Here is a 144179-nt window from a genome sequence, read left to right as displayed (position 1 = left end):
AAAAATATGGAAGCAGATTAGACTAAATAATAATTAACGCGAAAGACACGATGCACAAATGCATATCCCAATTCATGTGCACAAAATAAGAATACGCGGGACACTCTTATAGTCAATCAGATTTGAGCCTATCGATCGACCAATCATAACCCACTGTCGGCATGCCTATCTGGATGTTACATCAACAGCATGCGACCACGGTTCAAGTCACGGCAGAGGTTTGTGCAGTTGATTGTTTAATTTCAGTTAACTAGCCTTGCATGCTTAACTTGGAAGTAAGATTAGTCATTTAGACACTCATTAACATGACCAGTGTAAGCCAGCAGATGCTACGAATACAGATAGTGATACCAAAAATGCAGCTGTCTTATGTTAGCCACAATGTCCCATATTTTGGCTAAAATTAAGAAAGAATTCTGCTCATTACCCTATTTTTGCTGGGTGGCCAATGTCTAGCCTAGCTTAGCCCACTTAGCGCTGTCTAGCCCACTTAATGTCTAGCCCACTTAGCGCTGACACTGGTCTCATCGTCATAGCTTTATATAAAGTTGAATAGACTTCACGGGAACCCAGTGTATGAATAACAGTGTGTTTGTCTTACCATTTGTGCAACAGGATGCAGTGTTTAATTAATACACATTTTTCAGGATTTAAACACTTTGGCACAACATCTGGATGAGTTACAGACCTCTTTCTTCACATTAATCTTTATCTATTTTATGTACTTTACCTTTATGTATTAATTTCTTATTGTAGTCAACATTAATTTACTTTTTTCATATTAAATCACTGTGATTAACCATTGTTAATGTTTAAGCTTGTGTTGAGTTGTGATGTAAAAACAGTGTTGTAGTCGAGACCGGCTCATTCGAGTCCGAGTCCAGATCGAGTCCAGAGATGGTCGAGTCCGAGTCAAGACCGAGTTCAGAAAGGGTCGAGTCCGAGTCAAGACCGAGTTCAGAAAGGCTCGAGTCCGAGTCAAGACCGAGACCAGAGAGATTGGGTCTGAGACAAGACCTAAAGAAATCTTCAAGAGTATGTAAAATGTATGATGGAAACAATAAAGGGTAAAAGGGCCACATAGTATGTGGTGTAAAGGTAATTTTATTAGAATTATGAATTGTTACTTGTCAATATTAAGTGCTCATTTTCACATAACATCGTTGTACCACTATACACATCCATATAACCTTTCTAGTACACATAAGATTACTGTACGACTATATTGTAATTCCACATAACACTTCTAGTACAAGTAACATTACTGTACCACTATACCTGTAAATGTTCAACTGTAACAGCTTTTACATAACTTTTAACCCTGAAGCTTAACTAATGACTGCTAATATCCTGAAAATGTCTTGGATTATGTGCACTTTAGATGTTGTGAAGATTAAAGATGGGCATAATTACTTTTCAAAAAAATAAGTGAGGAGACCATCTTGCTACCCAACCAAGCATGATGTGGTCTCATGATCAATCCACCCCGACTAAAAACTCTCTCTATTGGTGCAGAGAAAGCGGGGACTGACAAAAGTTACCATTTCATCACTTTCTGTAACAGCAACGGATAATCTAATGCTAATTTCACTGGATGGTGGGTTTTAATGCAGGGTAAAATACACACTAGTCGAAGTTTTTTTTAGTTACGGAGGGCATACACACAAGAGCCGACTGACTGTCCAGGAAAATTTCATGCAAAAGTGTGTATGTGCAAGGGGAAGAAAGCTGGTTGAAATGCCATATAAGTTCAATGCCTTCTATCAGACATTTTTTCGGGGGGAGATGTTTAGTGTTGAGACAGTCAGTCTGTGTCTGTATTCATTATATAATTTAATTAAACAATATTAGTTTTTTTCTGTGACCATTTTGTCCTACTTTGTAAAAATAACACAGTTGAGAGAAATAATGTAGCAATGTGGCTTTCTGGAAAGCGGGATCACTACAGGCGGATGGCAGGAGGGTAACTTAGGCCGGTGACACACTGGCTGCGTGGCGTCTCTGCTGCGTGCTAGAAGCGTGGTGGCTGCTTCGCGTTTTCTGTGTCTTTACACACCAGAAGCGTGTCTGACGCAGCGCTAGCGCGCTGCTTCTGCTATAGGTGACATAGAGAGAGGCCGCCGAGAAACCAGACTCTTGCAAAACAGAGTATGTTTGACAGGTGCAATATTTGAAAATCAATAATTATTTATTTATTTTTTTTAATTACATTTATATCTGAATTTATGCCAACCTATAGACTTTCAAATATCAAAATGTCATGAATTAATATGTATTTGTGTACATAATGACACAAGTGACATATAAACATATTTTCCTAGTTTATTTTGCCTGGAAACGCTTCCAACACACGCGTGTTCGCGTGAAAATAGGCGTCGGTTCTATTTCTAGCATGCACGCATTTTCCGCGCGGCTCGAGCTGCGCCTGGGATGCGCGTCTCACGCAGGCAGTCTACAAGATCTAACCTGTTAACATGGGAGCCGAATTAAAAACAGACACGCCACGCAGCTGAGACGCTTGCGCCATGCATCCAGTGTGTCGCTGGCCTAACGTCTCACGTCACAAGAAAATCACCAGTCATTGGATGTATCAATCATACATAAATTTAATTAAACATTAACATACAGTAATAATCATGAAATATTTTGATTGGGACTCGAGTGGACTCGGGCATAAGTCCGATTCCTAATATGTTCGAGTCCGAGTCAATACCGAGTCAAAATGCACACGAGTCCATGACAAGACCGAGACCATTAAAATACGGTCTCGAGACCGAGTCCAAGACCGAGTCCGAGTCTCGAGTACTCAACACTGTGTAAAAAATCTATTTGCTTGGTAAGAGTTGTGAAATTTATGCTGGTCAGACAAAGACGACAGATTGTAAAAAGGGAATGCAGCAAAGATTCTTCAGTTAACTTTATTCAGTTGTTTTATCACTTTATGTTATGTTTCCTGCTCTTTCTGTATCTGTCTCTCTTGTAAAAGTATAAGAGGAAAAGGCAAGTTTTTAAACTGCTTTGAATATCACATTAAAATCTGGCACGTCCTGACAGAGAGAGATAAGTGCCTTTCGCACTGCCAGAACCTTTTCATAGTACCAGAACTAACTGTGGAACTACCCACTTTTGTACGTTTTCGCACCGCTGGAACTAGGTGCGATTTTAATACCAAATTAGCTCCTACTCCGGAGCAGGGTCTAACCAGCATAACTGGTACTATCTATGAGGTAAGTAGACATTGATTCACCAAACATGTATGAAAACGCCCTCACCCGCCATGATTTAAAACGCTGTGTAAACATACTGTAAAAACTGTGTCAACTTATTTTGCAAGTATGATGAACAGCGATAAGTATAGGGATGCTGAAGTGCAGGCACTTGTAGCAAATGTAGCACTTTCCGTTCTTTCACTCACTTTAACGTATATGTCGATATTCCATGTCCATTACTGTGAAACCCACGAGACTCAACAAACAACCTCCATCCTCCTGTTGTTAACATTGTTCTTCTTTGTTAATGTTGTTGAACGCTGCACACAAATGACATCGCTGTTGACTGGCTTACGCCACGTCCTAGTACACACTGTCAGTGTGAATGCAACCCTTTAAAATGGTCCTGGGAAATAGTCTGTGCAAAATTATCCCAGTACTTTAGTACAGTACATTTAGTTCTGGAACTTAGGCAGTGCAAAAGGCCCTATAGTGAAGATATCTAAAGACTCTAAATGGGACACTATACCAGCCTTTCAGTGTAACTGAGGTTTGAATACCCTTTAACTGAAGAACTTCTAACACAGTGTCCAACTGATATCGAGCCAATCTCAGCCGTAGTTGTGCTACATTTGTACTCGCTCATAATTGTCAATTCATATTTCATGTTACAAGCACATTACAATTAATCATGGTCAGGTAATTTCATGGAAATTTCATTCCCCAAATATTCAGAAAACCTTAATAAATTTTAAACTTTATTAAATTAATAAATCTTATTCAGCAACTGTAATAACTGACTTGTTTTGAATGTTTTAATTCTGACATAAAACCAGAACAATAACAAGAACATTTAACAAAGCTTAACACCTTAACAAATACAAAGTCATAATGTACCAGTCTAAAAGAAATGTAGTAATAATGCATGACTTAAAAAATCTGTTGAAACTGTCAAAATAGATGGGTTGCAACCATAGACTGTATAAAAACAGGTTGAAACATGATTGTTTTGAAAGAGTTACAGTTCCAAATGAAACTTTTAGATTCATATCACCCCATAACTTGTTGCAAGGGAATGAATTAGGAACAGAAAGGTCACGGGTGGTCTCCGCAATTTGTACATCATCAGCCTCACAATTCTGAAATAAATAGTATTTGCAGCATAAACAAATTGTACTGAAATGTAAATAGTTTCCAATGTGTGCATGTTATTACATACATCATCATCCTCTGAATGTGTGTCATCGCAAGACTTGAGAGACACATACAAGCTCTGCTGTGTACAGCTCTTTCAGGTCCTCATTAAGCAAAAACACAAGAGACTGCTTGAAAAATATCCAAAAACATATATTTTCATAATCTTTTATTTATTTATGACATGTCAAAACCTTATTTTATGAATCTGATATCTTTATGTGGAATGGTTTTCCACTTGAATAATAATAATTTATTAAATAAACTTTAGATTCAATCAACATTAAATCATAATACTCTCTGCACTGAACCGCAGCCGCTGGCTTACACTGGCCACGTTAACGAGTGTCTAAACGACTGATTATACTTCCAAGTTTTAAGCATGCAAAGATAAACCAGTATACCTTTACAAGGCTAGTTAACTGAAATGAAACGATCAACTGCACAGTGGTGCACAAAACAACCTCTGCCGTGACTTAAACAGTGGTCTCGCGCTGATGACATAACATCCACAGTGGGTTATAATTGGTCGATCAACAGGCTCAAATCTGATTGGCTAAAGAGTACAAGTGTCCTGCATGGGAGGAGTTCGCTGGCAGGAAAGTCAACAAAAAAAAAAACACATGCAAATCAAAGGCAATTCACACATTCACAGTCCATGACGAATTCATGAATTTGAAATATTAAAAATGTTTGTAGACAGTCGTACATCTCTGAATTGTGTTTTGCATTTGTGAAACATATTATGAATGTATATTCTTATTTTGTGCATGTGAATTGTTTTTTTGTAAATATATATATATATATATATATATATATATGTGCATATTTCGTGCACATGAATTGGGTTTCAAGCATGTGAAGTGGGATACGCAGGTGTGCATCGTGTCTTTTGCGTGAATTATTATTGAGCCTAATCTGCTTCCATACATAAAAGGGGATTTAGCTGATGTTTATATATACTGTAGTCAGCAAAATATATATCACACTGATCCTGTCGGATAATCTTTTGGAGAATTTGACATGTTTTATTCTCTTCTGCACAGTTACCGCATCATCTCAATGGTCATAAGGATACTACTGTTATGAATAATTGATGTATGGATAAGTGATCATTGCTAAGATTTAATTTAAAGGGTTAGTTCACCCAAAAATTAAGAAAATTAGGCTGTGTTTTACTCACCCCCGTGGCATCATATGTGTATATGACTTTCTGCTTTCAGATGAATCCAGTCAGAGTTATATTAAAAAATGGTTTTGATCTTTCAAGCTATTTAATGACACTCAATGGGTGTTGCATGAATCAGTCCAAAAGAAATTAAATAAAAAGTGTGCATCCATAAATGAAAAGTGTCTTACATGGATCGGGTGGGTGAACAAAGGCCTCCTGTGGCCAATCAATGCATTTTTGTAAGAAAAATATCCATATTCAAAACATAATAATCACTTGAATCTAGCTGGCGCTCACTGTTTTAAACAAAGCAGTTCTGGGGGAATGATCAGCTTTGCGAATGCTCAGATCAGAATTGATGCACAAGGAAACGCAGCGGAGAGTCAAAACAAAACAACGGTCACTAAGTATCAGTATAAAATGAGGATTTGTAAAGACAAATGTCAGAGAATTTCGATATAAGCCAAGAGGAGACTGGTTTTCCTTTGCTAAAGTAAGGAAACTTTGCTTCCTTTGATCCTGTAAACAAACATTGGTTTTCACAAGACTCCCAAACGCTGACCTCATACATCATCCGCCCGGAGCTGCTTCAGTATACAACTGTTGGTCTAAGTTGCATTAAAGTGGTCATTACAATTAAAATATGGATATTTTTCTTACAAAAACTGATGGGGGCTTTTAATGTAACTTCTTTTTGACTTATGCATGCAACACCTGCTGAGTGGCATTAAACAGCTTGAAAGATCAAAGACAATTTTTAATATAACTCCGACTGGATTCGTCTGAAAGAAAAAAGTCATATAAAACCTAGAATGCCTCTGGGGTGAGTAAAACACACTCTTATTTTAATCTTTGGGTGAAATTACCCTTTAACATATTATTTTTATCCATGAAAATATTTCAGTAATTTACTGTTGTCTTTTTTTCCACTAGTTTCATTTGCTAGAAAATACATGCATTAGTAAATCACATTTATATTTTTTCAAACATTTATATATATTTTTTTCCAACCAAAGCAGTGCACAAGCATGTGCATTTATGATGTTATGTGGGAGGACACATACAGTAAAGCATGCAGGAACAGAAAGATCCCAGAAAATGCTGTTAGCATATATGTCACCAATCTTTCACACCTGTACCCCCTTTTTCATAAATCGGTCACCATTAGATTTTTTTTTTTGCTTTACAGAATGTAAATGGAAAGATTTAGAGGGCTGTGACACCTTCTGTAAGCAAGTGAGAGAGGTGAAAGTGGATTTCAGCACCATCTGCAATTACTACCTTTTCTTGGAAGTGCTTATAGCTCTAGGTTGGAGAGCTCTCAGAGATGCATTAATTCTGGAGGTGAGTTTAGGTGATTGAGTCTGGCTGTCTATGTAAAAGCTGCTAGAGGGTGTAAATTAAACATGAGCGCTGCTAGTCTGGCCTCAATTCAAGAACCTGTAGGACACAAGAACCCTGCTTATGGCCCATAGTGTATAGATGTATATCTGAAGGTTTCCTATCACAGCTCAAAGTTGTTTCACAGACTGAGATAAGTCTTATCCAGTGGCAGTTAACTGTAATGCTGGTTATGTGCAAAAGACTTCTGTATTATGTGCTCCAGTTAAGGAGCTGTTTTACACAAGATTCCTTCAAAAGAGATACCAAAGATCACCATCACCGATGTCCATTGCATATGCAGATTAATATCTTAGTTTTTTTTTTTATCTTTCTCACTAACATTAGGATTTCATCTAAAATAAATACATACAAAAAAAGACGTGATACATGAACTAATTACTACATATAGCCTGGTTAGTTGATAGATATCATGGATATAATAGTACCTGTTTTCCAGTTTGTTTTATGCAACATTTAGCATAAAGCCTGTTTAGTAGGGAAAGAGACTATTATGCTTTGTACCATCAACTTTACAAGACTTCTTAAGGTGAGGTCACATTTACCCCTGTTCATCAGATTTTCACGGGCAAAATTCAGTAATTTGAATAGGAATCCACTCAAACAGGAATCTTACTCTAAAATTAAAGATTTAGCAACAGATACAAGTTGATAATTGATGCAGATGATTACTGAAAAGTAGTTTGCTCAATAGCGTGCATATATTGTAATAACTGACCAATCATGGCATGCGAGAAGGTGCAATCTACAGAGAACGGTCAGAGCAATGTAAATATGCTAATGTACGATGTATGGGAACTGTAGAGAGCACATCAATAGGAAAACAAAGCCAAAACCCAGACATTTTAGGCAATTTGGAAATCTTGGCCCGGACATGTCAGGGGAAAAAAGAGTCACTCTATTTTTTGACAATAAAATTTTGTATGCAATGGAAAAACAGTTTGTGTTGATTAGTGGTAAAACTGACCAATGTAGTCAATTCTATACGGGCAGATGCACTGTACAGTATATGTGCATAAAGACACTTATCAACTAATGGCCGCTAACATTTTATCACATGATGTTTTCTTAAAATAAAAATAAAAACATTTTCTCAGAAACAATCTATGTTTACATTGTACTTGAATTGAAGTTTCCCTGACAAATGACTTCGTTGTAAGTAAACACAGGGACCTGTCATAAATGTGCTAAAGGAAGAGAGCTTGAGATAGAGCTGATGGATTGCTGGCTTGTTAAACCAGAATACAGAGGAAATGTGAGCCTGAAAGTTTGCTGTCTCAGGCCAGCAAGTCCTTGGTGTTTTGGCAATTTACAGGACTTCCTATTTAGACAGCAACAACCTGACTCGCCAGCTCTACACTGATTGGTCCTCTGACCTGTTTTCAGGAAGCAATTGAGATAAGACTTCTGAATGGAGCTCTTTTTTCCGTTTCCTCATCCCTGCACTTTGCCCCTAAGTGCAAGGAAATGAACAGCCCTGTGCATGTGTTGACATTATAAATGTGAGAACATCATGTGGGAAAATTCCCTGTCCAAAGCTTTCTTCTTACTAGAAGTTACAAAAGTTTCTCCTAAAACATAACCAGTTTCCAACAAATCAAGGTAACACATGCTATTAAACTTAAACTGACATTACACATTGTTTTTCCTGTCAAATGCTATCAATTGCATTTTACAATGGACATTTATGCTGTTGTATCAAACACCATAATGGCAAAGCTTTATAAGGACACTATGAACTTTCTATAGAATTTCAACACCTCTATCAACTTTACAACTATTATAACTTCTGCACTAAAGCAAATACAGCCAGCCATACATACAGCCAAATAAGCCAAATTTATATCTTTGCATTGAAGGTCTAAAATATGAAAGTGTACATAAATGGCATTTGTTTTTTATACCTGCAATGCTAAGACTTTTGTGCAATATCACATTATATCTATATATATACATTTAAATAGAATATATGATTTAAACTTATTTTATATTGTGCAATACAATGGCATTAAGGCATTTTTATGGTCCAAATGAGTCCAAATATTTTTCTTGGTCAATGTAGGTGTTTTATGAACACCCTTTGTGGTCTATTGCATGTATTGTCCATCGTTTTAGATGGTTATAAAAGCATCCAGGCAACACAATACACAGCTCAGGGGTTTCCTGATGCCACCACAACTCCCTTGAGAATGTAAAATGACAGATAAACCCGTTCCAGGGTTAGAACCATCAAACAAAATTGAAGCTATTTTGGTTGAAGAGTTTATTTAAATGCTTGTAAATAAGAGAAAAGACTAGTGTGTGCTTTTTTTTTTTTTAAATGTACAAGTTGGTTTGAACTAATTATTTATTTATTGTTATTCCTTCTTTTTTTCAGTGTCATGTAGAACAATGCTGTCTAAATAGTGTTCCTAGCTGCAAGGTACAAACTTTTAGTTTTCTTCCAAAGCAAATTACAGTATATGAATTGTATGGTCACTCACAACCTAGTGCCATTTCTCTGGACATCATACAGGTAGCTCTTTCAATAATCCACAGGTTTCTTCCATTCCTGTTTTTAGAGTCCAATGCAAACATATGTAATGGTATCTAGTGGTACAGTATCTGCATGAAAGGTTTTGTGGAATAAGTTTTGGGATTTATTATGGCCTGATGAGTGCTGGGATACTGTGTGTATTTTTTCTTTTGCTTTCACATCTGTACAAATGTCACAGCTGTGGGAGGAAATATGTCTGGCCACTGCAGGTGCTTTTCAAAGAGATTCAGTGTGTACAGTCTCCATTTTTTCAGCGTTTCCCGTCACAAAGACGCTGCAGCAGCAGCAGGAACTGCTTGTAAAAGACTCACTTCTGTTCAGCCTCCTTCGTCACGATCCCTGCCTGAATTATCTTGAAAGATCTCCATGGTGTATTTGGTTTAATAATACCTAAAGTATTTTGGGTGATCTGGATTTTGTCAGCTTTGACTATTCTTGAGGATTATAAATAAAATAAAATAAAACGTAAAAAAAAAGAAAAAAAATTATATCAATATAGATATGATTTTCCAGAGCAAAAAGAGAGCTAAAAAGAACCAGAGCTCTTCAACATCTTTATAAAATCTGTCTATCAACCAACGCACGCAAATACAATGGAAAAAGTCTTGGAAGCATTGCATGCTAAAATATACTGAGCTAATACTTTCTCAATGTTCACATGAGAACTTGTTATACTGTTTGCCGTTGTTTCAGCTAAAACCAGATGTGGAAATATTTGTTCGAAGATTATTTCTCATCAGTTTGGAACCATCTGTGGAGCAATTACATTCGCTGCTTCTGTAGTTTCTTAATTTTTCAACATTAGAGGTCTATATGTCATGTTGATTTGTTTTGCAGCAAACAGAACATAACAGAGGATAATACATCTTGAAAGACCATTATTAAGAATGTTTCATTGCATTTTCAAGAGATTAATTAGATGTGATTAACTGAATCAGTCCACAAATTGACTGAGCTAAATGCTCCATTCAAAGAGGTTTAGAGAGATAAGATAAACAGGCTTAGCTTGCATATTCCCCACTAGCACAACTACTTTAATATTGTAAAATTGTTGTTTGGTAAAAGTCTTATCTCAGAAAACTTTGCCTTTTCCGCTTTTTGTACTGCAAGTGGGAAATTTACACCATGTGTGCCTGTTCAGAAAGACTCCTCTTTCATTCACAAGGTTATAAATAAAATGAATATTTACAATTTAGCAGGCAGTTTTGGTTTGATACTTGTTGTGTGAACAAATTTGATATTCAGTCATTAAAAAGGCGACTATAAGTATAAATATCCCAAAGGAAACCTCTACATTTTCATTATGTATGCAAAAACATTTTATGTAGTTTTAGGAAATAAGAAATATCTGGCAACTCACAGCAAAAATGTTTCAGTTCAAGTCTTGGGAGGCTTTTCTGTGTGGTGTTTACACGTTCTTCTTGAGTTTGCCAGGGTTCCCTCTGGGTTCTCCATTTTCCCCTCACAATCCATAGAGATGCATGGTAGGTGATTTGGACTGTAAAATTGGCCATCCTACATAGAACATAGATGTAAGAAATGAAGGTATTTTTTTGCAACCAGATTATATAACTTGTAAAGGTTACAGTTCAGTATTGGTCATTTTGATATTTGCATTGCATGTCTTAGTTGCATCCATTTGTAATCTAAATCCACGCAAGTATCCTACCTGATATCAACACTGTAAAAGTGCCATCTAGGGTATAGTGTGAGTAGAAATTACTCCATTGCACTAAAGCTTCTTTATAGTCTAAAAGGGTTCTTTAGATTAATAAAATCCTTTAAAGGTGCTGCATATAAGTTTTTGAGTCTACTAAAGCCTAAAAATACCATGTTTGCAGATATTTAAGAAACATTCTAAGTTAACAGACTTATTTATCTGAAAAACAATGCTACAGTTAGTTATTCTCCTTTGAAAATGTGAGTTCCGGGACGGGATGTCGGTCTCTGTTTTGGTTTGTGAAACCCGCCCACTGCCAGTTTACCCATTCGTGTTTTGGCACCACGGGTTGCCAATTGGTTGAAAACACAATGTATTTAATTTAATTAAATGTCAAGTACCATCAATGACAGTTGGTGTCATCAATCTGGCAACCTGTGTGTGCATCTAGTCTGAGGAGAAGGGGCTGACAGGAAATAAAACCTCTCCAATATTTTGAATTTGGACTGCAATACCTAGTTCCACCACTTGGTGTAAATCCTACATACAGCACCTTTAAGAACTATTCACTCAAAGATTCTTTAGGGTAGTGGTTCTCAATTCCAGTCCTTGCGCCCCCCTGCTCTGCACATTTTTTATGTCTCTCTTATCACTTAAGATGTTTGGTGTATTCGAACGTAAGGGCCCTGTGAAGTGGACATCACAGGATATTCCAACATGATTCCAGTTCGAAGCGAATGTACATGTTCCATTCAGAGTGCATTGAAGTGTGCGAGATGTGAATTTATATTGTAATTATTTACAGAGGTATATGATGTCACACTTGTCCATGTGTGAAGACGTTGCGCAGCGCAAATCCGTGAATGAATGTTCCGAAGTGAAGTAAACTTCAACAGATTTCCCCTGCTCAGGGAGTAGGGAGCAATGAACAATGTCAATCAAATCAGTGTTGGGGAAAGTTACTTTCAAAAGTAACGATTTACAACATTGTGTTACTTCCTAAAAAAGTAACTAATTATGTTACTTAGTTACTTTTTATTGAAAGTAATGCGTAATGTTACTTTTGCATTACTTTTTAAATCTGGGCTGGGCTCGCCTGTTTGCTTTTAATAAAAAAAAGTTATATTTTTGGCAAATGTATAAGCCCTTGTGCACCAGAAACCTCAGGCTGAAGGAAATGTAAATTCATGTCTATACAGTAGAACACAGAAGAAGAAAGTTCAACACTCTTCAGCATTAAAAAAAAGAATAACAAATGTTAGTTTATCATGTGTAATATTTGTTTATTAGTATGGATGAATTGGATCATCGAAGGTCAGCACAGCGAATTGGTTAAAAAAAAATGGTATGGATATTCATATTATTTAACATATTTAATTATTGCAGCTTTGAGTCGTATTCCGAGTTTTTAACTGTTTTTAACAGGTGTGTTAACAAAGAGAGACATACAAAACGTGCCAAGCAGGGGGTAGCAAGGACTGGAATTGAGAGCTGCTGCTTTAGGGAATCCCAGAAGGGTATTTTCTATGGCAATGCTGCAGTATTGGAATTTTAATTGCCAGCTAGTGCTCCCCAACATGCATCCCTCACAAATTACTGCTTACTGACCGCAGGAAAGAGTGAAATGTACTAGAAAACCTGAGCCCTTGAGATGGCAGAACGGCAATTAGTGCTTTGCTCTGATGTATGTACATCTACGGCTGACTGTGACTCACCCTGGGGGGTTTCCTTTGTAAGGAATTTGTGTAAATGTTGAACTGATACTCTGAGGTCAATGTGGTATAGACAGGGGACATGTGGAGACTACTTACGCAGTTTGTGGTCACTTTCAGATGGCTGGCAGAAGAAACGTTTTTTCCCCGTCTGGAATATCTGATCAGCTCTAAGTGGTGCAATTATATCTGGTTAATCCATACAATTAATCCCCTTATATTGCTCATTTCCCTGCTCTTGGCTTAAATGATTAACTGGATGGAAGGTTGTTTATTCAGGTTTTAGCCATGCTTGGCTTAGCACGTCAAGAGGAAAGCGCTTGTAAGGGAGATCAAGTGAGAAACCTGGCTGTGTTTTAGCAGACTTTAACATTTAGAACCTTAGCCAGATTTCTCAATTATCAAAAAGCTTGAAATGAACTGTAGTGAATTGCATTGTAATGTATGACAGAAAATAAATAGTCTCTAGGTGGTCTTTAACGTTAATCTGCAGTAATGGTATTGTTAATGGCGTGTTTTCTATACATAACACACAGTCGACAAACACAAAGACTGAAATGCTGGATTAAACCTCTCACCCGACTTGGGTGTCCTCACAACACACCTGATGTCAAACAACCAAGCTCTTATCTTTGATTCTCTGGTTCTGATCGTGCTAAAGGAGGATGGCTCCCAGGCCAGAGACTCCGGCACCTGTACACAATCAAAAGGGAATTTGAGGTTGGCATAGTTTAGCTTCAGGGCAGAAAATTGTGCCTATTTCTGTCAGTCAAAGAACATTTTGCATTCCTTTCTACGGAAAGGTGATTTGGACACAGAAAAACTCACAAGAGCGCTGTGACAATAACAAAGTTTGGTCTAAAAATTTTTTTTACATTGTTTTAAAATCTAAGTTGTTAAATGTCCAAGAAAAACCTCTGATTTATTTTATTAAAAGTGCAAATAAATGTGTTTCCAAGCAGTACTTGTAAAAAAATGCTGCAGTATGCTTAAATATGAAGATTAAAGTGCTGTCAAATGGGAAAACTGAAATCTGAACTGACATATTTGGCCTAAAGGGATCCATATGCCAGTTAAGGGGCAGCTAATCTTTGGAGCCAATAGACAGATTCTCAGATATCAGGCTGGGTGTCTGACTTCTCATTTTACTACTCTTGAGATCCTTTTCGATATAAGGGGATTTGACTTTTCGTGCGGACCATGATGAAGAGACTGGAAAAATCTTGGCCACACATCCCTGTGGAAATAAGATGATAGGCAGATTTGCCTCTACAAATACACCTGTTATGGTTTGTCTGGAATTCTCTGTTTTAACTGAGCTGTCTAGCTGTACTGAGAATGGAAACATATTGGCCAGCATGTTCCAAATTAGTGCACCTTCATAGACAAATACATAAGGCTTAAATGTTTTCATTTCTATACAACTTCAGCAAAATAAAAACCCTAATAGATTGTGGTTAAACTTTAAGCAAGCCCTGTCATATTTTGGTGTCTGTCCAGCGCTCAATTTTCAAATTGGAGAGGGAATGAAGATGGTTTTAATTTGTCATGCAACTTGTGCAAATTAACCTCAAAATCAGTAGACAAAAGAAAAATAACTGTACTGAGAAAGATGTGGATTGACATTTTACATTTGCTAAATTATCATGCCTCTCGATGGTGAAGGGACCTATGTAGCGGGGACTCAGCTTACGACAAGGTAGGCGAAGACCTTTTAAGGGGATGAGTTTGCATGCCTTGGAGAAGCGGTCGACCACGACTAGGATACTGGTGTGAGAATCTGAAGGTGGGAGATCAGTCATGAAATCGACGCCCAGATGGGACCATGGACGACGCGGTATGGATAGTGGTTTCAGCTTCCCTTCGGGGAGTCGTCGTGGGGTATTGGAGATGGCACAGACTGAGCACCCACGAACGTACCGGGAGACATCCTGCGCGATGGAGGGCCACCAGAACCGGTTACGAAGGAGTGAGAGGGTTCGGCGGCTGCCTGGATGTCCAGAGCCCGGAGACGTGTGAACTGAGTCCATGAGGGACAGGCGTAGTGATGATGGAACATATGTCCTTCCCTCAGGACCTCCCGGCGGAGCTGGCTCGGAGCGGGTGGCTTCCCGGATACGGTCTTCTATAGCCCATTTGATGGGACTGACAATGATGGCTGGAGGGAGTATAGTTTCAGGAGGTGATACTTCGGGTTCAGGTGCATGAAGACGGGAGAGGGCGTCTGCTTTGAGGTTCTTGCCTCCTGGTCGACGAGTGAAGAAGAGGGCCCATCTGGCTTGGCGAGGATTTAGACGTTTGGCTTCTTGAAGATATTTGAGGTTACGGTGGTCCGTAATGACTTCGACTTGATGGTGTGCTCCCTCCAGCCAGTGTCTCCATTCTTCAAAAGCCATCTTTATAGCCAACAGTTCCCGATTACCGATGTCGTAATTACGCTCCGCCGGGGACAGTTTCTTGGAATAGAAGGCACATGGATGGAGTACTGGAGGCTTCCCCTGCTGTTGTGATAGAATCGCTCCCACTCCAGTCGATGAGGCGTCCACTTCGACCACGAAGGGGAGGTCTGGATCGGGATGGATCAGGATGGGAGCTGAACAGAAGGCGTTCTCCAGTTTTTGGAAGGCTTGGATGGCAGTTGGGTTCCAGGACAGAGACTTGGGCCGATCCTTAAGGAGGGAGGTGAGTGGTGAACTGATGATACTGTATTGATGGATAAAACGACGGTAGAAGTTTGCAAATCCTAGGAATCTCTGGAGGTCCTTGACGGTGGTGGGTTGCGGCCAGTTTTTGATGGTGTCCACCTTCCTCTGGTCCATTTGGATTCCCTGTGGGCTGATGACATAGCCGAGGAAGTGAACAGTGGTACGGTGGAACTCACATTTCTCCAACTTCAGGAATAACTGATGATCTCAGAGTTTTTGCAGGACTTGACAGACATGGTGGTGGTGTTCAGATAGGTTCTTGGAGAAGATTAAGATGTCATCAATATAAACGATCACGAATTTAGTCAGGAACTCACGGAACACTTCGTTCATGAAGGCTTGGAATACAGATGGGGAGTTGGACAGCCCATACGGCATAACAAGATATTCATAGTGGCCAGATGGAGTAATGAAAGCTGTCTTCCACTCATCGCCTCTTCGGATGCGTATGAGATTATATGCACTTCTGAGGTCCAGTTTAGTGAAGATTTTGGCTCCACGAAGTTGTTCCAGAGCAGTCGGTACCAGAGGAAGGGGATAGCGGAATTTGACCGTTTGTTCGTTGAGTGCTCGTTAGTCTATGCACGGCCTCAAGCCTCCGTCCTTCTTACCCACAAAGAAGAAGCTGGATGCAGCAGGGGAAGTGGAAGGTCGAATGAACCGCTGTTGTAAGGCCTCCTTGATATACTCCTCCATGGCCCTCTGCTCCGGGATGGACAGTGGGTAGATCCGACCCTTGGGTAGTGTGGCTCCAGGCAGCAGGTCAATGGCACAGTCCCATGGCCGATGAGGTGGTAGCTGTGTCGCTTGTTGCTTGCTGAACACGTCCTGGAACGCCCGGTACTCAAGGGGAACCTCTGATGGATGGTTGGACTCTGGACCTTCGATCGACGTGGAGTTAAGGCGAAGATGAGAGGAAGAGGGGGATTCATCAGGAGCAGGTTTCCGACTGCAGATTTTGATGACGGGTTGTAGACAGGATAAAGAGCAGGATTCACCCCATTGCGTAATTTCCCCAGTGGTCCAGTTGACTTGCGGGGAGTGTTCGGACATCCACGGGCGTCCCAGGATGATATCCACGGTGGACCCTTCCAGCACCAGAAATGAAATCTCCTCCCGATGAAGACATCCAATGCGTAGTGAGACTATGGGGGATTGATGACAGATTTGACCACGGCCCAGCGGTTTACCCAAGATGGTGTGGATTTCTAACTTCTTCGTGATCCTTCTCCTCGGGAGATTGAGCCTCTTGAGGAGTTCGTGGGAGATGAAGTTCCCTGAGGAGCCGGTGTCAATGAGGGCATACGCTAAAACGGAGTGAGAACGGGTCACTAGCATGACTGAGGTACGGGATAATGGTGATATCATGGGAGGAATCTGGATTGTACTCACCGCTGGGCGTGGTGGTCGCACTGGGCACTGCAGGAGGAGATGTCCTTCGGAACCACAGTAGAGGCAGAGACCATTGTGAATGCGTCGTTGACGTTCTACTGCAGTGAGATGGTAGGAGTCTATTTGCATGGGTTCAGGTGCTGGAAGGTCTGTAGATGGTGTGGGAGGCAGAGGTTGCACAGCGGATTGATCCAGAGTACAGGCGGTGAGACGTTGAGAGATGCGAATGGTACGTTGAATGAGGTTCTCTAAGCCGACGACATCATCATAGACGGCCACGTGATGGCGGATGGCAGGATTCAATCCATGACGAAAGCAGGTGATAAGCGCAGTTTCATTCCATCCACAGTTGGCGGCTAGAGTGCGGAAACGTAAAGCATACTCACTCACGGTCAGCTTTCCTTGACGAAGGCGGTACAACTGATCATGAATGGAGAGAGCGGCGGTGTTAAGGCCAAAAACTTCCTTGAAATGGGTGGCGAAAGCCTCCCATGAGCGAGTGAGGGGGCCATTCGCTTCCCAGATTGACTGAGCGCATTGGAGGGCGGAACCTGAGAGGAGGGAGATCAAATAGGCGATCTTAGTACGATCCGTAGGGAAGGCATGTACCTGCATCTCAAAGTAGAGTGAACACTGTAGTAGAAATCCGCTGCAACCCTCTGCCTCGCCGGTGTATGTTGCAGGTCGGGCCATGGGACTGTGAGAGGCAGGCATTGAAGGAGAGTGAAAACGCGGTGGATCGCCCGCTTGCGCTTGTTCGGGGAGAGAGACTCGTGGAGGGCTCTCTTCCAATCCAGCGGCATTTTGCATACTGTTGGTCTGGTCTTCTGTCACGGACAGAAGAGAGAGACAACAGGGAATACAGGTAAGTAGATGTTTAATGAGATATTGGAGATAGAAGCAGGTATTACATGATCAGAACAATGAGGACAGACGGTGACAGGTAAGCTGGGTGATCAGACGGTAGGTTTTCAGATGATTCTTAGAATGGTTCAGGAAGTAGAGTCGGTGTTTCTCAGATGAGACCAGACAGAGAGTGAAAGGAGCTGAGGGCTTATGAAGGGGCAGTGATGAGCAGATGCAGGTGTGGTGACTTCAGTAATCTGGTGATAATGAGCGGATGGGCGGGGTCGGGTGATCGGACTCTGATGGTGTGGCAGGTGTTACTGGTGGCTCCGTGATAGATATGAGGGTGAGCAATTAATGACAATTTTCATATTGGTGTGAACTAACCCTTTAAGTAAACTTGGTTATAGGACTTGATTCCTGTTGACCTTTCATTTTTATCATTCATATCATTATGAACAAATACATCAAAAATTATAATTATCATACAAAAAGTTATTTTGAGTGTGGTACAGTACATGTAGGATGAACTACTTTGCTGATTTTTTTATTGCCATTTTTTAATATTCAAATTTCTTATCTACGTATATGAGGGCTCACAATATGTAAATATAAAACACAATATGTCATTCTTCTAAACCACTCGAATTTCAAATTCTTAATTTGAGTAGTTAGTCATTTTTTTTAATCTATAATTTTTTTTTTCACTTTGAATACCCTAGGCCAAGAATAAAAGTAAACATCTCAAATGGTAAAAAAAGAAAAAAGAAATTCATTACAGGTGCATGTTTTCAATTTTTTTTCAGTCCCCCATCAATTTTTTATTCTTTTTTACTCTACCAACACAACTTCCAAATGAATATATTTATCTCAACAGTAAACAATAGGTCTTGCTTCTTTCCTGAGTTAATCATTATGTTTGAACAAACTTGATTGGGCGATTCACTCATAAAGACTTTTTATTGCTCCTGAATAAATCATTGTCAAATCGATTGACACATTCATATACATTAATGACTTATTATACAGTAAAAAGCAATGATTATGTAGTCTAGCCTAGTCTAGCACATTTGCTGTAAAGTGAAATAGCTCCAGGTTGAAATGTGAGAAACATATGGTTTCGCTTTCATCCAAAAGATCTAGAGCAGGTCTGAAAAGGTTCGGTGCAATTCTCATGTTTTGAGATTGCTGATAAAATCAGCGGAGAGAGTCAACAAAGAGTTAAATTGTAACCTAGTTGATTAAAGGTATCAAAATTACCCACAGTCCTCCAAGAGATTGTTGGACCACATTTGGAAGGGCATGTCTGGCATGCAAGGGCTTTGAATACTGTGTGTGATAAAGGCCATTCTCAGACATGACCAAACCCAGGCTGTGTGAATTAGAACCACATTGCATCTGCAACCATCTTTCAATCAGCTCTCGGGAATCCAACTCAAATGTTGAAAATGACAGGCTGTCCTGACTGCAACTCACTTCTGAGCATTCCCAGTTGTCTTGAATTTGGAAACATCCAGGGATCTCACGGAATGGCACCTCCCTTGTAGCATTGATATATTTGTGGAAAAACAAGTCTTTTGATAGTTCACACAATAACATTTGTACAAAGGCTCACGCAAGCAGTGACTAATGTGTCTTTTAAAGCCAGTGAGATGCTTAGAGACACTCTTCTGTCTGCTGTGCTTTGTACAAAAGCGCTGTCTTTAGGGCACATCTGTCTGAGACAAAGATATGTGGATCTGTCGAGCATAAAATAAGGAAGAAATGAATCATTAATGTAAACTAATCAAAGGAAGTATCAAACAATATCATGCAAACTCAAACCTCATGATAGGACTTTTTGGCATATTAAATGGAAAATACATATGGTTGCGCAATCCGGATAGATTGTCAGACTTGAACATTACATCGTTACACCACTAGGCAGGTGACTGTCTTTGAGTGAATCCTTGAAACATTCATTTATATGTTCAAACACTGGTTCATTCAGGAATTGAAACATGCGACTGTCGAACGAATTGGTGGGAAATTCTCATTCAGGAACGCTACGTGTCGCGTGGAGACTCATGACGATTAATGCTGCCTTCACATGCTGTCGGAATTATTGTAAATATGAGTTTTCTAGTTGGAATTTGTACATGAATGGCTTCGCAAGTCATATTTACAACTGGGAAACATACTGTGGCTGTACTAGAAGTTTTAGTTTTCCCACAACATCTTTCTCTTGTTGTTACAGTCATATATATTTACAAACATAAATAACCAATTGGTGCATATTTTATGGATAGAACACAGCTATAATTTGGCCAAAAGTTCAAAATTGGCACCGAGCTGAACATCTAGACAAAGAGGTGAATGGTTATATGGTTACCAATAAATGGCTGAAAGAATTTTCCAAAACGTGTTGGATATTGACTAAATATCTTCATTTGTCTTTTTTCTTATTTTGGTAATTATTTCACCTTTTGACTTTAATTAGATTTCCACAAGAAATAGGTAAGAATGAACTCCTGAATGAGTCGTCCTCCATGTTTCCTGTTCTTCCAGACAACAAAGCATTTGATTGCAACAAACTCGCGATTAAAACTTCAGAAGTGATATTTTATTAGCATAAATAGACCAAGTTCCTTGCAATATTGTATCCAAGATGTATATGTTCCATAATAAAACCAGATTCACAAATTAAAAACTATGTTCGCCCTGTATACTTGTTTCTAAGATCTTTTATCCTTTTTTATCACAGACACATATTTTAGATAACTATTCCTACAGCTTTCACGTCAAATCGTTACTTTACACTCTGAACTTCAGATGGTGCCAACTCATTTTTTGACGTTCCATGTAATCACACTGTGGTTTTCCCTTTCTCTTATCTCAAATTGGCTGCTTGGTCAACCACAAACATCACATTCTAGTAGAAGAATCTGATCGTGTCAGTGCAGGTTTCTCACACCTTCTGTACTGATGGACCATTCTGAGCCTTCCAGCATCATCTCTGCTTTGAACACGCAGCTGAAATATCTTATTACTTGCAGCCCAGATCAATAAACAACATACCTGTCATCACTTCAGTTCCATGTCATTCAGCAGACACTTTTTATCCAAAGCAATTAACAGTACATTTACTGAAGGGACGGTTCCCACCACAGTAAACTGGGGTTAAGTGTCTTGCTCAATAGAACAACATAGTAACTCAAATCAGGGTTAAAAGCTTCTTGTCTAATGTTTTTCTTTTTCTCATTTTTATGGATGGTCAGTGTGATATTATACCTTTCCCAGTTGTTTTCCCATCTTTCCTGTGTAGACTGAATGCTGAGTGATAGTTGTCTACCCAGAGGAGTTGAAAATGTTTTTGTTTATAAATATTATGATTTGTCTGACTGGGGGGTCCCAAATCACAGAAGGACATTTTTATGCAGGCTGTGCACATTTTCCGTAGTTTTGGTGTGTTCTCTAGATTTGTTTTATCGGCTTATAAACAAAAACGGTTCTTCACATGCTGTACCAAATACTGTGTATTAATAGGCTGCTATCTCAGCACTATGAAATTACAATGACAGTGTCAAAACATGTCGGGAACAACAGCTATAGTCTGTAAAAAATACAAGAAGAAGAAGTCCAGACAGCAATGTTCATCACATGATGGTCACAGATGTTTCATCCCTATTATTATTATTATTATTATAAAAAACATGTGTCAGAACACAAACAGATGATTTGTGACAACTAAATTGTGAATAAACAGCTGGTGAGAAGATATATATGATATATGAAAACATTGTTTTAGAAAAATGTTGAGGACAAATGGGCTCATCTGTAAAGGCAGAACACTTTTTTTTTTAAGGTTAGTCTATTTTGTGCATCATAACATTGTGTATCATAATTTGGACATTTTATGTGAAGCAAAAGCCATTCTGAGGTGTTTAAATGACTCGCACTGCACTAAAGTGAGTTATGTTTAGTTCAGTGGTTATAAAGGAAGATCAGTGGAAAGACATTCAAAGTATATAAGGAAGAAAAAAAAAATTCAGGTAGGCCTATAAAAAGGCTTCTTCCTTTTTTTTCTTTATTTATTTAAAAAATAATGTTGTATCCTTTGTGTAAAGCTCAGCACAGTGAACTTTATGTTTGGGCCTTTAACCAGCAAAGACAAAGTGTCCAATGTCTTTTTCTGATGCAGTAAGTCTGTTCCAAAATGTGTTTGGACATAATCCATGAAATCACTCATACAGTATACAGTACACACATATACAGTATTTGATCATTCTGTAGTTATTGTAATTAGAATAGTTTTTTTTCCTTTTTTTTTTTCTTTTGTAAATTCCTCAGAAATAATTGTGAAGTGATTCTCAGTAAGAACTTTATGCAGTCTGAAATGTCATATAACCAAACATGTCAAATTAAAGTGCACAGACTGATCTGAAAAGATATAAATCACAAACTTCTGAGCAAGACCAAGCAAAAAAGTGGCAGTGGCACTTCATTTCATTTACATGGGATCGTGTGCAATTAAGGCTGGGCCTGTGTTGTGCTTCCACTTCCCCCTGCTATAAATATTAATAATTGGGGACAAAGAAGGGTATGGATATGATTTAATTGAAACATCTTGACCACTCCCAAGCGGTTCCCGTGCACTTTTAATAAAATCCAAACCACGGCCATCGTGGGAATGTGTCAGGTAAACCTTCCAGAACTTCAATCTACAAAAAGCACAGCCTGGTAATGAAACAGGGTGGATCAGACACATTCTTAAAGTCTGAGTACTTTTGTGGATTTTCATCCCATAATGCAGTTTTAAAGTCAGATGTTATTTGCTTTAGATGTTGAAGTTTGGACTTTTTTCCCCCAGGCTTCACTCTCAAGTATTTTAGGGAAGCAAGGGAGCACTCCTCAATGAAAATCTCAAATGATCTGAAGCAAATGGAGTTTGACATCGTAGTTGCTGTACCCACAAGATGTCTGATGGAGTGGCGTGCTGGTTGCTCTGAATTAAGATCATGTTTTAAAAGAACATTTCAAAGCTTGAAAACAGCCCGAGCTGAGTACCGAGACACGAATTGCATGACTCTCTATGGAACGTTTGTGCATAAATCGAATTACATTGCTATGAATATAATTCCCATGTTTTCTTTTCCACGTCTGAAGTCCTTTCCATAAGAAAATAAGCCATCTGAATTTTGTGTTTTACAAATGAAAACATGTCTGAAAGAGTTGTGCCATATTCTTTAATCCGTCGACTTTTATGTGTTTGCTTGAAATGTGAAGATCATGTTGACTTTCATTGAGGTCTTGCTTCTTATGTTTATGCAAGCTGAAAGCACTGAGCCTGTATGGATGCTGATTTCAAACAGGGATTCTCAGAGCATCTGTACTAGAGATAAGCAGCAGTTTGAGACATAAAACAATAGCCTGTCTTACAGAAACAATGGTAACAGCCCAAATCAGTTGCTCTTTGTCTAAACTGCTTGCCCAGCAACATGTCCACAAAGCTAGTCATCACCTGAAGTTCTGGAATCTATACACACACACACACACACACACACACATCAAAATCAGTTCATGTTCAACTACCCTGTCTTAACACATTGAATATGCATGATAACAAATGATTTCATTATATTAATGTTGTTCTGATTATGGTAATTTTGGAAATGCCACACATCCACTACATTAACAGAGGACCAGGAAGAATATCGTTGCAGTGTTACAAATAAATAATGTCATCAAGATAGGATAGGCAAACTACCTTTTATTAAGAAAACAATCCCAAATACCGTATTTTCCGGACTATAAGTCACACTTTTTTCATAGTTTGGCTGGTCCTGCGACTTATAGTCAGGTGAGACGTATTTATCAAAATTAATTTAACATGAACCGAGAGAAATTAACTTAAGAGTAATGAACCAAGAGAAAACATTGCCGTCTACAGCCATGAGAGGGCGCTACACTAGCCTACACTGAAGACATAGAGCGCCCTCTCGTGGCCAGAGATGTATAAAGTACTAGAGAACCATACTTGAGTAAAAGTACAAGTGCTCTATCAAAAAAGTGACTTGAGTAGAAGTAGAAGTGCTCTTTAAGCACCACACTTAAGTAGAAGTACTAAAGTATTCAACATTTTTTGTACTTAAGTATTGCAAGTAGTCTATTTTAAAATTTACTACTCAAGTACTGAAAGTAAAAGTAGAAGTATTGTGCTATTAAAGAAAGTAGTCAAAAGTTTGAACATATTGTTTTTACTATTTCAAATGATTAACCTAAAGGAGAATCACAATTCCTTTGACTGTAACTTCTTGTAAACAAAAAAGGGTTACTAGGGTTAGTTAGCCCAATTTGCAAAATGATGTCATTAATAACTTACCCTCATGTTGTTTCAAACCCATAAGACATCAGAGGGTCATTTACATTTTGGTCTAAAAATAGCAAAAACTACGACTTTATTCATCATTGTCTTCTGTTCCGTGTCTGTTGTGAGAGAGTTCAAAAGAAAGCAGTTTGTGATATCTGGTTCGCGAACGAATCATTCGATGTAACCGGATCTTTTTGAACCAGTTCACCAAATCGAACTGAATCGTTTTAAACAGTTCGCGTCTCCAATACGCATTAATCCACAAATAACTTAAGCTGTTAACTTGTTTAATGTGTCTGACACTCCCTCTGAGTTAAAACAAACCAATATCCCGGAGTAATTCATTGACTCAAACAGTACACTGACTGAACTGATGTGAAGAGAAAACTGAAGATGAACACCGAGCCGAGCCAGATAATGACTCGTTCACGAGTCAAGAACCGTTTCTGTCAGACGCGTCCGATTCGTGAACCGAGGAGCTGATGATACTGCACATGTGTGATTTAGCGTGAAGCAAACCGACACACAGAGCATCTGGAACCGAACTGATTCTTTTGGTGATTGATTCTGAACTGATTCTGTGTTAATGTTATGAGCCCATGTGCAGTCAACGCCAATGACGCCATTGCATCGAGCGCAAAAGAATCGGTGAACTGTTTTCTTCAACTGGTTTATTGAATCGAACTGTCAGAAAGAACTAACGTTACTGGTCATCCGAAAACCGATGCAACCGGTTCTTGACTCGTGAACGAGTCATTATCTGGCTCGGCTCGGTGTTCATTTCTCTCTTCACAGCAGTTCAGTCAGCACGCGCAGTCTCGCTTGATTCGCTCAATGATCAGCTTCATCAAACCTGCCATCTACAGTTCTGGCAGTGGTAATGTGGGTTTGTAATGGAATGATTCGTAACATTATTATAATTGTAACGAGTAACGATGCAGCACATAAAAAAAATATCGGAGTAAAAGTATTAAACTCAGCGAAAATATGTACCGAAGTAAAAGTGGAAGTAGGAGAAAAAAATAATACTCTAGTAAAGTACAGATACTGCCTTTTAGTACTTAAGTACAGTAGTGAAGTAGTTCTACTTCGTTACTATACATCTCTGCTCGTGGCTGTAGATGGTAATGTTTTCTCTTGGTTCTTGGTTCTAAATAAATGCGACTTATAGTCCAGTGCGACATATATATGTTTTTTTCCTCGTCATGACGTATTTTTGGACTGATGCGACTTTTACTCAGGTGCGACTTATAGTCCAAAAAATACGGTAGTCAGTGTGAGCTCATTAGTTATCATAGTTATTTGATTCTTTTACATATACATTTTTGTATGTTTTGATTATCATTCACTTGTGTTGTTCAGCCTTGCCAATTTAGACATTCAAGTGATTTTAAAACATTCAAGGGAAAGAAGACGCGAAATAACTAAATTCAGTACTCCGTTTACACAAAGCGCAAGCCCAGAGTTGAGTTCTTTCGCGGCTTCTTGCTATTTCTTGCTTTCGCGACTTTGATATAAGTTTACAGTGGTTACATGTTATCACAGTTTGATTTGTATTCAAAAAGACCAGACACATTTCACATGATTTGCTACAATGGGCCCTCCACACAAAAATCTAATACTTGGAGTCAGGATTTTTTTTCCCAGCCTGATGACTATATGCTCCTGTTTTTTTGCCCATAACCTTACAGGGCCAATTCTTAAAACTACAAACACGTCTCGTGAGGCCTGTATTTCTCAAAGTCTATCCAGTTACCAAAATCTGTGCTGGGAGTACCTAGAGGGAAATGGAAGTCGGAAGCACAGCTGAGAACCATCGTGGTTTGACGCTTTTCCAGGTCTTTTGGACACGGGCCAAATTCAAGTAAAAACATTTCCTTTGGTTCTGTAATAGGAGTTTCAGCTTTTATAATTTCATTCTTTGTCAAGTGGGGTCCTTGATGGAAATAAAAAAAGAAGGAAACAAATGTGAATTAAGCGGTTAATAAAGTAAACCATAATACTGCTGTCTGCACATTTTTACAAAACCAAGCCCATGCTCAAACACTGGTACATTGGTGGAACATTGCTGTTTGTGTGCACATTGTTTTCTTAAATCCTTAAACAAATCTTTTAAGAAAACAGTTCAGTAACCCCAAAATTAATATGAAGTTACTTAGATAAAACATTGCAAGTTACTTTGATTTTGCTCAGCCAATGAAAACAGATTAAACAAACACAAAACCACAACCATCTCCAAAAACACAATACTGGCATTACTGAATGAATCAGCGTTTTGTAACGAATCATTTGCGTAAATGATTCCATTACAAAGTACTAAAGGCAGTCAGTTGTTTCACTCCTGAATAATGAGTTTTGTGAATGAATCGGTTGAGTGAATGATTCAATGGCATAATGAGACACTTATTGCCACCTACTGGCTTACTTTATTTCAACATTCAAATGTCAAATTTAACAGACTGGTTTCAAGTGATACTGTATGTCTTTCCTTCATTCATTCGATATATTCTTCATTCACCTACTTTTCTAAGGCCTTTGTATATTTACTAACTACCTGTTGTAGAGACACTTTGCTATTTGACATGATTTGTTAATTACTTTAAGAAAGTGTTTTATAGACATATAAAACATAATGTTATATTTAAGATGAGTAAAACAAATGCAAAACCCATTGATTTGTATTGATATCCTGACACTGTTATCAATAGTTCCACATACTCTTTCATAGATTAAGACATATCCTCACTGTCAGTGCTGTTTCTAGTCACTGAAAGAAAGTATTGCTGCTGGTTTCTTGCAGTGATATGGCATTTCTCTTCTAACTCCACTCCATCAGATAATAATAAAAAAGACTGAGGTGGATTGCTGGACTGTTCAGCCGTTTCTATTGCTATGGAAACAGGATAGCAAGCAGTATTTAAATGTTTGCATTACATAATGCTTCATGCTTCAGACTTTCTACCAAACCTAATGTTGTGACATTTAGATTTTTGCTGTTCAAGTAAAAGGCTTGCATCCTCGTGCATAAAGTCCGATCATTTTAGACAGACTGTGTGCAGATTATGAATAGATTAACCACAGATGATTTATTTGCAAAGAATTTTAACGTCCGAAAAAGGCATTCAACGAGACTTTGACACACCTTCGAAGGTCAGTGTAGGAGGTTCCAGCTGCAGCAGCTTGTTCCTCTGCCTGAACATCAACAGCGCTGCACAGCAGAGTAGCAGGAAAGCGAAATTGATCAGAGCTGAACAAGACTAATGAAAAAGGAAGTCCTGCATCAAGGAGGAAGGAAGACTGAAATTGCTTCAAGACTTAAATGTGTATGAATTTTAAAGAGGAGGGCTCTGGGACAAAGAATCCTAACTGATAAGGAAACTCTGACGTCTCTGTGAGGACATATCAAGGCCACAGAGGTCATAAGCAGACTGAGAGGACTGGAAGCGCAATGGCCAGTGTTGATACTGAGGCTGTCTCGGTGAGCTGTATTGTTTGTAACAGCACAGATGCTAATCTGGCCACTGAGTCAATTAAATGAAAGCATCCCTCACAACATCCCGCCTGGATAATAATGTTTATCCAACATCACATGCAATTGTGCAATAAGGGAGAGCGTTCCGTTGAGTGCTGAAGTTTGCTACTCTGATAAAATGTTATGTAAATGCTTTTAAAAAGCGTTTCTTCTGTGTCGAGGCTCAACAACAAGTCAATCAACAAGTTAATGTCAGGAATATAATTCAGGAATATATGCCATGGCATCATCTTTTAATCATTTACGTAGCATTGCGGTTGCAGGAAAGTGCCTGTGCTTGGTGAACCTGTAAAGATACAGTACCTTCTGGAACAGGGTTCACAAAAAACCTTATTGCATTGAAGCCGTCTAATTAGAGTTCTTTTCAAATCTTTTTGTGAAAGTTATTACTTGCAGATCTAGCATGATAATCAAATATTCAGCCAAAGGTAAAAACTAAACAGACTACAAATCTGAATCTGGAATTTCTTGCGGTTGTCATTTTAAGCGTACTTTTATGTGCAGTAGAGAAGACTTATTATTTAATTATTATGTTTATATATTAAATGTATTATTATAACAGTTATTTTGTTACAATTTATTACATAAAGCATTTTTTAAAACAACAGTGTCAACTACGGTGCATGTTGTTTTCAGCTGTGCATTAAGATCCACATTAAAACTAAGATAACACAGTTAAAAAATGGCATTATGTGTTTCCAGAATTTTCATTTCTTGAACTTTATATAAAAAAGCCTTTTAACTCAAGAGTACAAATTGGACACTTTCTTGAGCTGTATTTCTCAAGCAAGTTCAATAATATAGGCATTAAAGAAACTTTGTTGCATTCATTTATTGGCTCTTTTATTTCAAGCTTTGTGGTATTTTACAAAAAAACTGTTAGGATTTCACGAGAGAGCGCAGTGCATTTTAAGGAATGAAAAAATGTTTGTTCTGGATGTGGCTTGGGTATTGGATATTAAAAATAATATGAGTGGTTAGCGTTAAAGATCACAAACTATTATAACAGCTACTTCCAACTATGTCAGGTTTTACATACATACTAAAAGTGATAATATATCTCGACATGCCATATTTAAAAGCCATGTCAGGTTTGGGTTTTAAAAATATTTTTTAGATTTCACAGTTGGGGCACGGTTTGGCAAGTTAGAACGGTCTAGTTAGCCTCTGCTGGGGAATGCTGTAACTACACCATCTGCCTGCAAAAAGCATCTTACTCTTGATAAGTAGACATTCATTGTGAAAAACAGATTTGCAAGCCCAATATTAAAGCAAATATTTAATTATATCATAGTTTTACCAGTAACTAATTTTGCTGCTCTGGTGATTGGTTCAATAAACAAGCAAAACCTGTACCAGCCAAGCAACAACATTTATGATGAGTGTTTATGATAAAGGCTGGATTTCTTCTTCTTGGATTTCACAGGCCTTCTAGATCATCTCACTACAAATCTAAAAATCGAATTAAATCACTACGAATGGTCATCGTTCTGGTATTTAAAGGAAAAGTTCACCCCAAAATGAAAATTTGCTGAACATTTACTCATCTTCTGGCCACCCAAGATGTAGATGAGTTTGCATAACTTGCTCACCAGTGGATCATCTGCAGTGAATGGGTGCCATCAGAATGAGAGTTCAAATCACAATAATCCACAAGTAATCCATACGACTCCAGTCTATCAATTAATGAAAAGCTGCGTGTTTGTAATAGACAAATCGATCAAGGCATTTTTAACTTCAAATCTAAAATATTGCAGTAAAGAATTCATTGCATCTGAATCAGGTGAGACGTTTGCACAAATCAAGCACCGTTTACAAGTATTATGTATTATGGATGCCTTAATGATGGATTTGTATCATACAAACAATGCTTTTCACGTCACAGGAAGTTAATTAATTCACTGGAGTCATCAGGATTACTGCGATGTTTTTGAACTCTCATTCCGACGGCACCCATTCACTGCAGAGGACCTATTGGTGAGAAATGAATGTACATTTCAAAGCAACAAACTCATCTACATCATCTTGAATGGCCTGTTTTTGAGTACAGTTTCAGCAAATAATAATTTTTGGGTGAACTATTACTTTTAAATATCCCTCCTACTACAACATCTTTATTGGCTGAGGCAATGAATAATGATTTCCACCTGAAAACACTTCCAGATTACAGGAACCCTTTGCGGAAAGGGATTGAAAAATGCATTTGTGTGCTGAAAATAGATCTGGTTTGTTTGTGAGATGACTAGGACAATGTAACAAGATGTGGAAAAGGAAAGCATGTTGCATTAGCCGTTGTGTAGTGTGCATGCATACAAACAGGTACATTTTCTTCTGTTTAAATGCATTGCTTAGTCAACAGGTTCTGCTTCATAGTCTGTAGTCTTCTGATTAAGAAGAATTCAAGGAATTGTTTCCACTGCCAGATGTGAGGTCAAAGAATGACTTTGTATCAGCTGTGTTTGAAGTGCGTTTGACTAGGAATTCAGCGTCATGACTTTAAGCTGTTGGTTCATGATTTTGATGGTAATTTGAAGAGTGTCTGGCATGTTAAACATTTAGGAGGACTTTAAAGGCATAGTTCACCCAAAAAAAGAAATGCACCTTTTGGGTTTCACAGACGAAAAGAGATTTGGAATGACATGAGGTTCAACGTTGTTGGGAGCAACAGAATAAGGTTATTTAATTACAAAATAAATGCAACTGTAATTAGTTCTGATTTCAGATTTGATTCCAAAAACATAGTTTCATAGCTATTACTATATGTTGTTATGATTTTAAATCTGTATTTAACTTCATAATGATCTCAGAGTAAAGAGCTGTGAAAGTCTGATGTTGTGATGTCCTTAATTTAAAATTCAATTATTATAAACTTAATTCAAGTGATGAAGGATTTTGTAAGTCTGACAGTTATCAGTGTTGAGTGCTGATATAAGGTTAACCCTGCCTGCTTTAAATGTTTATATGTTGAAAACATTCATTCGAAATTTAGAAAAGTAGTCAGTTACATTAATAAAGTAATTGAAGTGGTTACACTACTTGTTACATTTTAAATAGGTTAACTTGTAATCTGTAACCCATTACATTTCCAAAGTAACCTTCCCAACACTAAATGACAGATTTTTCATTATCCCCTCAGCATTAAAATGTGTTCTGGAGGGGTTGTATGGATGGACTAGTAGTGGAAGAATTTTGTGTGTGAGAGACACCTGTTGTGATGAGCAGCAAAGGAAGTGAGTTGGGTTTGCTTTGGCTGCATGACCTGTGTTCACATAGTGTCTCTGCAGTCTGGGATCATTTGCGCACACCCTCTTGGAGATCTATGAGGAATTTCAGACCACAGCTATGACAGTCTACTGGCCCACTGAATGGACACCAGCTCACTGAAAACACATCCGTACTGTTGATTCTGTAGTTTAGAAGCTACATTACAAGAGCAAGATGTGCTGTTCTTAAGGTCGGCCTACTCAGCCACTAGTGGTTAAAACAGAGAGACTATTTCATTTCATAAAATTTCCTTTTAATTGGTCAATATGTATCAATCTAAATAAGTTACAATTCTTCTGAGTGTTTACAAAGCCTTGTAAATATACTTAACAGGTAAAATTTGCTCTGACAAGGCAGATATACGGTTTACAAAAAGGATTCTGTATATTTCACACAAGAAACAATGTTAAAATCAACACTAAGGAAAATGAAACCTCTACAAAAATATCAATAAATAACATCACATCTTATGTTGATACATTTACTTACATCAGTATACAATTGCCATCATACCAAGCCTGAATAAAACCCTAGATTATTTTTTTTTTTTGATGCACAAACCATACAGATGGTTTTAAATGTGACATCATCATCATTGCTGAAGCATCACAAATGTTAAAATTATAGTTTATATGTTATTAAACTGACAGATTATTGATAACCACCTCCTAACAAAGACAATCTAAAGACAAAGTTCAAAAATGTACATGTGCAATATAAATTGAACATAGCTTTTCAAAATCTGTTGTTGAAAGGTAGACCGGCTTGTGTTGTGTATAAATCATTTTTTGATGAATTTCTACAGCTATTATGTAACTTCCTGACAATCTCCTATCTTTATAAACCAAAGAAATTGCTTGCCTCTGAAGTTCACCCTCTCGGATGCAACAAAGTGCAGGACGATGAATGAGGAAATATCAGCCATGATTTAAGTCTATCATCTTTTTTTTAAAGCTCTATCTAGCATTCAAAAAGTGTGATGTTTAACAATAAGCAAGCTGTACAAGACAACTGACATAAAAAGCTAATGGTGGACCCTATAGTAGGGATTTATGTATTTACGTTTTTTTCAAACATCTTGACATGAATGGACATTTTTTAAGTGGGGTTTTATCAATCGAATCTTGAAGCCATTACTGTGAAGGCCGGTCGGACAACATTTGGTCATGAGGCACCCAGCAGCGTGTATGATACTGTACATAGCAGTGTAAATCAATAGAGCTGAAATTATATTGGATTAGTAGAATTAGTGGGACTAAAACCTATGAATGAAATCAGAATTTAACATAATAAATAAAGCAGTTCAGTGTTTCAGCATGAAGCCAGGTTTGATGCATCAAGGCTTGCTGATAAATGTTGACAGAGAGGAACGTCATTTTTAAAGTTCACATCAGTTTTTGTATTCATCAGTGCCTCTTTACACAGTCTACAAAGAAGAAAGAATGGATGTTTATCAGTGTGTTCTACTGGACATTCTCTAAAGGAAGAAGAGGAAGGAAACATGAGTGAGAGTGTTGAGTTTAAAGTAAGCTTAGGTTCTGAGTGTCACTCTTACGTCCTCAATATCTCATAACCGCTTCTCCCCATCGACACAGCAGCTGACCCAGACTCAAGTCAGCTGACCATTTTCTACAAAACTGACAGGCTTCTACAGAGTTTTCCTCAAGATGAGTTTGGCAGGGAGAAAAAGGTCTGTAGCTAAATAAAAAAGACCCTTTTTCTTTAGAGATTCAAGAAGCCTTGCGAGCACTTCTCATCCAATAATTCAACTTTCCTGAGTTTACGAATTGAAGAGCAAGAGACATTTACAAGGAAAAAAACACTACAGCATGTCTATAAATATTTCTGGGTTCCTGGGATGGTGTTTGATGAGCTCACAGACCCATTTGAGATGCACCTTCCCTGAATTCGAACACCCCAGCAGTCGACTTACGACTACAGACTACGCTGCCGAGAAGTTGGATCTAATGGAGTCTTCCCGCAACTGACGGTGTTTCCCGATATCGCACTCTTCTCGCGGTGTTCTCCGTTCAATGGTTATCCTGTAATTTTTCCTGGGGAACAGCAAAGAAGAATATCATGAATGTAGATGATATTGTATGAGCAGCAATAAGAATGTTCTATTAATTCTCAAACAATAAAACTGACATTTAAATGCCAGACACTTCTTATCATTAAAATTCACTTGATACATTAGGCTGTTTCATGAAAAAAATGACTGTTTTCAGAATTTACCTAAAGAAGTAGAATGCCAAAAGGAGAGCCGTTCCCAGAATTCCTCCTACAATTATCCCAGTCACTGCCGATACACCTAGTCCACCTGCTTAGGAAAGAAAATGAAGCCATATGTAAAGAAAGCAGCACATCTATATAATTTAGCGACGTTCACCTACTATAGAGTGGAGGTTTTCAAACAGGGTCTGTTAGAAGGTGCTATTATTACTATTGTAAGTAATAGTAATATTAGTATTATAATTAAAGGGATAGTTCACCCAAAATTTTTTATTCTGTCATTAATTACTCACCTTTATGCCGTTCTAAACCCATAAGACCTTCATTCATATTCGGAACACAAATTAAGATATTTTGATCAAATCCGAGAGCTCTCTGACCCTCCATAGACAACAAGGAAACTGAAATGTTCCTAAGGCCAGAAATGTAGTAAGGACATCGTTAAAATTGTCCATGTGACATCAGTGGTTCAACTGTACTTTTAAGAAGCTATGAAAATATAGTTTGTGCGCAAAAAAAACTAAATAACAATTCTTCTCCAAGTCATGTATTCCGCCATTATCGAGAGTAACACAACGCATGCTTTCCTCTGCACATAAACAAGACACAGCGCATCTTTGTTCTACATCAGCAGCACCACATGCATGTGTTATTTACACGCAAGGTACTTTCAATAATGTTGGAATAAATAAGTAATCTCGTAGCTTCGTAAAATTGCATATGGTGCTGTTGACGTAGAACACACATTCGATGTGTCTTGTTTACGGAGAGGAGGAAAAGAGGAAAGCACGCATTGTGTTACTCTCGATAATGCCGGGATACGTGATTTGGAGCAAACGAATTGTTGAATAAAGTTATTTTGTTTTCTTTGCACACAAACATAGCTTCGTAAAATCACGGTTGATCCACTGATCATTTATTTTAACAATGTCCTTTCTACCTTTCTGTGCCTAGGAACATGCTATCTACGGAGGGTCAGAGCTCTCAGATTTCATCAAAAGTATCTCAGTTTGTGTTCTGATGAATGAAGGTCTTACGTGTTTGGAACGACAGGAGGGTGAGGAATTTTCATTTTTGGATGAACTATCCCTTTACTAATAATACTATTATACGAAATAATAAAAAAAATCTTTGTGTTCTCTGCCATCTGTTGTCTTAATTTTGACTTAATCATGCATTTACAAAAAAAACAAGGGTCAGTCTTGAAGCAGCAGAGGTAATTTACATGATGGGTCACTGTGTTTTGGATGTGGAGGCTCTGGTGCTGTTCGCAAGGAGAACCATTCCCTCTTAAAGCCCGGCATTATCTGGAAACTTCCATTGGTGCCAAAGTAGCTCATGACAGTCTGAATGCATAAACAAACATTTATCATGGTGATTACTTAGCATTTCATAACAAAATCCTACAGCTAAGTTTCAAATGTCTGGAATTTCAGTCATTGTCCTGATTTTGTGTGTGTGTGTGTGTGTGTAAAATAAAGCAGAGATGATTATGCACACATACCTCGTGCGTTCCTGCCTCTGGGTCTGTCATCCTAACGACAGAGAAATCTCCATTCCGGTCACCTTTGGCATCCAGAGACACCTGACCAGCAATGCCTGTATAACGGAATGTGAGGAATGGGAAAATTAATTAGTTTGTAGAGTCAAACATTCCAAGGAAAACACCAGCAAGAGTCGACAAATTCCGGGTGGGCAATACAAAAGGAAATCTCATCTGCCTCCTGCCGTTTTTGTTGGCTTTGACCTCAGAAATGGTAATTTCATCTGTACATCTGTGTTCCTGAATTCTTGAGATTTTTAAAATATTATTTCATTGAACAGGAAAACATGACCCTGTTCCTGATGATTCTGGCCGGGCAAAACATTGTTATTTCACGTTTAGTTGTCTTGCTGTGGTCATTGAGACGGGTCTGGGCCGCAGACATGTCTGAGCACTTATTTTGTAAGGGAAGTTTAATGAATTACAGTGGCAAGAATACTGGCGAGCTCTCTTTTCACAACTACAATAATGGGAATCAAATGTGGTGAATAATGAAGGGAATAAACTAGGACTTGGTCAGTGATAGGATTCCAGTGTTCTTTTTGCACAGAATATGCATTATTATTAATAATAATGATTAATGATTAAATGATTAATAATAAATTAATAATAAAGAGTGTATAGTATAATTTAAAGGGGTCATGAAATGAATTTTTTCTTATTTCCTCAAGAGCACTTATAATCTTAGTATGTTTTTTTTTTTTTTTTTTTTTACAAATTGTCATAATTTAGATATAAATGTAAATTTTCTACCCTGAATGTAGCCCTCTGATTTGAATGTTCTGTTGGAAGGGGTGTGTCTGCTCTGAGGCCCCGTTTACACTAGTGCGTTTTCATTTTAAAACACATAACATCGTTTACATTACTTTAGACTTTTGAAAACACTGCAGACCCCGATTTAGTTTGAAAACTCCTGGGTTGCGTTTCAGTGTAAACAGAACAAAACCGAGACTTTTGAAAACGATGGTTTGTCTGCCCACATTTGCTCTGCATACCTATTCATATCTATGGCTGTACCTGCAAGAAGGATCACGTGACATGCGTTTTAGGTTGTGTAGTGTTAACGAAGATCATTTCTGAAAGGCAGCGGAAAGACTCGCCAGTGTAGACGAGGATCGTTTTCATTCTAAAACGTTGTTTTAAAACGAAAACGCACTAGTGTAAACGGGGCCTGAGACTTCAATTTAAATGCCCACTGCTGTGATTGGCTAAAGTCTTTGCATATGAAATGAGCATTACCTGTGGAGCTTTTACTGTGTTTTTACTAAAACAGCTGACAAGATTAACTATTTGTGAAAAGTATTGATTATAATATTATACTGTATGTAGAACTACTCCCATAGCATCAAAGATTGCATCACTGCACTGTAGCCGAACACTGTCATATCTACTGAGCACACGATGCAGTTATCTCCTTACTGCAACACAAATTTTGCAAACTAACAAATACTACTTTACCATTGATTATATCCTGATTGGTTTACACAGAACCATCAAGAACAGTGTGAAGTTTCTTGTTTAGTCATTGGCTTGATTTAGAAATCATAAACAGCAGCAGTAAACTACTTTATGACATAGAACATCTGAACGTCTGCGATCTTACACATTACACCAATCACTGGTCACCATGGTCATGAAGTTGTCTCTTGAGGTAAGTTTATAAAGTGTGCAAAGTTTTTGAATCTTTCTTTTCCTAACAGCATGCACTCTTGTGATTGACGTGCAGACACAAATTGTTCAGAATGGTGCAGGTACTCCTAAAGTCTCGTGTATAAAACTATTGCTTTTTAAATACATTTGTGTCCTTTAAACAAGACATTTCTGTACCCAAACTTTCATAAATAGAGCTCTCTCTGTTATGAAGTGAACACAATCAAGATACACAGATGTAAAATCAGCCTGACTAATTTTATCATGTAATTACCCTATTCTGAGATCTTCTGGATGGTGCATCATCCAGACTTGCTAATTAGGAGCTTTCAGATTACTGATAAGTTTGCTGCCACTGTTTACTTTCTAACTTTATGAACTTTAACACAAAATTGAACCTGTCAACCCTTACGCAATATATTTGCAATTCATAACTACAGCTGCTCATTAATGTCTTTTATAAGATATAAATATTGTCTGGCACAGAGCAATGTCCATAGCACTTCAGTGGCTTTAAGTAACATTAAGTAATATATTTAAGTTGGGGGGGGGGGGGGGGGGGGGGCAGCAATTTTTGGGGAATTACCTTCAAATGTTCTGTTCCACATGCTGTGGGTGATTTGCAGGCCATTCTTTTTTGTCAGACCAATACTCTTCACCTCACGCAAGGCAATTGCATAGAGAATCAAAGCATCATGGAACCCCTCCATAAACATATTGACCTGCAATGTAAAAAGGGGGGGGGGGGGGGGTTATAAGTTAATGTAAATGTTTCATTTATTTATTATTTAAATATAAAATCATATTCTTCATAAAAAGAATAAATAGTTATAAGTAAACAAAAATAATACCTTTTGTGATTTAAAAGAATTAACAATTGCTTTATTCATTTATTTATGCATTTATTATTTATTTTTACAGAATACATTTATTTGTCACATTTCATCATTTATTATTAGCATTTTATATATTTATTTATTTCCCATATATTTGGACCTCTATAGCTTTCCTTTCTTTTTAAACAAACAAATTGAAGTAAAGTAAAGGCAGGTTATTGTAAGAGAATCCAGAGGCAGCTTATCTATCAATATTATACTTTAGTTAAACTGCAAATGAATGAACAGCTGCATGCAGTGTTTTCTGACATCAAAAGTGAATAAGATGGAGAGGATTCATAAACAGTACTGTGTTGTTCAACGAAATGTTAAGCAACTAAAAACTACTACAGGCTACCCAAGCACCATGAATACTGAAAAGCACGTACTAATAGATGCTCATGTTATGATAGGGATTAATGGTCTGTTCCTGCCGGAGAGCCGTATGCTGCATGTGTACAGCCCAAGGCAAACAATAGTAAAACCTGGGGCTTAGTCAGTCTGCAGCCCGGGGGAGATTCGATAACCAGCTGCCAAGATTACTGTATATTTACATTCACCTTCAACTGCCTAATAAGAGTGAAACAGCAGGAAAAGCTGATATAGTCATATGACTGTTTATATACATATTCATTTTTGGAAGCGTGAACAGAGGTGAAATCTCCAAGCATTCAGAGCATAACAAACCCTGCCGTGTTTTCATACAGAGCACAGCTTGCAATTCAGCAGCACAATGTATCGGACTTAACATTCCTCATGCAAAAAAAAAAAAAAAGTAATGCTTTCTCATTGCGAAACAAATCCTGCTGATATTTAAGTTCAGGCACTATTGGTAACAGTTTGTGTAAAACTGATGCCATCTCAGTTCAAGAATGTGATATGAAAGGGATACAGAGGAGATTTTTATTAAATTTCTATTATTTTAACTCAGAAGTTAAAGGAGAGGTCTAGAGGCCCATCACCCACATTGAGATCTGTGGTTTACAACACAGTTTGGAGCACCTTTAAATGATAAAGTGATTTCTTATGTAGTACCAGAAATAAATAAATCCACTGTAAGGTTTTCTTATTTGATTTTATTTTTTTTATTAAAAAAGAACATATACTCTCACTAAAATCAAATTGTTATTTATGAAGCATGTTCCATGTCATATATCGTTTAGTTGGCTATAATTCATATCACTTCTCATTTTATAGATAGATAGATAGACAGACAGACAGACAGACAGATACAGTAGATAGTTTAATAAATAAGGTTTGTACTGTTAAATTCTTCCATAGATGTTGCAAGGAAAAGAAAACAGCACTAATTCATAGTTGGCCCAACTGCAGTGATTAACCCAAATCAAGCCCTGCATCATTAGAGAGAATCTAATATACTCAGGGTCACTGGACACACTGTTTTTACCAATAAGCCTGTTTCTGTTTATTTCGGCTGATTAACTTCAGGCTCTGGCATGAAAAGGTTCAACCGCATGTCAGTTTCCTCACCCCGGTGAAAAATTACCCAGTGCTGTCCTACTGTCACTACCAGCTATACTGTAACGACAGAAAAGTCAGAAAAGACCTTTAAGATGCCATCTATGGAGAAACAAATATGAAAAATAAATGGACAAATGACCCACTGTGGCATAATGTTTATTTCAAACTTTTTTATATTTATTTCTATATATTTTATTTCAGCGCCTATTTCCTCAAAATGGAATGCAACAAGAAAATGAAAGCCAACCAAATGTTCAGACATCTTTCATTTTATACATGGAGCGCTTCTAGTCATTTAGAATTCAATCGCTGCAATATAACTTTTTCTCATTTATTAAAGACCACTCAAAACCATACATAATAATAAAGCCTTTCAAATGAGTGGTAAAACCTCTTCAAACTATGAGAATCAAAGTCCAGTTGCAATGGCAGAGCCATATATGATGACTTGGTAAGAAAACCTTAACAGAAACACAGATCATATTCTATACCAGAATTAAACTATCCTTGCACTGCTTATAAACTATTATTATATTTTTCTTGTTTTGTTATGTTGCTGCCTTATGTTAAACTGCTTTAAATTTTTATGTGTTAAATTATTATATATGTTTTTCCATATTAATCTACACTCCATAAACCGTAATGACATAAAAAAATGATAATAAATACATTGCATAAATATTCATACCCTTAACTCAGTACTTAGCTGAAGAACATTTAAAGCCTCAAGTCTTTTTAGGTATGGTGCGACAAGCATTGCTCGTCAGCATTTGGCAATTATCTGCCATTCTTCTCCTCACCTCTTCACCTCTCAAGCTCTGTCAGGTTAGTTGGGGGCAGATGCACATTTTCAGGTTTCTCCAGAAATGTTTGACTGGGTTCAATCCCAGGCTGTGGCTGGGCCACTCAAGGACATTCACAGAGTTGTCTTTAAGCCACTCTTGCTGAGTGCTTAGGGTCATTGCCCTGTTGGAAGGTGAACCTTTTGCCCAGTCTGAAGTTTCTGAATGTTCTGGACTGGGTTTTATTAAGACTATCTCTATATTTTAGTGCACTGAGCTTTTCTTCTACTCTGATAAATCCCTCAGTCCCTGCTACAGAAAAATAGCCCCACAGCATGCGGCTGCTACCAGAACATTTAACTTTTGCAGGTGATAAGCAGAGCTGGTTTTCTTTAAAAAAATTATGCTTAGAATTAAGGTTCATCAGACCTTCAAACTTCTTCCATTAAGAGTAACGGACACTATATGCTTCTGTGACCCTTCAGTGAACTCTTCCCCAAATGTGTGGCTTGATGCAATCCAGTTTCTGAGCTCCACAGACAGTTTCTTTTTTTTACCTCAAGGCTTGGTTTTTGCTCGGATATGCATTTTCAGCTGTTTTTTCAGACCTTTTACTGAGAGGTATGTGTCTTTCTAAATTATCACTTGAATTTGTCACAGGTTAACATCACACGAAGTGTATTAACATCTACAAGCAATATGAATGCTCCTGAGCTAGATTTCAACTTTTCCAGAATCATTTAATTTCTGTCAATTTTGTGTTCAATAAATTTGCAAAAAGTTTAAAAACCAGTCTTTTGCTTTGTCATTATGGTGTATGGAATGGAGATTGATGTGTTTGTGTGTGTGTGGGGGGGGGGGGGGTAATTTAAAGCAGTTAGACATAAGGCAGCAACATAACAAAATGTGAAAAGAATAAAGGGGTCTGAATACTTTTTATGCCAACTTACAAATGAGGACAATGAAAGCAATCAAAATCAACAAAAGAGCAGTGATATACCAGTGCTATAACAAGACTCATTGTAAAATAAATGAAAATAAAACAGATAGAATACAAATGTGTGACATGTATTCTTTTCAGCTCATTAAAAATTAATCTTGCTGCCGCGTTCTGGATTAATTGTAAAGGTTTGATAGAACTGGCTGTAAGACTTGCTAAGAGAGTATTGCAATAGTCCAGCCTGGACAGAACAAGAGCTTGAACAAGGAGTTATGCAGCATGTTCTTAAAGAAAGGGCCTGATCTCCTTGATGCTGAATAAAGCAAATCTGCAAGTAAAGTGGTCTGAGAAAGTTAGCTGATCATCAATCATAACTCCAAGGTTTCTGGCTGTTTTTGAAGGATTTACAGTTGATGGGCCTAACTGGATGATGAAATTGTGATGAAACAATGGGTTTGCTGGAATCACAAGCAGTTCTGTCTTGAAGGTGAAGTCAGATCTTGTCTTGAAGATGATGGTCCTTCATCCAGTAAGAAATGTCTGTTAGACAAGCGGAGATGTGAGCAGCTACCGTGGGATCATCAGGATGGAATGAGAGGTAGAGCTGAGTGTCATCAGTATAGCAGTGGTATGAAAAGCTATGTTTCTGAATGACAAAACCTAATGATGCCATGTAGACAGAGAAGAGAAGTGGTCCAAGAACTGAGCCCTGAGGTACCCCAGTAGTTAGATGTTGCGATTTGGACACCTCACCTCTCCAAGGTACTTTGAAGGACCTATCTGATAGGTAAGACTCAAACCATTGGAGTACAGTTCCTGAGATGCCCTTTGCCAGTAGGGTTGACAGGAGGATACGGTGGTTAACCGTGTCAAAAGCAGCGGACAGATCAAGCAAGATAAGCACTGAAGATTTGGATTCTGCTCTTGCCAGTCTTGGGACTTCAACAACTGAGAGCAAGGCAGTCTCAGTTGAATGTCCACTTCCGAAGCCAGATTGGTTGCTGTCAAGGAGGTTGTTCTGTGTGAGAAAGGCAGAGACTTGGTTGAACACAGCTCTTTCAAGTGTTTTTGCAATAAAGGAAAGAAGGGAAACTGGTCTGTAGCTCTCTAAAAGAAATGGGTTGAGGGAGGGTTTCTTAAGTAATGGAGTTATACGAGCCTGTCTGAATGTTGAGGGAAAAACACTAGTGTGGAGGGATATGTTAATGATGTAAGTGAGTGCAGGTACAACTGCAGGAGAAATGGCTTGAATGAGATGAGATGGAATAGGATCAAGCGGACAAGTAGTAGGATGAATGGAAGAGTTTGGAGACTTCTGCCTCCGAGAGAAGGATGTGAATGAGTGTATGTTTGCCGGTGAGATGTGCTTGACAGATTGTGGTGTGGAAAATTGTACACTGATGTTTTTAATTTTATTAATGGAAAGCGTGGCAAAGTCGTCAGCTATTAGAGATGATGCAAGAGGGGGAGGAGGAGGACAAAGGAGGGAGGAAAATGTTTTAAAAGGCATGTGAGAGTTAGACGAATTGTTAATTTTGTTATGGTAGTATGTCCTTTTAGCATTGGAAACATTAGCAGAGAAGGAAGAGAGGAGTGACTGATACACATTAAGGTCAGGAGTATTTTTGGATTTGTGCCACAGCCTTTCAGCAACTCTAAGCTTAGAACGATGTTCGCGTAGAACATCAGATAACCAAGGGGCAGAAGGGGTGGTATGGGCTGGCCTGGAAGACAAGGGGCAAACAGTATCTAAACAAGATGTAAGAGTGGAGCATAAAGTATCAGTAGCACTGTTAGCATAAAAAGATGCTAACAATTTAAGGGAAGGAAGCGAAGATGAAACCATAGCAGATAGCCAGGAGGTTGAGAGTGAGCGTAGGTTACGTTGAGAGATGACATGTGGAGGGGTAAGTGATATGTCAAGGGACCATGTTGAGGTTAAGAGTGAAGAGGAAGTGATCTGAGGTGTGCAGTGGAGTAACCAGTACATGATCAGTGGAGCAGTGTCGTGTGTAAATAAGGTCCAGTTGGTTGCCTGATTTGTGAGTAGCAGTAGTTGACACTCGGTTGAGATCAAAAGAGGCAAGCAGTGTTAAGTCTCCAAGCATAACTATAGGAGTATCATCTTCAGGAAAGGTTGAAAGCAGCAATATTATATATAAAATTGTTATTATATATAATTATATTATATTATTATATGAAATTGAATAAAATTGTATAAAAATGTAAATATATGTTTTTGCCATTGGGACATATGTACTGTATATTGATTGATTGATTGCAAATAAAATTTCCTCATATTAGATATTGTTTCAGGTTTTAGTTTCCTTTAGCTCCTCTTTCTTTCTGAACAAAATTTCTTGGAGCATTATTTACAATGAATTATTTGACAGAGAAATGAAAAGTGAAAGTCGTGACATTTGCCAAATATGGTAACCCATACTCAGAATCGGTGCTCTGTATTTAACCCATCCAAGTGCACACACACAGCAGTAAGAAGTGAACACACACCCAGAGCAGTGGGCAGCTATATCCAGCACCCGGGTTGGGGAGCAACTGGGGGTTCAGTGCCTTGCTCAAGGGCACTTCAGCCATGGGTATTGAGGGTGGAAGAGAGCGCCGCTGTTCATTCACTCCCTCCACCTACAACTCCTGCCACCACCGAGACTTGTGACTTTCGGGCTACAGGTCCAACTCTCTAACCATTAGGCCACAGCAGCCCCCATGTGATAAATGTTGCCACGAGAAAATTTCATTGGTTGTTACAGAAAGTTCAGTCAAACCTGTGTGTGACGGGGTCTATTCTGAAAACAGCAACATCCTTTATTGTTGATCAAATCAAGATGATAGAGGCAGAACAAACTGTCTGTAATAAGTCTGCGACTTCCTTTGTTTGTCTTAGTTTAGCCATTCGGCAACAGTGTGTTCAGATCCTGTGAGATGTTTTTTGGGGCTCTTAATGGACAGCAAAGCGGTTGACTGGCTATCTTGTTCTAGATAAGGGTTGAGAAGGAAAGGAAAGAATAAACCAACTTCAACTTTGAAGCGTTTCTGCTCAAGTACAGGCAGATATATTTATATACATATATCTTAGAACAAATAAACCTGACCCCGAATTGACTCAACTTTAGCTTTGATTAGATAATACACACCTGAGGAGATCGGTATTTTAGAAATGTTAAATCTATGCGAAAAGAATATCCGGGGATCAATTTAACCTCAGTGGTTTTGTCATGCAGGAACTTGATAAGCTGCAGTGACACAGCGAAGTGCGAGCTGAATTTATAGGAAAATAAGTAAAAAATAAACCTGAGGGCCAACAGATGATAACTATAACTGAGTAAGATATAATAAATGTCAGTCTGACCCAATTCATACTTTGCTTCTTTTGAAGAGATTATGTTTCTCAAAACCAGAGGCGAACCAAGATGAATTGGGGGTCCCAGGCAAAATTAAAAGATGAGGGCCTTCTAAAAAATTATTATTTTACATATATATGTGTGTGTGTGTGTGTGTGTGTGTGTGTGTGAGAGTGTGTATTTATATACTACATGCAAAAAGTAGTTAAAACATAATAAACATAAATTGTTTTTTTTTTTTTTCAAACATCGTGCTTATTCTTTAACAAAATATCAATCTTCATCTTTATGGCAGAAGATACAATACTGTACAAATACAATCTTGAAGATACAGTACAGTATTCATATTTACAGTTACAATTTATTCTGAAGCAATATTTTCATCATTGTTCTGTCAGCTTTTTACAAATTTCGTGTTGCTCAGAGAAGCAAAATAGCCCTGTGGCCACTGATCTCTATTATAGATCAGTGGCTGTGGCTTTGTTTGGAATTATTTCTGTTGTCGGAATAGTGTTAACACAGGCAATATGGGTCTCTTAATTAACTTCTAGTTTATTGAACTTATATGGTGCAGTATATCCTAAGCGAATAAAATAAATCCAAAAAAAATAAAAAATAAAATCAACATTTGTAATCATGGTAATTTTTGAAGACTCTTCATGTGAAATTGATTAACTATATGAAGTGGTATAAATATATACGTTTTCTGAATGTATTTTAATAGATTGAATCATGTAGTGAAGAGCACACTGTAAATGCGCACGAGCGACTTCACGTAATGCATATATATAATATTCAGCAAAATAACTTACCTGTCATGGTATGTTACTTAACTATATCATGTTAGGAATAACTAAACATTCTTCTGAATTTCTTTGTGTTACGCTCATTTGTTTTTAAGTCTCTTACAAAGAGACAAACCGTGAGCCTCTACAGCACTACCTTGTTACCAGAAATATATCCATTATCAGTCACCATTTACAGTGAATGTAGGCTACTAAAATTAGAAGAATCCTTCTCGGGTTTGGATGCTTGGCTTGTTATTATTTTTTTATATATTTTTGTCACTTATGTTTTTATCAGGCTATTTGCCCGGTCGGGCAAGTAAAAAAAATACTGAATCATTTTAAACTAGCTAGAAGACTGATTATTATTAATTGAAAATTAAGAAGGTAGCTTGACCTGTATTCTACTTCTGCGATTCTCTCTGGTGATGCAGTAACTATCAAAAAAAAAAAAAACCTTTGTTCTGTCCAATGATTGTAAACATTCATCATGTCCGTCAGACTTGAGATATTTTAGAGGTAATGTGAAATTTAGTTTTAATAATTAAACTAAAATAAGATGGAATTAACAACGAAACCATATATTTTTTGTTTAATTATAATTATCATTTAGTCAATCTTATCGCCATCATTTACTGCTGGCATGTTACCTCTTTTCCTCATCTTCTTGATTTTTTCCACTTCTGGCTGCCAGAAAAAAAGTCTTCTTCATGCTTAAATTAGCAAATGCATGATTAAGCGCTGTGCCAGTTTGAAAACGGCGGCTGACGCATCACGAGGAAAAAACAAGCACATCCAGCGTGACGCGAGAGGGGTCCCCCTACCGGGGATTCAGATATATTGCTCCACGTTATATTAATAATGACATTTACGATTGTTCAAATGGTCGGCTGTCGGGGGCCCCAGTGGCAATTGCCTGCCTTGCCTGCCCTGGTGCTACGCCTCTGCTCAAAACAGTTACTGAATCTGAGAAATGTCGCCTGTTGGTAGGATCATTTCATCCGCGAGTATTTTGCAAGTGAAAAATAAATAGAAGAAACTTTGGATAAATCCAATCAAACACATAAAACACAAAATACATTATACTGTAAAACATAAAACCTTAAAACATGTTCCTAATGACTGTGGTAATCCAACACACCCACCTACTGGTCATCAGTGCATAAAAATGCTTAGCATTTTTCACAGACTCATTTTAGAGTCGCTTAGGATATATGGCGCCTTTGGATATACAACAGCACTTTTCAAATATCCATATTTTATGAATCTTTTAAAGGTCTTATTTTTTAGCTGGATTATACTGTAGAATCGACCTTCTAGAATGTTAACAGTGGATAGGTCATTTATCCTGCAGATTTACGTTCAGCATATGGGGGACTCTTTCCAAATGAGTAAGGCTGCATTTCCTGGCAGCCAGTATGAATTGCTAAAAATCTGTGTGGATGCTTATAAGAACACCACTCACTGTAAGCCAATTCCAAAAAATGTATCACCTTCCTTAATGAATAAAGTGGGCATTCTTCATTCAGCTCATGAATTCAGCATGAACACCTCTGTCAGAAAAAAACGAGCAGATACAACCGGCAGCTACAAGGAGAAGGCCAAGTTTGTGAAACATCACATTAGCCTGTCCCAGAAGGCTTCTGCTTCTCTGGGAAGTGTACTCATACAAAGAAATAATTGTACTCGGCACACTGAAGTCTTGACATTCATATTTGGAACGAGAATGGGCTTTGTCTGAATACTTTTCTTTGGTGGTTCCCTGCAAAGGTCCAGCTCAAGTCTTTTGTGGCTCCTGTTGATACAGCAATTGAGCCAGTCAAAAGTGGCAGGGCCCCCACTGAGGTTATTAACCTTGGCACTTCGATTCGTCCACAATTGTTTGTTTCAGAAAGACAGTTCCCGCTGTCTTCCTTAGAAAAGCTTTGACGGCTTTTCAATAGAAGCTGACATGATGGGGACAAAGAGCCAGACCAAAATATGGGGCCTGTATGGAACGCCAAGTCACCCCATTCAAAAGCACTTCAAGTGTGAATGCACTGTATTTTGTCTTTAAACTGGGTGAATAAATGAATCAGCTGCTCTTTGAACAATGCAGGCCACAAAATGGAGGGAATTGCAGGAAAGGGGCTTAGGACTGATTGAGGGACTGATTTGCCTGTATACTGTTGACAGGGCACAATGATGAAGGTGTATTTGAAAATACTCAGGAAATTCCTCAACATTTTCACAGCAGGAGTTCTCTTTTTTTTCCAATGAATTTCCTTTTCGTAAAACTTCAAATATCACAGAACATTTCGAAAAATGTATTTTATTGAATGAATATGAACATTTAGCAAGTAACTAGGTGTTGAATAATCTAAATAAAAAAATAGAATAATTAAATATCCGCTACCAACATTTAAAAAAAATGGCTGATAACCAATACACCTATAACCAATATATTGTGCATCCCTAAAAGATTTGTTTCAAAGACTCACGTACAGCACTGCAGCGTTCACAGACAGGGATGTTCGATTGCTTTAGTGACTTTTTCATTTCCGTGGAGAAGTTTTCAAACTCTGGCTTGGTGGACCTAAGCAACGTTACAGTGTTGAGAAAGCTGTAGGCAGCCTTGGCCTCATTGTCATATTTGTCTCCTCTCCTCCAGGATCCATCCCCTGTAAAAGAATGTAGTATTTTTACTGTTATTTCATGTTCACATGACCATATTGCTAGATTTGCCAAAGAAAACTTAAAGTCTCTTGAAATAAGGAAATTATACAAGCATGTTTTGCCTGTTTCTGCTGAGAAAACTTCAGTGACAATGGCTGAAATATCTACTTTGTTACTTTTGCTGCAACAATGGGGCTTTTATATATGCACAAGAACAACAGCGGAACATCCTGGACCTGCACACCAGACAATATCCAGGCACTATCGTGTTGAGCCAACTGTCACTTGAATGTAATCTCCATCAAGCAGAAGAGCATGGCCTCTCTGGCAGTTCAGTTTAGATATAGCTTCATTGTGCTACAGGGTCATAGAACAATCTCGTCTGACTATGGCTCATCTTGGGAATAGAGATAAGCTCTGTAATCAGTGCACAACAACCATGGGTACATCAGTGGAGCTTTACCATAGGAAGAGGAGTTGAAGAGCTCGATGTTAAAGAAAATGTGGCTGCCGCTGGTTAATTTTCGTCGATGGGCCGCCAGCATGAGGTCTCGTACTGTGTCCGCCTTGGCACACATGATCACCACTGCAAAAAGAGACCGAACAGAATGTTATTTGTCAGTCAAAACAACAAATTTAGGCTGGTCATTTGGCTGCATATTTATTATGCATATTATTGTTATATGTGGTGAATGGCACCTATTGCATTATATGAAGCAATTCAAACGTGCTTTCCATTAGGGCACTGTACTGCACACACAAGTGTCGCACATACGCACAGAGAACAATTCATATCAACCCATTGAAATTCTTCAGATTGCTGTGTTTTAAACAAAATGGAAGAGATCAAACATAGCAAACAGTCAGACATCCTTGCCATTATAAACACTGATGATGAAGGTCAATGAACAGCTTGATATGTCCAGCCCTGACTTCCTCAACAGATTGAATAATGCTGTGCTTTTCAACATACTTCAAAGGGACTTTGAGACCTAAATCAGCCACTTGGTTGTTTGTATGATTATACTGTATGTACAAGAATGGAATCATTAATTTCCATTTCTATGTATGGCAGACAAAATAAAGCACTGTTTATTTCTACAGACCACAAATCCAAATGCGCATTAAGTTATGATCGCCTCAATTCTGAGAACATGCTCAGTGCTGTTAATTTATAATTAATTATGACCTTTATGCTACTGGCCAGCTTTACAAGAGCATGTGGCATTGATTCAATTATGTAAGCAGAAGCTCATAAGCAGCAAAGAATAACTTCTTTTTTACCTGGTCTAACAGAAACACAGTCTGAGAGGTACAAAATATTTTCCCATGGAGCAAGGAGGTCAAAAATAAATAAACAAACAAGCAAGCAAACAGGGTATTAAAAAAAAAAAAAAAGTCGCAAAGTGTCCCATAAATAGGAAGATTCAGAGGATTGGAACTTTCCCCACAGCTCAGTCAGTGTAATGCGCTGCTTGAAATATCCTCAGCTGAGTGGGACAAACTTCACCTCAGTATTCCTGCACTATAGCACCCTTTAATTACAGAGCACACAGTACACTACAGGCCCTGTGTCGGCTCTCCACTGATTCCATGGGGTAAAGCTCCAGCCAGCAATATTTCAAAAATCTGGATTTTCCCACTGACACTAGTTACAAATGAGCTGAGGAATGCAAAGAGGCAACACATGGCACACTTACCGTAGGCTGCGCCGCATTTAATGCACCTGGGGGTCTGTATAGAAGCGTAGTGTGAACGTGCACATGGAAATAATATCGCTGTGCAAACTCGTGCTATATCGCTACTGAGTATAAGGGTTTACTGTCTTGCCCCTCTGTCCGACTTTGGCAACATGGCACAGAATGCAAAATAAGCAGGGCTATAATGACATATCTCTGGCTTAGTAAATTCACTCCCTGAGGACCACTATGCAGGTTTCCAACAAGCCAGTTTGTGGTTCTGTGCTCTCGTCATTCACTGTCAGAACACTGCAACACCATATGCCATCCAAATTAAAGTGCCTTATCTACTGACATTTAGCCTCGGCTTGGATCATAACTTGGAATTTTATGGGTTATGTGTCAACACCCAGGTATGTCATTCTTATCTGCTTGTTAAGTCTGACGTCACGTGTTACAGTGTCACAGTTTCCAGCTGCAAACACTCTGTCAGACGCCAAAAGCAAACAACATATTCACTAAGAGTGTGTTGTAGTACTGTACGACTCAAGCATCATCAAGCATCTGAAATCACAGATGGCCAGATAGTGATTCATCTGCTATGAATCGATAAAATACTTGTGTCGGTGAGTCCAGAGACTGTAGTGCACACTGTACACTGTTTTTAAAAGCTTGGCTTAAATGTGTGATATGAACAAATTGTGCTTAAACGGCTCTTGGGACAGTATTCGCAGTTGAAATGGGTAGAGGCTAAAGCATGCTTTTAAATCAGCGCTCATGTGCAGGCTGGGCCATGTCATTAAAGTTATCTGTATTTTATTTCATTTGCCTCAGCTGTGCCAATAGACACGCAGCAGCCTCGTGCAACAGGTTGAAAACCGCTTAACGAAGACTGACAACAACAAAAACAAGGGCACCGCAATGGCCAAATGAATCAAATCAGGCGTCACAGGAGCTGGAGAATGTCCCAATGACGTCCTCTACAGATGACTGCAGGCAAAGAAAAACTATTTGGCAATCTCCACTGGCTTCTGATTATGAGAAACTGTGCGAGAGAGTAGATAATGATGAATGCTGTTATTATAAGCAGCAACATAAATCAACTTGCTTACATGCTTGTGTAATTGACCACTTCAGGGACAAACAATAAACGCTGAACAGTGACATCTTAATGAAGTAAGCCATTTGTTGTAGAAAAAATTGAAATAAATAAATATGTACAAATTTGTAATGTGACAACTGATCAGTTAAATTTATACCGAGATACTTTGCTATCTGTGCTGTATCAATACTCACTCCTACAGTACGTACACCACTGCAGCCTTCTATGTGCCCCTGAAAACAAAACAACAAAGTGTCTACCATGCCTGGAATACTAATTCTAACGCCGGCAATCTACCTCATGGAACAGTCTGCAGCATTTAGCATTCAAAAAATATGCTAATTTATACAGTGGCTATGTCTATAATTTATGGTAATATAAACACAAACTTTTATGACCAGCGCAACGCCATCTATCTGGTCATTTTTTATGTGTATTCCCTTCTTAAAGCAGACAAATTCTAATAAATTGTATTTACTAATATTACTAATCATAAGCTCCTCAAATAACTGCTGCTGTTTGACAGTAACAAGTTTTCAGCTGGTGGGCTGTAATGCACATATTACAATGCCGCTAGCTATAGTTAAGATAGCACAATAAATAGGCTTTTATCAGCTTTTAAAAATTAGGAGAAAATCTGTATCGGTGGCTATCCATCAGTTGTTGACATTTCACAAGTAGATACACTGATAACATTTTGATTAAACAAATTCAAACTCAAAAAAAATAAAAAATTGCTCGAGTGGACACTGCCCCCATAAACTTTCAACAAAAATGGTGGCATTTCTTCTAAAATACTCATACATCTGCAGAGAAGTGACACTTTGGTGTGGATCCTGTGCATGTTTTGCTTCAGAAGAGGCTTGAAACAGATGGCCAATTTTCCCGAGTGTTTGGTAGGCGACCTGAAAAATGCATCCCATCACTGAGCTTCCACATTCAAATCTCTGCATGGTCTTTGATGGGCAGATCAAAGGAAATATAAATGCCATCATTCAAGTAGCATTCTATACTTATACCTTTATACTTGCCGTTGGGGAACTGCAACATGTCGAGGACCTTTAGCTGCTGTTAACTGATAGAAAAGGGAAAGAATTATAAAAAGCCTCGAGAGGTGTAACCCTGGCGGTGTTAGTGTCAAAACAGCCCCAAGACGAGCATTAACCTCCTACCCCGTTTCATTCATTCCATACTGACATTTGCAGAATTGGTGGAACATTCCATTATTAATGACCAGCGTTCACGCAATGGCTTTGTCTTAAGAAACCCAAGATGTTCATTCTGACACACACAACTGTCTTAGGAAAGCGATACAGGGGACTCTGCAGGGCCCCTGTATTGAGGCATATCTGTATATTTTCTAGAATCGACAACATTTTTGCTAGGAATGTAAGAAATGCACTGTTTATGAAACAGGATCGGTAAGGAGGTGCACAGTCAGACTTTCTGAAACAGCACAGATTTGGGGCAGACGGGTATGATGTTTAAAAGCAGGCTGAAACAGCAGACAGTTCATAGTTTTGACAGATTTTAGCGCCACAATGTGTCTAACACCAAGAGTAGCAGTGCGCTCCAGGGAGGGTGTAGCCTCTCTGGTTATTAAGAAACAGCCAGGAAGACAGCGCATGACTTTACTCGCCATGAGAAAAGCTGTTAAAAAGCGCCCGAGGATGTCTAGAGGAGTGCTAAACCCTACACTTGATCCCCAAAATTCCAACAGCTCTTGCTCAGTGTTGACCGCCTGTCAAAATTCTGATCATTTTTTCCACAAGCTTTCTTATGGACTGCAACTGACCTCTTGTCTCTCTTTACAGACAGGGAGCCCAAGGAGATCAGGAGAGGATGAAAAAAGCCCTAAATATCTGAATTTGTATGTTCTATATTGCTCTTGTCTGATGCAACATCTTTGGCAGTTTAACATGCTGTGGATCAGGATTGATGTTCTCTTTAATGCATTATAATTTGATGCAAACAAACACTCCTTGCAGAAAACTAAACTAAACGTGAATTAATAACATAAGGAAATGTGTTGAACAGAGGCGGTACTTTGCAAATCCACCCTCTTGACCTGAGAATGCCCGAGTTGAATCACTGCTGGTAAAAAAACAAACAAACAAAAAAAAAAACATTACAAATAAAGCTAATGTTCTCTACAATGTTTTCCAAGTTTGTTGTCAGTTACGTGCCCCTACAGTCCCATCATTTAGGCTTAAGTTCTAAAGTATCTACTGACACCAAATCTGAAACGCTTCCTTTAAATCATGTCATACAGTACATACTTTCTTTTATAAAGGGTTACAAACAGGATTTAAATAATAATAATAATTAAAATGTGCTATTTATTTACATTAATTAACAATTATACAACAATAACAAAAAATTAAGCCACATTTGAAGTGTTTTGCCCTAAATTGTTCTTTATTGGAAGCCAGTATATTCCACAGTACATTTTTTTTTTTTTTTTTTCAAATACAGCAGTTGTTAGCTGTTAAAGGTAATGCTGCTTAAAATGATACAGGTCTTCTTGACACATCTGATCCCAGGGCCCATGCCCCACTCCCATGTACCTAATACATCATGTTCATTTACAATGAGTAAAAAAATGGTTATCCTGTGTTATCTTGTATCTGTGATTTTATTTGGAATAATGTAATCTCACCTATTTAGGATTAATGTGGATTGCTACCACTTGTGATCTAGACTGGTAAATGAAATGGGATGGGCTCAAACCCAGCAAGATGCCATCCATTCCACTTGCTCAAACTATCACCTTCTGGCAAGAAACTTCTATAGGGATTGTTCTTTTAACAAGTGTACTCTAAGACACTTTTAGCATCTATGGCAAGCTGTTTTATTTCCTAAAGGTAATTGTCAGTAAAACTAGACAGAGAGAGAAGAAACCACAACTACTGTAGCACCTAATGAATAGTTAAGCTACTAATAAGACTGAAACAGGTAGCAGAAATCATTGGAATACATAGCCACCAATCTGAACTGAATGGTTGATAACAAAACCACCGTTTTAATGGAATTTATTGGCAATAACAAGTAACAGTAATAGTGCATATCATGAAAAGGTAGCCAGCTACGTATTAAATACTACACTATACTACTATAATCAAGTCACATTCATAAATACTAGTATGAAATTATTTTTTTTAAATACTAAAATCCATTTACTGGTGCGTTTTAAGGAATAACGGTTAAAACGGCTTGCCATAGAGCGTTTGCTTAATGACAGACAAGTAAACGAGTAACGTACCTTCGCTCCCGTAGACGGACGCGATGATCTCGTCGGCATCTACTCTGTCCTCTTGCGAGTTTAACACGGCGTAATCTGTGGTTTTGTAGTACTCCGAGAGCACCGTGTAAACCCCCTCTATCGTAAAGTAACAGTTTCTCTCGTCTTTATCGTCGTCGTAAATCAAAGATGCAGTTCTCCAGCCGAAACGTCCGAACATAGCCTGAAACGTCTCGGCCATCTTCAGGTAGGTTGGAGCGATTCTAGTGATATGCGAGTATTCGGGGGTTTTGAAGCTGAAGCCGGTGGCCAGAGCACCTGCTGAGATCACGGGGATGTTCCAGTGCGATGCCACTCTGACCACCGACGCGGCGCTGTACTCGCACACCGGACCGAGGACCAGGTCGGGACGCTCGTCTTTCTGCTTGTCCACGAGCGCGTACAGAGCGTCCATCCCGCACGCGGAGTTCTCATACTGTACATTGAATCTCAATCCAGCGAACTCTCCACTGCTGAGGGTTTTTATCGCGTACTCAATAGCCGGAGAAACTCTCTGGTAAGAGAACAGGTATGTGTTGTTGTGAGGCAACATGACCATCACGTCGATGTTGTCAGTCAGTGCACTTGTCCTGCCAGGCATCATGAGCACTACCCAAACGGACAGACATAGTGACATGAAACATGACATCTTTAACACCAATGAACGAAGCAACTGATGATTTTTTTTCTCTCTCTCTTTGAAAAAATTCAAAGATTGTGAAAGTTATTATTTTTTTTTTTTGCACCCCGAGTATTTTGTTATATAAATTAAGACGTATCCTTAATTGAACTTGGTATGGCAAGATCCCACTTTTTCTGTTTATAAGTGAGTTGTGAGTCTCTCCAGAGCCCCTCTCTCTTCTCCTGTTTAGAGTCTTCTTTGGGTCTCTGTCTAACTCTCCGCTTGCCTGTGTAATTACTCTTGTTAGGATGTGTGAAGTGTGCGGCTCGTCTGGTCACCACACATGCTGCAGTTCTAGGAGGAATTTTCAAGCATCCTTTCATTATTATTCCTGCGTCATCGCTGCGCAGCCCGCCCCCTCCTTAAAGCTACAGCGTCGAAATTCAGGATGGTCCACAACTTAAATCGAGATTGAATGGTCAAGGTGGCGTGAATATAAAAATAAACAAATTATGTTTTAGGATAAAGCACATTTATAGACAACACACGTGGTTCCAAATGTCTGTACAAATTTAGCCATTAATAAAACGCAACCCAATAGCAAAATCAGAGGCATATTCAATATTAAAAGCAACAGAAAGGTTTGACTGATTAAAGAAAACCAGACATAACTAGAAAAAGGAGACTATTCCACCAATCGTGGGCCACAACTAAAAAGTATATGTATATGTAATTATCTAAATAGTACTCCTATTCATGAAAGTTAACAAATAATCCCTATTGTCTGTATTGTAGACTATGTGGCATTGACTATACAGGGAATAGTGAATGAATCAACGATTATGGGCACATCAAATGTTCCCCTAACTCTCACCTTTTTTTTTTCTTTTTTCACCCATAATTCTATACAGATATTATACTTTTGTTCATTTTATTTCCTTTCACTTCACCAACGCTGATTGCAACGTTATGCAGCATGTTGGAGCTGAAGCAGTGAGCATTGTTGCACCAAAACACCTGTACACAAGAATGGCAGGAAAAACAAAAGCAATACCCCCACTTATCATATAAAATGTTCTTCATACCAACTTCTTACTAGTGTCATCAATCAATATCTTATATCATGTAATACGTCGTGTCACATTTTTAACAGAGGACTGTTCTCTGTTAGGACTGCATATGCATTCCACACAATCGTTGAGCTTTATTCAACAATTCAAGCACTATCATAGTGACATCTAGTGGTAGACATACAGCAACACAACACACATTTGCCAATTTATATCCAAGTTTTTGAAAATGGATATAAATGTAGTTTGGAATACTCATTTTATGTACAGTATATACTGTGCTGTTTAATATATCCATCTATATGATCATATTTTAATCTAGAATTATATTATTGGATAATAATGTAGCATATATAGTTTTTATGAGGTGTCTTTTTCAATAGAACGACTCAAAGTAAAAGCAAGCACATTTCAGAAAAAGAAGACATTATAGCTAGATAGATTTAGCAGCAGATTAAATATGACTCAGTCAAGCTCTCCAGACGAAATATTTCTTATTCACGTCACTGCTAAATGGTGCGCTGAGTCTGTGGCTTCAGTCAATGAGAGTGTTCTGAATCCCAGCTCTTTTGATTGCTCCCACAGGTATTACACATTCAGACTGGATAAACAAAATCAATATAAAGATAACAGCAGCTAAAAGATCCATTCAGAGAACTGCAGCGAAGTACGTCCCTGTAATTATCTAATGGCCAAAGTACAACGACAGCCCTAGTCCTGTACTCCCAGATGATTATCAGGCTCCCTATTTCCTGAGATGCAATATGCTGAGAGTGTCTTTTATTCTGTGGTGCTGGGTGCAGTTCTCCCTTGGGACTGATATGCTTACTGAATCACAAAATTGTTCCAAAATGCTCCCTAGCCATTAAAACTCAGATAATTATGTTTTTTTTTTCTTTCCTTTTGCCCTCCAAAATCAAGTTGTCTTTCCTAAAGTTTTAAAAAGTATTGAGAGTTTTGATATTTATATTTCTTTGTTTCCCCCTAAAGAATTGTATTAATGTTTCTGCAATTCCCGGAACAGACCTGTACTTGTTTTGGGTTTTGCTAATCTAATCGATGAGTTTATGACTCGAGCTCTCTTAAATGTATTAAAGTGCTCACGTAATTGAAGCCATCTGTCAGTTCGAGTGAGAGGGCTGTGTTCTGCATTAATCCTGATTATGCGAGATTAATGTCTCCAGCTCGGCGAAGTCATGGTTTCCTATAGTCAAGAGATGTCATGCATGAAGTACCACCTCGTCCCTTGGTTTCTAGAGGTAACTGTAACCTCAGAGTGGATGGGTTGTTGTTTACAGCACATTTCCTAGTAATTTGTTCATGTTTTAGAACATTAAGTCAAGGAAAGTTGCATTTGCGTCATTAATTTGCAGTGGTGTAAATATGTTTGCCACCTTACTTATTTGCTTCGAGGCCAACTTTTTGAATGTTGAAAGACTTCAACTGCAATCTCATTTTAGACTAAAAGATCCTGAGTGAATAATTGATGCATTATTAAAAAGTAATCCATTTATTTAATATGCAAAGTTATCAGATATTATACAAAAGGTTCATAGCTCTGTCATAAAATGAATTCAGTATAAACATCATTTATTTGTACTCTCACCATCTGAGTTAATTTGCCAGCACAAACACTGAAGAAAAGAGTCATAAGGACAAATTCATAACCACAGTGAGAGCAGTGGATCTGTCCAGAAGTCTTCAGGCTTACAAGTGATCTTGTTTTTGCTGATGATTATCAATGTTTTTTTCATCTTTTGTAATACATTACATTTACTCATTTAGCTGATGCCTTTATCCAAAGCGACTTACAATTGCTATATATGTCAGAGGTCACACACCTTTGGAGCAACTAGGGGTTAAGTGTCTTGCTCAGGGACACATTGGTGTCTCACAATGGATTCAAACCCGGGTCACTCACACCAAAGGCATGTGTCTTATCCAATGCACCAACACCACCACATTAATACAGTAACAAGTTTGTAGTATGTAAGGGACTTTCCATGCCTTTCTAATCACTTCTTAAGCAGCAGTTTTTAAATAACCATCAGGTACCTGCTGAACTGCAGTTGTGTTTTGGAGACACCTACTGGCTGTTTCACTCAAAGGCATCTAAGAAAACAGCAATACTATACAGATTTTTTTTTTAGTAAACAGGACACTCATTTGAACTCATAAAATTATTGTATGTTACCTGAAGATTGACATGATGAGATCATTCTCAAATGATCCCCCTGTAATCCCCCTGTTAGTGGAAACTTTTGCTTGGGGAAGTTATTTATCATGGCTGACTCTCAGTATAAGTCATACGGTATAAAATGAGTTATCAGTGCAATGTTAAATTCTTTACAATGTGTGATACTTCTTTACAAGGTATTTTCCAGATGCAGATTAATCCTCAGTCTGAATTAGCTTTAAAAACTCTTCTTGACTATTAATCTGAATGATTAATAGTCAAGAAGAGTTTTTAAAGCTAATCTCATGCTGAACTTTCGGTTTTGCAACAAGCACAACTGAACAGAACAGGTTTGGAACTGAAAACATTTATTTGGCCTACTCAAGAGACACTGGCAAACATGTACTGTACACACATGCACCCTAACGACCCATAGTTTTAATTTTTTTATATTTAATTTAATTTAATTTAATTTATAGCCTTAGTTGCATTTTCCATCATACCAGTCTCCTCTCAAATCATCACCTCCCTGTTTTAACACTGATAAATACTTAGAGATTGGTTTTAAATAAGATGCTACAGCAGTCATGAGTCATGGGGGGGAGAATAATTAGCCAAAATGCACTCAGATGGAGAGCTGGAGATGTAATTACAGTAGCTAGCCTTCCTTTTTACCCACAGACTTTTCAACACAATGACATCAATACTGTCTAATTACAAGTGTGCTCCAGACATTTGTAGACCTACCCTTACACACACACACACACACACACACACACCAATGCATTACAGTAGGTACTGTATGTATGATAGCTGTGTTGTGAAACAGGTTATTGCATGTACAGTAGCATTATAGAGGACCACACCAGATGAAACTGATTTAAACACCATTTCAAGAACTTACAACATAAATAAAAGAAGGAGTTAATGTGTTCATAATCAGTTACTGAAAATATGGATTTTGGTAGTTGCTTTGCATTAAATGCAAAAGAATAACTGGAATGCATTGGAAACAGTAAGGTCCACAATAATTCTTACATTGAACCAAGTTTTCAGGGATCGATAACCCTGATCAGTATTGATTTATTCATCTGCTATTCTGTTTTCAACTCTTAACTTAAATATGCAGCTCTTGGTCAACATATTGACTTGCTCTCCTATTTATGTCAGTCACTCGTATTCTGGTGATCTGTAAAAAATGATTTTTTTTCCAGAGATTTACAAAATTGACAGTAGCTGTTTATCATTATATAATTTTGATTTCTAAACAGTTTTTCCTTTTTATGGTGGTTTAATGCAAATAATCTGTCTTTGCATCAGCTCCACTGGGCTGCTAAAGGTATGCACAGGCACTTTTTGTATATTATATAACATACAACAATAATATCTATCTATAACAATATATAACAATTCTATAACATTGAAAATAATATAAACATATTGTTTATATTCCTGTAAAGTCTGTTGGAATTCACCCATTTTGTTCACAGGAGTCTAAAAGAGGACTTCACAATCTTTCATCATTTCAATAAGCAATGTTATGCATTGCATTCAGTACATAATATTAACATGAAAAATGTTTATTATGGCGACTTGGCATTGGAAATATCTGTTTGCAAACTTTTAATAATTTAGTAAAGTTTCAAAATGTGTAAAACCAAAATCAAATCCATCTAAACATTTACTGTTGAGATAAAAACCTCAAGTTCAAACAGCTGAAATAGAGCTGTATGTTTCTAAATCACCCCTCAGTGCTTTCTGTAACCTCACTGCTGAACATAATTGCTTGTTTCCCCCTGTCCTCTTGTCCTCTCCTACTCTTTCCAATGCATGGGCCGGTTCTATACTTCTCTTTTTATTTGGTTCCTTCCTCTAATTTGATCATTATTCTTTTTTTTTTTAAAGAAAGAAAATCATTCTCTTGAAATGCACTTAAAACAATAAATTTGATTTTAACAAACTGGATTATTAATATAACCATACCAAGGTCAGGTAGGGCAGAACTGGTTCAGATAAAAATGTGACCTTCCAGCATTCACATCTTTTGAACAAATTTATGAACATTCAATACAGTTTTCGACCAAATTTCCCCTGAAAAGCATTACTGACTTGTTGTGCCTGTGGTATATTCTTGGCTTAAATTATGAATGTAGACATGATTTTGATGTTATGGTTATTGTAACATAAGTGAGTCAGATACACTGATGTCATTGGTGTTGATGCTGTTTTTCTTTCAATCACAGCATTGTGCTTTATTAGCTCAATAAAGCCACTTGTATTAGTGTTATTCCATTTACTCAGCTGCCATCTGATACCAAGGCCAAATGCTTTTATGTTTTCATTTGCTAAGTGTTTCTGAAAATGTGAGTGCTATGAAAAATAATGACAGATTTTCTGTAAGTTATTTGCTGAGTCATTTTTATTTTATAGCGTGATTTAATAGCTGAAACTGGATCATTAACCAAGTCATGATAAAGAATATGCATTAGGATTAGCAATGTGGAAGAATATATTTAACCTCTTTTAAGAATTCTGCATTAATTTCTTACTAAAATATAAGAAACACATGGAGCTCTCACTAAAGGCTTTAAATTATAGTGTAGTCTGGATGTATTTACCGTTGATGAACAACAGGTGGCGATGTTTAACAACACATTTTTTACACCATTCCTGCTCATTTTGTGAATTTTAACCCACTGAGATGTTTGTTACCTAAAATTTTTGGAGGAGAGATTTTGTTTACATAACCTCGACAATCTGATTAACAAATTATTATTTTTGTATTTTAATAATTGCATTAGATCTCTGGCATGTGTCCCAACACATCTTAGTTATAATTAAAAAGTCTCACTGTTGTTATGCAGACATTATAATTTAATTCTTGTGTAAAGCTTGTGAATTCAAACCTGTCCTCAAGAAATTCCTCTGAGGACAGTTCATTGTCAAACATATTAACCATTCTAGCCTAATCAGTGTCAGTGAGAGACCTTAGCCTTGCATTAACTTGAAAGGATTGTATCTGTGGAATGATTATCAATTTTGCTCAACGGTTCGAGGGCATAAAGCAACACAGGATTCTTGCAGGAGTTATTGGGGTCAAAAGATAATAGGTTATTTCATCATAATCAGAGATCAAAGGGTCATGGGAGAAATGACCTGCTGTTCAGTGTTATCTGGGCTAATTCAGACATAAAATTACAGTCTATCTATCTATCTATCTATCTATCTATCTATCTATCTATCTATCTATCTATCTATCTATCTATCTATCTATCTATCTATTAGCCTTGATTTTGAGGATACTGCAAAGGCACCTTTAGCTTCATTACCACAAAATAGTCTAAAACCCTAAGAACTGTGGTAATGACTAATATACTCTTCTGAAATTATATGGAATTCAATCATAAGTCTGTTTATCATTTCATATAATTACAAATCTTGGATAATTGCATGGTGAATGGCAATTATATGTTCTGCAGTCAGAAGGGTGTATTTACAGAAGACCAACACTCATAGTGATATTTATCTGTACTATTTAAGCCTGTCTACATGATGCTGTAATGCAACGGATTGACTCGTATTCTGTATGAGTTAAGATGAAGAGTAAACATGGGCTGCATTTTATACATTTAATAAAATAAATGAATTAAAAAAATAATTTCGTCTTAAAATCAAACGCTGTATTAGCTATATGTAAAATATATTTAACTGTATATAGCTATAATATGAAGAAATGTTTTCAACAAACGTAAAACCTTTTACACATTTCCAACTGTCTTTCACTACTCTTGTTCAGAAACACATAAATAGTGGGTAGCCTATAAATATATGCGTACATTTGTTTTGAGGAACAACTCGTGAATAAGATGAGGCTATAATTACTAGCCGACTTTATCATTTGCGTTTAACGCACATAAAGAGAAACACCCTCTTAAACAGCTGAACAGCTCTTCCTATATTTTCTATTCCTCTTAAAGGCGGAGCATTCCGTTTAAGTTAAAACGTACAGATTGTTCAAGCGTTCGATTAGTTTCAAAAAAAGTTTAAAGTGCTGTATTTGAAGAGAAGCGCGCGCAGGAAGCGGCTCAGCTGTATTTCTGTTGGCTGAGTGCAGACCCTGCCCTGATTGCCTTCTATCCATGTGTATTGACGTGTAGAGAGCAGATGGAGGCAGAGGGACTGATCTGATCTGATCTCTAGTCCTCAGAGGTCATTCTCGCTACAGTTACAGCCACTTGTTGCCAAATCGCTGAGAGACCGCGAGCGCGTCGCAAAGCCGTTTTTATAAAGAGCTATTTCGTTGCTTTCACGACACACATCTAGATGTTAAGAAGGGAATACAACTACTTCTGACTTTGTTTGGGGAAAAAGGTCACTTTTGAGCAAATCCTTCGCATTTGACGGAAGAAGCATGGTTGACAACACAAGCATAGCAACTAAATCTGCACTGGTAAGCAAGCGTTTTTGCTCCTCTGGTAGAATAGAGATATCGTTGTGCTTAGGTCGTCACTTTATTTTATATAGCTACTTTAATTCAATATTAAGTGCACTTCAGCAGATGTTTGTAGACTAGCGCATGTTGTGTTGCGCTACACGCGCTGCCCTTCGATCTATAGCTAGCAACACAGCATATACAATACTCATACATTGTCATGTTTCTGTCACTGGATAATTCTACTTTGAGGTCGTTTTTTGTAACATCACATTAGAAAGGTGGCATTGCGTGCTTTTTACAACTTTATTGATGCTGACCGCCAGATAGTTTATCCTGTTAGTGGAATCATTTCCATAGGAAACCACGATTCTTGCCTAACCCAATGCAAAAATATTTTATCTAATGAACTGTGCTGCACTGATTTGATCGGCAATACCATTTGAACATTTCAATAGGCCTATAAGAAAGAAAAAATGTAAACTAAAACAATTAAATTGTGTCATTAAACCAAAGTTGTGCCTAAGTTACCTGCACTGATAAGTTCAGTTTTCCGACTAACTTAACGTTACTTTAGTTAGCTTACTGATAAACAAATGAGTTTTAATCATTCACAAAGTATGGGAAACACTTGAGGTTCGACATAAAGTCTTACTTTTTAAGGAATTTTGACATAGAAACTACTTTCGACCAGCATATTCTGCTAAACTAGCTCTAAAATGTTATTTTCGTGAGCTGTAATTTGGCGCCACTAGCCTATATCATAGCTAAACATCAGTTAGCCTATCTAAAACAAAAGCGACATTTTTGTGATTATAGTTTTCATAAATAAAAGTAGCTACAATAAAGTCATACATCATGTTTTTATGCTTTATTGTACTGTCTGAATTGCACAGTTGTTATGGTTAACTACCACCGTTACCGTCTTTTTAATGATATCTAAATGTTCTAACTAACTGGAAATGTAACTAGCTATTTGTATGAAAAATAATATTTGCTGTCCACCACCTACGACCTCCCCCCCCCCCCCCCCCCCAAACTATTATTTTTATTTATTTTTTGGGGGGAGGAGGGGGGTTTAAGTTTTAATGAAGGGGGTCTGAGTTCACGAAACCGCCCGCAATTCTGCTTCCAGCTAAATTTTTTAGTGACCCTTGCATTCTGTTGCCCACAGCAAGCCGCTTTCTCGTCGGCGAGCACCCTTCCTCTGCTGGTCAGCTCCTCCGGCGCTCACAGCAACTCGAGCGGCGGCAGCGGGATGAAGCTGGAGGCGGTCATGGAGAACCTACAGCGACAACAGGCGGCTCGACTCGCTCTGGAGGAGAAACTCCGCCACGCCGAAAAGGAAAAAGACATCAGGTCTATGGTGGAGTCGCAAATTCATCAGCAAGCTATCGCTTTCCGCCACTATCAAGCAGCGGTGAGGGGAGCGTTCGCATCGGGAGCCCCGAACTCGAGCTCCGGCCACCCACACGAGCGCACAGCCGACTCCGACATCGACGATGATGATGACGACCCAGACCTGGACCGCGGCATGGATGATGAAGACCGCGACTTGGAGGAAGATGACAGTATGAACGAGGCTGGAGGGGACGACGATTTGGAAGGACCCCTCGCTCACTACCCACCGCGCCTTGCTGTTTATCCCGGTGCCGGGCAGTCTCCAAAAAGTACCCCTATACATCTGTCCAGAGTCCAGCCAACCTATCCAGCTCCAAGGCAGGCTGAATCGCCGAGTGGTCTGGCATCACAAGCACAATCGCAGCACCACGAATGGACTTATGAGGAGCAGTTCAAACAGGTATGGTCATGAGTGAGATCTGTAGATAGATTGTAGTAATGCACTCTCATAACCGTTGAATGTGCACTCTGGTGAACTCTATGGTGATTACTAATGTGTAAAGTTTGAAAGCATGAAGTGAGACTGAGTTCAATCCTGTATGAAACTACTTGCATAGCTTGTTCTCACCATCATAAAAAAACTGAATCATTCCATGGAAACAACAGGCTTTTAGGCAGTGCTAAAACATTAATGCTTAATCTTAATGTAAACTATACTGTGCAGACACCTGCATCATGCGTCGACATTATATATTAAGTTGGACTATATCAGGTTTAATCTTTTACATTTTATATAAAATTAAATCGGAAACCTGCAGTAATTGCACTTTTCGAATTTAACTTTGATGCAATAAAATTTATTATTTGCTTAATAATTTCACACCATTTCATAATTTAGGTCTAAGACGTGCTTTTGCATTGCGCATAAAGAACAAATACGTTTTTATTGAAGTCTTTGCTATTGATGTGTGCGAATGCACAATTGGCTTTGACTGTTCTATATAAAATTATTTTGGTATGGGCTTGTTTTAATTATTCAAGGTGGCTTGTACACTGGAAATTCAGGGTTATACGTAAAAATGTTTCATAGTTATGCTGCAGCAGTTTTGCTCCACTGTATTCTCAGGGGATAATTTAGAGTGATACACTGAGAGTGAGGCTCTTAAGCAAACACAGATCTATACCGAATGAGCCTGGATGGACTTGTCATTCTTTATTTATGATAGATCATTCAGAGACCTGGCCATATGAGACATGCACATTAGCGGCTGCATTAGTGTAAGCACTGGCTTAACGTAAGGGGTACAATGCTGTTTGAATAAGGACAGCTGTTTTGATTTAATGTTAGGAAATAGAGGAGAACACAAAATGGCCCTCAAAATGATCTCATAAAGCTTCAACATTATTTAAATAGTGTGATGTATATATTTTTCATTTTCAGAAGTTGTGTGCTATTCTTAGATTTATAAACTTTTGACAAGAAATACAAATAAGTATGTACTGTACTGTACTTTTTTGATCAAATTAGAATAATACCAACCACAAGGTTTGATAAAAAAAATAACTGAGGACAGTTTTACACAACACAATTAATTAATGCTGTTTTGCAGAAGTCAAGGATATGCTTTTTGTAAATCAAGTGAAATGCAGAAACAATGAAAGGATGCCGATGGCATTAGGCAGACTGACTGGAGCCACTGTACTGCCTGTTTTCAACACTTTAAAAAACTCTCTAAATGCTATAAATGCCTTCTTAAAACAAGAAAGGCTTTTTAGGACAGTGTAAAAATAGGCCGACATTGAACTTATTTGTGGCCAAATTCCTGGTGTCTGTATTTGCGAAAGTAATTAAAACACTAAATACAGACTCCTGTTTTAAAAAAGAACTTTATAGGCAAAGAACTTTATAATTCAGCTCAAAGTGTTTTCATTATCTTACATTTATGTTTCTGTACAATATTGCTTAATTAAAACTAAACCCAAAAACTTAAATAACTCTCCATTTTGAAAAAACAAATTAAAGGTCTTATAATATTGTAAATTCATTTCTCACTTAGTCGAGCCTAAGCTGGATGTGTTTAAAACTGGGTCTGTTTGCACTGATATTAAAAATGAGTCATTCATCAAAGGAAAACAGAATAGATAGGAGAGCGAGCCAGACAGGACAGGACAGGATCAGAAGAGACAAAGTTAAACTGGTTGCCATATGGCCGTTTATTGTCAAAGAAACAGTGAGGGGAGAGGGAAAAAAGCAAGTAGTTGCGTAGAGTTTTGGCAGGAATGCAGGAAACTAGACCTGGTGGCATTCCAACCTGGCTCCCTCCCAATAACGCTGGGATATCCCTCTCAGGCTGCGTATGGGTCGGCTCAAAGCCAAGCCATTACGAAATAGGAACAAACTGCATACTTCGCTACAGTCTAGCCAGTGAAAACATATTTGTATGTGTGTGTGTGTGTGTGCGAGTGTGTCTGCAAAGGGAATCACATTTTGGACCAATTTTGTTGTACACTTAAATATTTACTGGTGCTTTTAGTCTTGTTTATTAGATGTGTGCATTGGAATACCAGAATAATTATTTTCAGTTTCATTACATTGCATTTGACCAGTTTTTTTGTTTTGTTTTTTTTTCAGTCTGAAAATTATTAAATCAGTATAAGTTGTGTTTAATAACATAAGTAATATATTTGACTTAATAATTGGGTTTTGGGGTTTGTAAGATTTTAAAATGTTTTGGGTCTCCCATGCTCACCAAGGTTGCATTCATATGATCAGAAATGCAGTAAAAACAGTAACATTGTAAAACACAGTAATAACAGTAATAGTTTATGCAAAATCAAACAGACTCCAGTTTATTTAGTTAATATGCTGGATCAGCAAGCTCCATATCTCAACCTATTTAAAGTGCATATCAAATGCTCACTAAAATACAGCGTGTACTTTCTCCCCTCAGCAAATATCATCTTTAGATTGCTCAGTCTGACCTCCACTTTGGTTTCGGGGCATATGTTTGATCCCTCCCCTCCTTGCCATGTTTTGCAAACATAAAAAACTCACAGAATGGCTTTTTCCCATAACAAGGCTTTTACAGGGCTATAGAGGGGGCTGGGCAGGGCCGAACGGGGTGGAGGACACCCAGCAGTGGTGTTTGGTTTCACTACATAAGCTTGTGGAAAAGGAGGTTTGTTTTTGCCTTTCTAGTCCACTTTAGTAAAATTAGTCTACTAATGTACTGTCTTTTGGCTCAGAGGGTATTAGCACTCTCTAAACTTTGAATTCGGTTTGCCCTAGGCTCAGAAGAGACAGTTTGGATATTTAAGCCTTTAGAAATAACGGTTAGAAACCTGGGTAAATTTAGAATGATCTTTTTGGATTTTTGCGGTTCTAAAGAGATCAATGAGTATCAAGGCAGCCAGTGGTGACCTAATTCACTTAGAAACACTTACAATTAAGCAAAACATCTCTTGGAGAAAATAGGAAATGAGGCAATTGTGAAATCACTGAAAGGAAGACAAAGTTCTCCCTCAGACAGGAAGGCAAAATAGTCTTTGTGGTTAAACAAACGTTGTCACTGGTCAGGGGTCTAAAGATACGCACCTCTTTGTTTTGCTGGAAACTTTTGTGAAAAGGGGGGAAAAATGCTCAGTGGAAGTGAAAGACAGAGGCTATATGCGGCCAAACCAGCCCTAACCCATGAGCCTCGGCGGTTAGTCTGTTGATATATTGAAATGGCCTGTCCTAAAGTCTTCTCGAGTAACACACTTCAATTCAAGCCCATTCATACCTTCATAAAAATGCTCGGAGCCCTTTCTTTGAAATCGGCACACATACACACACAGTAAATCCAGTGTCAACAAGACATTCCTTGACTTTACAGGCTTGCTGCACCCCTACGGTATCCCCTTCTGTTTGATTGCACTGCTTTGCCTCATATGTTTTGGGGTCCTGAGAGCCATTAAGTTTCCCAGCATGCAGTCTCAAGCTAAAACACATGCATGGAGCCAATTCTCCATATGGCTCAGAGGTTGTGATTTTTACCCAGCAGCACTATCGTTAGCCTTCTGTGGCATGAGCTAACCCAGGCCTTCCGACAGCTGTGGCAGGTTCATTTTGGATGTGTGCTGTCAGTGGAAATATTTAATAGAATTCCAGTCGGCTCCGTTTTAGATGGCCTTTTAAATGAGAGCCTGCTTTAGCTGTGTCCATTTGGCGGCCTGTTATAAATCCACGCTGAACATGTCATCGGCAGGTGACCTGATAATCCTGCTACGAACATTAACCTCACTGAACATTCAGAACTGGTAACAAACCCACACCTCGAGCTACGTCAATGTCTTATTCCACGACTGTATTAAAAGTCAAACGTCAAAGTGAGAGCATTCCAGTTTAATCCTATGTTTGTTGCTGCCTCGCTCATCACACAAACTCTAAATGTACGCAACTTTTTTTCTATAGTTTGAGCAAGAGGCTGAAAAAGATGCATACTTTTATTTTAAGTTAACATTTTTTAATATTTACTATAATAGGTTACACTTGTATTGGTTTATTATTATAACTCCAACCTAATTATATAGTATTATTATAACTACAACCGTTCTGTTGTAGCTTGCAGAAGTCAAAGGGTAATGAACAGACTCAGCAAATACTAATATGATGACTCCTCCCGGGGAAAAAAACACACTTCCAGTGCGTTTATAAGAAGTAACACCTTTTCGAAGCAAGAGTATACTCTGTTTTACATGGTACTGTAATACATACCATTACCCTGTTAGTAGTCTCTATATTTTTTCAACACTTTGCCCTTAATCTAAAGAATGAGGTGTGATTTCAAGCAGTTGTAAACCACATGGCATCATTTAGACACAATTTAGAGAGTAAGTGCCCTGTGTGATTTCCTGTATGCTTGTGGAGTAACTAGTTGAGACCGTTAAATGTGTCTTGTGTACAGTTTTATCAGTTCTGGATCAGGGACATACTGATAAGTGCACCTAACTTCATTAAGAGAAACATTTAATCACTCTTGTCTAAAACAGGGGAATGTGATTTGTAATTTATGAGTAGTGAGAAGGTTGATTTTACAATACACTTTGTGATCATGTTTACCAGGCATAGTCTATGCAAACATGATGTCCAGGATATAAACTAAATATTCTGTTCACTTCAGCTAGATAGTCTAAATACAGTACCTGAGCCAGTAGAAACGTTCTCAGATTATACAGTGACTGGCCTTTGTCTTGCTTCAATTTTGTGCAATAATTGTGCATTTCTTCTCATATTGAGTGCAGCAGTGTCATATATGATCATTAGTGGTGCATGTGATATATTGTTTTAGGGTTATTTACTACGCACTGTGCAAGGTTCAGCACACATTTTTCTTGGTACTTGAAGTATTTAAGCTATTAATGGACATAATGAGCTGGTTTACCTTCTGTTCAAGAGTAATGGTCAGTAAAGGAATGCCTAATTTTTTACAGTGTGTTTAGGAAAAGCTAACCTCAAAAGTAAAACCCAGTTTTTGCTGCTACTTAACTCGTTTTATTTTCTCCTTCTGTCGCTATCAGTAAAACACATATGCAGTGAGTGTTACATGGCAGCAGGCAGCAGCTGAGGTCTCATGTCATCAGTCTTGGCCCATATGGCCTCGCGTGTCAGCGTTCATTAAGGTGAAGAGTTGTAATGAAAGATAGGGAGGAATCAAGCATTGAGTGTCTTAGGCTTATGGGCAGAATCAGATACTCTCTTTACAGGATTAACTTGTGCTACACTTCCCCCTTTCTTGTAGATCTCCCACACATGCCCGCGCACACACACACATTCTTTGTGTTTCTATGAGTTTATTACTGCTTGTTTGGTTTGGTCAAGTACTCAGACATGTCCATTCAGCACAGTCGTATAACACTGTGTTCTAACTAGGTGTGATGAACACGTTTCTAGTGACAAGCAATTTGTCTGACCACACTGAGCACGAAACGGCTGTGTGATGCAATACAATCACATTCCGAGGACGCGTTTTAATGTTAGGGATGTGCAAAACCAACTAGTTTGTGGTTTGCTTAAAAAAAACTAGTTGACTAACCTCTCTTAAGGGAAACGGCTGTACAATTTGGCCGGCTTCCCATACTTGTAATGAGAAGTGGTTACAAACCGGCTGCTGCCAACAAAAGAAAAGGGTTTTCTGTTGCATCTGTCTGCCAGAAGAAACAATTGATGGTTTAGAGTTTGAAAATGAAGAAACCAAGACTAATATCGAACAGATTAACAATAGTATTTATGTAAGAATTAAAAATCTAAAAAATGCTGGGTAAAATATGGACAAACCCAGCAACTGGGTTGGGTTGGGTTACTATCCAGAAGGCTGGGTTAAACATTTAACTCAACCGTTGGGTCAAAACAACCCAATTACTGGGTTTGTTCATATTTCACCCAGCATTGGGTTGTATTTAACCCAGCATTTTTTTGTGTATGTAGTACTTCTTTATTATTTATATGACATTATGCAAAATTTTGCATCTCTACAAACAAGCACAAAAAACCTGCATTTTGAAAAATCACGATTCAATTTTTCCCAAATAGTTCACCCCACGCATATCTCCCAAAAATATATATGTTTGTTCTGTTTCTCTGTGTAAAAGTGTAACGTTAGTAGTAACACCCTTTTCCTCAGCAGTTGAATCATTTATAAGATGGAGGGTAATCTCAGCCTGACCCATTCAGTCTGATTCAGAGACACACATGGGGCTAAAGATCACATGTAACATTAGTAATTTAGCCTACTGCTTAATCCCACAGGAGATTTTTGGATAATGGAGCCCAGAGGGCAGGATTTTTGGGTTGAAAAAATGGATGTATGAAGTGAATAGAAATGGAGAAGAATGTAAAAGCAAAGTGGGGGTGGAAAGGAAAAAGAAAGGCCTGTTGTCTGTGAATGCAAACATAAAATGCTTCTGTATAATCAAACTTACTTGCTTGTTAGTCCAGCGTCTTCTACTAAAGCAACTAACACCAGAATGTTTTGTGTTGTGACCTTTGTTTTGTTTAAAACAAATGCTGTCTTTTTTGCCGTTTTCATTAGCATGAGTCAAATGTGGTTCTTTGTACCTCTCAGCACGTGATTTCAGTTGTGCCCTTGACATGTGTTCAGTCAGGCCAAGGCAGCGGGCCAGAGAGGAAGCTGAAAGATTCGAGTGTTGCTTTCGGTGGCAGTGGCTCTTCGTCTCTGATTCAGGAGGTCAGTAATCACCCCCACCCCCTATTCCTCATTTCTACTCTCTTTCTGCATCGTTCAAATTGCACTAGCACCCCCTTTTACTGGCCCCAGGCTTCCCTGTAACATCCCCTTCACCCAAACAGTAGTGACAGTCTGGAGAACTTGCGCCTGTCTTGATGATAGCGTTATAGACAAAGACTGTTTTTCTGCTAGATGAAGCGATAATGTGAGTCATTTAAAGGGGCAGTTCACTCAAAAAAAAAAGTGTTTGCTTGTTTCCATACAATGAAAGTCAGTGGTGTGCTGCATGGTTATGAACAATTTTGCCTTTCATTGTGTAGATAAATACACAACACATTTTTCAAGATAGCTTAAGAAATGAAGATGATGATGATTTGGGTGAACTATCCCTTTAAATTTCTTAAATCAGCTAAAATGCTCACTAGTGTATCACTGTATGAAATAACAAAATGAAAAATAATATTCACTTAACAATGTTTTGTTTAGTTCTTTAGAGGTAGATTTAAAATATGTGCATGAATACAAACATTTTCTTTAAACCATCTGAAAACATTTAATGTAACCTGATTCATTTATTTGAGTGAAGAAGTAATTCAGCTGCTAAACATCAACAAGCCACTTGTAAGACAAAGTAATGTCTGTCCCTACTCCATAGTTTGATACTATCAGGGTCCAATTTAATCCAGTGCTGAATTCATGAATAAGTGCTACTCAACTGACCGGCCAGTGCCCTACGTAGTTCACAACCCACATGCAGCATAGAAGGCCTGCTTTGTTTTTAATGGCCAGCAATGAATTCAGGGGTCAATTAGAGCCTGAATTCCACGAGCATGTGATACAACATTCCCCACCTTCATGAAAGAAACCTCAATTACAGCTCTGTTTTAAAGCCGTTGATCATTTCACTCATTTAAGAAGAGCACTTTCGGTACTATTGCCATGGATATCATTGACTTCCGACTGACTTCCACACCTCCATGCTAAAAGATTTGCAGGTCAGTAAAAGAGACCTCTGCTACGACAGCAGAGAAACAGGGAACAATTAATAGTTGAAACAGTATCAGACGCTTCTGGATTTACAGATTTTGCCCTGCACCCAATTCCTTTCCTGCTGCTGTAAAGAAGATTTATCAGGTCTGAAGGGAACTATGAAATATTTGAACTGAAAACAAGCTTCTGTTGCATTCTGCTCCGAGGGTTTGTGTTTTTTTCCATCTGGTTCAGTTGTTAAAGAAGGCCGAAACCTAAAATATTTACACTCTAAAATAAAAAAGCAACAGTGAACACTCCAAAAAAAAACCTGAAAGGTGGTTTGTAAAGAAATGTGAAGAAAGAGAGCAGCAGGGGGTATTTTTTTTTATTCTTCTTAAATGTGTGTAGTTGTGATGTTTTTACTTTATTCCTCAAACACTTCACAATCCTCAGAAGCAGGAAGGTTTGATTTCCTCCAGTTTGCCGGTCATAGTGAACACATTGTTTCACATGCTGTTTAAAAAAGGAAAACTTTAGCAAGGTCATTTATTATGTTTTCATAACAAATAAACCAGAAATAAGTTTAGGCTGTTTATACGAGATGTTAGTTCTGATTTTTTATATTTTTTGATAAGGTTTAAGAACTCAGATTAATTATATATTTTTAGTTTTTATGTGTGTGTGTGTGTGTGTGTGTGTGTGTAATCAGTCTTTAAAGAACATATCCCTATCCCTGAATGCAGGTTATCAGTTATTTATTCAATAAATTAGATTTAAAAATATTTATTTCTTAGCAGTGAGATGCATTTATCACCCTATAAATATCATTGTATAAAACATGTCAACTCCTGCAAGAAATCAAGGAACTCAAATGGATTCTCAGGAAATAATGATTTTTGCTGCATTTTATGTGAATTATGGTAACAACAGACCGTGTTGAGCCAATCAAATACCAGCTGTAAGCAGAGCAAAAAGAAAATGGACTCTGACCTTCAGTGGACAATAAAGTAAAGAGCAGAGGCTGCTTTTTGTCCACGCCAATTGTGGAAGATTTCAATATTGTGTAAGAGTCTGAAGTAAGAGTTCCGGGATCCTCTGATAGCGTCTATTGAATGTTTGTATGCCTGTGTTTACCAATCACACTTCTTTTTTTGTATTTCACTCCAAACTCAGTTCCATTCATTGGTGGTAAATAACAGGGACAGCTTGAAATGGGACTTCTTCCGTAGATACGGATTTGATATTTTCCTATGTGAACAAAAAATTACATTTCTACATAAACAAGGTTTGTAGAATTAAAATAATATATATTTATGGATATATATATTTTTTAATTTTTTTGTAACAATTTTAGTTCTCAAATTTCTTTATTGATTGTTAGCTTACACTTTTTGTCTTTATCTTCCTCTATCTGTTTCACAGGTAGGTATTCTTTTCTTAAAATAGAGGCACTCCGGCTAGTTCCTGGTTTATATATAGGTGACCACAATTGGATTAATAGAGCTAAAAGTCATATCCGTGTAATACTCTAGATCCCTTCTTGTCCCTTCCTCCCTCAGAGGGGTACAGGGAAGCAATCAGTAAATTCTGATTGAAGTCCTCACTAAATCAATACAAACCAGATATATCCTGTAATGCCATAGATCCACAGCTGACCTAGAGCGTTGTACATCCTCACTCTGGTTTGCCCTGTCTATCTTTAACCAAATAGCACATTAAATTGGGTGACAGAGCTTCAAATAGTATATGTCAACAGTTTGTTTATCCAGTGAACAAAAGGCAGTAAAAGATAATGTAAGGCGATTTTTTCCCGTATATAAATAAAGGTGCAGCCATGCATAATTTTTGTGTATTGATGAAGTTGTTGGGGTCGAAACATGTCCAATCATGATTGACCGCACTGTTAAAAAGCAGCCAATGTTATCAACAGAGGACATTATCCACTTCTCCTAGGATGAGGCCTAATGAAGTTAAATAGAATTTTGACAAGATAATGGATTTGTTTTCCTTCCTTGATTCCATTCTCTCCCCCTCAGCGCTCATGATAAACTGTGTAGAAAAGAACTGAGAGGGAAACGGATTATTCAAGGCTGCTCGCAAGGGGGACGAAAGATCAATACCGAACCTTTTTGAGAAAAAAGGGAAACATCCAGTGAAGGCCTCTACAATTTGGCTTCGAGTTAGTGCTTAGGTGCAGGAGCTAAATTCTTGGAGGCAGAGAAACCATAAGGCTTGGCACTGGATCTGGCCTCTCCTCAAGGGGTGATCGCTGACCAATAAAAATGTACAACACATGGCAGAGAGGAAGTAGCTTGTACAGTGAACTAGCTGCACAATTACGTGATGAGGTACGCTACTGTTCATTTTGGGGATGGTAGACATTTTTAAAGCTTTTGGGGGGGGGGGGGGCTGATCAAATATACAGTAAAATGTATAATTTGTGAATTATGATTACAAATTAAATAACCTTTCTGTTTTAATAAACTAAAAAATGTAATTTATTCCTGTAACGTTGAAGTTGTATTATCAACAGCATTACTCCAGTCTTCGGTGTCACATGATCCTTCAGAAATCATAATATCCTGATTTGGTGCCACTTTTCTTATTATTAGCGATTTTTAAAACTTCTGAAAATAAGTTTTTCTAGGATTCTTTGACAATTAGAAAGTTAAAAAGACATTCATTTAAAATAGAGATCATTTTTAAATGTCACTGTCGTGTTCGATTAATTTAATCCACAATCAATTGAATTTCTTTCAAAAAGTAAAAAGGGGACAGCAGTGTGTATTTTGTCACATTTATTTTATATCAGTACACTATTTTGTTGTACCATGTTTCATTATTAATGTCAGGTCAGAAGAGTAACACACTCCCAGATCAAGAAAATAATATGTTACTGTCACTTTAAGATGGCTCCCAGAGAAACATGATCCTCTCTAATCAGCATTTGCCTCTGTGAAATCTAACATGGGCTTGCTGACTCTTCGTTTCTGTTTAGCATAAGCAGAATCTGATGACCTTTGACCTATTTGTAGACCTCACCCCCCTCTCATCGCCGTAAAACTAGGCTTGCTGCACATAGATTCCTCACTTGGTCATTGATCATTAAGGAGATCAAAGGGTTAGTGAAACGATCAGCCGCTGCACACACTATCCCGTGAAGCGATCGGTTGAACAGTCCTCTCCTTCTTAAAACCTATACGCTAGTGTGGCATTTGACAATGAAAATATGTCACGTATATAATATTGAATAAGGCTATGTGCATTTCTTAGGAAGGTGTGATGTCTGTCGTTGGCGTGTTGTGTGTGTAGATGTGTGTGTGTATATATAGTGCTCACCTTTCACCTCTCATCACTCACTGCTCAACTGTGCCTCCATGTAGCTTCAGTGTGTGTTTCTGACTAGCTCAAGTTTGTTCCACCTCTTTGTCGAATGCAGGAAAAAATGTGCCGTATTCTTTAGAGCTGATCACGACTCATATTCCCTCTCTTTAATAATTCAGAGCTAGTGTCGTAAAGCTGTTACTTAAAGGCCTCTTCCGTCAGTGTCATTTTGTTGGCTTATACGTTGTGTTCCTGCTGTGTATCATCTGCTTAGACAAATGTTTTATGATCAACAGTAAATTTGACAGGCCAGTGCTGTTCAGCAGATCATTTCCAGATGGTCTTTACAAGGAGAAGTGAGCGTGACATGGATTTTAAAGATATATTTATTTAAGATTATAACTAGTAATTGCATTGCGTTTCAGCTACTGTGTAGTGCTAAAAAAGTTTCAGGTTAAAGGAGTTAATACTTTTATTCTGCAAGGATGCATTACATTTTTCAAAAGTGACAGTACAGACTATATATTTGTTACTAAAGATTTCTAAGACTTTTATAAATATTAAACGACACAAGTTTTTTTAGGATTAATAATAATAAGATGAAATGATTCTTGGGCACTGAATCAATATATTAGAATGATTCCTGAAGGATCATGTGAGGATATGTGCCATGTGAAATTATATTCAAATAGAAAACAATCGTTTAAAATTATAAATGCAGCCTTGGTGAGCATAAGAGTTTTTTTCAAAAACATTCAAACATTTTAATGACCCCAAACATTGGAACTGTAGTGTATAAAAAATAAAAAGGAATGTTTTACAATTACTTAAAATGATATTAGAAAAGCAATAGTGGCGTCGTACAGAGCAGTAATGAGTGCTAGCAATGTTTTCAAATAAGAGTTACGGTTAATTACACTTCTCCTTTTTGCCTAAATAAGCCTGAATAAGATATGCTAGAGAAGTTGTGATAATATTGGTTTTAACACTAAATATTTCAGTTTAGCCTGTGGCATCATGATTCCACTGATATCAGCATATTTATAATAAGAGAAATGGGGTGTTTTGGGTGTTCAGACCTATTAGATGAACAGCACAGATAATATATAACAGTTATACTGGGAAGAAATAAGATTTCACAGCAGTCTCGCACCAAAACATTGTTCAGTTTTTCAATTCAAGTTTATCTGTATAGCACTTTTTACGATACAAATCATTGCAAGGCAACTTTACGTAAAATTATTTAGTAGAAGCTTATTAGTGCTGACTGTCAGTTTGTGTGCATATGGCAGAAATGATGTAGTCAAACAGACGATGAACACTATGAATAGCAGTTATTATAGGATGCAATCACACAAAGTTTTTATTGCATATTAAGCTTCTACATTATTGATAAATGATTGTTACAGTATGTCATTGCTCATGCACTATGTCGTAACTTCTACTAATGCATTTAGTAGACACTTCTTGTGATTTTATTTTTGATGTGATTTAGATTTTGTTGATGTGGTGTGATAAAAAAAAAATGATGTTTTTTTTTTATTTAATAAATTGAATTGTCTCAACTTAAATGTTCTTGAGTTGTGTTTGAAGGTGTGGTGATATCTTCACCATCTGCTTTTGCGATGCTAGTTTAAACCCCCTCCTCTGGCAGGAAATGGCATCCCCCACTGATGATGTGGCACTTTCAGTCATAAATTTAATAGCCTGACCCCCTCCTTGTTTCCCCACTCCTGCTCCTCCATCCCTTCATAGTTCCCTTCCTGTCTCTCTTTCTCTCTCAGGACTGACCGTGTTCCTTTAATTATTTATCCATCTTACTTGTATGGCAAGAATTTGTTACAAAAGAGCCCAGTGGATGTGTTGTTTTAAGCCCCGCCCCCTCAGCCGTACGCTATGATGTGACAGCTCTATACACCCTTTGTGATCCTGACAGGTGAAGAGAATTGATGAGATGAAGCCAGCGATTTCCTGCCATTTAAAGACCGGCTCCATATGTCCGTTGATTTATGGTGTGCTTCGTGATCATCTGTTATATAAATTAGGTTATTATAATGAAGTTAAACTATTGCAAAAGCAGGCTAAGTACAGATTTGGAAACTAGATAGCAATTAGATGAGTTGCGTGCCTTTCTAATAGAGCTTATAGAATGATGGAATACACCCTCACCCTCAAGTCGTTCTAAACCTGTATGACTTCTGTCTATGGAAAACAAAAGAATGGATTTGGAAAATGTCGCAGAGTTTTATTAGGGTTTTTTTTTTTTTTTTCATACAATGATGATCTTATTTGGTGTTCCATAGAAGAAAAAAACAGTCATACAGGTTTGGAATGAGTTGACAGATTTTTCATATTTGGGCAAATAACCTTTAAAAATAAAAGAATCCGAATCACTTCTCTATGTCGTGTTTAATGCAGATTTCATGTCAGCACAGTATATACTCAAGATTTTGCCTTGATACACAGCCCAGCAAGTATGCTTTAAATGAAAATCACTGGTTAACACATTTTTTGGGGATTTTGTAGAATGCAAAACAAGGAGTCGTCAATTTTAGACTAGACATGTTGTATACGGTCATGTGTCTCATCATCTTTTACTCTACTAGCAACGTTGCTCTTAACGTCAGCATTATTTTTTGAACTGCAGAGCTTACACCCACACACACATTTCGCCTACATATAAAGTCTGCTTAACCAAACAAGACATGTCCGAGGGATATACACTGTAGCCTACGTGAAAAATGTGTCTGTGTCGGAGCTGACAATACAAACAATAAGCCTTGCGTGAACAGAAATGAAACTCCAAATCCTTTAAACCAAACAAACAGGTTATTAGAAGGTTGAGATAGCTTGTAGTGTAGGACAGGCTTAGATTTGTTACCTCTCTGTGTAGTATCTACATGTCATGCTAATGCTGCTAATGTCCAGAAACGTAAACGGTCAGTCATGGTTCCCGGTGGATTGGTTGTTTGGTATTTGGCTAATATAATGTAGTCTGCCTTAGCATTTGGTTAATAAAGACGGCTCTGTGTGGTATGGTAGCCATCTTGAGCCTGGCTGTCAAAGACCATAAAAGGTTAGCTCACACAGGAGCAGCACTGTTGATATGAGCCCCTTGCCTTCAGTGCACACACAAGCTGTGGGAAACACCAGCCCCTTCTGACAAACTCATACATACACAAAACACACACTTTCTCCCAGTACACACACCAGATCTTCTAGCACAGAGCAGTCTACATGAGCTCATCCATCACAGATCTATTCAGGGCTCCAGCTCCCTCTTTGTTCGGTAGTGTTGGCCGCAACCCAACTTTACTTTGGGTGAAAGTGATATGAACTTACTGCTGGTGGTCTCTGGTAATAAATTCTACCAGAGCAGGGATGCTACTGCTCACTGCTGCTTGTAAACGGCCACCAGTATCACTGTCCAAGCACTGGTTATTGACATCATTCAGTTTCCCAGAATACAAGGGCAAATGAATAAAGATGACGTTGTAACTGAAATCAAAGATTTACATAACTTGTCCTGCCCCTCCTTTGGCTCATTCATTCTATTAATCGTAAAAGCCTGAAAAAAGCACAAAAAAATTAAGCAGCACAACTATTTTCAACGTTGTTGATAATAAGAAATGTTTCTTGAGCAGCAAATAAGCATATTAGAATGATTTCCAAAGGATCATGTGACATTAAAGGGTTAGTTCCCCTAAAAATGAAGATTCTGTCATTATTTACTCACCCTGCATGTTGTTCCAAACCCAAATGACCTTCCTTCATCTTCAGAACACAAATTAAGATATTTTTGATCAAATCTGAGAGCTCTCTGAGCCTCCATCAATAGCAATACAACTGCAGTGTTGCCAGATCCAGAAACGTAGAAAAGGACATCAGTAAAATGTGACATCAGTGGTTCAACCATAATTTCCCGAAGCTACGAGAATACTTTTTGTGTGCAAAGAAAACAGTAATAACATAATTTATTCAAAAATTTCTTAAAGCGCGCATGCTGAGCATAAACAACGTTGATTACGGTTTAGGGTACTCTCCAAAATGGTGGAAGACAGTAACTCTAAGAGAAAAATTTCGAATAAATTATGTAATTATTGTTTTCTATGCACACAAAAAGTATTCTCGTAACTTCGGAAAATTATGGTTGAACCACTGATGTCACATTTTACTGATGTCCTTAGTATGTTTCTGGACCTGGGAACATTGCAGTTGCATTGCTGTCTATGGAGGGTCAGAGAGCTCTTATTTTCTAAATTTGTGTTCTGAAGATGAAATAAGGCCTTACAGGTTTAGAACAACATGAGGTTTAGTAATTAATGACAGAATTGTCATTTTTGGGTGAACTAACACTTTAAAGTCTTTGAGTAATGGCCGTTGAAAATTGAGCTTTGCTATCACAGGAATAATTGTTCATTTTAAAAACTTTAAAATCTATTAAAATAGAAAACAGTTACTTTTAAATGCTATACTATTTTAAATAAATCAAATAAATGCTCAAAAATTGTAATCGTGTATTTGATTTCCCTGAGGAACTAAAAGAACATCCTGTTTGTTTGGAGTACTTTGTTACATTTTTAACTGTTCCACCAAGTTGAATTTGACAAAAGCATACCATTCCTCAAACAGTATAGAAATGTATTTTCTTTTGAGATAGAGGCACCACGCAGGGCTGTCTTGATCTTTTGAACATGTATCCATGAGTCTGGATTTCTTGGTTTTACTGCTTGGTCATGTTGCTTTGCATTATTTATTTGTACAGAGAGAACAGTTTCCAGCTGTCTCACATTGGTCACCTATGATTTATTCACACAGCTTTATATTGGTTTAGAGGCGGATATGTGCATTTCCAACTGCGGGGTCTGAGTTATACTACCATTTTGATTAACTGTTCATGGACCCAGGAGTATTAGAGCCATATGCCGCTCAGGAAGAGAAAATCTAATGACTAATCCACTCTGAGTGCTGAATTGAGAAATCAGTTCCTGCTAATAAACTACAGATTTCAGAGAGATATTGTTTCAATAATGGATTTTAAAGACCACAATTTCTTGTCAAGAATTATATTCTCAGCGATAAAATATGAAGTATTTGGTAGTAAAAGTATTCTTTTTTACAGATTTGAGAAGCTCTCAACCCATCTCATTACATGTTCCAAAGTGAGACACTTTGACCACAGCACCTTCTGAAAAACAGATGCTACTAGAGATCTTCATGATCTACCAACATGCTTGATGTTCACTAGACACTTCTATATAGTGTTGCACACCTTCATATCGATCTGGCTTTAAGTAGGGTCCAACTGAGTGGTGAGATAACCATAATTCCGTGCTCCTTGTTTTTTCAGGCTGTTATCTCAGTCAGTCCTCTTCAATAGTGTCATGTTTGCTCAGCTTCTCCAAAAGCAGCTGCAGCTGCCGCCGTATGAAGAAGGCATCCATCATAATGGGGGAAATAAAGCAGGCTCATGTGCAGAGAGTCTCTGTCATCCCCCCCCCCCCCCCCCCCCTCAATCCCCTTCTTTTTCCAAGGTCTGCGTCACACAACACTTTCTCTGACCTCTTCCCATACTGTTTGTTCACACGCGTGGCCTGCTGACTTTTCTGGCAGCATTTACTTGGCCTGGCTCCAGCTGGCTGACGGTGTTGCAGCAGCACGCAGACAATCTCTTACAGATGTCTGGAGACATGGAGTAAGATTCATGCTTTAGAAACGAGGAATGCAAGAATGGAGGACACAAACAAAGCAATGTGTGTAAGGTGCACTGCTTCGCTGGAGTAGCCAACTTTTATGTGTTTTCCAAAAAAACGTATTTCCAAATCCCATTCACATAACTCCATATATAAAGTTGAATATATATTATATTCATGTTTATCTCCATACATTCAGTACACTCACATAGAGTTATATATATACTATATAGAAAATCTAAGTTAAATTTAAGTAGATAGTCGCCCAGCTCTATACATAAAGTTGGATATACAAGTATGTCCAACTTTATACGCATACATACAGTATGTTTAAATAGGCAATATGTATATTTGTATATGTATATCATAGCAAAACCGCAATGTTATGAAGCAACAAGAATACTTTTTGTACAAGAAGAAAAAAATAACAACTTTATTCAACTATTTGTTTCCTCTGTGTCTCATCGCATCACTGTAGCAGCATTTTGGAGAATATCCTCTGGACGCAAGCAGTGTATGCTTTTATGTGTCAGCCACGCTGCACAGATGCACTGTTTTAGCTCAGATCAAAGCATAAATACTAGTGCTGGGCATAGATTAATTTTTTTTAATCTAGATTAATCTCACTGTAATCTTGGAATTAATTTAGATTAATCTAGATTAAAATGGCTCATTTTAATTCTGCCAAAGGCATTCAGAATATGTGTGCTACCCAAATAAAATAATGACTAAAAGTAACGTTAAGACTTTGAGAACGGGTTTCTCAGGCCAGGTGGTGCATTAGACCAGGGGCTTATCTCCTTTTTCCAAAATGCATCACAAAGTGCTTGAGAAGGCTGTAAACTAATTCCACATTGCACAAGGTGCAAACAACCTTACGCCTGTTTCACACATACTCTGTCTGCAATGCGTATGCATTTTGAATTCTTTTACGCACCCATGTTAACGGATTCCAGTGTTCATGCGGTTGCAGTCCTTCAGTGCATTCCAGGAGCGGTGCGTCTACAGCAGTGCAGCGATCGTTTACGTACCGAGTAGCGGACTGCAAACGCGTCCTGTGTGAAAGCACAATGAGTATGAGTCCGTGCTGCTTCTGCACCACTTTACGCACACGGACTGCAAACGCACTGCAGACGGATTATGTGTGAAAAAGGCGTGAGTCTTGTCGAGGTTTCCATTGGGAAGCTTCTAAAAAATAAAAATAAAAATTCCCTGAGGCAAACCCAGCGGCTTCAGCTGCATCCATTTTAGCACGTCACGTTTGATGTGGTAATTTCACAGTAGGCATACACACAGGTTCGAAGAGTCATTATCGCCCCCTACAGTGCAATTCGGCCAGGCTTACATCCGCGCTAAAATATCAAGGTGAAAGTCATCATAGCTTGCCTAGTATAGACCCAGCTCTCAACCCAACTTTGAGAATAGATTAATGGCAATATTTTTTTATCGCCTAATAAGAGTCTCCCGTGAACTCAGCCCACCACTAGTAAATACACATAGAAAATGTATCCTTGTGGCGCGGCTGACACATAAGAGTGTACTCTGCTTGCGTCCAGAGGTTATTCTCCAAAAAAAAATTTTTGTCTCTGTTTCTTTCTTCTGCCATCTCTGTTCCTGTCCCTGTGTAGCTGCTTAGCACGAGAGGAAAGGGTCTGCCTGACAGATTGAAGGGCTGGACGGGGTCAGAGGGGTTAAATTGAACAAATCTGCCCATTGACGTCCTGTCTCCTCCACCCTCCACTAATATCATTATTCCCGGGTGTCAGGGGGCGAGCGGACATGTCGCTAAGGCTGACAGCACAGAGGCGAGAGCAGCCACTTACCACAGTAGACCTCCCACCATGGCAGGCTCCTTTTGTCGAAGGACCTGTCAGCAGAGGCAGAAAAAGAAAAACATTGAGTCCTCGGTCATCATCTGAGTAAATACATGAAGAGAGACACAGGGGTGAAGGGTTGTGGATTGCTGTTCTTTGTCTTTACTAGAAGAAAGTCAAAGGCGTGGCTTGGGAATGTTTGTCAAAATTTCAAAGTTCAGTTTTTCATGAAAAGCCGTGAAATGCTTGGACTTTCCCTCTGGCTTTTTTGGTCTAGTATAGTATTCAGTGTAGTCGAAGCGTGGCAACAAGTCAAAGATCACACATGTATCCAAATAGATGCTTATAAAATAGCAACTTATTATTACTGATATTTTCAATAATCACCTTTTAGAGAAAATTTATCAGAAATTATATTTTATATGCAATACAACCAAGTTTCCATTACGTAACTTGACAATGTTGGTCATTGACGTCAGGAAATGTGGCTAATTATGCATTAGATTGTTGGAAATGAAGAGATAAACTTGAGTTTGTGGGCCAGAACTGACAAGTCAAATTGTTTGTTTTTGGATTTGCTTTTGGTGTTTAGTGATTTGTTTGCACGCCTGTCAGTTTGCATTCCTGCTTCAGAGATTTGTTTGTCTGCTTTTGGATTTGGGTTTTCTGATATGTTTGCATGCTTTAAACATCTCAGGCACTATACTAGTATAAACCAGATCGCTGGGACAGGACTGTGGCGTGGAAAAGCCCTGCACATTTTCTTAATTACAACTCTGACATTTATTGGATTCACACACAAATTTTAAGGCCCCATCAGCACAGGTCTTAAAGTCACTCCTGAGGCCCTTAAATGGAATGCTGTGTGTTTATAATCTAATTCTACACAGGACTAACAGGATTTATTTTTTTGTGTTACCCCATGTTCAGTTTTTTGCAACCTATTGAATCAATGTTAAAATCTTCCCAAGTTTTACATTTTATTACAGCGAATAATCAACTCTATCGTATTTTGTTTGTGAAATGCGCTCTATCTTTGTACTTGTGGAAGTGGTTAGCGGTAACAGAAGTTGAGGGCTGATGACACCATCTAAACCACAGGGTAGCACAGAAGAAAAGTTGACTTCTATAGCCTTTACTTTCCAGAAGTTTCAGTGTCAGGCCCTCGATGGGTTGCAGTTAAATGACCGTTCAATTTGTTGTTCTACCCCTGCCGTACTCCAACCTGCATTGCTCTGCCAACTTTTGTGTTACAAATGAGCCGGTAACTCACCTTTTGCCATGGTGGAGCATCAAAGACCAAGACCTAATTATCTGGTCTCCATCTCCAGGGCTTTGAGTGCTCTTTTGGGTGAGGGGAGGCCTCCCATTCCATTCCTGTCTTTTATTGTGTTCTAATAAGGAGCAGTGAGAGCGTGTTCAAACAAGCAAGCTGAAGAGCCAGACATGGAGCAAGACCTGAGTGTTTCTGGGATTCGAGAGGAACCTTTCAAGGTGTTCGAGTATCATTTAAAACTTCAGAAAGCTTTTTACAATGTGACGAATAACTTTCATTCACTGCGCCGCAACCTTACAATCTCCCATCAACGTACATATCGTACATATTGAGTATAGCTTTACAAGATCCAGATGTAGTTTGTTAATTCAAGGTCTGAGGTGGGTCAGAGTGCCTGACATTTTGCAGCCATCATTGTAAGTCTTCATTAAAGAAGGGAATTACGTTGAGCTTTACCAAAAAAACAACAACCATAAACATCAAAGCCATGAAATAAAAACCTCTGGAAGCCAGCAGTCTGATAGGATTCCTTCTAGGATTCTCCATACCAACACACACACACACACACATACACAAACACAAACATCCCCCGCTTGCACCTCAAGACTAGACACCTCCATTATCACTGCTAAGTTAAGTATTCACTGAGAAGCAATCGAGCATGTGGGGCATGTTTATGGTTGTGGCAAGCAGCATTTGACTCGCCTGGGTGTGGTTCCTGGAGAAGTGGGGAAAACTGACCAAATCCCCAGCCTGAATTGTTGCTTTGGGCTTTTATAGCAGTGCAATTAGCCACAGTCTCATCCTGTAGCCTCAATTCACTCCATTTGTAGCTGTTCCCATTCATGTTCATCAGGTCGTTAGATTTCATTTTTATTATTAAAATCTCTCCAAATCTGCCAGAAGATGGACATAAGAAAAAAGTCTGTTGTGCTTTCCTGAACATGAGTGTGTTCGTATTTAATGCACTAGGCATTTTTCTCTCAATTGATATTAAAGCTGTTTTCTCTTAAGACAGCTCATTGTCTCCTCTGTCTGGCTAACTACCACCCTAAACTTCTGTATTATGTACACACAAAGCTCAGTCAGCCTCGAGAAGGCCATACAATTCTGTATATTGTGGTAACAGAATTGTTCTCGTTATGATAGAGGCATGCAGGCAGTGTGTTGGTTGTGGAACATCATGCTAGTAGCTTTTTGTGCGCTAACATGGCCGACGTGGTGCTAGACTGAAGTAAATTACTGTTGCTCACATTCCAGCGCTGACAGAAGGATATTGACTGGTTTCCATCCTCTGCACAGCCACAGAAGACATTATCTAGGCTGCTGATAAGGAATTCGTATGTCCAGCTTTTCCTGTGTAGACATGAATGGTAAATAGTTTAAGAGCGCAGAGCATTGATCATAAACCACAAAGTTGAAACACCCTCAGCCATAAGAACACAAACTGATTTGGAATGTTGCAATTTCTTTGCACAATAAATAAAAAATAAAACACATTGAATGCACAATTGAAAAACCCAAAACCATTTTTAAATCATTTCAAAAGATTTTAAATTCCATGACCATTGTGTATGAAATGTGCTATATAAATAAACTTGTCTTTCCAAAAAAAAAACAAAAAAAACATTGTTTATTAAGGTTTAACACCTCTTTTGAATGACAAAAATTCCTAATTATTGTATTTAAAAAATAAATGTACCTTCGTATTTAAATAGCAAAGGCACTAGTTCATATTTGGATTTGATTAAGTGTACAGCTTTACTTTTGACTTATTCCTCTAGATCTTGCTCTGGATTCCTCAGTTCCTTTTGTGGTTTCCACAGTATGGAAATAAAACCCTTTCTGAGGAACTTCAGTCACGTTTATAAATGTTGCCATTACATATATATATTTTTTCAACATTTTAGATTGTACAGTGTATCAGACGCTGAAAATTTATGAACAGATTTTGTAGAATATTGCAGTTACGTGGTAAACCTGTGTTATTGTGATGTGTCTTCTTTAGAGCAGGCCAGAACTTGACTATTTGTACATGAGTAAAATAATTGAATTGTAATGGATGTGGGAAAAAGGTGCAGTGGAGTTCTTACTTCACAGATGACTGCGTTTATATGAAAGTACAAAAATGCAATCAATCAATCGAGACTCAGAATCAATCACATTTTTTTGCTTTTTAGTGTTTTTTAGTCAGCCTTAATAACTAACAGTGAACAAATGAATATTTAGCCATTTAATATAAATTCAGAATCATTAAATAATTTCTCTTGCATTTTTATTTAATTCACACTTTTTTTTTTCCTTTTTTTTTTTGTTGAAGGTGATATTCAGTAATACATTCGGACCCGGTTTATCCTGAAATACTAGCAGCTATTCATTCATTTGTATTGACTTGTAGTCATTGTCATTTCTGTTCGTTTTTTCCTTTGAAATCTTCTCCTATCACACAAAATGAAAATGATTATATATGTTAGTATATAACATACATTAACCTTTCTATCAGATGTTTTATCACCTTCATTTCTTGTATGAAATGTGTTCGAATTATAATAAAAGTGTATTGCTGTTTCTATTATTAATCACAGCATTTTAGGCCGTAGATATCTCATTCCATCTGAAGCTAGCCGATTTCCCTGATATTTTTGTTTAGCATTGAAATACGAAAAAGTGACCTTCTATTTGTTATTCAAAGGCCTGATTCACAAAGCAGGACGACTTAATTGTTGTGTTAGGCCAGTAGAATCATATGAAAGCCATTATCTTGCCTCTGAATACATTTACATTCATTCAGCGCATAATACGCTGAAAGTCTCCTCATTTATGTTCAGCCAGGTTAATATTTGAGTATAAATGATGGGTGTTATTAGGTGAAGCAGAGGTCACTGTGTACTTCAGATAAAAACATATCGGGTTTTTAGGTTTAATGGTCTGTATGAAGCACATGAATGAATATTTGATCACAGCACATTAAACCACCCTCTTAATTTAGGAGTTAAAACATTAGACATGTTAAAGTGGAGGCTGCTAAAGCAATGGTCCCACTCACACACAATGGGCTGGTGACTTTCATACCAGACTGGAGGGAATAAGTGACATCTATAATGTAAAAGTGTAAACTAAGAGGCTGAATTATATTTTTCTGTAAATTCATTTAAAATTTGAGTGAGTGCATTTCGACATAAACTTTGTTGTGCTAGTGTGAATTGCATTAAACCCAACAGAGCTTCACTGCATGTGAACCCCCCCAAAAAGGTATGGGTCAGCCTGAATGAATACTGAATGCTGAATGCTTTAGCTGTGCTGTCATGTTAGCGGCCTCAAAAACACATGTATGTACAGCAGCGGAAAGCTTTGATGTCACTAATCATGCCTAGAGTCACTGGGTTTAACCAGCAGCGAATGATCTTTGATGGCCTGGGCTCTCATTAGTAAAGACTTAATTAAAACATTAGTGGAGCAGAACATATTTGCTCTGGGAACATGTTTTAATAGGGAGTGTTCAATTATAGAGTGATTCAGTGCTTTATAAGTTGCTGACTGTTATTTTTAACACAAGATAAGTGATTGCTAGTGTAGAGAGGTGGAAAGCACTTTTTTGGTATAGATGGTTTCAGTTATTCTATTTGACAAAGTAGACATATATGGAGGGGTTTTTGGTCATTAAACATAAGCAACTACTAAAGTGTGCCTGTGAGCTGGGCCTCGCTGGCTATTGAACATTGTCTTCAGTGGGGCTTTTCCCCATGAGTATTTGTATTATATGAAAGGGGCCCAGCTGAAGTGTTTCAGAATTAAAACCTCATACGTCTGCTCTATTGGTTGTATCATATAGACCTGACGTGTTACATGTCTCTGGTGGGGGATGGGTGGCTTTTAGGCTCCTGGTTTGTATATGTTACAAAGTTGCTTGCTGTCATTTTGTTAGCCTATTTACACATTATTATTTTTTCTTCCTTTTTATTCAAACTGTAAAATTGTGAATATCATGTTCAAAAAAGTTCAAATGTTATTTATTTGAAAAAAAAATGCAATAAAAAAAATATGTAAAGGTGGGTTTTATGCAACTTTGTCATAAAAGAAAAATGCAGACATAAATACTGAAGCATTTTGAAATTGATTTTTTTATTAAAATGTACACTTAAAAGATGCTGCTAATATAGATCAAATATAGAATGTAAAGATAATATATAATTTCTAATAAAAGAATATAGAGGCATTTTTATTTAGATTTCATGGTTGGACTCCACTGTATATTATGATGAAATGCATTGTTTAATATGATGACATTATTATACGTACAATTTAATGTGTATTGCATTCATTGTTTCTGTTAACTTTAAAATGGTGGTGTTTAAACATTGTACATAGGGAACAAAATGTTCCTATAGCTTAAGGACAGAGATAAGCTTTTCTTTTGTGTTTATGAAGAAAACCATGTTATCGTTCATATGATAGCAATTGAAAATTGTCTATCTGTTAACACCTACTTAAGAAAAATGCCAAATTGGTCATAACTGCAGCTCCCTTATCAACTGCACCATGTGATGTAGCCATGGCTGCAGACACTTTCTTACCCACTTCTTCATTTTGCAACCGTTATTTATAATAACCGTTATCATGGTTTCACATGACTGTAATGCTTGTCAACATAAATGTTGAAAAACATATCACAGCGGTTTCTCACTTTATCCTGTCAGTTGCTACATACTGTAAGGAGACTGAGTAATGTACAGGGCAACCACAGACTGAAGTGTTTATCTCACTCATGTGGTACCCTTTTTTAATACATTCGCAACAAAACAAGTAATCCTTTTCTACATTTAACTGGCATTTTACCATTCTGTCCGCAAATATAAAGACTAAGCATAATTCCTGTATTTTAATTTATACCTGTTAAGAAAGGGCCTTTATAAAGCAAGATGAGTGAGTGCATTAATGCAGGTTCTTTTGCTATGTTTTATATTTTTAAGAATAGTTTAAGGAAGTTCTGTACATGCACAGAAATGCCTACAAGTTGAAGGAACTGTAATGTGTTTTAACATTCTCAGTGTTCTTGGAAAGCCATTAACACTAACTATGCATTTTCCGCACTTGTCCAGACATCACATGCTTTTCATTTAGCGTTAACCTTTTTCTTTTGTCCAAACACATTCATTCAGGACAGGAAGCATTTCAGAGGGAAACAGAATAAGCTGAGGACATTAAGCACAGCCTACATTCTTTACAGGCAGCTAGCGTGAAGCAACATCACGATATCAAATGCTTAATTGTTGATTCTTGGACACTTATTAACATTTTAATTTGGTCAGGGTGTTCTTTGTGCCTGCTCAGGTTAGTCATTCAGAGAAACTGCCTTTAATTTAGCATGTGGTTTAGGTTTTAGTTGGTCAAGTCTTATGCATATTAATGAAAAGAAATGTTGATGGGCTCCCTTAAAGACTTTTTGATATCACAGTAATAAAAAAGTGATGAATGTTCTTTACTAAATCTTATGAACTGTAATTGAAGTGAAAGGGCCCAGTCATTTAAAGTGTCGCGAATTGGAGTGCGCTTGTTATGGGATTTTTTGTTTACACCAAAAATGAACGAATATTTGCATCACTTTACTTGCAAGATGTTTTTCGCACACATCAAAACAATATAAAACATTTGGTTTGCACTTTATTTTACAGTACGTGTACTAACATGTACTTATAGTATACTTACAGTGTATTTATCTAAGAAAGTTCTGGTAACACAAGGTAACTACATGGGGTAGGGTTAGGTTGAGATTGAGGCGAATATCGCTCGTTCACTGCAAACATGTCACGCAATTCATATCATTTGTGTCAACCAGTGCAAATATGCGGCTATTCACGTCTTTACATTGGCTTTGTATATAATGAAATCACACAAATAACTAAATTGGCTTTTGGGGGTGCGCACACCATAAGTAACTTTAAAATCAGTGATGCACAATATATTGGTGCCATATGGGTCAAAAATAATATCTGTTTTTCACACTGTATAGAGTATTTTATTGTTTTGATACCTTGTAGCATTTTTGTTGTAAAACAATTCATTATAATGCTCTGTGATTAATAATATTAAAGTATATATATATTTTTTAATTAATTATCAGGCTGTGCAACTGAAATAATTAATGACAAATCTGTATCGTCTAGAATTGGTGAATTTTACATCCGTTACATTCATTCCCAAACATTAATAACTGCATGAATTTAAATTCAGAGAGTCTCTAAGTGAACTGTTATTTTCAACGTAAAACCGCAATTCATGGATCAGGCCTATGTCAGTGGACAGAACCAATAACATACAGTAAAAGGGAGATCCAGCTATGGGGGGGCTCGTGTGAATCAGACCTGACCCCTGTGCATCAGCAAAACTGAAATATGGAGCAGCTTCCATGCAGCCGGGAGCCAAAAGGCCTCATTGTTTGGGCCATTGAGTGCTCTTGCTGAGGTTGCATTTGCACTGTTCTGTGGATGTGGCCCCGTTCTGCTATTTGTGTTGTATGCAACGATTAAACATTTGCCTGCTTTGTTAGTCTAGCATTCGACACGTGTAATTGACCTGAGCTAACTCTCTCCTGGCACACACCGAATCTCAATGTTTAGCATGTGAGCATCACAAACTTACTTAAAGTTATGAATGTACTGGTAGAATAACAAGGAACTTGCTTTTTTTACATGAGTAGTTCCAACAGTAGAGTGTGAAGTTCAATAGGAAAGGAATCGGAGTTCGGTCTTCACGATCACACCTGTTTTTGCTGCTAGCTGGGCTCTGGGTTTTAGCTCTATTTTTAATGACAGTGCTGGACATTCCAGTTTTCATGTGGGGATAATTAGAGGCATGGCCTTGGGCTCGGAGGGTAAACATCACACAATTACAACAGGATGGAGGAGGGGCCCCAGTCACTGGACGAAAGAAATGGTGAGGGACAGAAAATGCTTAATGACGGGATGGTGTGGGAAAATGCCACAAAGATTCAAGATCTGCCGAACTTCAAAATGACCCCCCCCAAGCCCCCCCCCCCCCCCCCCCCCGTATTTGTCCAAACACACAGAAGCTGTTGCTCAGAACAGAACTGAATGGTCTTTCATTTTCCCTATAGCTGTACAATGATCTTATCAGTTGCAGGATTGGATTCTGAATGTGCTCTGTGGCAAAATCATGCACAGACATTGTTTTCTGATGGTGTCACTGGACACAGAGCTGGGCGTGGCTTATTCGTGTCAGCCGATCATACTGTGCCTCTTGCATCGATTGTCATGCAGATCATCAAACATGTGGTGGAAAACTGTTTGAAATGCCGGGCCAAGAAGGGGCTATCCAGCCACATTTTAGATTGTCATTGGAATTATTTATTATAAGTGGAGATTGATTCCTTCATGATATCTGACAGCTTATACAAATAATAACTTAAAATAACACAACTACACTTAATGCAATATTCTGCAAGGCATCATATACTGTGGGTGTGATTTATGTTTTTGGATAAAGTCTAGATAAAGTCCATACTTTGCCTATAAGAAGACTGCAGTGGAAATCAACAATTCAGTTACAACACAAGAAGCCATGCATGTCGCGGCACATCTAAATGTTTGAGGCAGACCTTATTTTGGTGAGATAAAATAAATAAGAAAATTTGGTTTGATGGTTTGATGGGATTTTTTTCTCACTGCAATATACCACATTTAAGACATTCATTGTAACTTGGTTGTGTAAAACTCTTTAAATAAGGCTTGACTTGCAGTGTTTGTGTGCATGTAGTATGTATTATGTCTGATATAATGTGTTATTTATCTGTTATATTATTTATATCTACTGCTATATTTCATCAAGAATTAATTTTTTCTGTATTAGTGTTCATTGTTTTGTATATGTGGATTGAGAGAACAGAATAACACTAACCGAAGTTTGATTTTAGCAGTAGAATTTTAGACTGTAAATACTACATCAGTGTGTGTGTGTGTGTGTGTGTGCTTTCTAGTTTTCTCCTAGTTAATTTAATTAATTAATTAATTTTTAAATAACAAGAAGCAATTTTTGAGCTTTGATCTGATTTCAACACTAATGAAAAGTGGTAACATTAATACTCTTCCATGATAAGATATGTTTATTCTTAGTTTTATTAAATTAAAAAGGTTAATATAAATACTGAAAATTTTTATATATGCTATTGAAAATAATTACTTCACAATAGTAAAATAATATACACACACACACACACAAATTTAATGAACCTAAATAATAAAAATATTTGTAAATAAAATGAGTTAAAATCACTCTATAAAAAAACTCTCCGGTAGTACAGACCAATATTAGAGCTTGCTTAATTTATTTTCACTCTGACTTCTGCCGATGCACACAGCAGAAAGACTCCTTGCTTCCTCATTACTGTTTTTTGCATAAATCATATCATGTCTGACCCTTGTCTTGGCTAAAACCTAAGTGAAGGCCAGAGATGTAGCTTCTGTTCCTCTTATGTCGTGTCTGCATTAGAGATCATGACGCTCTCCGATCTCATGCATGCAAACACAAATCACTAGCCTTTTATTTTGCATGAAGACCTTGAGGACCAGGAGGGGAGCAGATGACATTATTATCACTACAGAGCCTTACCTCCTTCCCTCAGCTGCAGAGTAAAGCCCTTGTCTCTTACAAGCACTTGTATGTACAAGGCTGTACTGAGTCTATTTTTCCATAAATTAATGATCGGGGGTGGAGATCAATATATCAATGGTACAGTCTTTATGTCAGCAGCCTCTCTTTGTGTTGATGCTGTGTGGGTCATCGCTACAGCATAATGATGCAATTATTGATTAGCATTTAAAGGCTAATCCATACTATATATTTTCTCATGAGTGTGCATCTGTAGGCTCATGGCCTGTTTTCTGTCTGTTTTTTTTTTCCCAACTTGTGGAGAAGCACCATAAATTTGTTAATCAGCGTGACTTGTATTCAGGGCTCTACAAAATGGACTGACCGACTGCCAGCTTGAAAAAAGTTCAGGACAGTTGACGGATTTGTCATTGGCCACAATCGGGTCACTGCTGTGCGTCGTCACAAAAGATTGTCATTTGCACGTTTATATACCACGTCAATTTAAACATTCAATTGCTTTCAACGCATTCAAGCACAATTTTGTATTCTTTTCTGTGTACAGCTTGCGCATAGAGGTACGTTTCTGACACCACACAAGCCCTAATGAATCTTTCACAACTTATTTTCCTTTAACAGACAAATACACATGGCCAGTTTGAACATCCAAGCGATATTAAAGCATTCAAGAGCAAGAAGATACAAATATTTCCATTCAGTGTGTTTTCTGAGAACAGCGCACATGCAGAGAGACAAATACATACAAAAGTATGTCATACAAAAGTATGTCCTACAAAGAAGTCAGTTACCTCTAAGTGCTAAAATAGCTTAAAAAGAAGTCAGATGTGTATCACTATATTGAGTGCATGCAATGTGTTCAAAATGACTGTGCCTAATTTAGCCTACCAGCTGCTGTCGGTATCCTTAATGTTAAAGGGATAGTTCACCCAAAAATGAAAATGTGGTGTTTATCTGCTTACCCCCTGGGCATCCAAGATGTAGGTGACTTTGTTTCTTCAGTAGAACACAAACTGAGATTTTTAGCTTAAACCGTTGCAGTTTATAACTCTTATAATGTAAATGGATGGGAATCACGGCTAAAACATACAATAAAAAAAAACATAAACAAACAAAACCAAATTAAACCCTGTCAATGTAAGACGATACATTGACTACTGGTGGGCATAGATTAATTTTTAAAATCTAGATTAATCTCACAGTAATCTTGGAATTAATCTAGATTAATCTAGATTAAAATGGCTCATCTGAATTCTGCCAAAGGCATTGAGAATATGTGTGCTACCCAAATAAAATAATGACTAAAAGTAATCTTTTAGAACGGGTGTGTTCAGTGTATCATCACAAGCTGCAGGGTTTAATTAGGGTTTGTTTATGTATGTTTTAGCCGTGATTCCCATCCACTTACATTATAAGAGTGATAGACTTCAACTGTTTGAGCTAAAAATATCAAGTGAAGAAACAAAGTCACCTAAATCTTGGATGCCCAGTGGGTAAGGAGATAAACGTCAAATTTTAATTTGTGGGTGAACTATCCCTTTAAAAGAGGGAGAGAGAAACTTTTGTACAATTTTACAATGACTAACCTAATTTTGCATTTGATTATTTAGTTTCTGTACTTGGATAGAAAGCCTAAAGCACTGTTTAATTTGTATCTTTGTTCTGTTTATTCTATTTATTTGTGCTGTAGCTTGTAATTTGTTCATTTGTTCTTCTTTTCCAGCTGTTCACTTGTCTTAAAAAATTGTTTGAACTTTATATTTAAGTAAACTTGAATCGAGAATTATAACATTTTACTTGTATTTGAAATGTTGATATCATATAAGCTTATTTATTATAAAACAAGATAACAACAATAACAAATATTAAATTTTTTGTGACAGGGCAAATCAAAATTTTAACTACTGGCCCGACCAGGGCTGCATTTCCGAAAAAACACCATAACTAAGCCTCAGTATATCAAAGACTCATCGCCACCAATGGAGCTACGATCAACTTACTGTAACAATGCTTACAATGGTTTTGGGAAACCCAGCCCAGGCCACAAATAAACAGGATTCTTTTTATATATTTATGAATTTAATGATATACCCATCTATATTTATACTTATATATAATCATCTATAATTATAAACATTTAAGTAGGTACATTTTTTTTTTTTAAACCTGAATGTGGTGATGGCTTTTTCATTTTTAATGTTTTTTAAAAACGCAAAGGATTTAAGTTTGCTGCATTTTCATGATCTTTACTATAATAATGATTTTATTTTGGTATTGTTGTAATTTTCATAAGTCATCCACCTAATGTTTTTTCTTGGCAGTTCTTTTTGTTATTGTCATTTTTCTAGTGTAGTCCCAACCTGTGATTTCTAATTGATCATTTATCATGTTATGAGCCATTTAATATGAAAGCATGACTCCTATCAGCATTTCTTTTTCATGTAAAGAAAATGTTTGGGAGTGGACGCCATCCATCATACACACGCCCAACACGTTTGTCACATGAATTGTGTTCAAAAGATGTTCTTTAGCCCATTTGTGGGGACACATTGAATAACTGAATTAAGCCAGAGTTGGATTAATTGCCTAGAAGCTTGCTTATCTATCATGATTAGATGTCCCTTTTTTATAGGTAATGGAAGACAGGTGGAATGTTATGTTGTAAAACCTGGTTTCATAAGAGCTTATGATATGTTAGCGTGGGTAGTAATTAATTTTGAGGGAGCGGCGAGAAATGACATGTGAAAGAGGACTGTTTTGTTGCTAATTACAACAGGACACATCAGGCAGGATATCTCTCATGATAAAAGATTAACAATGATAATGATCTGATTCAGCCACATGATTTCATGTATGACTGAATCTGAATTTTATAGGACTAGAGGGCATGTGGCTTTGAAGAAACAAAAATGAAGGGAAAGCTTGCAATAATATGGCTGAGTCATCGTGTAACAACTAAAGGCAACACTAGAAAAAGGAAAATGAATGAGTAGGAGAGGTGTGTATTCTTCACTAACCTTTAACCTTTACAGACAGAGCGCGCACACCCCTTTCATACATCAATGAGCAAACGGAAAGCTCTTTTATACACTTAAATTGTAAATTACTTAAAAAGAGAGAGTGAAAGTATGTCCTGTATCAATAAATGTGCAATGTTTTTCTTAGGCCGTTCACTTAGATATACTCACGGCATAATTTGCATCAAGTCATTGTAGACACTGGAGTCATAGGTGCAGGTATTCCTATCCTAGCTATTAGCATACCCTAACCGCTGCGTAAAATCCAAACCCTGATGTTTGACTAGTGGCGTATTGTCTAATCCATGTAGCTTTTTATTAAAGGGGTCATATGATGCGATTTCAGTTTTTCCTTTCTCTTTGGAGTGTTACAAGCTCTTGGTTCATAAAGAAGATCTGTAAAGTTGTAAAAACTAAAGTCTGAAATCCAAAGAGATATTCTTTTTAAAAGTTAAGAGTCAACCACACCCTCCTAAAATGGCTCATTCTAACATGCCCCCACATAGGGCTGGGCGATATATCGAATATTAGCGATAGTATCGGAATAATTTTGATGACGATGTAAAATTTGAATATATCGGCAATATCGAATATTTCAAATTCAGGTATTTTGAACCTGTAACTGCTGACTGCTCTAAGCCCCTCTACTACGAGAGCTTAATGATAACGGTTGCCAGATAACAAGAGTTTAAATCTCTGACTCAGAGCTCCACTTTTACAAGGATACATTTTCTGCCCGGTGTTTGCGCACGTGCTAACTCCTCATTGGGGAAGAGCTGCCGATGATAATCTGAAAACACTAACAAACTGGAATTGAGCGATCTAATGAAAGCGTTGTTCAGCCGTTCTGTGTTCTGTCGTGAGATCTCAACTGTATTGTTTGCATTTGTGATCGCAAAATAAATGCACTTACTCGACCGCTGATGTTTGAATTGAGAAACATAGGCTATGGCCATTTGGAATTACTATTGGGGAATTTCACTGATATGTTTACCAGTTTCCATAATATAGACAGAGAGAATGCAAAAGTATTTGGTATTCATTTATATATTTATATATAAGAAATAGCTATGTGCTTCAGCAACTAGCTCCCCATCTAAGAGGGTTTTTAGTGTCAGTAGGAACATAGTTTAATGCCACAGAGCTTCTCTTAAAACTGCAGACAGTTGACAGACTTGTGTTCTTAGCTTAAAAACTTGTTAAAAAAATTAAAATAAAATACTTATCCCAGTTGCATAGTTTAAATTGTGAATTGCATGCACTAAAAAGTTGACAGAATGCACTTTCTGTACTTAATTTGCACTGCTTCAGTTACATATAGGCCTACATGTATTCATTTAATAAAAAGCAGTAAGTGATCTCTTGGTCTAGATTTTTTTAACTGCTTAAATAAGCTGTTTAATCTAAATTGTTTTTTGGGGGTTTTTTTAATGGGCAAAAGAAAATCATGTTTTTTTTAATTATTTAAATGCAAATACAAACATATCGAGATATATATCGAATATCGTAAAAATTATCACAATATAGAGATATACTTTTTTTTATATATATCGCCAGCCCTACCCCCACATCTACATCACGATGTGGTGAGATTTGCATAATGCTGCCGCAATGTTCACACAAAAAAAGAAGGCGTCACTTTTATTCTCACTGTTGCTGTTGCTGTTGCCGCTGCCGCCATGTTGTGGAGATGCTGTGTGTTACGCTGTGAAAGCAAAGCTACTTTTATTGGCCTTCTAAAAGAGGACACAACTAGAAATCAGTGGTAAAGTTGTATTTACAACACTGTTCTGGAACATTCCAACCCAAATATTCAGATTTGTGGAGTGCATTTTGCGGAGGACAAGGACTGTTTCCTGTAAGAGTAGCCTACAATGATGGTGTCTCTTTCTATAAAGTGGTGCAATTCCAACTTTGCAAGGACAGTCTGGCACTTCTGACTCAGATTCTGTAAGTTTTTTTATATTAAAATAATTTGCCACTGATGATTCAAACACAAGTTTTGAGCAGTGTAGAATAGCGCTTGATTTATTTTGTTTCTCTGATTACAAATGCAGACATGGTTTTATGTTTATGCGGCGCGATACACAACGCAACATGTAAAAAGACAGTATAAGTCACTCTAATCAGTAATTATGTCCCCACTGGATACAACAAATGCCTTGTTTGTAATAGATTTTATTGTTTTTCTCTTGTCGCGCTCTTACACGGCATCACCACGCATGAGGTATTCAGCCTATCACAACGCACTGGATAACTGGCCAATCAGAGCACACCTCACTTTTCAGAACGATGAGCTTTGTGAAAACCAACGCGTTTCAGAAAGGCGGGGCATAGAGGAGCAACAATAATGTACAGTATGTGGAAAATGATGTGTTTTTTGAACCTTAAACCACATAAACACATTGCATTACACCAATAATGTTATTTTTAGCAATGACAAATGAGCCCTTTAAACAGACCTTTAAGACTGTACATCTGACTGACACATAAAAGCTACCAATCACAAATCGTTTTATTTTTTACATACAATCTAAGGACAGATCAGTCTCATTTAGTTAAAGGTGTGACACAATTTTCTAATACTACTGAATATATTGAGTTAAAGCTATGTTAGTTCATATGCCGTATTTGGTAGACGTGCCATATGACATATTTTTTTTACTAATAATTATGTGTTTGTGTAATATATGTAACATTATTTATTTTTGCGAAAATTTTATTTTGGTAAAATGTACTTATCTCTTTTTGTCATGTTTCAATTCTAGTCTGTTTTCTGTAGGGAAATGCTTGTGAGAAAGATCTAGGGAATAATGCTTCCTCTATAGTCAAGCTCTGTTGGCCTTTGGAGAATCTAGGGAGTCAGATAAAATGTTTCCCATTCAAAATTCCTGTACAAAATGTTTATTAGCAGATTTTGGGATGTTGAGAAGGACAAAGGTGGATGAAGATGTGCTGAAAGTGGTAAAAGGGTAGACGGCCTTATGATAATCTTTGTTTATCCAATCAGTTTGTAAAGTATTTGTTCAGTGATAAATGATTAGTTTTACTAAATAAATGCTCTTTAGATCTCTGAGGTAAATGTTAAGAAAGGTTACTGTAGAACGTAAACATAGACATATAAATGTTGTGTCCTGGTTTCATCTTATAGGTGAATTTCCACCATCATAGAATAAACTTTGGCAAATCCAGTGATTAGTTCTTCCTCAGAAGCACTTATTTTATAAGTTCAGTACCTTGTAAATGTGTCTTGGTTTTTCAGGGGGATTGATAAAACAGATCATTCAGACTAGAGTTTACCAGATCATGCAAGCTTTCCAGTCTTGTGTGTATAATCCATCAGACATTCATTACCGACTCTCTGCTGCTGTGACTAGTGTACAGTCCACTCTTAACACCATATCGAAGCATGCACCTCTTTATTTTACATATTTAGAACACCAGACCGAAAGATACACCACAAAAAACCTGTAAAACTTTGCAATATTTCAAAAGCATCTTTTATTGCTTTATATAGTTAATGAGTAATCAAGAATGCAATGTACAGTTGGGTTATATGGTACATACTAGATTCTGATTTTATTCTGCATAATAAAGCTTTATCAGTTGCTCCTCGGTCATCAATGTAGAGTTTATGAGCCTATCGCTTTTAATAGTCTTAAGAAAAATCCAACAATCAGCCCTTTCTGATACTGTATGTGAAAGCTGATAAATCCAGTATGTAGCGGCTATAAGTTCAGGCCCTTACATTCTCTATACATCCTCTCAAAGGTCAGGTCGGAAATAGACATGAAGCCAAGGACTGTAATCCAGGACCAGTATACTGCCACCAGAAAGGACAAAGCTTTGATGGATGGATACATGCTTCTACATTAAATTATTGATGGAAAACAAACATGCAGAAACCATCCTGGTCAGACGATGTATAATTCATAAGGCTCTGCTTGAATGACTATGAAGATTTGCTGTGTTTTTGACTTGTAATTAAAGAGTGAAATGTGAGTGCTGAGCAGTTTTCCGCCTAATCCCTTAATTGCACGATGGGGGCTTGCCATTAAAGTGTCTTAAATTCTGTCAAACAACCCACATTCCCTTTCTTTTACCCCCATACATGAATGAGGTCAAACTGTGACTCTAGCACAATGAATTTCATTCATGTCAAAGGTGAAAGTATCAGAAGCAGATGTGATGAAGTAGCAGATGCAAAGACTGAAAATGGGTCTTATTCAGTTGCCTTTTTACATCCGATAATCTCTGTGGAACTTGAGGTCAGGCAGAGCAGCTTCAGGCATCTTTTGCAATCTCATGGACAAAGCGTTTGTCCTCAGATCACACAGTAAAACACAATGGTGAAGGACGGTTGATGGACCATCCCCACATTCTCCACTGTGACACTTCACCATCCCGATGAAAGCAGAAGCAGCGGTTGATGTCTGAGCCAGGATTGCGTGATATGACAACTTATACTGACCAATCCAAACATGTGAATGTGAATAGGTCATTTATATATATATTAGTGGTGGGCATAGATAAATTTTTTTAATCTAGATTAATCTCACTGTAATCTTGGAATTAATCTAGATTAATCTAGATTAAAATGTCTTATTTTAATTCTGCCAAAAGCATTCAGAATATGTGTGCTACCCAAATAAAATAATGACTAAAAGTAAGACTTTGAGAAGGGGTTTCTCAAGCCAGGTGGTGGATTAGACCAGGGGCTTATCTCCTGTTTCCAAGATGCATCACAAAGTGCTTGAGAAAGCTGTGAACTAATTCCACATTGCACAACGTGCAAACAACCTTACGCCTGTTTCACACATACTCCGTCTGCATTGCGTATGTGTTGCGTATTTTTTTTACGCACCCATGTTAACGGATTCCAGTGAATCCAGTGTTAACGCACTGACGGACCACAGTTGCGGTCCGTCAGTGCGTTCCAGGAGCGGTGCAGCGATCGTTTACGTACCGAGTAGTGGACAGCAAACGCGTCCTGTGTGAAAGCACAATGAGTATGAGTCCGTGCTGCTTCTGCACCACATATGTAACGCACACGGACTGCAAATGCACTGCAGACGGAGTATGTGTGAAACAGGGGTGCGTCTTGTCGAGGTCTCCATTTAAGCTTCTTAAAAATAAAAATTCCCTGAAGCAAACCCGGCGGCTTCAGCTGCGTCCATGTAAGCACGTCACGTTGGATGTGGTAATTTCACAGTAGGCCCCTACAGTGCAATTCGGTTAGGCAACATCCGCACTTAAATATCAAGGTGAAAGTCATCATAGCTTGCCTAGTATAGACCCAGCTCTCAACCCAACTTTGAGAATAGATTAACGGCGATTATTTTTTTTATCGCCCGATAAGAGTCTCCCGTTAGCGCAGCACGTTAACGCCGATAACGGCCCACCACTAATATATATATATATATATATATATATATATATATATATATAATTTTATACCAAATTAAATACATTTTATACTTATACAGTTTATAAGATGAATAGATGTGGGGGGTAGTTGTAATATGTGGCTTTGTTCCACATATACTACTGTAGAATCTTTTGAAGGCTTCCAAGAGATAACGGTTCGGTTGATGGCAGATAGCCTCTCGAAATCAAGAGCACCTTTAAAAGATAAAGGACTGACTGTGACCTAGTGTGAATGTTTTTTGGTTGCCATGTTTGAACATGATTAATGTGCGATAGAACAGCAGACATCTCTCTGCTGAAGTCTTCTCTTAGAAATATATCTGCTGCTTTTTAGAATTCAGTTTGCTTGATTTAATAAAAATACCTTATATCACAAATCTAGTATTTTACCTAATTCATACTTTAGTGAAATACTTCAAAACAAAATTGGGTTCAAAATCGTTTTATAATTATATTTGTGAGCAGTATTTAAACAGATCATTTTACACTAAACACTTCCTAAGATCTTACTATTATAATTTAGTCAAAAACAGTGATTAAGAGCAGCATTTATAATAAGTATTAAGTTTATAATAAAAGCTTTATGTCATTATTGTAAATATTATAGCAAAATTTGTAGAAGTAAAATAAAATATTGTCGCTTTTGTTTAACACACAAAAATATTATTATTTATCATTTTGATGGAATTCTGACTAGAGCTGAAACAACGAATCGATTTAATCGATTAAAATCGATTATTAAAATAGTTGTCAACTAATTTAGTAATCGATTCGTCCCTAAATAAATTTGATTTGCCATAAGCGGCTCATTTCGTGCATATTTCAAATCTGCGGTGACCAAAGTGTGGCAGTAATGAGCCACCGGAGGTTTTACTCAGCCAGTACAGCAGGTGAAGTAGCGAATAGCCAATAGCTGGCCTCGTTTTATGTCACGTGCTTCCCGAACAGCGTCTCTGCAGCATTCAGCGGGAAGTGGGAGTACTTTACTTTGAGCCTTCAAAATGAAGAGTAACCTGTAAACTCTGCACTACTGAACTGTTTAAGGGGCCGTTCACATATCGTGTCTTTTGCGTGCTCAAGTTCGTTATTTCCTATGTAGGCGCGCAGTATGCACTCTCATAATGGAAGCGACGCGGTCGCGACACGCACGCGGTGCGATGCGCCCGTTTTTCCAGGCGCGTCCACACCGCATCCATTTATCCTTTGCTGAAATTTCCGGGTCTTCATGGAGAGGGCACGTCATGGAGAGAGCACGTCCTGGTTGCTTAGCAAAGGCAGACGCCTCAGGGGCGCTTCTGCCCGAGCGCTTTGGAAAGAAGGAGAAAGCGGCGCGACTAGCGTTTTCCACGCGTTTTTAGGTGCGATATGTGAACGGCCCCTAAGAATTTTATTTGTGCAGATTCTCCAGTACAAGGTTGTTTGCAAATGTTTAGTCGTAAAAGCTGATAACATTGCTTTTTAACAGTTAACATTTAAAGCTTTACAAACATGTTGTGTGATCAGTTTGTCGTTTACCAGTTCATAATTCAGACTTGCAGCCTAATTATGACTGAATGAGAGAGGTAAATGTTTGAGTATATTTAAAATGCACTTCTTTTCTAAGTATTCACTGCTCTTTTTCACACAGCAGGTTTTTTGTGTGTGTCCCAATTTTTTTTTTTCTGGACAACCTTCTGATGGATTTTACTTTAAATTGTGAGTTCCATTCAGGTTTCATGCCATTGGCACTTTTTTTCGAAGGATTGTTTACAATTTCACAGCATAAGCTATAAAGCTTTTTCCCAGTAAATAATAAAATACAATGCACTGCAATTTTATTCTGTTTTATCCTTATACTTCGTGAAAATATGTTCCCAAAGATTCCTTAAGCTTTGTTTGGGATGTTAAACTACTTGAGGAGCTCTAAGACTGCCATGGTGAAAACAATATTTGAAATCTCCTTGTGAATTTTGCTAGAGTATGGGTCAGTGTTTTGATTGCAGAAGAGTTCGACAAAGGATTACTAACATAATAAAACAACTCCAGGTATATTTTTGATGAGGATATGACAATGCAAAATGGTTAAAATCTCTTAAAAATCTATGCTGAATGATAAAGACCCTTTATTAATAATTTACTTGGGGAAAAAATGGAAAAAACTAAAATATAAGTACATAAACCGATTAATCGATTAATCGTAAAAATAATCGACAGATTAATCGATTATCAAAATAATCGTTAGTTGCAGCCCTAATTCTGACATGTTATTTTATAATAAACATAGAATAATTGTTAAACAAATATTACTTATTAATATTTATTCACTTTTGTTTTGTTTTAGTCTTTAAAGGCCCGTTCACACATTAAAGATATAGTTGTGAAAATCGTTCTCAGTATTAAAGAACAGTCGAGTCAATCCTGAGAATAAACAGACATTGTCCGCCAATGGGGACACTAATATCTTTGTCTATATAGGTTTCGTTCTTGGTGTGAACAGGCCATGGCTATATGATGACATTAGAATTTTGGCTGATACACAGATTTTTGAATTCCCACAGCATCATGACACTGTGACAGTCAGGTTTAGTCTGGGCAAAGGTCCGCGCTAAACACAGAAGGGCCTTTCTCACACCTCCCACAGGGGCTCCCTGTGCTGGCCCTGTAAAATAACACTTAGCTCTTGCCAGAACAGTACATGCTCAACTCACTGCCACTTTATCCAGTCCGTCAGCTCAAGTACCCGGACAAATCCCATTAGGAGGAACTCCATCAAGGCAAAGACAAAGATCAGCTCTTCATATTAGCTTACACATCTCATTATGTCAGCTGAGCTCGCTGCAGAGCTGCACACTGTTGCGAGGATCAGGGTGTGTGTGTGTGTGTGTGTGTGTGTGTTTTGTAATGGAATGGAAGCAGCACTGGCAGTCAGCCAGTTTGGACCAGTGCCAGCGTGACCAGTCGTGTTGTTCTCTAATTAACTCCTGCTCCCTTGCGTCGGTGCTTCTCACACACTCACACTCACATTCAAACACACACAGGCACATTAAGCCCAGCAGTTTCCCAGGAGCTCTGGGACCCGGTGCGCACACACACACGTGTCCACACACACTATCAGTGCCACACACAATGGAGAAGATTCTTGGGATCGATTCTGTTGTCATGGGATTTTTTTTCTCTGGTATTGATGCTTGTTAATTAGTGGTTTGTTAGCACAGACGGTGATTGTTACCCTCACAATTATTTATTATACTAACTTTTTGTTCTCAATCTCACAGAGGTCCATAATACCAGTCATTAAAAAAATATACAGCCGTCACATTTTCTGAGCTTCAGTACTTCTAGTCTTAGTTTAACCTTACATGAGAGACAACGGACTGGTCATTATCACAAAATACACCCTCACAGGGCAACCAGATCCCCCTGAAGAGATTGTTTTGCAGTAATGACCATCTGACTGTATATTATCTCGCTTTTTACACGGCTATTTACTAAATGAATGAATAAATGGACATGGAATATTGACTTTAATTTAAAGTATTTTATAATGTGAGAATAAAGAATGCTTTTAGAGCCACGAATCTAACCCAGTGTAGAAAGACAGTTACATGGTTTAGTGTACTGCTCAGCCAAGAGCCTTAAGATAACTTGATAAAATAAAAACTAAATGTGCATTAAAATGAGGTAAAACAACTAAAAATCAAGATAGTATCTATTTTATTTCATCCCCTCAAGTATTTTTTTCTTTGAAGAATATATAAAGTGTGATATCTAGACCTGGAATTATCATATAAATTAATAAAATCTCATAACATATCAATCTCAAAGGAATTTGTAATATTTTGTAATACATATTTTCTAATTGTTTTATCTACAGTTATTAATCGGATAGAGATTTTTAAAATCTACTTGTTGTGGGCAACAGAAATGTTGAGAACAAATGGTTTAGCGGCCCATTATAGCAAAATATTTGACAGCACAGTGCCACGATTGACCAACCAGAATGAGGTTATTTGAAATAGATTTTTTTGGTTGCAAAAATCATAATGAAAATATATCCACTAATATGTTCTTTTATTGTGCCTTATTTCTAAATTATAATACCTTGCATTCTTGCCTTTGATCTGTGCTGTTAGCCAGACTTTTGAATGAGAATAACACTGGGTGTGTGTCATTTGCAAGGTCTCAGAGATTATGTGGTGTAGAACTAAAAGCATTTCCAAACTTTTAGGTCAACAGTCAGTCCCTCTGCTGAGCCTCCAGGTTTTGGTATATGTAGCAGCTCTAGACTGCCTGAAGCTCCACTTAAAGTGGGTTCATAGTCATAGCCCAGCTCCCTCTTCATTGCTTTTGACAAAACAATCGGTGTGTGTGTGTGTGTGTGTGTGTGTGTGTGTGTGTGTGTGTGTGTGTGTGTGTGTTAGTCACAAAGAATGTCACCCTGTCACTGGCCCACCTACCTGATGTGAAAATTGTGAAACAATGTCTATAGCATGACTCTCTTGGACACTGTTTGTATAAACATAAAAGTGTATGGTTTTTTTCTACTCCCAGTCTGAGAGGCAATGTCCTTGATTTGTTGGTCTGATTTTGTTTTGAAAGAGCTGGTAAAAATGTCTTGATAGAAGTCCTGTGTGATCATTTATTGTATTGTGAAGAGCTCCCTCTACTGAAATCCTGGCGACATACTTCTTTGAACAATGCAGGGATGCATTGAGATCTAATTTAAAAACATAAAAAGGTTTTACTTTGTACTTTGCTTTCCATGTGTTCTGAAATTTTTTCGCACAAAAAATGTATGTGAAGTAATTCAGAAATTACCCAAACATGTTTTACATCGTCCGCTCATTTATTCTTTTGCCCATACATGTTGAACCTGTAGTTGCTGAAGGTTGAGTCAGGGTGTGATCATATAATGTCACAGAAGCCTTGGGGGTTTGACACTGTAAGCAGCTTGTGTTATCTGACACTACGAAGAATCATTGAGACGCTTCATAATGATCACACACACATGTGTAATTCAGACAGGCTTACAAGTGACATAGATAGGCGACTTCTGTGCATGTAATGAGGTTTGAATTAATAAACAGCCAGTTTAACTGAGGAATTTTAAATATATTTAATATTTATTATTAATATTATTAGTTAAGAAAAAACTGTTTAAATTGAATTACTAATTAAAAAAATTAAATTCTGAGACAAGTGAAATGCTCCCCTTGGAATCGTAAGGTTCTGTCTGCATTCAGAGTAGTTTTGAGATATTGAGCTCCAAACCTTATTGTTTTGTTTTTTATAAAAAGTCCCAGAATGTAGACAATATAAAAAAATCTACCACGTAATGTAAATAAGCTGTCACAGAATAAGAATATGTGAATAACTCAATTTTTAATTGTATTGCACATTATATCATTAACACAATAAATGTCATTATGCAAAATGAATTATTTGAATTGTCTCCCTCTGTCCTTTAGCAATCAAGGAACATAAACTCCACGTTTGTTTAAAACTAAAAATGCTGGTTTAAAACAACCCAGTGCTTTACAAAAACCACACAGAGCGGAGGCTTTGGGCTTCCAGTTATTAAAATCTACTATTGGGCAGCAAATGCTAGAGCTCTGTCCTACTGGCAGAAGGGTGTTCTTAGTGTAATTTCCTCTATAGCTGATCCACTATGGCTTAAGATAGAGACAATATCCCTAACTAAATCTTGTCTTCCAGTTCTACTTTTCTCAAAGGTGTCTCCTTCATCAAAATCGGTTAGGAATAATTTTATGTTTAAAAATTCTCTGTACATACTCCAGTTGCTTTCCGTCATTTGTATAAAGGCATCAGAACTTGATCTGGGGTTTGCTACATGGAGAAACAAAGGTTTAAAGTCCATCGGGGACCTCTATGTAAATTACATGTTTGCATCCTTTAGTCAATTACAGTCTTTATTTAATCTTCCTAGGTCTGATTTTTGTTCAATAAATGCCAGACATAGGCTGATCCAGTTTAAAACTGAGTTTGAAAAACAAAGAGTGTATTATTCCAAAGTTAGACTAAATAAAACATACAATACTATTTCTCCATTATATGTGATGGATGTATAGAAACAGAGGGCTCCCTATCGCATCTGTTCTGGTTTTGTCCTAACCTGCTTGATTTTTGGAGTAGCGTTTTTCACTTTTTTCAAAGGTTTTGCAAAAGGTTGTGCAGCCTGATCCCATTTTACCAATCTGAGGTACTGGTTGTTGGGTATGGTTCTTGCTAAAAAGATAGTACTCTTAAACTGGAAATCTTCACATGCCTCTTTTTTCAAAACCTGGTTGTATGAGTTGTTCCATGATTGGAAGGAGTAGGTTTATTGGATCCCAAACTACATGGTTGATTCCCAGATGTATGGCAACCCTTCCTTGATTTCCTCAAGCCTGTGTAATCTACTTTTATTTAAAACTCTTCCTGCTGTATTTCAACAAACCATGTTTGCCCAATCTACCTCTTGTTTAATTTTTAATTTTTTTATTATTAATTATAATAATATAAATGTTTAACCCCACCTACTGGGTAGTTTTATTTACCTCTAATTACGTAAAACTATAACTATTGCTTATAAATTACTGTATTTATTGTGTAACATGAACCCAAAATAAGTAATTCATTAATAATAAATTAACATTATACGTAGGATAAAAACAAAACAAAATCACAATTTGTAATGTTTCTGGGTTTTTTTTTTTTTTTCAGATATTAATTCAGATTTTGAATCACAGTTTATCAGTGTAGTCACAGACTTTTGGACTTGACTGTATGTAATTTAACAAAATAGATTATGCCATATAATAAGTGATTTCAAATTCTGAATTATTCCAGTCACACCAAGATTTAGATTGATGGGAGTCTTGTGAGACTGCATGCATCAGTGCTCTGCATTCCTGCAGTCATAATGCTGGGAATAGAACTAATATGAGCATAATGGACCACTCAGAGGTGAAGCAGAGCTCTAATGTATTTTCCATCTGTTAATATTTAATGTAGTGTTGTAGACGTCATTACACTTTTGACTTAATTACCCCTTTACTGGTCACCCTGGCTTAGTGGCGACCTCTACAACTGACAGTGTCACAATTACATCACCTCTTAATGAATCTTAATGAATCGCTAATTTACTGTTATGGCTGCTGGCACTTCAACTGAAGTGGGCAGAGTGTTGCATAGATAATATTGTGATCAGTGCATTAAAGATGATAAAAAAAAATTAGAGATGCTGTTTTATGTTTCTTTAAATTAGAAAAAAAAAATCAATTCTGTTTTCAGTATTTCAGTATTCAGTATAGAAATATTTAATACAGTTTCATTGGATAAAACAGAAGTCCCGATTTATCACAGCATGTTTTGTTGTCTGACTTATGCAGCGTCTGTATTTAAATCTGCATATGTTAAGAAGCAGGATTCTCTTGTTACACCTTCTGTGCCTTGTTCTTCAGGGTTTACATTCTGTCGCTCAACAACTCGCCAGGCAGTTGATCATATGTCCTAGCTTGTTCATCGATACCCACACAATCACATTAAAGCCACACATATGGACTACCACTTAGCAAGAGCAGATTTCAGCTTTGTTGCCATGCATCATGAATGTATGAAGCATACAGACTTTGCCAGATATCATCAATGCAGGTGACTTGACAGGCTTTACTGCATTTCAGAGCTTCATTCCCGATTAGAGATTTTCTTCGCCCGTCGTATTTCGAACAGAACTTGTTTGATTTGCCCCGTACGCCTTGGAAATGTCACATACGGGTAAAAGCCTGTTGTGTCTTATTCACACTTTAAACCCACTGTACCTTTTTCTGAGGCATTGATTGCATTGGTCCTTCAATATTGGTGACAGCTAATACACTCCTAAATGATCGGTTATTATCTCCGGGGCCTTGTTCCGTGTGCCCTGCTGTTTCCAAAGGTCATCCCTCTGTCTTCCTGTATCGACCTGCTCGCCTGTTAACGTAGCCTAAGACTTATTGAAAGTGAAGGTTGAGGAGAGTATTTCCATCAGGTTGCAGTCTTCTCCTTCACGAGACGGCTTTTAAAAGGCTCTTTTGAGCACGTCCATTCAGAGACAGGGGACAGGATGAGAAAACATAATGGATACGCCGATAAAGGGAAAAGCGCCCTTAAAATGCATGTGGTTTTTCCACTGGTGTGAGTGTATCAGCATCCAGCCTTAATATGATATATTTAACGGTAGTAGGGGAGCGCTGTATGTGCTTCACACTTAAAGCGCAATCCTCAGAACACTAACAAAGCATCTTCTGTTCGTTTCACAGCTGTACGAACTGGACGATGATGAGAAAAGAAAGGAGTTTCTCGACGATCTCTTCAGTTTCATGCAAAAAAGAGGTGAGTCTTGTTTTGTGCAGCTATTCAGATTGTAAATGTCAGGAGCACACACCCATTCACACCCACATTGCAAAACCATATTTTGCTTTTAGATGATAATGAATAATTATAGGGCTCGCTGGCAATATTTTGGAGATATTCCAGGTGAAATTGTATTTACTCATCTTGATGGAAAACTCAATAAGAAAAGAAGCTTTTCAAAAAAAAAAAAAAAACGATTAAATACAAGGGTTTCTGTATTTTTTAGGAATATAACGAAGGATTTCTTTTGTAGGAACAATTCAGATAAGTAGGTTTGATTATACTTGTGTGCCACCTGTGTTTGGAAACAAAGTATCATAAATGTCTAACCACCCATCTGTGGTCTTGCCAACAATAGAAATGCAGGGTTTATTGTTTTTGGTAAATGCTGAGAATGTGTAGATACTATTGTGATAGGCTTCTTCAGGTTTCCTGCTTGAACCGTCCATTTCTCTGAAGTGTTGCTGCCGCTGTGGCGTGTTTCTGCCCCTGATGCTATCTGAAACAACGGCTTCTGCTGTTTGTTTTATAATTACTCGCAGATTATGTGAAAACATCCCTGAGGGGATGACCTTGTCACGGTAGGGAAGCCAGCATCCTGGTATTATGTTAGCCGGCCGTGGCATAATGAATTTATTGAGGAGGGAGGTACATCATCTGAGATGTTTTTCCCACCGAGGTGTTTCAGCAGACATCAGCCTCCCATATTTTATAGAGGAACTTTAATGGCCTTGCATTACATGAGGAAGTTTGCAGCCTTTGATGACTTTCCAAGACAGGACCGAGCTGTTTTAAGTACACAGGACCGTTTTTTGTTGTTTGGTGTGGCTCTGTTTTGGTAATATGGTTTATTTGCCCTATCATTTTGGTTTATATCCAAGTTGATTTTTTTTCCTAAAAACAATTAAAAACACATCTGTGTGGCTCTGTTTTGGTAATATGGTAATTATTATGAACTTATGTGCATGTTGTCTGCAGGACAAATAGAAAGCGCATTAGATTTTTTCTGAGAAAGAAGAATTGGGAAAGAAACTCTCTTAATCCTTGAATGATGATAGATGTGTCTTTCCAACAGTTGAGACTGTGGCTTCCTTACACATTACACTGAAAGAACTAAACCTATGTAAATGTATTGTGCTGAACTTGCAGACTGTCAGCAGTAAAGTATATATTATTACTAAATAGCTCACAAAATTTTGACTGCTAACTATTCAGAGCTCATTTCATGCTTTTGTAAATACATACAATATATCAGTGCTAAAATGAAATTAGATCCAGGTTTTGAAGGAGAGATTCAGCTCCATTTAAAAATTTACCTTATTAGATTGCTTTAATTTCATAAAATAAATATGTATATTATTATATTAATGTTACTATTATAATATTGAATTTAAAATGTTAGAACTAATTATCTAATTGTATAAATGACGTTTCAGTTACAAAAAAGTGTCACATTAAAATTAATATAGTTAATATATTTAAAAAAAAAAGACAATAAATTCATAACCTTTTACAAATTAAGCATAAAATAATGAGCAAAGAATATTGTTATTAATAATGAGCCAAAAATAATAATTTATTACATTTATTTATTACAAAAGTTGTAGTATTTTGAGTTCAAACTTTCTAGTAAAATTAAAAAAAACAAGTTGTAGCATTATTAATTATAATTATAATCATATAATCATAATGTAACTAATTCAATTAAAAATAATTGTTTAGTATGATATGGAAAGCATCTTTTCTGAAGCTTTCCATACCAGTGACACATTTGTTTTTTTCTCCATGTGTGGCCATTTTTGACCAACCTAACCATTTTTGCAACAGATTTTCGTGTTTTAAACAGAACCCCATTTCGGAGCTTTGGTTTAGTGTTTGAGGCGGTTACAGGTCACAGTATATCTGATTTATTTTCCCTGAGAGGCAACAGATGACAGAGAGGGCTGAGTTGTCATTTAGCTCTTTCTCATCTGTTTGAATTTGTGATGACAGGAATGCAGGGTAGGTTTTATCGCGGTTCATGCTGTTGTTATTGCGCTATGGGCTAATCCAGTGAGGAGTCATCTAGTCTGGTGATGCCATGACATAAAAATGCCTGAATGCAGCAAAGTGAGGCTCTTCCTGTCAGCTCAGGCATAAGATCAAATATAATTAAATCCCTGCTGCCTCTGTTCTTATGCTTGATCTCTAAATCTGTATTGACTTCATCGCTCAGGAAATCAGAAGACCCAGTGCACTCATCAGGAGTTCACTTGCATTTATACAGATTCATTTATTGGACAAATGTTAGCTCTCAGTAGTAATCATTCAACGAATACCCAGAGGTTTTAGGATGAAGTTTTTTTCATTACATCTGTTATGGATTTTCTTCTCATAAATGAGTCTTTCAGCACATGATCCAGGTTACCTGCCGTACTTGTTTTACTGTTGTGTTGTCAATCACGTCTTCATGGTGTTAAATGACCAAGAGGCTTATATAACTGTTATCATACCATGTAACTGACAGGATGAATAGAATGGGAACTCCCATTTAACTTCCACCATATTTAGTTTTGTCACTCAATATGGTGGTTCATCAGTTGGAACTGTTCATGACCAGGACGAGACTATTGTGACAGAGAATTCAAAGCTAGCGATACATGCTCAGTTAGGACACTCAAAGGGATATTTAACCCACAAATGAAAATTACCCAATTATTTCCTCACCCTCAAGCCATCCTAGGCGTATATGACTTTCATCTTGCAGACGAATCAGTTGGTGTTATATAATTTATAGGCTTTATAATGGCAGTGGAGCAGGGTTGAGATTTTGAAGCCCAAAAAAGTGCATCCATCCATCATAAAAGTGCCCCACACAGCTCTGGAGAGTTAATAAAGGACTTCTGAAGTGAATCGACGTATCATACGATCTACCATATTTTAAACTATAGAAACCATAATCTCTAGTTTACGGTAAGTGTCATATGCGCTTTAACAAATTATAACAAATTGTTTGGCAACCAAATTTGTTTTCAAAATTCACAAATAGTGACAAAGAAGAAGCAAGTAACGTTGAATTAAACAAAATTTTTACATTTTAAATCGCCCCGCCCTATTTTGAAGTAGACAGATGGAAATCGTTTTTTTTCTCATGAAACACATACTCCTGTAAACTTTATTTACAGCTTTGAAAAATCTTTTTTTACAGATGCTAACAGATGTGGTGGTTCTGGGGTCATTGGGTATCTGGGGTTTGTAAATCTAGGTCTGAAAGTGCACCTACTGTTCAAACGTAGATTTTGCTTGAATTTGTTGTGTATTTATTTAGCTGTCAAAAAGTCAAAGTTACAGTAGTACTAAGAGATATTTTGTCTGTGACTAGAGTTATATTTCTTCATTCTTGTAATACATGGTTGATGCAGGTCCATTTTTCTTCACTTAGCAGTTTCAGACGTGTGTGTGAGCTTCAGCAGTGACAGGTGATAATTTGATAATCCTGAGTCTGATGTTTTTTTTTTCTCGTCATTCTCGAGTGAAACCACTTGCTCCTGTGAGATCTTGATACGTGCTGCCCCCACTGAAATAAGGGTGTTCATTGCTGCACACCGTTAGTGGTTTTTCTTGTTTGAAACTTGGTAAGGATCATATTACAAATGACATTTTGCATATTCTAAATGAAATTTCAAGCCATATTTGGATTGAATAAGATTAATGCCATGTTGCAATTTGAGATGGAAGCACAAACAGCTGGTATCACGTTTCAGCTTTTATTAGAGGCTGCACTTGCTGAGAGTGTTTTCCTGAACTTTGTTTTTGCAGCTCTTTGACAACAAAAATTCCCTGGCAAATACTGCACTGCTTTATGTTGTGTTTAAGATATTAAGGAGAAAAAGTGTATTATTTTCAAATGTTTTACATTAGAATGTGTTTCAGCTGCGGACTCACAAACCCCTAGGAGTTGGTTACATGCCGATGTGAATGTCTTCATAAAAATGATAATTAAAAATAATATACAATTAAAAATGAGCACATGATAAACAAACAGACAAACAATTAATTGGTTTTCCAAATTTTCTGAAATACACTATATATGTATATTGATAGACTAAAATTACAAATATATGGGGGTTGACAGCTTTATGGCTTTATGACTATAAAAATGTTTTGTCAAATAATGTATGGTAACATTTAAATGTACTGTTTTTATTATTTGTTATAATTGTAATTGTGTACATTTTTTCTAAATGTATTTTTTTGCAATTTGCTACTAGAACTGCAGGTAACCATTTTGTGGTCTTCAGTTCTCTCTTAAATTTACATTTTAAATGAACGTCTGATGCTGGGTGATCAATAGTCTAATTTTGATATGTTTGAGATGGGTAAGAACGACAGGATGCAAACAATCCACTTGCCATAATTTTGGTAGGTAAATTTAAGCAGTAAACTATAATTGAGAAAAGGTCAATGATCAGTGATACCAAGTTCATATTTAGATCTTTGACAAGTATTGGTTACACTGCAATCTGAGCTTCAACCTAGTAAAGATTTCAGAATGCAATTAGGACATGTATTTTGAACTGCAGTGTGTGCCATAATCAAATAAAATATTTGGCACAGGAAGATTTCTGAGTTTCAATAATTGGCTTTGTGCAATTAAAAAACTTTTTATTTGTTTGTTTGATTTTGGTAACCCAAAATTAGAAATCTATCATCATTTACGCTCATGATATTTTTCTATTGGGAAAAATGAGAGAATTTTTACCACATGCAATTATAAAGAACGGAAAAAAAAAAATGTGTGAGAGTCAGTGACTCTTAAAAGTATTTCATATGTGTCTATATAATTCTATATAAATAAATCTATATAAATCAAATCTATGTAAGGAACAGCTCAAAGTTTAAATGAACAAAGCAATGGTTCTCAGAATCAATCTGAAATTAATACTTTTTTTCAACAAAAAGATGAATTATATGGAGCCGCCCACATGACATGCAAGAAAAAAAATAATAATTTGTGCGCACAATTTACAAATTCATTCCCTCAATGTACTAAAACCTGCACACGATTACTATTGCGTTACCTCTTTTCGATCGATCGAGGGAACGAATTAGTAAATTGTGCGCACAATTTATAAATCGAGTGAACGAAATAGTAAATCGAGGGAACGCAATAGTAATCTTGTGCACGTTTTAGTACATTGAGGGAACAAATTAGTAAATCGTGCACACGATTTAGCCTAATATTCTTTCCTACATGGCATGTGTGGGGCTCCGTAGATTTAAGTTAATCAAAAGCGACAGTAAAGATATAGAAGTAGCACAACTGTTTCTACCAGTGATAATAATAATAATTTCTAAACAGTCATGTGACTTTCAAAACTGGAGTAATTCCTCCTGAAAATGTAGCTTTGCTATGACTTATAACTTGCTTTTTAAAATATATTAAAACATTTTAAATAGTAATAATATTTTACAATATTACTTCTTTACTCTCATTACTGTTTGATCAAATACATGCAATAATTTTAGTATTCATTTTTGTAATTGCTTAAAGGAAAAATGGACAACACAATCTTCAAATTTGTCTCCTTTTGTGATTCACAAAAATAAGTGATACGTAGTCTAAATGCAGAATGTTTCCTTCCCAGAATGACGTTCTGCATCAGTTCAGTCACAAGATCGAATAGGAGTTTGGCGATAGTAAGAAAATGAAAACTCTGGTGAAATCTTCTCAGCTTCATTATTTGTCCAGAACACATTAAAACGCAATACACGAAAGGTTCTCCCCCGCTGTGAGTGAATTCATGCCAGGACTGTTGTCCCCTGTAGGCCTGGCCTGAGACCAAAGGTCACTGGCCTTCCCAGTGTCCCCCGAAACCTTGCCATCATCAATCATAACCTGTCAAATACGAATCGTTTGTCGCAAGCCCCTCAGTGTACTGAGATGGCGTATCTTTTTTCACATCAAAATGGCTGCCTCTATTTCACAGCTCAACACAAACAGACCTGTGTTTAACTCCACTCATGGAAGAATGTAGATGAGATTCCCTGTTCCCCAGAGAGCTTTATATAGAAAGAAGTATGTATGACCAGCTGTTTGAGACCTGTACTGCAAATTATACCTCTGTCAAAATGGAGAAATCATGTGATTCCAGCAAGGTTTCCAGAAACATGGACTGTTGTTTTATGGTGGTTTTATCAATGAAAACTTTCTTTGTTTGGCTATGCTATGATGGTCTCATTATATGAAGAGAAATGAGATTTAAACAACTGATGTAAATCACTTAATTGTATCCTTTTCTTTTAAGTTGGCTTCTGAAGAATAAATACGTCCATCGTGGAATAGACTTGGAGTGATGGGCTCATTTACGACCCCTAATCTTTAAGCAATAGGAACAATGCAAGTGTTATTGCCCATTGTAAACTGATAAATTCCCACTTTGATTCATGATTCCCACCGGACAGCAACAATAAATTGATCACATCTCAGCGCAGCATCAGCACTTCCTTTTGAATAAATCAATATTCGACACTTTCAAAATTACCTGAAATACTAATGAAGAGAATGAAAGGCCATGAGCCGCCTCGAAGAATCAGCCTTTTAGTTTCTAGCCATATTTTCTCTATACATATTTTCATATTATCTAATTTTACTGTTTTCCATAGGAGAACACCCTGAAGTGTTTGGAAATGCCATTCCAATAAAAGAATAAAAGTATATTTTTTGATTCTGCTTGTGTACTACAATTGGCTGCTCCACAAAGTGCTTCTTTTCAGTTGTGTTTGTTTTTAAACATACACAAAATATATGCCTTTGACTATTTTTATAGTTAAGATTTATAGAACCATTTTAATATTAATGAAAAACGTGTTTAAAGTAAAAATAGATGGCTTGATTATAATGATCTACTTTGTTGTAGTAATTAAAAAAAAACGTGTAGATTTATTTTTAAAATAATCATTAGTTCGCTAAAGAAATGAAGTCTAGAGAAGAGCATTTTATTTTACATTACATGTTAGTGATGTCTTAATTATTTAAAGTATGTTTATGTTATGAAACATGTTATGACGGCCACTGTGAAAATGAATACTTCAACGACAAATAGAAATGTTATAATTTAGAAGTTAATTAAAAAAAATTTGCAATTTACATGTTTGCATACATTTTATAAGTTGAGTGTTGTTTTTTATATTTAAAAATAAATAGTTATTAAACCGAACTGATGTGTTTGTGTACCCTTTCACCTTTTACACACTTATAAACACACACACACACATTTTTTTTTTGCAGCTAAAGTTGATTGTCTGGTTTGTCTTTTTCAGCTCAGTGTTCATACGTATAGTACATTTTCAACCCAGGAAGATCATTTTTGTAGTGATATGGAAAGAATGTTGGCAAACCTGTTACTAGCTCCTTAGCGTTTCTTAAACGTCATTTTGGATAAAAGCATCCGTCAAATGAATAAATGTAATTCCTGACAAACACATCATAGAGGACTTACTCAGGCTTGTTGGTCAGTGCAATTAGCCGGTTTTATACACACGGATAAAGTTTTTTTCTAGCCTTGTGTTTACAAATTAGCCCTTCATTTCATGCTTCGGAAGACCGAGCCATCGCAGGCACATTGTCCTTCCATTATCTGGCTGAAGTGAATGATTAAAAGGCAGACTGCTGATGAAGGCAGCCACATAGATGATTGGCCCCAACACCAGCTTATTGCCTTCAGCACATTTTCAATTAAACCTTTTTAGCCAGTGAGCAATTAACAGCAGGCAACTATGTGAGCTCGGCGAAACGTGTTTCTCTGCGCTCCACAATCACTCTTTGTCATAATGATGCATGACCTGATCAAATTGTTTGGGATGACAAAGGCTCGTACTGGCCTTTATTCACTGCATCTTATCCAGGGAACAAGAGGAGATGAATACATGAGCTCAGAAATCGAGCGCTCGTAAATCTTGTTTTAAAGACGCTTATCCAGGTTCAGATTCAGTCCAAAGGTGGCTTTTGTGGAGTCAAGTTTTATTTATTGCTCCAGCCTCATTTAGCTTGGCCTTTTGTGCATGGGAATAAATAATTATTTGTTCATTAATGTGTTTTAACTTTGTACATTTGAAGGTTTGTTAAGTAAGGAGTGGGTTAGGTTTAATGGGCGTAAAAGTTCAACTAAACCAGGAATTTGTATTACTGGGGAAAAGAAAAAACTAAATTTAAGGTTTAAGGTATTGACAGAATTTTATTGGGGAAAAAGGTAAAAGGCTTATTATAGAATTATGCTTTTATTTTACTATGCAAAAAAACTAAAAGCTCATACATTGAATACAGTACAATCAGTTATTACGATAGATTATTCATTAGTTCTCCCTTTATTCTGATTTGCAAAGCCTCCCAAAAATGTTTGGGAAAAAACAATAAAAAACAATTTTTATTGTGAAGAAGTCACACACTGAGTTGATTTTCTACCTCCTGTCAAAACGCTCACTCGTCTTATTTGGCCCATTCTGCATGGTACATGTTTCACAGTGTTTTTCAATAAATCAGCAGACATTGTGTCCATTCAAATTCAGCATATAAGCAAGATCCATAGTCAGTTGACCAGATTTAGCCATTATGATAATATCCGCCTTGGTTATAGAGGACAGATCCTTCCTCTTTGCATGTTCTCTAAAACCCACAAAATAGTGTCTAATGTCTATTACAGCACATATTACTAACCCCCACCACAATGACTGATTGAATTATAGGCTGGGAATAATAAGAGCAAGCACTGCATGTCAGTAGCAGATGAAGGAATATCTTTTTTTTTGCCAGCCACACTGTTCTACCAAGATTAATCTTATCTAAATGATATTAATGTAATACATTTCAGTGTTATTTTTAAGAGAGTTTTCTTTGTTTTTTGTTCAGTAAACATATTGGTACCGTGTCGGGTCATTACTTGATTTTGGTTCTAAAGTATGCGCTGTGAATCAAATCCAGACGAGAACCACCACTTTAAAACATTTCGGCTTTTTCAGATCAAGACCGTTGATACTTACTTTTACTTCAGTGACTCGTGTGGTCAGTTTGAGGAGAAGTTAGAAACATCGATCGATTGTTTTAGACGTTTGTGCTACTTCAGATTTAATGCCAGCATTGTCTCAGAGAGAAGGCAGATAAATCTTTACTTTTAATAGTGTCTCTTAGTTCACATGCCAGAGAGGCAAAATGAAGCCGTAATTACAAGTCTTAATTGATGTGTTTTTACCTTGATAGACCATAGCTCTGCTCTCCTTGCTCTTTTCAGACTGTGGCTCTGCTTGCTGTTGTTTGCTCTATATTTCTCTACGTATTGATTGCTATTATGGCAAATCCAATGGGCACAATAGAACTCTATCAGCAAAATACAGGTTAATTATCTTGAGGTCAGGCGGTCTCAGATGCACACAAAGGGCTTATCCCCTTCGCACATTACAACCTAACATTAAATCGTGAGCACAAATTATCACTGAGGTCTTTTTCCATTCAACAAATGAACTGACAGAGGGAAGGAGAGCAGTGTTTAAGCATCGATATCCGAGAGTTTAGATGTTTGGCAACTTTTGTTCTCTTTTAAAAATGATTTCCTTCACTGCTGTTCAGGCTTTATGGTGCATATTAGATCATGATAAATGATTTTCACTTTGAGTATACAGTGTGCAGTGTGGATGTTACTTTCACATTAATAAGAAGCCACAGGTCTTTCTTTTCACTAAAGGCAAAACAGATAGCGCAGACCTTTGACTGAAGGCAAAAAGTGATATTTTTGCTAAGTGGAGTGGGAAGCTGTCGGACGTTTTACTTATGCTTGACTGATTGGCCTTATAAGCGGCCGAGGGGCCCGTCGATGAGCTTGAGTTAATGGCATTGATTGTGGATATTGTGCTTTTTTTCCCCCGGCTCCTGCAGGGACTCCAGTGAATCGGATTCCTATCATGGCCAAGCAGGTGTTGGATCTCTACACTCTCTACAAGCTTGTCACCGAAAAAGGCGGCTTAGTGGAAGTCATCAATAAGAAAATATGGCGCGAGATTACCAAAGGCCTGAACCTGCCTACCTCCATCACCAGTGCGGCTTTCACCCTCCGAACACAGTGAGTGAGATAACTTCAGACCACAGGGAACAACCTGTTGAGGACTGCCAGTTGATTCTTGTCTATCTTGTCCAATTCAATTACCTGCTTTTAGAATAAAGAGAGTGAAGAGCAGGCTGTATTTGACAGTGTTTGGTAAAAGTAAGAAAGAGATAGATTTGTACTGCTAAACTGAGATCCATCAAACAAACACTAATACAGGATTAAATCAGCACAATGTGAATTTAAAAAGACTAGGGCTCGCTATTTAACTTAATATAGTAAAAATTTAGTTGGAAATAACCTACAGAAAGTAAGACATTTGGCATATGTTTAAAGGCTCAGAACAAAAGAAAACATTGTGTGCGAATAGCCGCTAAGATACGCTGACATACTTGATTGTGAAATGGATTGCTGTGGACTATATATTGATTTCTAAAGCTGCTTTTTGACTAATGCTTTACTCATCTAATACAATATGAATTGTCTGGAGTGTTTTTGTGTTTTTGGTGTTGAGCATTAATATACTATCATTCAAAAATTGGGGTAGGAAAGGTTTTTTTTTTTTTTTTTTTTTTTTTTTTTGAAAGAAATCTCTTGTGCTAACACAAAACTTAAGCAATTATTTGAGCAAAAATACTATAATATTGTTTGAATATATTGTTTTATATGTTAAGGTTTTAAATTCAGAAATTTCAGCAGCCATGATACCAGTCTTGAGTGTCACATGATCCTTCAGAAATCATTTTTTCTAACTATCAATGCTTCAGAATGATTTTTGTTGTTGTTCAAAAGAACATTTATTTTAAATAGTCAATCTTTTTTATAACAATGTAAGTCTTTACTGTCAGTTTTGATCAATTTTATGTAGCCTTGATAATTAGAAAACTGACCACAGGCTTTTAAATGGTAGTGTACACTGTATGTGATTAACTGCAGTCCAATTGATTAATTAACTGTTGTCATATAATTCATCTAATTTTTTATACCCCTCATAAACAGATTTCAACTTTATGCATTTTAGTAAATTTTACATTTGCCTCCAATATTTAACTCCTTTCATGTATGTTTCTACTTTCTGTGTAAATCATTGACGTACTTGGTGAACACATTAACTTGTTTGTGCATGTCCACCCTCAGAACTGTCATTTAACTCAATTATGTTCTAAGGCAACCAGTTTTCATGTAGCCCTGTAGGCTGGCATAAGAAAACACAATGGAATTTGAAAGCAGCCATTATTTAAGTTGATCATGAACCTAGTAAAAGATACAATGACAGTTGAGCAGATGGCCTCTCATCTCGTCATGTAAACAGAGGAATGCAAGAAATCTGGATTTCAAAGCACTGTTGAGAGGAAGAATGTGCACTTGCTACACTGTACTCTTTTTTTTTTTTTTTTTTACTTGAATGACGTAGTTTGTCTATGCATTGAAAATGAATTAAATAAATCAGTGGTTTTCAACCTGTAGGCCGCGCCCTAGTGGGTCGCGATGGTATTGCAGCTGGGCCGCCAATTACTATTAAAAGAAATAATATTGTTCATATATATAAAAAAAATGCCTAAGTCATAACATAATAACATCATTTCATATATATATATATATATAAATAACAAAAAATAAATATTAAATTGTAACTATGCTTCCACTATTCAAACTCACTGATTGGTTTAAGAATAAACCGCCAATTTATCTTAGATACTTTTGCTGCATATGCTACAGAACAACAGCAGTTGGGAACCACTGAAATAAATGATAGGATAACTATGAAAATGATAGATGTACATTTCAAAGTGAAGGCAAAGGGTTTGGTGTTAGCTGTCAGTGGAACATATAGTTAATGTTATGAACTACACCAGTGGTTTCTCTGTTATGACCCCTGCGTGAACTTGAGGAGAACTGACTTCATCGAAACAATCACTTTGAGATCTTCTGGTCAAATGTCACAGAAATATGAAGCTTGTTCTGAGTAAAGATCCTAAACATTTATTTGAAGATGCCACTATTTAGGATTGATATTTAGGTAACACTTTAGTGACCAATTTTCACTAGTAACCAGTTGCTTATTAGCATTATTAACACATTAATTTATCAGTACTTATAAAGCATGTTGTTACGCCCCGTCTAGGGCAAAGGACATAACATGAAAAAAGTAAGGAAATGCAACGGTTTCTTTTTATGTAGAAATAAATGGAACAATATTTATTGAATTTTAACAGGTCAAAAATAATACAATTGGGTATTTTACCTCAGGAGCCGACAGAGCCAAAAATAACAAACAAAATAACTAATTTATATGTACCTCTTACTGCCCTACTCCACAAAATAAAATAAAATAAAATACAATTACTTCCCCAACTCCCTAATCAAAAACAGGCAATAAAGATCAAAACAAAGAGTTGGCGTCGGACTCCCTACCTCCCAAAATAAAATAAAAACAAAAGTATAAACAGGTATCAGTTCAGGGGTTTATCTGGAATCTAAGTCATTAAACAGGCGGTGGTCGTTATCACAAATATGGCAGTTCACAAGAATCAAACAAACTCTTTCCACTTCAACAAACTCTTTCCACTTAAACAAACTCTCAACAGGCGTACCAAATATCGAAGCAAAGTCAGGCAAGACAAAGTATCGAGTGAGCACAAGGCTAATGAAGACAGTAATGTAGGAGGCTTTTATACACGTCCAGGTGTCAGCGGATCAATCAGGGCGTGGCACCAATCAGACTGCAGGAACCAATCCGGTCTTCTTCCTGGATAAAAACAAACACCTCCCACAAAGCATAACACACATAAACAGACCAAAGGGGATGTAACACCCCCATACACAAAAATAAACATGAAAACATGTTTATACACAAGATCTTGATAGAGAATCCGCAATAACATTATCTGTGCCCTTCTTGTACTGGATGTGCAAGTTAAAATCTTGACAAATTAAAGCCCAGCGCATGAGTCTTTGATTTTTGTTACAGAACTTCTGTAAAAATACAAGAGGGTTGTGATCAGTAAAAACTTCAACAGGTTGTGAACTTGAACCAATATAAACTTCAAACTGTTGCAAAGCTAGCAAAAGCGCGAGTGCTTCTTTCTCAATTGTACTGTAGTTACATTGATGACGATTAAACTTCTTAGAAAAAAAACACAATGGGTGATCAATTCCATTTTCATCTTCTTGTAACAGTACAGCACCTGCACCAGTTCCGCTTGCATCAACCTCAAGTTTAAACGGTTTGGTGAAGTCAGGAGTGGCTAAGACAGGAGCGCTGCATAACAAATTCTTCAAAGAATCAAAAGCAATCTGACACTGAGGAGTCCACAAAAAGGGAATTGCTTTTCGGAGGTTATCAGTAAGAGGTTTCACTACATCAGAAAAATTCCTACAGAAACTTCTGTAGAATCCAGCCATGCCAAGGAAACCTCGAAGCTCCCTTTTTGTCTGCGGTATAGGAAAATTAACAATGGCGTTGACTTTGGCTTCGACTGGTCGTACAGTGCCCTGACCCACTTCCTTTCCTAAGTACCTAACAGTAGCATGACAAAATTCACATTTAGCAAGATTGAGGGTTAGATTAGCTTCTTGAAACCTAACAAACACTTCCTCCAATACCTCCAAATGACCCTTCCAGGTCTCGGAATAACACACAACATCGTCAAGATAAGCCTCACAATTTTTCACATTAGACAGTACTTTACACATCAAACGTTGAAACGTTGCTGGAGCATTTTTAAGGCCGAAAGCCAAGACCTTATACTGTAAGAAGGCATCTGGAGTAGCAAATGCTGAAATCTCAGATGCACGCTCCGTGAGTGGCACTTGCCAGTACCCCTTGAGTAAGTCCAACTTGGTTACAAACTTAGATTTCCCAATCCTGTCAATACAATCTTCTATCCGTGGAAGTGGATGGGAATCTGATTTAGTGACCTGGTTAACCTTTCTGTAGTCTGTACAGAAGCGTGAGGTACCATCAGTTTTCGGAACCAGCAAACATGGAGAGCACCAGGGGCTAGAACTAGGCACAGCTAACCCATGCTTCACAAGGTATTCAGTTTCTCGTTTCATTATTTCACGCTTGGCAGGGTTTACACGATAAGCATTTTGCTTAATTGGGCGATGATCAGCAACATCAATATCATGCTGTAACAGATTGGTTACAGTTGGTACGTCTGAGAAAAGGAAGGAAAATTTCTCAACTAACTGTAACAACTCATCTCGAGATGACTCTGATAAATGGGATAGTTTTGAACTTAGTGTTGTAAGGGCTTCTGAGTTTTGTAAACGAGCACCGGATAAGGCCGCACTGCCCAAACTAAGGCCATCAATACTAGGAGAATCAGCAGATGAAACTACTTCCACAGGAACAGCGACAGTGGGAGAAATTATCCGAGCATTTCTAGAATTTTCAGAGTTTGAACGTGAAACATACAATTTCAACATGTTTACGTGACAAACACGAGACTTTCGGTGTCTCTCAGGGGTCCGTACAACATAGTCTGTATCACTTAATTTCTTTTCGATTTCATATGGGCCTGCAAACTTTGCTTGCAATGAGGAACCCGGTATAGGTAACAACACAAGCACTTTATCACCAACCTCAAAGGAGCGTTTGACAGACTTTTTGTCATATTTATCCTTCATTCGAGACTGTGATGAGGTTAAAGACTGACGAGCAAGCCTCCATGCAGAATGTAGACGTTCGTGAAATGAACTGACATAATCTAACACATTGGAGGAAGGTTCTGATGAGTGGGTTTCAGAGAGGAGATGCTCTTGAAGCAACTTTAATGGTCCACGCAGTGAGTGCCCGAAGACTAACTCAGCTGGGCTAAATCCCAACGACTCTTGCACCGTGTTACGAACAGCAAACAGCAAAAGTGGTACCTCCTCATCCCAATCTTTCTCATGTTGTAAACAATAAGTACGAATCATAGTTTTTAGAGTCTGGTGAAACCGTTCGATGACACCTTGGGACTGAGGATGATAGGCACTTGACACAGCGTGGGTAACATTCAGTTCTTTCATTACCTTACGAAACAGGCGCGAGGTGAAATTTGTTCCTTGATCAGATTGTATAATTTTTGGTAGACCAAAAGTAGTGCAAAATTTCACCAGGGCCTTCACAATGTTGGGGGTCTTTAACGAACGCAGTGGGATGGCTTCAGGGAATCTAGTAGCGGAACACATCATAGTCAACAAATACACATGTCCAGACTTAGTCTTAGGCAGAGGTCCTACACAATCTATCACAAGCTTTTCGAATGGTTCACTTAGCACTGGGACTGGCCTTAAAGGTGCAGGAGAAATAACCTGATTAGGCTTTCCTGCAACTTGGCAGTAATGACACGAACGGCAATATTGGGACACAGAGGATTTCATTCCTGGCCAATAAAAATGTTTCAAGAGGTTATGATAGGTCTTCCTAACTCCTAGATGTCCAGAAAGATCATGGTCATGGGCTAGCTTCAGTACGTACCCGCGATAGGATTGTGGAACGACTACTTGAAATACGGTGCTCCACTCATGCTTCACTTTCTCAGGGCTCCACTTTCGCATGAGTACGCCGTCCTCTAGAAAATAGGCAATTGCATGTTTAAGTAATTCAGTCTTATCTACCACAGAAGAACTGCTCGATAACAGGGTTTTATCAGCTTTCTGGGCACTGATTAGCTGTTGCTTGCCAAAAGGAAAATCAAAATTAAGCCCAACAATCACATCTGAGGAAACATCATTTTCATCATTGGCTTTCATATCTGACCCCTCTAAACACATAAAAGAGTTGGAAAGATCAACCTCATTTTCAAATTTTCGGGCTTGTGCCCGAGTAACAACACAAGACTGAAATACACTGGGAAATTCCTGCACTAACACATCATCTTCCCCTGATACACACGGTATATCTGTAACCTCTGGTAGAGCATTAACTCTACTTCCAGCAAGATCATTTCCAAGAATGAGAGAAATCCCTTTCACTGGCAACTGAGAACGTACAGCGACCTTAACTTCACCAGTCACAATGCCAGAACGCAAGTAAATGGTATGTAAAGGAACTCTCAGTACTCCCAGTTCAATTCCCTGAACCAACACATCCGATCCACAACTAGACTGAGGTGAGAATGATAGCGTACTTGCTAAAATAAACGACTGCGCAGCCCCCGTATCTCTTAAAATCCGTACAGGTGTGAACTCTGAATCAGAGTTAGACAAAGCAACTGCTCCATCACATACAAATGGTTCAAATGTCGGGTCAACAGAATTTAAGGACTCAGAAGACGGTACATGAATGAAAGCTACACTCTTAGATATGTTGTGAGTCTTCCGCAGATTTTTCCGCTGCAGTACTGGACAAGCAGCGATCAAATGACCCTTTTCATGACAGTAGAAACATTCTCTAGCTACCGAAGAGGTATCGAGCGATGAATCATCCTTTTGAGAAACTACCGAATGCTTAGAATCGTGAGTACGATCTATTGAGGTGCGTTGCGAAGATCGCGATGATGAAAAAATTACTTTATGAGTAAGCACAAACTCATCCGCAAAGATAGCAGCATCAGCAAGAGATGAAACTTTCTGTTCGTTCAAATAGACCACAATTTTTTCAGATATACAGTTTTTAAACTCCTCAACCAAAATCAACTCTTTCAACTGTTCAAAGGTCGTAATTTTACTCGCTGCACACCATTTCTCAAATAAAGTGGTCTTTTCACGAGCGAACTCAACAAATGTTTGGCTGGGGTTTTTTACATGTCTTCTAAATTTCTGACGGTAAGCCTCCGGAACTAACTCATACGCACGTAACACTGCCGCTTTAATCGCATCATATTCCAAACTTTGCTCTAATGTTAGAGCAGAGCACACTCCCTGTGCTTTTCCCACCAATTTGCACTGTAAAAGCAAAGGCCAAATATTTCTAGGCCACTGCAATGTGGTCGCGATTCGTTCAAAAACAGTGAAGTATGTGTCTACTTCACTCTCTCTGAACAACGGAACAAGCGAAATTTGTCTACTAATATCAAATTCAGGAGAACTTACCGGCGCAGTTCGCGACGCTGAAGGTAGAGGAGATGATGCACCAGATGAGGCACTTACTGATCCTGGAATAACCTTCTCCTTTGTCTCCGGAGAAGGGCGCTGAAATCTGGTCTTTAACTCGACCTCCAGCTCTTTCAGTCGGACATCACGCCGCGTCTCAAGCTCAAGTGCCTGGACATTTAGCAGCTGACTCTGATACTGTTGCCGACTAATTTCCAGGTCTAATTCTTTTAAACGGATTTCCAATTGTTTCTCACCCGGTGAAGGGGCAATGGGATCTATGCCATCGACTTCGCCAGATTTGAGTTCCGCCTCCGCAGCACCCAAACCTTCAAGTTCTAGGTTAAAAGCAACACCCGGAGCCACACCCTCTTCCGGTAAGACCTTTTGTTTTATAAGCTCCATGCGCAACATCTCCTTTATCTCCTTTTTAAGTGCATGACGAGGTACGCGAATATTAAAGAAATCTGCAAGCACTAATAAATCGTCTTTACGGCACTTATCAAACTGTTCATGTGTGGGATCGATCGTAAATTTTTCCAATTCAAATTTTGACGTCATCACGCCCCCTACGTTTCCTCCCACACAAAGTAAAAACCCCAGGCAAACAACAAGTTGAATAATACTTAAATCGACCAGTTTTACTGATGAAAAACAAGTTTGTAATTTCGTTTTAGGAAAAGAAGAAAAAAAAAGAATCGGACGAGCCCCCAATTTCATGTTACGCCCCGTCTAGGGCAAAGGACATAACATGAAAAAAGTAAGGAAATGCAACGGTTTCTTTTTATGTAGAAATAAATGGAACAATATTTATTGAATTTTAACAGGTCAAAAATAATACAATTGGGTATTTTACCTCAGGAGCCGACAGAGCCAAAAATAACAAACAAAATAACTAATTTATATGTACCTCTTACTGCCCTACTCCACAAAATAAAATAAAATAAAATACAATTACTTCCCCAACTCCCTAATCAAAAACAGGCAATAAAGATCAAAACAAAGAGTTGGCGTCGGACTCCCTACCTCCCAAAATAAAATAAAAACAAAAGTATAAACAGGTATCAGTTCAGGGGTTTATCTGGAATCTAAGTCATTAAACAGGCGGTGGTCGTTATCACAAATATGGCAGTTCACAAGAATCAAACAAACTCTTTCCACTTCAACAAACTCTTTCCACTTAAACAAACTCTCAACAGGCGTACCAAATATCGAAGCAAAGTCAGGCAAGACAAAGTATCGAGTGAGCACAAGGCTAATGAAGACAGTAATGTAGGAGGCTTTTATACACGTCCAGGTGTCAGCGGATCAATCAGGGCGTGGCACCAATCAGACTGCAGGAACCAATCCGGTCTTCTTCCTGGATAAAAACAAACACCTCCCACAAAGCATAACACACATAAACAGACCAAAGGGGATGTAACAATGTATTCTGCATGACCATATTCTACACACCTAATCCTACCCAATACTTAATAACTACCTTACTAACTATTAATAAGCAGCAAATTAAGAGTTTATTTAGGCAAAAGTCATAGTTAATGGTTTGTTAGTAGCAAGAACTGGACCTTAAAATAAAGTATGACTGATATTTAGTATTTCAGTGTAACTTAAGTATCCAAATACTTTCTAGGGCAACTGTAAATGACTGTAGCTATAGTGTTATTGTGATTAGGTTATATATCCCAGTTCTGTCTTTCCTTGTCTACAGGTATATGAAGTACCTCTATCCTTATGAATGTGAAAAGCGGGGACTGAGCTCTCCCGGGGAGCTTCAGGCAGCTATCGACAGCAACCGGCGCGAAGGCCGGAGACAGAGTTATGGCTCCACCCTCTTTAACTACTCCCCCGTGGGCACCCCCACCCTGCTGGCTTCCCCAAAACTCCAGATGCCCCACATCAGCATGCCCACTCCCAACGGCGGGCACATGACTCAGACTGTCATCAAGAAAGGTTTGTGTTTATATTTCCCTTCCTCACAACATAGTTTTTTTTTTTTTTCAAAGTCAAAATACTTTAATATTAATGTGAATTTGAATGTTTCAAGATTGTTTTTTCCCAATATAGTGGAACATCATTTTACTAAATTATTTGTTGCTGTTTCAATAAAATAATATAGACTACAAAAACAGATCAAATAATAACATGATAAAAAGCAATAATAAAAATTTAAAGGAATTAGGCATAATATAACAAAGAAAATCCCACTTAAAAACAACAGCATGCTATTGATTGTTGCTTTTTAAAAGAGAGAGAGAGAGAGAGAAATGTTCTTCCTTATCTGGAAATTGAATGTTATTGTTTTAATTACAACCTGGATCCTCCAAAGGACAAGTCATCTTTCTTACACAATAACACTGCCACGTCTTACTCACGCTTATTCCACGCTGTGGCCTGAATGGTCATCAGAGCGGACAGGAAACAGCTTGCAGGACTTCCTCTTGCCCACTCTGCCAGTTTCCGCATCACACCAGCAGAAGAGAAATGAAACACAAAGAGACATGGGCTGCTTCATGATTCAGTAATGTGCCCATATGGAAAAAGACAAGTCACGCAACTTTAAGGATCAAAGAGCCTTACGAATCGCACAGTATTTATAGTGTTCACAAAGCAGCTGTAAATAGATCTCATGACTTGTGTTTCATACTCATACTTCCCTGTGAGGATGTTATTGCAGCACATTTAGATACCTACATTTGTAGAATATAATGTATTCAGATTATTGAATAACTTTCCTTTACACTTTCTGTTTTACAATACATATAATTTAAAGTATCATTTACTTGAAGTGAATCAGGTGTACAGTATCAAAATTAATGTCAGATAAATCAAATAAAAGTGTGAGTAAGGACATTTATAATAGTATAAGAGATTCTAAGTCAGTGTATTAGAATGATTGCTGAAGGATCATGTGACACTGAAGACTGAAGTAATGATGCTGAAAATTCAGCTTTGCCATTAAAGGATTAAATGACATTTTCAAATATATTCAGATCTAACAGTTATTTTTGATATTGTACAAAAACATTAAATTAATCAACTGATTAATCAACGTATAACATTATGTTACATACATTTGTGATAAAGGGCTTCTGTTTTCTCAACTGTTACACTTCACTGTCCAGTGTGGCAAAATGTAGCACTGTAAAAAAGGTCCTCCATTGTTCTTAAATTAGTAGAACATTTCCAAGATTTAGGATGTTAGATGGTCCACTATATTTGTTTTGTTGTTAAGTGTTGTGTCACCTAAAGAGGTTTCTTGCTCCACAGAGGACTCGCTGCTGTCCAGCTGCCTGACTAACAGGATGGGCATCCCTGTGTCTCTGGCCAGCCACCACAACGCAGCTCAGGCTGCAGCTGCAGCAGCCGTGCAGGCGGCCGCACTGGAGCAGCTGCGCGAGAAGCTGGAGTCTGGAGAGCCACCGGAGAAGAAAGTGATGCTCATGGCAGAGGAGCAGCAGAGGATAATGCAGCATGCATTACAGCAGAATCTCTTCGCCATGGCTTCCCAGCTACCCATGAACATCAAACTGAACAATAGAGGTGGGTGCAAGGAAGGCAAGTACATCTTCAGTGTCAGCTTTCACACAATCTCTTCATTGTAATTGACTATTTATTGATTTTTTTTTACTTTGTAGTTCACCCCAAAATTTTTAATTAATTTACTCAGCCCCAACTTGTTCCAAATCTGTTTTAGTTTCGTTCTTCTTTCAAAGATAAAATATATTTTTAAGAATGTGGCCAAAAACAGTTTGTGGTCCCCATTGACTTCCATAGTAGTTTATCTTAATAGCAATTGGAAAGATGAATGAAATGGCAGAGGTTTGTAAACTTGTCTGGAAATATAATATAAATGAAAATAAAGTGAATTATGTCTCTAGAATGACCTACACAGTAAAACGTGTGATGAGAGAGCACATTGTGGGTCAAATAATGTAGATTACCTGTGTACCTGAAGTTTACTTACAATAGTTCCACTTTAACACAATCAAATATACTTCAGTAGATCTTTAGCTGGACCTCAGCACTACTTCTGTTCCGCATTAAAGTGCATTAAGCAAAAAATGTGTTAAAGTTCCAGTTTAGCAGACTTTATAAGTATAACAGCTTAGGATACCAAAAGTACAATGGTGGGGTACACAAGTACATAAATATATAAATGTATTTGTAGTATACTTAGCATGAAATAAATGTATTTCAAATGCATTTTAGTCTATTTGTTTTGTCATGACAAAACATTAGCCTTCCAGTTTTTATTTAAAAAAAAAAAAATTATGAATGACACTTTTATTTTATTTACCAAACACTATGATAAGTGTCACCTGTGAGAGAAAGAATTTATGAAAATAATTTTATTTATGAATAATTGTTAATGAATGAAAAATATTCCTCTAAGTTATTTTATAACACTATAACAAGTTGTCTCTTTTGTCACAGAGAATGATAAGATTTCGAGACATTCTGAAAAAAATGTCTGTTTATGAAGAAAAGTGATTTCTATCAAGCCATGTGTTTAATGTTAATGATTTCATTCACGTAATGAGAGTGTGTGCCGTGATTGCAGGCTGCTCATGAGTAATGTTTTTTGTTGTTTTCTGCATGTCTCTTACTGTTATACCACCCATTAAACAAGATCCTCTTTAAACAGTGAGAAAAATGTAACGCTGGGCAAGACTTTCACACAGAAACACTCTGCAATTGAAAGATTATATTAAATGTTATTTAGTGTTTACCTGCACATCCACAGTAATGACAGAGTGAAAACTGAAAGTCCTGACAGCCGCTGACTTCTTGGAAATATGAATCCCTTTTTTGGTTCAGAATAATGAATCTAATGGTCTCCTACTTAATGTGTTTCTGATGAATAAATTGTGTGTAATGTTAACAGTCTGACTGCAGTGAAGAATTGTTCTATTTATGATGCAGACGAAGTGAAAGGCCCATCTTTTTGAGAGTAGTCACCTCCCTGCAACTCTTTTAATAAACCCCTCCTTATCCTGTCACTCATGAGTTATCGCCGATAGTTGGTGGCACGCTTCTCTTGCTTCTTGTGTTCCTTTTATAAATGCTCATATTGAGTTTTTCTCTTCCCCGCTCTCTGGCTCCTCTCTTGACAGATGATAGACAAGAGACTGCATTGAACCTGTCTACCAACGGCATTAGCAGCATCAACATGTCAATAGAAATAAATGGGGTTGTCTACACAGGTAAATAGAGCGCCGTTTGCTGATGTAATTGCAGGCAGGAAATTCAATAAGTTATAGCAGCACCCCCGCGCTTAGTCCTCCACACAATTTGATGTCTTTGCTATAAAATCCATCGTAATGAAGTGGCAAGTCCAATAGAGTTAAAAAAGTTAAATATCTTAAAATTGGGCCTGGGCGCCAGGAAGTCGATGGAGCTTATTGTCTTTCGTGCCCGAGAGAAAGGCCCTCTGCCTTAGCTAGATACAGTGCTTGTGCCTGATGTGCGAGAGACAGTAATTACTAGAAGATGGCTCATAAGCTTGCAGGGAACATTTCAGGAGATCAAGTTGAAGTGGCATCTATTTGACCATTTTTCCTGAAGGTTTGTTCCCTGTAAAGCTTTGAGTTTTTTTTTTTGTTAAGGTGAATGATTTAATGCTTTAGTTTATCACAATTATTTATATAAGAAATAATACAATTAAAAATATAAACTCAGTTGCTTTACTTGCTTTGTTCTTGTTAAAACCCTAAAATAAAATAATATGAGTTGAAACCCTAAAATAAAAAATAATGAGTTGCACTGCGCAGTAGCACAGAATTAGAACGGCTCTGTTTGAACTCTTGTGGCTCTGGAAGCATTCTTGTGCCTAAAAAGAGCTAAACAGTGCAGAAATGAAAAAAAGAAAATGCATGTAAATTTTTAAATGTAACCAATTTATGGTGCATGATACTGAAGAAATATCAAATGAAAGATCGGTGTGAACGGCACAAAAGTCTACTTTAGACAGATTGATGAAATGGATTGCCAGTGACAGGCTTATGTTCAAAGGCATGAAAATAAAATGATCTATGATTTGCTTAAATTACGATTAAGTTGCCTTCCAATCCTATAATGTCAGGAGATATTTTCAGAGATGTTGAATTAATGTATGTGGTTAATTCATTTTTGATTCATGAGAACTGAATTTAATTCATTAAAAAAAAAAAAAATTAACTTTGTTGTTTTTTTTTTAACAAAAAGTTAGATACTTAATCAATTTACAGACATCAGGTACTTCGGATACTGCATCTCCAGTATTGTGCAAATAAATAAAAATGTAAAAATATTTGTGCCAAAATCTAGAAATGTCTTGTGCACGGGGGTGTTGATCAAATTCCAAACATGTTTTAGTTAAACCTCTGTTAGTATTATCACATGAAATTATTTGCAATCACATTTATTGCATGAGAATTTTGCACTTCGATGTTTTTAATAAATATAAACAAAAACTGATTTAGTAGCTGACCTGTTGATGATGTTGTGTTGTGTAAAAGCTAACTTTTAATATGTGTCTGCTGACTGCAGGGGTCCTGTTTGCCCGTAAGCCAGCCATAGGTTTCATGCCAGGCAGCCAGCGAATCCATCACCAACACAGCTCTCAGGGAAAGAGCAGCAGCCCAGGGCTCAGCACCCAGATGCAGCCGTCCTCCTCTTCCTCCTCCACCGCCTCCTCACACGGACCAGCCACCTCCCCTTGAGCCCACAACACCTCACTCAACTCTCCCCCGACGTCAGATAAGGCAGGGTCTTTAGGTCATTCTGCTGGACCGCTTTTTTTCTGTCTCCTTCAATGTACAATGTACACTTTCTACTGTTTTTCTAACCCTCCCCCTGCAATCAGGACGGGAGCGTCCATCACCGAAAAAACTTCCATTAAAACAAAAGGCCGAGCAGCGCACATTTGAGGTGTGGGACATTCACATATGCAGCAAGTTGCAGCTTGTAATCTTGTTCTTCTGAGGATGCATTGTTCAGCGTGGAGCGACTAAAACGTACTGCGTGACAAATGCCACGAACACAAGGAGCGTTGTGTGACTTTCAGAGGATGGGATGTTCCTCTTCTTCACTTTCCTACACTGGTCCTGAAGTTTGGGCATCTCCATCTTTACCTGTTGCATTCTTGAATCAAACAGCAAGAGCTACTCTCAGCTATTACCAAAGAGAAAAAGTGCGGCATGTTAGCGGTTCATTTGATAATGTTACAACAATTCATCCAGAGTTTTATCACCACCATCACACATATCTGATGCCATTGCAAATGGTTACCAAAATGAGTTGATATTTTAATATCTTGATTTTAAGCAAACCACATCCCATTTAACTTGGGCATCAAATAGTCAGGGAGAATAAGTTATTTACTGTATTAATGCTTAAATATATGTTTGTAAAGAAAATATATCATTATCATATCCATCAGAGCAAAGACCGGGAGAATCATAAATGCAAGATGGTTCATTTCTATAGCTTGTTACGGAGGAAGGCAGACAGCATTATGTCTACTATATCCTCTCATGACGGGAAATATGTTCCATTGATTAGTGAGTTATTTGGGGAACACTTGTCGACAGTGTTTAATGATTTTTCCACCACCTCAGCACATGTTTTATAGCAAAGCGTTCATTAAATGGTTTAGTAGAAGGAAAAACAGGTCATACTGATTAATGGCAGGTTCAGAAGTGGAGGGTCAAATGATATTGTGACGTGTGACTGCGAGCTGGACGAGGCTCTTTAGAAGAAGATCATGAATATGACTCATCTTGGGCATCAGCTGATGTTGGGAATAGAATCCAGCTTTCATTACATTTTCAACAATGCACTTGCATTTGAGAGTTCACCTCTCGTTCTTTATTCCATTCACCCGTTTTTTTTTTCTTTTTTGCTCACACTCATGTTTATTTCTTCTTCTTCTTCTTCTTCTCTTTTCTATTGGAAAGGAAATGGGAGGATATTATCGTGTCATTTTCTCTTTTTTTCTTTTTTTTTGAATTCCGTAGACAAGTTGTATTTATTTTTACCTCTGTTCTTTCCCTTTCATGTTGAAACTTGGGCTGTTTCCGTGCTTTCAGAAAACAACGCTTTTATTTAAAGAAAGAAAAAGTCATATTGCAGCCCAATACCTCACACATCCTGCAAACACAGATAATAGATGATGAAAACAAGATATACCTCATTTATTTCATTTCTATTATTTTTATTGTGAAACCACTTGAAAATGTTTTTTCAACAAATCACTGGATTTTGTTTCTTTTTCTCTTTTTTTTTCTATTTTGTATTGTTTTACCAAAGAAGGGAATATATGATGAACACACATCTACCTCATTTGTTATAGACTGTGCCAACAACATAATCACAGCAGCCAGTTTTTAATCATAGCCTTTCTGGTCCGAATTCGCTTTCGCCTGCGTGATTTGTGCTGCAGAACCAGAGGCTGGACCACACAGGGCTCAACACGGCGTCAGTTGCTTTGCTTGTTCGTTTTTGTCCGTGGCTTTTTTTCTTTACACACAGGGGGGAAGTGAAATACCAGAAGGATTCTGTCTCTTCTGATCTGATCGAGCTTATTCTTTACAGTATCAGTAGATCTAAAATACATCTTATGAAACATATCTCAAGTTAAGCTGCAACCATGGGCGTTTAGTTCATTAAAGTGTTTTAGCTTTACGGTTTGCAGCGCTTCCATTGATGCCAGTGTTTGAGTCGTCATTTCTGTTCACAACATAATGTGACTTTCAGAAAATATATAACCTAGTCTAAGTTATATAAACTAGTCTAAACTTATATATAAAGTCTAGTGGGTTTTGAATGAGGAGACGTGCTCAGAACAGGACTTATTTTTACAAATACCAAAGATCTGATGATATTCTTGGGTTGGCAATTTCTGACCCAATGCTGTCATTCTTAACTTTTAATCTCAAGCAGCAGATTTTTTTTTTTTTTTTTTTTTTATCCTGCTGCTGCAATTTTAACTTGATCTTAAGCACTTGGATCTAAATGTTTTTCAAGAAAAAAAAAAGAAAAATTTTAAAGGCCAAGCTGTATATTCAGTAAGTCTCAGCGCACGGATGGCAATCGAAGAATGTAATAACAATTTCCAGAGTTTTAGCACATTAACGATTAATCAAAACGATTAAACCTGACCATCATTTTGTTGTATAGGTGCAAGGATTAATGGAGATATATAGTCTATATTTATGTGGAATTACAGAGGGCACAATCAATGCACAATTGTCTGATTCCTGTTGTTGGATGTGATTTACCTCTTGATCAGCTTCTATTTTTTCACAGCAGTGGCACGGTCAATTCCTTCACATGGCTGTCTGTTCTCTCTTCAGCTCATGTCACTAGACTGCAGAGATTTGAGAGCAAATCCTGGACGAACTCTCTCTGGAGAAGCAAAAAAACAAAAAAACACGAATCCGAGTGAATCCATATCCAAAGCTTTTACAAAACTACGTTCACAGGCTTACTGATGACAATGTTGGAACATTTGTTCATGAAAAGACTATCATTTTAAAAAAGAATCACTCATGTGCTTAAAGAATAATATGTTGTTTACCTTGTTTAGCTATGTCAGCGATGCTATGCTGGTAGATTTTAGATCCTATTATACGCTGTGTATTAAGCTTATTTTCCTTTTCTTCACTTTGGATAAATCCAGTGCATTATAGGAAAGCTGGATTGTGGTGCTCAGGGGTTAAAAAAAAAAAAAAAAGAAGAAAAAAACTGGTGAAAGATTTTTTTGTTGTTGTTGTTTGTTTGTTTTGCCATTGACTTGTAGCATAATTAGAAATAAAGTACTGCTTTCCACTTTAATGTCCAGTTGAGTTTTTCTTTTGGGTTTAAATATCCACAACTGCTGTTATGCTGGGGGAAACGTTTAATATTTATTATAATATTAATATATGAAAGGTTTTGAATGGCTGAATATTATAAAATACAAGTGGAAGCGCTGGATGCAGCATAGATGTGATAAAGCCTTCTGTGTTCAGTGTCACATCATCCTTCAGAAATAATTCTATTATACTGCTTTGGTGCTCAAGAAACATTTATTATTATCATCAATGCTGAAAAGAAGTAGTGTTGCTTAATATTTTTGTGGAAACTGAGATATTTTTTCTTTGATTTTTTTATTATTATTATTATTATTTTGACTTTGAACAACAAACAGCATTTGTTTGAAGTCGAAAACTTAAACTAAATGCATATTGTGCTGAACAAAAGTATAAATTGAATGAATGACTCTAAACTTCTGAACAGTGGTGTGTATTTCGCCAGTATCTGTAGGCTACTCCCTGGGAATCAAACCCATGACTTTGACGTTGCTAGTTCTTCACACCACATGTCGAGCTACAAGAAGTTTCTAGACGGGTAATGACGATAAATTCTTTTTTAATCTGTTTGTATACACCATTGATTTTAACATTGAATTGAACAAAACACACTCTTTAATCCCGAGTTGAGCCATTCAGAAATGAAAGAAGATTGGAATGCCAATGATAGGTCACTTAATTGTCAATCAGCCTGTGTTTACTGGCAAAGGAATTGTGTTAAAAAGCTGTCCACTCAAAAGGCAAATGAAGCGACAAGTGTTCAATAAACGTGAAGATGTATACAACAACAAGACAGCCGTCAGTCTCATTATATTCATATTAAAACATAATGAGATTGTGTGGAAAGAGCAGATGGTCCAGAGTTTAAACACAATATCAGCGATTCGATTCAACGGTATAATCACACAGTCAAAACAGAAAAAAGACAGACAGAATAAGTTGACTCGGCCGGACAAAGGTCAAAATCCCGCACTGCGAACGCAGGCAATTAAACTAATGATGGCAGGGGTGTGTGCAGCTAAAATGGAGTAAAGATCGCTTCATTAAGGCCCAAGAACCTGATGTAATTAGGAGTAGGGCCAAGATTAGTGTCTGTCAATGGTTTTGCCTGGGATTTGCAGGTAATAGAGTTATCATTGAGGCTCGAGGAGTGTTACATTACACTTCGGAATAAACAAAAACAAATTAGCAGCGTCGTCCGATAATGGGTTATCTTGTCAGAGCCTGACAGAAATCCATGCCCTATAACACAGTGTTAATTTTATGCATCACTGACAAGCACCTTCACGATCAATGGAGGAACTATAAAGTCAGGGAGACCATCAATTCAAGTTCAGGACAGGTAGACAAGGAGTTTTATGAGGCCAGAGTGCATTGGAACCAAAAGTATTGTATTGTTGAAATCATGTTTTGAATTTTAAAAGCTTTCCCGACCAATTCAATGTCTCAGTCCATTTGATTACAGCATCAGTATGAAATGAATACTGGGATAAATGGGATTATCTGAATGCACTTGTGAAGTAATACTTCGTCTTAATGTTATACTTCCAAGTTTCAGATTCCACAGCAAAGATGAATCAAACTTATATATTTATCATTTAATTAACTAGTAACTAGTTACTTGCAACAGAATAAATGTAACTGATATCTGTTACAGTTACTAAGAAAACATGTAATTTAATTACAGTTACTTATGAAAATGTAAACGATTACAAAGGGGGTATGTGACATGATTGATTTGTTTCCCAAATCGCATTCGACTACTTTAAAATATGAAACACCAAAGTTTCAGGAGTTTAGGACACATGCATATTCAATATCTTTATTTTCTAATTAGGTTTATGTAAGATTAACTTTTTTTCTGAAGCATTGTTAGATGCCAGTGTTTCACAGTCTCATAACTATTATAATTATAAAGTCTAATTTTGAGGTGGCTGTGTTTTAAAACTACATTTGTATCATCTTAATTCAGGGTTTTGAAAGTCTGACAAGCAATCAGTGTAAAAAAAAAAAGTTGAAAACATTCCTTAGACATTTAGAAAAGTAATCATATGCAATTGGTTTATTACATTAATAAAGTAAGTGAAATAGTTACACTATATATATTACATTTTAAATAGAGTATCTTGTAATCTGTTACCCATAACATTTCCAAAGTAACCTTCCCAACACTGATAGCACAATAATTTTTTTCTGTATATATATATATATATATATATATATATATATATATATATATATACTAAATTATTAAACAAATTGATTTGAATAAATATAATTTCTTTGTTATTTTCAGTGTTACTGATGGACATTATAATGGTCATGAGTCAGATCAGGGTCTGATTATGTGAGAACATCTAAAACGACTGCATGTTACCTATGGTCTAATTTAATTTTAGTGCCTGAACTTCTGCTCCAGCAAGAGAACAAGCTGAACCCAGCCACCTCAATCAAATGAAGCCACATCATTACATCTTGGGTTGTTTTCTCTGGTTTTACTGTTATTCTCTGGCTGGTATTGATAAGAGAAACAACAACAAAGATGCTGTTTTGATCCTCTGCTGTCCTGGTGACCATTGATTGAGCGCTGAACTTTGACCTCAGGAGCAGTATTCCACACTTGAATCACCTCATGGCTGTCAGAGATGATTAGCTCCGCTGATCTAAGAGCTCAGGCTTTGTGCTGTCAATACCAATTAGCAACCACAGCATATCAGTGATGATGTCATGTTCTGAATACTGATTAATTCACTTACAAATGTGGGATTCAGCAAAGTCATTTTATGTTATAGTATCTATTTGTCATTATGTATTGTAATCTGAGACGGTACTGTAACACATTTCCTGCCATCATAATTATAATCAGAGGCATATTTTAATTTTATCTTATCTTATCTGTATGAATGATCTGGTAATGATACATATGAATAACTTCTACATAGACCAATTTATAACATGTAAAGCATCCACCAATGATTTCAAAACATTAAAAAGATTGGTTTCTGAATGTCACATATTACATGTTCTGTGTGGACTTTATGTTATGTTATGTTCTGGTCTTAGTTTTTTCTGTATTTGTTCAGTTTTCTCTTTATTAAAAGTAGTTTATTTAGCATTTTCCACCTTCTTCACATGAGAGTCCTGCTCAAGTGGACCCTGAAGGATCATGGATGTGGTGACTGCTCTCTCCCATCCAACTCTATATGCTTAAGGAGATTATGTTGTTAATATGGCCTCAGTAAGACAAAAACCTTCAGGCAAAGTGATATTTGGTATCAGCTTTTTGCTGATCCTGGATCAAATGGCCTTTATATTTTGCCAGGTTTGCCTAAGGTTGTGTTAAGATGAAGTCAGCAATGAAATTTATTGGGCTCCTCAAAAGCTCAAAGGGAGTGTCACTTCAAAAGCAACCTGTGAAGAGCGATCCATTATGTGCAATATAATAAACGCTTCCGCCTACGAGCTGCTATGGAAATTACTACATGAATATAACTTTGATAATGATGATTAACAAATATAGACCATATTTCCACATCTGTTGATCCTATAATACATTTCCAGTCCCATTTTTTGATTAGAATTTTTTCTTTTTTATATATATATATATATATATATATGATTTTGGGGAGGTTTGGTATGTCCTTTATGATGTGGGGTATATAGAGAATGAACCCATATGAAAAAACTATTCTAAATTGAAATGTTACCGAATCCCAGAAATGAGCCTTTGTATTGCCATTAAGCTTGTTATTACTAATAGTGTGAAATGCTCAGCCGTTTTTCTTCATTTGATAAGACCTTTTGAACTAAGAAGAACACTGATGGGATGTCCATCTATTTGTTGGTTGACATGGTAAGAATGAAAGTTAGTGGGGGAAGGGTGGTGCATTCCTCTCATTAAGCAGGGGTTCATCGGGCACTAATGCATTGTGATGGGATTATTTTCCTCAGGCAGTTATCTAGGTCATGGTCCATGACCAGCCTTATAAAATGGACCATATGATGGTCAGGGAGGTACTTTAAAAGCCATCAGAAATAATATGTATGGAAGGAAATGGAAAGTTTTGCCACAAAACCACTGGTTGCCATAGGGATTAAAGCTATGGAAACTGGATATGTGATCAATACACAAATCATGTATTCATTACTATAGTTCCACTGATAATGGTCTATGGTGGATTTAACTGATCAGACATCACTCAGCCAAAAGCTTTCTGACGCCAGGCTGTGTTCGTCCTCCATATAAGATATTAAGTACATGTTAATTAATATTGCTAAGTACTTAAATGTATTTACAATGTAGTGTACACTGTAACAAGGACACTTAGAATAAAGTGTAACCAGAAATTGTGTTTTATGGCAGCGTTGATATTAGATTTTTTTGGCATGTTTTGCACCGAGCATTACTGCAGCTCAGCAATATAACAACCGACTTTTCATGGCTTATTGAGAAAGTCGGTGGCTGTTAAGAGTAGACCAAACATTATTCTGAAACAAAGAGAAAAACCCTATTGATATTGTCAGTCTGGATATGTATGGCTCTGCTTTACATTTTGCGTCATTGGGATTGTCACACATCACATCAGGAGCCAATGACTATCACGCCGTTTCTGAGTGCCAAATCAACAGAGATAAATCACTTAAAAGGCTAACAGGCAACGTCTTTTTTGTCTGTCTGCTTGCTGTGAGACTAGGTGTTCGAGTGCTACCACGCCAGCGCTGCACCTGCCTTTGTGAAGATAATATGAAACATTTAGAATGCAAATTCACCAAAGCACACAAAGCAGAGCCAAAGCTATGCAGTACAATGATGAATGTGCTGCCACTAACATGCTGACATCCTAACAAACACAGCTGGCCCACGCTAGTCTTTGCTTCTTTTTCTGTTTTGCCTTACAAATTGAGTTTTGTGCAACATTACTGCCCCATTACTAAATTACAAAAGAGCCATTTTAATGGTGGTTTTATTGTCAGTCCATTTGGGTTTCCAGCTGCTGACGTCAATGCATAATATCACTTAGCATTTATTAAAACTGTTTATATTTACCATTATAAAATGGATAGTTCTGGTCCTGAGTCCTGACTTCCGACTGGTCAACAACACAGTGGCCCACTCCTGGCATAGCTCTAATAATGGATCGTTATTTTTGCCAAACAATTGTCAATTGTCAAAGACTAAGATTATATCTTTTCACTCCATAACTCAATTCCCTTTTTTAGCCCAGAAATATGCAAGAATGACTGGCTTCCTGCACATTATCTCAGTTATTTAATGGCAACACAAATACAGTAAACAGTTGGACTTATTGGTCTGAATATTAATTAACATTATATGATTATTTCACCTAATGTCTATCCCAATGTAAAAAAAAACTTGCAACATTATTACAGAAGTATATATATAAAGGACATTTTTTTTTTCATATCCAACAACTGACAGGGTTGCCAGGTCTGCATTTCATACACAATGGTAATTCAAAGTGCTTTACATAAAAGAAACTCAAATAATCATAAAGAATAATCACCACAATAAAACAAGTAATTTAAAATATTTTTTAATTATTTAAAAATAGATTTAAAATTAAATTGAAACAGTTAAAAGTAGAAAATGTTTATACATAAAATACAGTGCAATCAGTTCGGATGTAGCACAATGCTCATTCAATAAATGCACAGCCAAACAGATGAGTTTTGAGCCTGGATTTAAATGTGGCTAGTATTTTAGCACTTCTGATTTCTTATGTAAGCTGTTTCCAACTGTGGGTGGCATAATAGCTAAAAGCAGACTCCCCTTGTTTTACGTGAACCCTGAGTATTTTTAACTGACTCGATCCTAATGATCTGAGTGGTCTGTCAAGTTTATATTCAGTGCGCATACAGTATCTGCCATGTTTTAGGTTCTAGGCCATTGAGTGATTTATAAATGAGTAAAAGTACTTTAAAATATATGCCAAATATAACTGGAAGCCAGTCTAAGGACCTGAGGACTGGTGTGATATGCTCAGATTTTCGGGTTCTAGTCAGAATCCTGGCAGCAGCGTACAATAGTCCACCCTGCTGGTGATAAAGGCATGAATAAGTTTCTCTAAGACTTGACTGGAAACAAAAGATCAAATTCTTGCAATGTTTTTGAGATGATAGTATGCTGATTTAGTTACTGCTTTGACATGACTACAGAAACTAAGGTTTGTCTACAGAATCACAACAAGATTCCTGACTTGATTTTTATTTGTTAGACCCCTAGACTCAAAATATGCCTTCACCTTGAGAACTTCATCTTTGTTTCCAAATGCAATGACTTCAGTTTTCTCCTTGTTTAACTGAAGAAAGTTTTGGCAAATCTGTTAATTTCATCAGTGCATTGGCAGAGGGAGTCAATGGGGCTGTAGTCATTTGGAGATAAGGCTAGGTAAATCTGGGTGCCCTCTGCTTAGCTGTGATAGGCAATTTGGTTCTTTCTCATTATTTGACTACGTGGAAGCATACACAGGCTAAACAAGAGCGGTGCAAGAACTGAGCCTTGCGGGATTCCGCATTTCATGGATGTCCACTTAGACTTATGCTCTCCTAAACTCACATAATAACCTCTCCTAAGTATGACCTGAACCACTTGAGTACCATCCCAGAAAGCCCGACCCAGTTTTCCAGTCTTTCTATCAGTATGTTATGATCGACAGTGTCAAACGCAGCACCGAGATCTTCTTGTACCAGCTCTGATATTTTGCCACAAGTGATTGGTTTGTTGGACATATTGGTCAAATTGCCTCATGGGCAAGCCTTAGCCAATGAAAGCTGCCATGGATTCCAGACCTTCAGCTGCAGTTTGAAGGTCTGGCTACACGAGACTAGTATTTCGGTTGTGCTTCAACTCTGCTCTTCTGCCTGCATGTAGTTTGAGGACCCAGCCCAGTGTACACTTACAAGATGCTTATCAGAGTGCATAGATAAATAAACAAATTATAAATAAAGTTTTTGTTTGTTTTTAGTCAGTTTAGTCAGACTATTTAACATGAACAAATTTTTCTTGTTTGGGTAAAAAAACAACATGGTTTGGAAGATATATTTTTGCACTCACATGAATAACATTTTGTTATTTCTCTCAAAATAATGATAATAATGTTTTATAGAAAAGTGTATCTTCATTATTTTTAACATGTAACATTCATAAAAGCCAGATGCCCTGCCGTGTTGTGTTGTGAATCATGGCTAAAGGCATTGCACAATGCTATTGTCACAATGCAGCACACTCCCACTCATCTCATATTATCAAATTAAGCACACCTTAAACCGTTAGAGTTCGGAAGGGTGAAATAACCTGCCACTGTTTTGGAAGATTATAATCTGTGTAGTTTACACTTGAGCCATGTTTGTTTTGCTTAAAGTTTGTTTTGGTTTTGTTTAATCTTAACTGTTAGGATAAACAAATGTCTAATAGGTAAAAAGAAAATCCTTAATGCATCTTGTCGAACATGACTCTTATCCATCTTATACATCGTAAGTATTAATTCCTAAAGCAGTATTACAAATCAGTCAGAAACAGTCTAAAATATGTCTCATCTCGTCTTTATCATAAAGCTATGTTCTTTCGGGCCATGCAATGTCTGTTTCCTCCCTGTCTACCTTTCTTTAAGTATTAATAAATGTGCTTTCTAGATTTAAGCATCAGATTAATGCATCCATTCATTTTTAAGAGAAGGTTAGGATTAGTTATAATACACAGATTAAAAGGCAGAGCTTAATAAGATTAGTAGTAACACAGGCATTTATGATTTTTCATAACAACAGATGCCATAAATTAATTTAATAGTATTCTGCGTGTCTGTATGATCAGTGGACAAAGGGATCAAATCAACTTAGGATTTTATAATTAATTAACATGTGATGATGCAACAATGTCCAAGACCATGAGGCAAACTTACAAATGGTGTTATGTCTGAACTTGACTCTAAATTACAATTTACCTTTAACCATTGCCCACAGCATGGTGTGTACTTGACAGAATGACCAGAGCAACATTGGGCTGTTCGATTTTCCATTTGAATAACAAAGCTCCGAGAGACAGGTATTTGAGAAGTCCCAATGGACGAGCACTAAGCGGACTAACAAGCCACTCCAGCACTCTGAACTTCCACACGCTTCCACCGCAGCTTTAGCGGTAGCAACTTTGATTTCAACAGTAATTGGGCTCTTGTCTCTGTCTAGTACTGCCAATAACACGAGCTAAGGTTAATAAAGGCTAAGGTGTTTGTGCGCCTGTATGTGTGTTTTTCCTATGGCAGGTCTTTATGTGTCTGTATGAGTGAGTGTTTTCTTATGGCAGGTTGCTCAAGTGGGGAAGGCTGGGTAATTAGATGCCATGGGCGCTTTACCTAGGTCATGCACTTCAACACACTTCAACCTCTTCAGTTACAAATATATAGGCTAACCTTGTATTTGTCCAACAGCACAAAGCAGCCAAAAGTATCCATAAATCATGAGTTGAGAAGGTTTACTTTAAAAAAAAAAAAAAGGTTGTTCATGCCAG

The 144179-nt window shown here is 37.4% G+C and overlaps 2 protein-coding genes across 6 annotated transcripts; one reads left to right on the top strand and one right to left on the bottom strand.

The window, feature by feature from the left end:
• Nucleotides 1-31202: 31202 nt before the first annotated feature.
• LOC127957019 (atrial natriuretic peptide receptor 3-like) lies at nucleotides 31203-54314 on the bottom strand. 2 transcript variants are annotated; one of them, XM_052555350.1, is made up of 8 exons: nucleotides 53318-54314; nucleotides 47738-47860; nucleotides 47104-47279; nucleotides 36983-37118; nucleotides 34708-34802; nucleotides 34429-34549; nucleotides 33207-33294; nucleotides 31203-33025 (listed from the first exon to the last, which is right to left on the bottom strand). In XM_052555350.1, exons 1-8 carry the CDS (start codon nucleotides 53982-53984, stop codon nucleotides 32914-32916), a joined length of 1518 nt encoding a protein of 505 aa, XP_052411310.1. In that variant the 5' UTR covers nucleotides 53985-54314; the 3' UTR covers nucleotides 31203-32913. The 2 variants fall into 2 exon arrangements, with proteins under 2 accessions (XP_052411310.1, XP_052411311.1); XM_052555351.1 differs by having other exon boundaries at nucleotides 33207-33291; nucleotides 53318-54313.
• A 6719-nt stretch (nucleotides 54315-61033) lies between these two features.
• Nucleotides 61034-135638, top strand: arid3c (AT rich interactive domain 3C (BRIGHT-like)). 4 transcript variants are annotated; one of them, XM_052556514.1, is made up of 9 exons: nucleotides 61250-61653; nucleotides 62810-63436; nucleotides 70116-70202; nucleotides 108627-108699; nucleotides 118628-118811; nucleotides 127531-127772; nucleotides 129090-129377; nucleotides 130937-131026; nucleotides 132351-135638. In XM_052556514.1, the coding sequence occupies exons 1-9, from the start codon at nucleotides 61615-61617 to the stop codon at nucleotides 132521-132523; spliced, it is 1803 nt and encodes a 600-aa protein (XP_052412474.1). In that variant the 5' UTR covers nucleotides 61250-61614; the 3' UTR covers nucleotides 132524-135638. The 4 variants fall into 4 exon arrangements, with proteins under 4 accessions (XP_052412477.1, XP_052412474.1, XP_052412475.1 ...); XM_052556515.1 differs by having other exon boundaries at nucleotides 61251-61653; nucleotides 129090-129362; XM_052556517.1 differs by lacking the exon at nucleotides 70116-70202 and having other exon boundaries at nucleotides 61034-61653; nucleotides 129090-129362.
• The last annotated feature ends 8541 nt before the right edge of the window (nucleotides 135639-144179 follow it).

Source organism: Carassius gibelio, chromosome B5 (genome assembly GCF_023724105.1).
Source record: "Carassius gibelio isolate Cgi1373 ecotype wild population from Czech Republic chromosome B5, carGib1.2-hapl.c, whole genome shotgun sequence".
In the NCBI taxonomy this organism is placed as follows: Eukaryota; Metazoa; Chordata; class Actinopteri; order Cypriniformes; family Cyprinidae; genus Carassius; species Carassius gibelio.
This window is presented reverse-complemented; position numbering and strand designations above follow the sequence as displayed.

Excerpts from the sequence above, each read along its gene's own strand:
- LOC127957019 (XM_052555350.1), bottom strand. The coding sequence starts at position 53,984 with ATGTCATGTTTCATGTCACTATGTCTGTCCGTTTGGGTAGTGCTCATG. Across the intron at positions 37,119-47,103 it reads TCTGTGAACGCTGCAGTGCT|GTCAATATGTTTATGGAGGG; the intron begins GTACGTGAGTCT and ends TTTACATTGCAG. Across the intron at positions 33,295-34,428 it reads AAAACACAGTGACCCATCAT|CAGGTGGACTAGGTGTATCG; the intron begins GTAAATTACCTC and ends TTCTTTCCTAAG.
- arid3c (XM_052556514.1), top strand. The coding sequence starts at position 61,615 with ATGGTTGACAACACAAGCATAGCAACTAAATCTGCACTG. Across the intron at positions 70,203-108,626 it reads CTTCGTCTCTGATTCAGGAG|CTGTACGAACTGGACGATGA; the intron begins GTCAGTAATCAC and ends TTCGTTTCACAG. Across the intron at positions 129,378-130,936 it reads TAGAGGTGGGTGCAAGGAAG|ATGATAGACAAGAGACTGCA; the intron begins GCAAGTACATCT and ends CTCTCTTGACAG.